Source organism: Salvelinus namaycush, chromosome 29 (assembly GCF_016432855.1).
Source record: "Salvelinus namaycush isolate Seneca chromosome 29, SaNama_1.0, whole genome shotgun sequence".
Classification (NCBI taxonomy): domain Eukaryota; kingdom Metazoa; phylum Chordata; class Actinopteri; order Salmoniformes; family Salmonidae; genus Salvelinus; species Salvelinus namaycush.
The window spans coordinates 20,743,845-20,877,637 of NC_052335.1; the positions used below are offsets into that span (position 1 = coordinate 20,743,845).

At 44.5% G+C, this 133,793-nt stretch overlaps 4 protein-coding genes across 5 annotated transcripts; 2 read left to right on the forward strand and 2 right to left on the reverse strand.

Moving 5' to 3' along the window:
* The first annotated feature begins 2,533 nt into the window (after positions 1 to 2,533).
* Positions 2,534 to 12,810, forward strand: si:dkeyp-114g9.1 (uncharacterized protein LOC555399 homolog). Its single transcript, XM_038968532.1, has 8 exons — positions 2,534 to 2,935; positions 4,387 to 4,666; positions 5,069 to 5,185; positions 6,156 to 6,413; positions 6,844 to 6,935; positions 8,672 to 8,853; positions 10,022 to 10,191; positions 12,200 to 12,810. The coding sequence occupies exons 1-8, from the start codon at positions 2,678 to 2,680 to the stop codon at positions 12,379 to 12,381; spliced, it is 1,539 nt and encodes a 512-aa protein (XP_038824460.1). The 5' UTR covers positions 2,534 to 2,677; the 3' UTR covers positions 12,382 to 12,810.
* A 4,663-nt stretch (positions 12,811 to 17,473) lies between these two features.
* Positions 17,474 to 96,049, reverse strand: LOC120024184 (centrosomal protein of 85 kDa-like). Its single transcript, XM_038968365.1, has 13 exons — positions 95,740 to 96,049; positions 92,982 to 93,140; positions 56,279 to 57,006; positions 32,092 to 32,177; positions 27,986 to 28,103; positions 27,595 to 27,792; positions 27,268 to 27,420; positions 26,275 to 26,429; positions 26,018 to 26,135; positions 25,610 to 25,660; positions 24,315 to 24,410; positions 22,370 to 22,553; positions 17,474 to 20,028 (listed from the first exon to the last, which is right to left on the reverse strand). The coding sequence occupies exons 1-13, from the start codon at positions 95,786 to 95,788 to the stop codon at positions 19,865 to 19,867; spliced, it is 2,259 nt and encodes a 752-aa protein (XP_038824293.1). The 5' UTR covers positions 95,789 to 96,049; the 3' UTR covers positions 17,474 to 19,864.
* pln (phospholamban) lies at positions 46,533 to 55,451 on the forward strand. 2 transcript variants are annotated; one of them, XM_038968366.1, is made up of 3 exons: positions 46,533 to 46,663; positions 53,062 to 53,412; positions 54,033 to 55,451. In XM_038968366.1, exons 2-3 carry the CDS (start codon positions 53,255 to 53,257, stop codon positions 54,040 to 54,042), a joined length of 168 nt encoding a protein of 55 aa, XP_038824294.1. In that variant the 5' UTR covers positions 46,533 to 46,663; positions 53,062 to 53,254; the 3' UTR covers positions 54,043 to 55,451. The 2 variants fall into 2 exon arrangements, with proteins under 2 accessions (XP_038824294.1, XP_038824295.1); XM_038968367.1 differs by having other exon boundaries at positions 53,062 to 55,451.
* A 15,633-nt stretch (positions 96,050 to 111,682) lies between the features above and the next one.
* On the reverse strand, positions 111,683 to 126,448 carry mcm9 (minichromosome maintenance 9 homologous recombination repair factor). Its single transcript, XM_038968655.1, has 13 exons — positions 126,366 to 126,448; positions 125,283 to 125,599; positions 118,678 to 118,991; positions 118,442 to 118,523; positions 117,830 to 118,030; positions 117,519 to 117,644; positions 117,283 to 117,402; positions 117,001 to 117,175; positions 116,666 to 116,868; positions 115,171 to 115,377; positions 114,895 to 114,977; positions 113,803 to 113,948; positions 111,683 to 113,561 (listed from the first exon to the last, which is right to left on the reverse strand). Exons 2-13 carry the CDS (start codon positions 125,590 to 125,592, stop codon positions 111,905 to 111,907), a joined length of 3,624 nt encoding a protein of 1,207 aa, XP_038824583.1. The 5' UTR covers positions 125,593 to 125,599; positions 126,366 to 126,448; the 3' UTR covers positions 111,683 to 111,904.
* Between the last annotated feature and the right edge of the window lie 7,345 nt (positions 126,449 to 133,793).

Consider the following 133,793-nt stretch of genomic DNA (forward strand, 5'->3'; position numbering starts at 1 on the left):
TGTGTGAGCAAGGAGGCCTACACACCTGACTCAGTTACACCAGCTCTGTCAGGAGGAATGGGCCAAAATTCACCCAATTTATTGTGGGAAGCTTGTGAAAGGCTACCTGAAAAATTTGACCCAAGTTAAACAATTTAAAGGCAATGCTACCAAATACTAATTGAGTGTATGTAAACGTCTGACCCACTGGGAATGTGATGAAAGAAATAAAAGCTGAAATAAATCATTCTCAAATATTATTCTGACATTTCACATTCTTAAAATAAAGTGGTGATCCTAACTGACCTAAGACATGGAATTTTTACTTGGATTAAATGTCAGGAATTGCGAAAAACTGAGTTTAAATGTATTTGGCTAAGGTGTATGTAAACTTCCGACTTCAACTGTATTTAGGCTGCAATCTGAGGTGCAGTTAACTCTAATGAATTTATCATCTGCAGCAGAGGTAACTCGTGAGTCTTCCTTTCCTGTGGCGGTTCTCATGAGAGCCAGTTTCATTATATCGCTTGATGGTTTTTGCGACTGCACTTGAAGAAACGTTCAAAGTTCTTGAAATCTTCTGCATTTACTGACCTTCATGTCTTAAAGTAATGATGGACTGTCATTTCTCTTTGCTTATTTGAGTTGTTCTTGTCATAATACGGACTTGGTCTTTTTCCAAATAAGGCTATCTTCTGTATACCACCCCTACCTTGTCACAACACAACTGATTGGCTCAAACGCATTAAGAAGGAAAGAAATTCCACAAATTAACATTTAACAAGGCACACCTGTTAATTGAAAAGCATTCCAGGTGACTACCTCATGAAGCTGGTTGAGAGAATGCCAAGAGTGTGCAAAGCTGTCATCAAGGCAAAGGGTGGCTACTTTCAAGAATTTATTTCACACTTTTTTGGTTACTACATGATTCCATATGTGTTATTTCATAGTTTTGATGTCTTCAATATTATTCTACAATGTAGAAAATAGTAAAAATAAAGAAAAACCATTGAATGAGTAGGTGTGTCCAAACTTTGGACTGGTACTGTAGGTTTTTTCAAAACGTTATATGATATGCTAAAGTGGGTCCGCATATATGCAGCAAGATGTTAAAACAATATCAATCTATAGGTAACTGACAAAATAAAGGAAACACCAACATAGTGTCATAATAGGGAGTTGAGCCGCCACAACAGCTTCAATGTGCCTTGGCATAGATTCTACAAGTGTCTGGAACTCTATTATTTGGCGTTTGGTTGATAGCGGTGGAAAACCCTTGTCTCAGGCACTGCTCCAGAATCTCCCATAAGTGTTTAATTGGGTTGAGATCTGGTGACAGAAAGACAGAGACACACACAGACACACAGACACACACCCTTTAAAACCCCTATGCTCCTTTGAGACACATTTTTCAAAGTCACTGAGATGTAGCCAAAATAATGGGCAACTGGGCATTTTTATACATGACTCTAAGTATGATGGTATGTTAATTGCTTAATTAACTCAGAAAACCACATCTGTGTGGAAGAACCTGCTTTCAATATATTTTATAACCCTCATTTACTCATGTTTCCTTTATTTTGGCACTTACCTGTATATGGAATATCAGAGAAAACACATCATTTATCTCTTACTTTGCATAGTGCATTGCACTTCAAATACAATACACAATCTCAACATTGCCAAAAGTTTAAAGGAAAGGTTGCTGTCTTATGTTAGGTCTATAAAGTGCTATCAATATTCTGTGACAGAACACTGAGCCAATCACGGCGCAACTAGAGAACATTACCAACCCCTACGCTCTGTATTTTCCACTGACTGCCCCACCACCACTGACATTTTTCAATTAATATTATTATTTTTTAAATGTAACCTTTATTTAACTAGGCAAGTCAGTTAAGAACAAATTCTTATTTACAATGACAGCCAACCCCTGTGACTCTGGGCCAACTGTGCACCACCCTATGGATCTCCCAATCATGGCCAGATGTGATGCAGCCTGGATTCGAACCAGGGACAGCACTGACACCTCTTAGCACTGAGATGCAGTGCCTTAGACTGCTGTGCCACTCGGAAAGCACTGAGCTAGGCTGAAACACCTGCATTTTGGAGCTGCCTTATTCAAAAAAGCAAAAAAGAGGCCATGCTTGTGTGCAGCTTTATGAACTCAATTATTTATGCATTTTTTTTTATATTGTTTGAAAACTGATATGTGACACACATTCATGCCAAAATAACATGCAACATCCTCTTATTTTTTGCAAAAAATGTGGGGCTCAAAACGGGTCACCACTGGGAAGGAGTTAAATTATCATTTGATATTTGCATTTTCTAAATGGATTGGCTGGGGTAATGTATTAACTTGTAAAATCCTGATGATGACCACGCAATTAGATGGAAAGTCCAATTTACCTAATGTAATGGTAGGCGACCTATATACATAATTGAATGGTACAACCTGAATAGGTGCGCTTGATTTAGATCGCACCGGGTTAGTTTGCCCTTTGGAAAAGCCTATTCATCATTTGGCAGCTCACTAGGCGAACCCCACTCACTCGGCGCGCCAGGCAAGCTCAATCAATCGTCCCTCGTGCCCAGGTGTAAAACTCCCTGGTGATTTCCCGTTTGACTGCAACAATGGTACGTTCCTAAACCTTAAATCCCTCTCAAGCATGGCCGATTTTGGCAGGTGGCAAATATGGCACTTCGTGAGGGTAGTTGGGAGGATGAGTTGCAGGGACAGTTCTCGCTTTTATCCGCTACTTCGTTCGAGGTCAAAGAAGAAAGTGAGGACACACATGGAAGCTCCAACACCGGGATACTAGACTTAAGTGACGAAGTCTTTATTCTCATCCTACGTCGGCTGGATCCCACGTCTCTCTTGAGAGTTGGGAGCACCTGCCGAACCCTGTTTCGAGTTTGTTCCTGCAACTCACTGTGGACAAGACACTTCCAGGTAATGTAAATGTAAATTGCCCGAAATTTGCTGATCCTCTTTTGAATGAAGTTGGTAGGTTATGCATTGCCCCAACTACAGACTTACAAGGTAATGTAATTTAACCAACATTTGTATATATTACTAGTAGTTACAGGATATGTACTATATGGTGTAGTACCATTTAGCGATACTGACTTTGCCCTCGATTCGCGGACAGTCTCTGAATGTGGAATGTTCCGTACATTTTTTTTCTTAAGTAATATAACAATGAATGTATGTTGCGATATTTATTTCAAGTCTTCTCTCATTGAAAGAGACTGAGTGTCTAGCCCAATATCAGACTAAAGGCCTTTACCTTAACCTTACTCCTTATTGTCCAAGGTCCTTACATATTCTGTTTAACGGCGAATTGGCCCAGGAAGCCAATACAAATACGGGAATCGATCATCTCTTTACAGTTTTAATAACATAAATCCCTTCTACTTTTCGATCACATAATAATTTCACAATTATTTAAGTTGCAGAGGACAGTAGTTTTCAGTGGCAACACGTTTGTGGGGTCGTACTAATTATCCATCTGCAGATGGCTAATTAGCACAGGTAGTCTGTTTTCCGTAAACAAGTGCTGTAACATGGAAATATGGCCGTGTGGGAACCCTAACCATGTAAAGGTGTCAGTTGAACCGTTTTGGGGAAAGTATTTCTCTCGATGAAATGAGGTTCTTATGTTTCCCAAACCTTACTGCATGCAATGTCTGTTAATGTTCAGACCCAGCGTCAGGGGTCTTAAAGCTGCAATTCGTAACTTTTTGGGTGATTTACCAAATTCACAAAAGTTAAAGCTCGGTCTTTCTTATTAAAAGCAAGTATAAGAAGTGGTAGATCTGTTGTGTGCCATTTCTATGCTTTCCATTAAGTTTAGTTTGTCTTAGTTTTGGTTAATGGAAAAGATTTCAGTGGTTTAGTGTAGAGAATCATTGGACCATCTTGCTTGTTTTGTCACAAACATTAGTTTCAGCACCCAGGAAATGGCGGTGTGAATTTTGCATAGTGCATCTTTATTGATTTTTGTTAAAATCACCTGTACAGAAGACACCATGGTCCAATGACTTATGTTTAATGTAATGGAACTGAGCCATGATTAAGGGCTAGTGGGTGTCCACCCCGATGTGCTGCATGTCATGAGACGCCTTTCTAGGTCAATGAGAGAAGATTTACACGTTTTTGGATTACTTCGCTCAAAATATCTTCTGCATTTTCTCAATGCGAACTGGACATGGACATTTTGAGACTCCTATTTCTATGAATTGAGAATGAAGACTGTATCTCTAAGGTTAGTCAAATTCTGTTCTACACCAAACAGTAAGAGTTCTGTAAATGGATACAAAATCTTTGGTTAAATCATATCTGGTCTAACAATCTGTAGCTAGCATTGCACGTTCACGAGGCTTTTTCTTCTCTCTCCGCAGACCTCATTTGGAGTCCAGTTTTCCACCGCCACCTGCTCCATCTCTGCCAAGAGTGCCTTCCGTTTGATCTTCATGTGGCGGACTCTCTTTAGAAACCTGTACTGTAACCGGTCTCTTCAGGAGAAGCTCTTTGCAGAGATCCCATTCCCACCACACAAGTACTGGGTCCAGTGGCTGGTTCTGGAAGAGACTGTTCCTCTGCCCTCTGTGAGACTGCCTTGCACCGACATAGAGAGCTTATGGGGAATTGAGAAGGAAGTGTTGGAAGGTAAAGTCCAAGGTGAGTTCATTTATTTTAGGAAGATGTAAAGCCATATTTATATTAGCAGTTTGGCTCCTAGGAATTGCCACCCCTTGTCTTAATATTAAAATTGCCCCCCCCCCCCATACCATCAGGCTTCTGAATAGCTGCCACTAGTCAGCTACCTGTTCCCCTTGTCCCCCTTCCTGCATCACCCCAATGGTCATTTAACATGTTGCAGTTGAATATATGTATTTTTTGATTGTTCTTCCCTTTGACCTGCATTGTTGGAGCTCGGCGCGTAGGCTCTTCACTGTAGCCTGCACATGTACATCTGCAACCCTGTGCATGTGACTAAACTCCCTGAATCTAAATAAAGTTTGTCAGGTAGTGGAGGAATGTTGGTCATGTTAATATTGCTACTGTTTTGTTCTTTGGCAGAGGAGGATGAGGGCAGAATGCTGAAGTTCGAATGGAAGGAGCTGTATGCCTTGGCTCTTGAGCACCATGGAAGCATTGCCAAGGTTTTCCAGCATGTTCTCAACCAACAGAGCAATGGTAGGTTGTATGGGCCATACCACTTTTAGCTTTTCATTAGTGCTCTTTTTCAGTCAATACTCTGTTAATTTGCTAAAGGTGGGTTGTTGCTGGGATAATTAAGATTTGTCTGCTTTCTACAACCAGTTATGAATTGCAATCTCTTTACGGTGACTGCAATGTGACTCAAAGGTGGTACTGTCCTTTATTGCCAGCTATGAGCCTGCTGCCATATTGTTATTCAGATTGACTTTTTGGCAGTGCAGATGAAGGCTCCTGGCTGTTGTGCTGTATCTATGGCCAACTTATTTGTGAATTCTGTCCAGAAACATAGCTATTCCCAATGGGTAAAGAGAAGGTTCTGTTATTTTTCTTAGAAGTTGACACCACACCTATAAGCATTGACTATTTCATCTTCAAAAGAGAGCTCTGATCTTACTCATCATACCCAATCTCTTGAATGTTGTACTGGGAAGCACGAAATTGCCATTTTACTCTGGAAAACCTTTTTGAGCCATATCCCCTTGCTGGATTTTGGTTTATGATGGAAGACATCAAGGTAAAAAAGTATATCCTTTTTTTTGCTCTGCTGAGCTGCTTCAAAGTGTTTTTATCAGCTGATATGGGGAGCAGAAACTAGACGCATGGTTTCAGTCTGAGCTGTCTCCCTCTGGATTATAAACCATGTTTTACCCTCTGGACTGAAGCCCTGCCCTTTGTATGCCATCTGAAACTAACAGCCTAAGCCTATAGGTAGGGCAGCTAATGGCCTTCAGACCTCCCTTACTTGTATCTTATGATACAGTAGAGTTTGTAATTACTTTGGTAAGTGGCAGACGGGCATTGATCTGTGTCCATCGATAAATGAGTCATGTTTTTGGGCTCAGCTGGCTTTAGATGTATTGGAACATAAATGCAACTTTACCCCTCGACACAGTGCATCCACTTGAGCTAAAGGTTTCTACCCTGATGTGGACTTCTACCCTACCAGACCACTGTGAGCTGGAGGCCATGTTCAGTCAGTACAGCCAGTGTCGGTTCCAATGGCTCTTCACCTACTGGTTGTTCCGCCAGCCAGCGCCCTTCGACAGGCAGCTCAGGGCCATCTACCTGCAGTGGCAGAAGCACAGCAAGAGGAAGGTGGTGTCCTGGGGAGGCACGTTGTGTGACATCAGGTACCTGGCCTCATTGCATCACATCACCACCGACTACTGGCGGGGCAAGCTGGCCCAGGGTGACGAGACTGTGGGTAAGTAGCGCTTTCCGATATTGCTCCTCGCCCCACTTTTATTCTGCTTTGTTAATGTTATGCACAGTCATGGCACACGCTCTCATTTGGAGTGGATTAAATCTTTAGTTCTGGATTTGTTTTAGGATGGTGTCCCCTCAGTCATAAATATACTTCAGTCATTATGGTTATATTCATTTTCTATGCCTCAAGAATATCATACCATCTTGATTTCTAACTTAATGGTGTAATTTCTTTAAATTATTAATTGGACCAGTGAGTACAGGTCAATGAATAAGCCTCTCCATGCAATGAGGCTCTTCAATAGAATGTTACCCTGTGGTGCTCTGTACTGACAGGTCTTGTACAAGGCCTCCTGTGATCAAATGGCTCAGCATGGAGCTCTCACGGCTGCTGGCTTCTGTCAAGTATCTATTCTCCTTTCTCCCAGGAATTCAGACAGTGGAAAACTATTTCTCCATGTGCAAATCCCTGGTGGCCTGGATTTTAGGGCGTGACTGGGGCAGATTGAAACGCAAAAAGGTATGGTAAAGGACTGTTTATTCTGCCCTTTAATGACTTGGTGTCAGGCAAAGTGAGTAGTGTACCTATTGAAATGAGCGCACAAGCTGTGTTTTTGCCCACACAGTGTTTTTAGCACTATGCTGAAAAAATCTATACAGGTGAGACACCTTCAGACTGCTTGTATACAAATTACATTTTGGCATCTATTCAGTAGTCGTTAGTATTCCATCAGTGTGCATATCCTTCCATTAAGCATCTCCAGAGCATTAGCTCTGTGCTGGTGATTTCACAAGTCACAGATTGACCAGGCAGCAGGAAGCTCGCAGTCTTATGTAATGGGCTGCTAAATGTATTATAGACATATCAGTGATGTCCTACTCAATTACACTTCATGTGTGAATCCAGCTAAGCTGCTACAATGCACTCCATAGCAGTAGTAAAGGACTGTGTTACCAAGAGAATTGGTAACATCAGATTGGCACATAAACTGCTTATGTAAGCAATTATGACCGCTTATTTTCTCATCTGGTTTACTTAACGTATAGAAATGGAAAAGCACTTGTGAAAGGTAAACTCAGTGACATGTTGCCATGAGCAGCACCTCAGATTGAGATGAGTGATGCAAGACTCTGTCACATAGTATCTGCTCATGTGCACAGGTTTGCATCATGTTACAGCATGGTAGCCACGAAGTTGATCCCCACGCTTCAATGCTCTTAGTAGGGAAAATTGACACAATGATGTTTACCGTCTGTCATAGCAGAGTCTACTGTAATTTTTGCATGACCGTAGCCTCAATGACATATTATCCTTTATAACTGGTTTTAACTCCCCTGGTCCATAATCCCTTCATGATGGGATCACTTATTAGCCTGTTGTATTGAATTGTTGCCTGCTCAGTGTTTATGTTGAAACTTCAGTGTTTCTATGAAATGTTTGATTGCTTTCTCTTAAAATATATTTCATCTCTGAGACTAACCTGGTAAAGGGAGAATATGTGGACACCTCTTCAAATTATTTTATTCTGCTATTTGTCACACCTGTTGCTGACCGGTGTATAAAATTGAGCGCACAGCCATGCAATCTCCGGAAGTAGAATGGCCATACTCAAGAGCTCAGTGATTTAACGTGGCACCGTCATAGGAGTGGCGTACAGCTCACCGCTATAAGACTCTGGAGTGATGACTCTCACTTCCCCATCGGAGTACGATGGACTAATCTGGGTTTGGCGGATGCCAGGGGAACGCTACCTGCCCCAATGCATAGTGCCAATTAACATTTGGTAGAATAATGGTATGGGGCTGTTTTTCATGGTTTGAGCTAGGCCCCTTAGTTCCAGTGAAGGGAAATTAACTCTACAGCATACAATGATTTTCTAGATGATTCTGTGCTTCTGCGCTTCTGCACAGAGCCCTGACCTCAACCGAATCAAACACCTTTGGGATGAATTGGAATGCCGACTACGAGCCAGGCCTATTCGCCCGACCTCACTAATGCTCTTGTGGCTGAATGGAAGCAATCCTTGCAGCAATGTTCCAACGTCTAGTTGAAAGCCTTCCCAGAAGAGTGGAAGCTGTTAAAGCTGCAAAGGGTGGACCAACTCCATATTAATGCCCATGATTTTGGAATGAGATGTTTAAGTTTGTCCACAAACTTTCGGTTTGCTCATGTGTTTTTGTATTTCAGCTTCTGGCTGAAATAAAACTTGTAGTGTTGGCTGCTTTTAAGTGTTACTATGTGTTGACTGAGTGCAGGTGTATGAGGACACACTGGAGGGTGTGTACCTGCTGCTGAGGAGGGAGATGCAGGAGACCCTGGTGGTGCACGAGAGGTTCTGGCAGGTGGCCAAGGTCCAGATGACCCGAGTGTGCACCCTGGAGGAGACTGCTGTAAACTATGTCAACTGGAAGATGATTGAAACACTGCCCTACTACAAGTATGTGTCTGTTCTAAAGTTTGGGCTGCATAATCTGCATTTCAGATTCTTGAGGGAATATGGGATTACTGGTTGTGTTTGGAAGAAAATTGTTAACTAGAAAAGCCTCTTGACCTCTTAGCAGTCACTGCTTGACTACAATAATCTTTCCAATTTTAAGACTCATTGGGTTTGGCTGATTCTGGGCTGCCTGATGTGAATTTGTCCCGTGAGGTTGTGATTAGCTAGAAAGTGATTCTACTCTATTAAAAGTGAGTTTCACTACTTGAGGGGTGTGCTGCTGGTATGCTCTTTGACAGGGCTTTGAAGCTGGGGGAAAAAGCAGTGAGTATTGGGGCACTGCTGGTAGCTTCAAACACAGTGCCCGCAGCACCCAGCGCTATCCACTGTCAGTCGATCTGTTTGAACTTCAAGACCGCTCATCCCCTCGACCTATACAGTGAAGTTTATCAGAAGCACTCAAACCCAGAGCTCGAATTTTTACCCCAGAGATGAATGACATTTTTCAAAATGGTGTTTTTCCCCTGCCTTAAGGGATGAGGCGCTGAAAGAGCCCTGACTGCCTGCAGGACAATTTAATGACTGTTTGAGAATAAAAAGCCTTTCACAATGGTAATATCAATGTAATATTTAAAATGCCCATAGTATTCAGAGCCTGGCCTGGTGAGTCATTTAATATTCTGATAATCTGCTCCCAAATTTAAGGCTTTGGAGAGAATGGGTTGTTAGCATAACTTGCTTTCTCTGAAAGTTACTTTGGCCACAGCACTTTCCTCTGACATTGCAGTAAATGTCCCTAGTGATTTGGGTGTTTTTGAATATAATGAACAGTTCATCGTTCTAAGATGAGAAATTGCCTTCATGGCATTTCACTGTTTTCTTGCACATGCTATTTTCCAGCCTCTATGTGGTTTGATCATGTAAAATGTCTCTGCTTCTAAAAGAGTGATGCTCAAAGAAACTGAATACTCTTTCCTTTTTACTCCAAGGGGTCTCAATTCAGGGCCACCCACATTAATATCTGCCTTCTGTTTCACTCTTCATTTTGTTTAATTTATAGCAGGAACATTAGGAATTCCATGCATTCTGTCATTCATTAATATGCATTTAATTTTAGTGAGATTCCCATTAGAAATGGCTGAAGTGTATAACTCTGGCCATCCCTCAGGCTGTACATGGTGTCAGGCAACATGGTGTACCTAGACCACGTGCAGGGCTTCCTCCACAGGAAGAGGCTGGTCCATGACTGGTTCTTCATGAAGGAGAACACCTGGGTCAGACAGCTGCTGCCTGGTGACCTCTACCCTCTCCTGGAGTTTGACACCAAGATCTCCCAAGGTATAGTAGGACCTCTGTTCACCTGTATATATCCATCCGATCAGCCACAAGGTTGTGTTCTTCAGTATATACAGTGTACAAAACATTAGGAACACCTTCCTAATATTGAGTTGCACCCCCTTTTGCCAAAAGTGTTCCACAGGAATGCTAGCCCATGTTGACTCGATGCTTCCTACAGTTTTGTCAAGTTGTCTGATGTCCTTTGGGTGGTGGACCATTCTTGATACACTGAGTGCGGAAAACCCAGCAGCATTGCAGTTCTTGACAAACTGGTGCGCTTGGCACCTACATAACCCATTCAAAGGCACTTAAATATATTTTGTCTTGCCCATACACACTGAATGGCCCACATTCACAAACATTTCTCAAGGCTTAAATCCTCCTTTATTAACCTGTCCTCCCCCTTCATCTACACTGATTTGAAGTGAATTTAACAAGTGACATCAATGAGGTCATAGCTGTCAGTCTGTCATGGCAGGTGTTATGTTTTGTATATTGTATACCCCCTACCACTGAATCAGCCACATAATATTCTCTGGAGACTCCGACGCTTAGATTTCCCTCTTTCTATTGAGTTGTCCTTTCTCATTTAGGTTCTTACTATACTTAGTAAAATCATTGCATTTGTATTTTGAGTTACAGTTCATATAAGGAAATCAGTCAATATAAATAAATTCATTAGGACCTAATCTATGGATTTCACATGACTGGGCAGTGGTGCAGCCATGGATGGGCCTGGGAGGGCATAGGCCCACCCAGAATAAGTTATTTTACAACAAAAGGGCTTTATTAGACATAAATAAACAGTTCCTTGATATGCCACACCTGTCATGTGGCTAGATTATCTTGGCAAAGGAGAAATGCTCACTAACAGGGATTTTAACAGATTTGTGCACCAAATTTGAGAAATGAGCATTTTGTGTATTGAATGTCATGTCTAAGGTCTCTTGTGTAATATTGTGATTTGTCTATTTTTAATCCCTGTCCCTGCAGGAGGCCTTTTGCCTTTGGTAGGCTGCCATTGTAAATAAGAATTTGTTCTTAACTGATTTGCCTAGTTGATACATGGGACCAACATTTAATTTCTTTCAGTATAGTTTAACTTGTAGCGTTGAGGCAGGTTTTTCAGCCTTAAAGGACTCTTTTCAAGCCGCATTACAGAAGTTCAGGTTTACAGCCTGATTGCCTTTAAATTTAAATGTTCCTGCTTTAGACCACATTCATGTTAAAAGCTGCATGTCAGCTCAATCTGAAGTCACCACTACATGTCTATCGTGGAATCTGTAATTCTTTAGACTGAATAGAGCCATACATGACGATATTGATCATAATCAGTATTTGATAGTGACAAAACAAATGTTCTTGGTTGGCATGCATTTCTCCTGTACATCAGGGGGAAATCCCCCTCCATGCATTCAGGGTGGAGGTATTGACTGCAAATGGCTTGACATTTAACCTGGGCTGTGCTACAGTCATCCATCCACTGGCCCTGGCAGGTTGTCAAAACACTGTAAAAAGCCTTAATTAGGATTTAGTACCTGGGCCTGCCCACAGCTGTCTGACCCATGGGCCTGATCATAGATTGACACACCCAAAGGGGCCATTTGTCTTGTTTACAAGCTTCAAATAATGGCTTTGCAGGTCTGTTCCTTATGCTGCACCTGTCGTTCTTCAAATACACACAGCAGCTAACCTTTGTTTTTATACTACTCACTGTATTAGTGTACCTAGGAGGGTTTCCTGTAGTGGATGGCTGCACAAATGCTTTCATTTTTATTCTCATACACAGGCACACAAAGGTGTGGATCTGCCAATATGGTCCTGCTCTATCCCGGTTTGGTTGGAAGATATGGAGTTTGCATGGCTTTCAGTGTGGTTGACTTGTGGTTTGTGGGGCTGTTGTCTTATGTTGCTGTGTGGTTTCTAAGGGTATAGTTTGATGCTCTACACTTTTGTGATGTGGTCTACTGACTGCAGGGCTATTGTCTGATACGATGTCTCTTTACAGACAGCCTGCATGGAGACTCCATGCCAGCCCAGTTGAGCAGGGTGCTCTGGCTGTACCTCCACTCTGGACGGACACTCTACCTGGAGGCAGTGAAAGGCCTGGTGCTGCAGTGTGCTCAGGCCAGTCTGGGCCACTTCTGCAGCCTCTCCCCTGGCGCCTCCGTTCAGCCCCATGTCAGCTAGCTGGCTAACACAGATTGACCACCTGACCACTCCGTTTTAGAGCCTCTACGAGATGTACAGTAACACTTTTTTCTATACTGGATCCAGTGTCCACAGTGCTTTTCACTTTTTACTGTATTTTATCACCACTTAGATTTTAGCTAGTGCTGGTGAGCTGGAATCTAGATTTTAAATGAATTTTTAAACTTTAATCTTTATCAATAGTTAATGAAATGTAGGCTATTGATGTACATTGTAGAAACCTTGTTTGCTGTCATGTAATTACTCTACAGCCAACATTTGAGAAAAGCCATTGAAGTGTTGGCATTTATCAATCATTCTCAAATGGTGGTAAATTTATTCAAAGCCTAACAATTCTTGGCCAAATAACAAAGGCTAGAAACTTAACAGTGCTGGGTTGCTGTATAATGAATAAACAACTCTGACAAACTTTCTTCTGATTTGTCGTTTCTAAGTAGTGTGTGTAATAGAGGTCGACCGATTACGATTTTTCAACTCCGATACTGATTAACTTCTTACGGCTGAGATCCCGTTAACGGGATAGACTTGACAACAGCCAGTGAAAGTGCAGGGCGACAAATTCAGACAAATCTCATAATTAAAATTCCTCAAACATACAAGTATTTTACACCATTTTAATGAAACTTGTTAATCCCACCAGTGTCCGATTTCAATAAGGCTTTACGAAGAAAGCACACCATCTGATTATGTTAGGTCAGTACCTATTCACAGAATAACACAACCATTTTTCCAGCCGAAGAGAGGAGTCACAAAAAGCAGAAATAGAGAAAATTAATCACTAACCTTTGATCATCAGATGACACTCATAGGACTTCATGTTACACAATACATGTATGTTTTGTTCGATAAAGTTCATATTTATATCCAAAAATCTTTGTTTACACTGGCGTGTTATGTTCAGTAATGTTTTACCTCCAAAACATCCGGTGATTTTGCAGAGCCACATCAATTTAAAGATATAATCATAATAAACATTGATAAAAGATACAAGTGTTTTACATGGAACTTTAGATAAACTTCTTATCATCTTTGGGGTAGGGGGCAGATTTTTCATGTCCGGATGAAAAGCATGCCCAGAGTAAACGGCCTGCTACAAAGCCATAAAAGCTAGAATATGCATATTAGTAGATTTGGATAGAAAACACTCTGAAGTTTCTAAAACTGTTTGAATGATGTCTGAGTAACAGAACTCATCAGGCAGGCAAAAACCTGAAAATCCAACCAGGAAGTGGGAAATCTGAGGTTGGTCAATTTTCAACTCTGCTCCTATTGAAGGTGCAGTGGGATATTGGGAATGTTGCACTTCCTAAGGCTTCCACTAGATGTCAACAGTCATTAGACCCTTTTTCTGATGCCTCTACTGTGAAGTGGGGCAGAGAGGAATGAGTAAGGTCTATCATGACCTGAACTTGCCCTGACAATGCGTGTTCACGTGAGAGCGAGCTCTGTTCAATCGCACTTCTGAAGACACAGGAATAATCCGGTTGGCACATTATTGAAGAATTGTTAACATCCTAAAGATTGATTCAATACTTTGTTTCATGTTTTTACGGACTGTAATATATATTAAAAAAAAAACTTTTCGTCCGTACTTTCCGCTGGACTTGCCCGCGCGTCGTGAGTTTGGAAAGTGTACTGAACGCTAGAACAACGAGGAATTTGGACATAAATGATGGACATTATCGATCAAAACAAACATTTATTGTGGAACTGGGATTCCTAGGAGTGCTTTCTGATGAAGATCATCAAAGGTAAGTGAATGTTTATAATGTGACTTCTGACTGCATAATATGGCGGCTATATTTGTCTTGATTGGGCTCTGAGCGCCGACTCAGATTATTGCATGGGTTGCTTTTTTCGTAAAGCTTTTTTGAAATCTGACAGCGGTTGCATTGAGAAGTGGATCTAAAATTCCATGCATAACAGTTGTATCTTTTAGCAATGTTTATGAGTATTCCTGTAAATTGATGTGGCGCTCTGCAAAATCAAAGGATGTTTTGTGACTTCTGAACGTAAGGCCCCAATGTACTCAGATTTTTGGATATAAATGAACTTTACCGAACAAAACATACATTTATTGTGTAACATGAAGTCCTATGAGTCATCTGAACATCATCAAAGGTTAGTGTTAATTAATTCTGTAATTAATGTTCATTAATTGCAATTATCTTTTCAAGTCTGAAACCCAGAGGGTGTAAAGTTCTGGTGTAAATGAAACAGACAGCATTCCCATCTCACAATTAGTCAGATACAATTTTATTGGCGAGAGCTCTGACGCGCATATACAAAAACGTTCCTTTTATCCCTTAAACTACGCACATACATGCACACTATTTGGATTATCCCCTGAAGTCTCACCACAGTTTATTACTCAGCTGACGGTTCCAGTCCCCCCCCCCAGATACGGAAAACCTGGAGGGCCTCCATGTCTTATCTCCACAGTTATAGCTGGGTCGGTTCAAACATAGGTTAACGAGTCTCTTTGCTTTCTTTCGGCACACACATACATTCCTTTCTTCCACAATGGTTATCATTTTTAATTACCCCTTGTCCATGCTACAACCTCTAATCCTAATGGTTAAGTTTCTGGGTAGAATTATTTAATCATTTATCTTAAACCTTGATAAATTATTTTAACAGTGATTAATTTAATCTCTTTCTGCTTTTTGTGAATCCTCTCTTTGGCTGGAAAAATGGCTGTGTTCTGTGAATAGCCACCCACCTAACATAATGGTTTGCTTTCGTCGTAAAGCCTTTCTGAGATCAGACACTGTGGCTGGATTTACAAGTGTATCTTTAAAATGGTGTAAAATACATGTATGTTTGAGGAATTTTAATTATGGGATTTCTGTTTTTGAATTTGGCGCTCTGCAGTTTCACTGGCTGTTGAAGAGGTGGGATGCTAACGTCTCACGTACCCTAGAGAGGTTAATGCAACCGCTGTGTCAGATAAAAAAATAAAAAATAAACTTTACGGAAAAAGCACACCATCCAAAACAAGCCATACAGGTACCCGCCATGTTATGGAGTCAACAGAAGTCAGAAATAGCATTATAAATATGCACTTACCTTTGATCTTCATCAGAATGGAATCCCAGTTCCACAAATGTTTGTTGTTCGATAACGTCCAAATACCTCCCTTTTGTTCGCGTTTAGATCCAAATTGATGACGCGCAGGCCAGACAAAGTAAAAACAATTCCATTACAGTTCGTAGAAACATGTCAAACAATTTATAGAATCAATCTTTAGGATGTTTTTAACAAATCTTCAATGTTTCAACCGGAGAATTCCTTTGTAGAAATGCGATGGAACGCAGCTAACTCTCACGGGGGCGCGCCTGAGTGAGCTCATGGCACTCTGCCAGACACCTGACTCAATCAGCTGTCATTCCCTCATCCTTCACAGAAGCATCAAACAAGGTTCTAAAGACTGTTGACATCTAGTGGAAGCCTTAGGAAGTGCAATATGACCCCATATAGACTATATTGAATAGACAAACCTCAGATTTCCCAATTTCTGGTTGGATTTTCTCAGGTTTTTGCCTGCCATATGAATTGTTATACTCTGACATCATTCAAACAGTTTTAGAAACTTCAGTGTTTTTCTATCCAAATCTACTAATATGCATATCTTAGCTTCTGGGACTGAGTAGCAGGCAGTTTACTCTGGGCACCTTATTCATCCAAGCTACTCAATACTGCCCCCAGCCATAAGTTAGTCAGCTTTTTATATATATATTTGTAATGACAACTACAATACTGAATGAACACTTAACTAAATATAATACATCAATAAAATTTCATTATTTATTTGACTAAATTAAGTGTTTAAATAATGCAAAAACAAAGTGTTCAAGTGCAATATGTGCCATGTAAAAAAAGCTAACGTTTAAGTTCCTTAACATATGAAAGCTGGTGGTTCCTTAACATTAGTCTTCAATATTCCCAGGTAAGAAGTTTTAGGTAGTTATTATAGGACTATTTCTCTCTACCATTTTGTATTTCATATACCTTTGACTATTGGATGTTCTTATAGGCACTTTAGTATTGTCAGCCAAATCTCAGGAGTTGATAGGCTTGAAGTCATAAACAGCACAATGCTTGAAGAGCTGCTGGCAAACACAAAGTGCTGTTTGAATGAATGCTTACGAGCCTGCTGCTGCCTACCATCGCTCAGACTGTTATATCAAATCAGACTTTAATTATAATAACACACAGATACGAGCCTTGGGTCATTATTATGGTCAAATCCGGAAACTATATAATTTTGAATAGAAACGTTTTATTCTTTCAGTGAAATACGGAACCGTTCCGTATTTTATCTAACGGATGGCATCCCTAAGTCTAAATATTGCTGTTACATTTTACAACCTTCAATGTTATGTCATAATTATGTACAATTCTAGCAAATTAATTACGGTCTTTGTTAGGAAGAAATGGTCTTCACACAGTTCGCAACGAGCCAGGCGGCCCAAACTGCTGCATATACCCTTACTCTGCTTGCACAGAACGCAAGAGAAGTGACAATTTCCCTAGTTAAAAGAAATTCATGTTAGTAGGCAATATTAACAAAATATGCAGGTTTAAAAATATATACTTGTGTATTGATTTTAAGAAAGGCATTGATGTTTATGGTTAGGTACACTGGTGTAACGACAGAGCTTTTTTTCCGAGACTGCGCTTGTTAAATACCCGTTTGGCGAAGTAGGCTATGATTCAATGATAAATTAACAGGCACCACATTGATTATATGTAACGCAGGATAAACTAGTAATATCATCAACCATGTGTAGTTAACTAGTGATTATGTTAAGGTTTGTTTTAAGATGTTTAATACTAGCTAGCAACTTACCTTGGCTCCTTGTTGCACTCGCGTAACAGGTAGTTAGCCTGCCACGCAGTCTCCTCGTGGAGTGCAACATAATTGGTGTCCAAAAATGTTGATTACCGATTTATGATTAATTAATCGGTCGACCTCTAGTGTGTAATAGCAGAGTATATTGGCCTAGAGAACACAAACTGTTAGAAAAATATTTTATTTGCAGTCTGTACAAATGAGTCACACCTTTAAATGGAAAAATACTTAACACTTAGGAACATCGTATATAAATAAACTTTTTGGCATTCATAAAATCTAGCTGCAAAACTAAGTGTAACATTACAAACAGATATTCCTATGTACAGTAAAGCCAACCAGTGGCTCCTAGTCCAGTGCAGACAGCCATGACAACCACACCTGTTTCCCTTTAGATGAGCATTTATAGACTCTCTCAGACCTACACATCACAATGGATGCTGTGCATCGGAGTACATTCTTCAGGTTTCACAAGAGCCTGCTATGGCCTTAATTTACCTGAGTGGCTTTATTTTGTGGCTATGGCTTAGCATAATTGTGTAATCATACAGTGTGACGGGTAGCCTCTTATTTACAAGATGCAGAATAGTTGTCTCCAGACCCTGTCAATGGGGAGAAACAGGAGCTCTTACCTACTGCATAGATTAAAAGGCACAGAACAATAACATGTCAGATCTGCTACTGAATGGGAGGCGCTAGCTGGTGCATGTGACAGTGCATATTAGTTTCCATGTAACGCTTAGGACTAGATTCAATCTATATTGCTGAAGACCTGTGCAATTTAAAGGCAATGTTCGCGGAGACTGGAATCATGGTAAATGTTGCATGTCGGCCCAATCGGAAATTACCTTTCAATGCCGCTATTACTCGGCTCTTCAGTGGTATGGTTTGAATCTAGGCTGAGTCAACCTTTGTCCTTTATCTTAACCTGCCAAAACATTTTACATAGCCCATGTTTCCTTTCTAAGATTGGTAATACAACAGTATACCCTACAACTACATTAGTCTAAATTGAGACATGCAAAATATACTTGGCTCTAAACTGATTACCATTTTGAACCACTTGTCACCAGGATAAATTACAATATCTGTAGAAATGTATACCTTATAGCTTGATCATTTGAATCAGCTGTCACGTTAGGGCAAAACAAACCGGGCCTCCTGAGGACTGTTTGAAACCCTGCCTTATAGCAAACAGTAATGTGTTGGTTGTCATGACCGGCTTGCTAAAATTCACGTTCCAACTAGTTTGAGATGAAGCAAGAGTTCCTATGACAAATAGTGGGAACTGCAATCAAAGTAAAACAATGTGAACCAACGATTATTCCATGGATGCATTAATCTAGAGCCCCTCTGTGAGATTGGAGGAATATTCCTCGGCCAACTCAATGTTTAACTGGCGCCTATATTGACAATGGATTTATACAAATAATGAGTCAAGTCCCAGTAGGTAATGTGGGCCTATACTGTAGAAGTGCTGCCGTGGTGGTTTTGCATTAGTTCTAGTCTCAATCAAATGGTGTCTATGGCTGTGTTTACACAAGCAGCCAGATTCTTTCAATAATTGATCTTTTGACTAATCAGCTCACCAATTAGTAGAAAAATGATCGGAATTGTGCAGCCTATTGAACTCCTGGGAGGCAGTATTAAGCCCTGACCTAACCAGCCAATCTGAATTTGTAAAAATAATTCCTGAATTTAATTGTTAGAAAAACACCTGAATATTACATGATGCTATTATGTTCAACACAACAGCAAATAATATGAAAGGGGTTATTGCCATGCTATTTCATTTTCATTAAAATATCTATACAAATAACCAGTCTGGGGTGATCCACATCACTGAAATCTTCCATTGAAAACCATTCATATCCCAAATAGCGAACCACTTGCACACAGAAGAAACACCCATAATAACAAGGAACCGGAAATGCTGAAATGGAACAGAAGCAGCTCTCTTGGTTGGCCAGTTTGTGTTGTGAAAGTGTGGGCATGTTGTGGAGCCAAGGGAAGAAGTGCCACAAGGCATTTCCGACTATAGACTATGGGCAGCTGCTGAGTTCGTCTTTGGACAACACACGTGGCGATGTGAGAGAAGAGCTATGGGTTGCCATTGGAAACAACTCGAAACAGCTGATTCGTGGAGAAGCTATCACACAGAGGCACTTGACAGCGCAGCAGTGAGTCAGTTTCCTACTGGCCGGTGAGATTGTGTGGGAGGAGCCAAACACTCATACTCCGTTCTGTGAGGGCAGGGCCTCCAGGTATAGGTCTCTGTGCATGAAGCAATGTACATGATCATGCAGGAATTCATTCTATTACACAGGAAGCGCAATTGACATTTGAAAAATCAAAACATCCTATTCTAAGACTTCCTTGTAAACTTGATTCACAGCTTGATCCTACATTCAGAAAGCTGGAGCTAGATACCTCCATGTAAAACTGGATATAAATAAAATACAGCATTGACAGTACCTAGTTTCTTATTCCATTTTAACGCTGGTTTTCCTCCAATAGGATTTTTCCTACCCTCACTGGCTGTGACACAGAAGCCCTGGGGAGTGGGCACGCCGTCGCTGGGCGTCAGTGCCCCTCATGGCGGGTGTGTCATTGCGTCACACAGTTTTCGCCCATGTCCTGTGCGTATCGGTCAGAGATGGCGGTGCGCAGGTCCTCAATTTCCTTCCTCAGCTGGCCAACCTCCAGCAGCTTGGCCCGCAAGCTGTCCTCCACCAGAGCGTTGTCATTCTCCTCCCCTGACATGCTCATCGCTATGGGGGTCAGAGAGAAATACACCGTCAATCTGATGGGGCTTTAGCTCAAATCAACCATGGCAAGACTTCAAATTCTGTCAATGAGCATCGTGTGACTGAGTGTGAAATACGCTAGGTTTTGAGATGAGTGTTTGTATCTTCTGTCAGTGTTGTTTTTTTTTCATGCGTGTGGGGGGAGTACTCCAGTGAGGTTGAAGGGGGGGAAAGTGACCGCTCTTATCTTGTTCAGAGTGAAAGAAGTGTACAGTCGTCACCAAAAGTCAAGAATTACACATTAATTTTCAAAGTCTGCTGCCTCAGTGTCTTTAGATATTTTTGTTAGATGTTACTATGGAATACTGAAGTACAATTACAAGCATTTCATAAGTGTCAAAGGATTTCATTGACAATTACATGAAGTTGAGGCAAAAAGTCAATATTTGCAAGACCTCTGCAATCTGCCCTGGCATGCTGTCAATTAACTTCTGAGCCACATCCTGACTGATGGCAGCCCATTCTTGCATAATCAATGCTTGGAGTTTGTCAGAATTTGTGGGTTTTTGTTTGTTCATCCGCCGCTTGATGATTGACCACAAGTTCTCAATGGGATTAAGGTCTGGAGTTTCCTGGCCATGGACCCAAATATTGATGTTTTGTTCCCCGAGCCACTTAGTTATCACTTTTGCATTATGGCAATGTGTGCCATCATGCTGGAAAAGGTATTGTTCGTCACCAAACTGTTCCTGGATGGTTGGGAGAAGTTGCTCTTAGAGGATATGTTGGTACCATTCTTTATTCATGGCTGTGTTCTTATGCAAAATTGGGAGTGATGTCACTCCCTTGTCTGAGAAGCAACCCCACACATGAATGGTCTCAGGATGCTTTACTGTTGGCATGACACAGCACTGATGGTAGCGCTCACCTTGTCTTCTCCGGACAAACTTTTTTCCAGATGCCCCAAACAATCGGAAAGGGGATTCATCAGAAAAAATGAATTTACCCCAGTCCTCAGCAGTCCAATCCCTGTACCTTTTGCAGAATATCAGTCTGTCCCTGATGTTTTTCTTGGAGAGAAGTGGCTTCTTTGCTGCACTTCTTGACACCAGGCCATCCTCAAAGTCTTTGCCTCACTATGTGCAGATGCACTCACACCTGCCTGCTGCCATTCCTGAGCAAGCTCTGTACTGGTGGTGCCCAGATCCCGCAGCTGAATCAACTTTAGGAGACGGTCCTGGCGCTTGCTGGACTTTCTTGGGCGCCCTGAAGCCTTCTTCACAACAATTGAAGTTTTTGATGATCTGATAAATGGTTGATTTAGGTGCATTCTTACTGGCAGCAATATCCTTGCCTGTGAAGCCCTTTTTGTGCAAAGCAATGATGACGGCACGTGTTTCCTTGCAGGTAACCATGGTTGACAGAGGAAGAACAATGATTCCAAGCACCACCCTCCTTTTGAAGCTTCCAGTCTGTTATTTGAACTCAATCAGCATGACAGAGTGATCTCCAGCCTTGTCCTCGTCAACACTCACACCTGTGTTAACAAGAGAGTCACTGACATGATGTCAGCTGGTCCTTTTGTGGCAGGGCTGAAATGCAGTGGGAATGTTTTTGGGGATTCAGTTCATTTACATGGCAAAGAGGGACTTTGCAATTAATTGCACTTCATCTGATCACTCTTCATAACATTCTGGAGTATATGCAAATTGTCATCATACAAACTGAGGCAGCAGACTTTGACAAATATTAATTTTCATTCAACTTTTGGCCACGACTGTACATGTATTCAGAGGAGCTTGTTGTTGTGAGCTGACAGCCTAATTCCCCCTCTGTTTTCTTAGGGAAAAGAAGTGCATCCTACTGCCGACAGAAGTGGACAGAAAATGCAGAATAGAATAAGGAAAACAATTAAGAATAGGTGGGACCAAACATCAATTTCAAAAGGAGTTCAAGTAATTTGACATCACAAAGATGGTTGGGAAGTCTTAACTGTAAGGTAGCTAGTGAAGTAACGTCTTCCTCAGTGGAAAAACCCAATTACTGTTGATGCCCGAAAACTATGAAGTAGATATTCAGAAGCCTATAACTGAGTAGATAGGCTAGTCCGAGGAGCTAATGTTGGGTTTGCATATGGCAGTAGTTCACGGTGTGTGTAGATAGGAGAGGCCGGGTTTCAATCCGATCATGCTGTTGGCAATGCGGGTTTTAAAGGCAATGTTTCTGTGTTTGTGGAGACCATTCACTGTAAAATGCTGTGTTGTCGGCTCAATTGGAAATGACCTTTTTAATTGGCGCAGTGGCAAAAGCTGCGATCGGATTTGAATCCCAGCTTAAGAGGATTAAACCAGATGTATCTACTTACATTTGATGCCCAGTAGCAGTGCCAGGTTGGGTTCCTTGCCCTGGGCCCTCTGGGTGAGGATACTACAGAGGGCCTTGAGGTCAAGCAGACACAAGGACATCTCCTTCAGCAGGGGCCCTGCCTCTGGCCCCTTGCCCCCGCAGCCCTGACGAATCACCACGCCATCCTCCACCTGCCTTTGGTTCTGTAGAAACACACGTAGCTTAGAGACCAACACTGGGTTTTATTATCAAACACCATGCTAATGCAGCAGAGCTCAGGAGTGTTCAGTAAAACACAAAATCCCCCAAATATTAAATTGGATTTTTGCGCCAGTTCAGAGTAGATCAAGTGTTCCTGAATTGAGACATACATTGGCTAAATCCTTTTGTGCTGAAAAGCTTCGTTATTATCCTGTCGCTGCCAGATTGCATTTATTAATAAATACACATTGTAAAATGCTGGAGGGAGTGTAGCCACACTCAAATTATTTTGTGTTATAACATGACAGCCATACTATTATTTCTGAACAGAAGTGGATTCGTCCATTGAGTGTATTTTTTACATTAAAACTGAACTTGAGAGGAAGAACTGCTGCAGAGCTGCCGCTGGCATCTAAAGCAGTGTGTCTCCCTGTGTGGATCATCAACACTTCAACACCCTCTCCATGGCTGGGCTTTGAAACAAGAGTTAAAATATACACTTTCAAATGAGTCTCTAAATGTCTCACAGAATACCAAGGAGAAAATTAGAATAATAATCGGCATCATTATAACTCAACAGGATAACAAGGTATCATAGCAACACCCACAGAGGTGGCCGAACGGTAGAAGTTGCTGCAAAGTCCTTTTCGGGCGGATTATCCAACTTCCTGCTCTCCCAAAATGGAGGCCATTTCACCACTAAAGGCTCTCTCTTTCACCTCAGTATCATCTCTATGTAACTAAAGGCACCCACCCATGTGGCTCAGTTGGTAGAGCATGTGGCTTCGATTCCCATTGGGGACTAGAATGAAAAAGTGTGCACTCACTACTAAGTCGCTCTGGATAAGAGCGTCTGCTAAATTACATGAATGTAAAAATGTAACGCTGGGAGTCAAATCTCCTCACCTCTCAATCGCTCTACACGGTGCTGGAGGGAACATAGAGTATGTGTGCAGATAAATACCCAGCCTCCAACATTCACGAGCCACACAGAGCAGTGGAGAGCACGGTCAAATTAAAACCAGTGATCCTAGACAGGGCGCTGTGTAGACTACCTCATCTCGTCATATCTCTCTGTCCCTTCAGACACGAGCTGCCTGGGAGTCACTGCAGAGCCAGGCAAGGTCAGCCAACAAACACTCCCCCATCCCTCTCTCCAAACCAGCCACCTTCCCTTGTGGGAGCCAGGCGGAGGAATCTTCCAGATGATAATTGCCTTTTGTTTCCCTGTCAGAGGGATAATGTATGGTGCTGGGGCGTCAGCCGTCTGTGTGTGTGCTCTACCGCTCCTATGTACAGGACACACACATTACCGCCTGCATGAATTCAGACCTTTTATCACCAGGCTCATCCTCACCTTGAGACGGGCGGGAGAGTTGAAAAATGACACCATGAATTCTAATTGGGTCCGTGTGGTAGTGGGGGTGCTGAAGGGGCCATATTGGGTTATTCATGACTCTGCTGCTATGAAAAGATCTGAGGACAAAAAGGGCCTGTAGAGGAACAGAATGGTGGTGAATGGACTTCTCCATCACCATTAAACCTGGGACAGAGAAAACTGTCTGTCAGGATGTAGGGTGGAGAGAGAGAGAGGAAGCTACCAGCTACAGTGGATACTAGCTAGCTACCCCACTCTAGCCCTGGGTTGGAAAATCTGAGAAATAAAAAAATGTTGCTCCAAAGAATAGTCCTACTTTCTGTGGTAGTCCTGTGTAGCCTTCTTTATTTGAACATGTTTGAAGAGGCAGCGTGGGGCTGGTTACCTGGTGGAGGGTGTCAGCGAGTGAAGCCAGGTCCTCGCCCTGTTGCTGGAGCTCTTGGGAGAGACATCGCTCCTTCTGCAGCCTCTGCTCTACAGCCTGCAGCAGAACAATAAGACAGCCGTCACATACTGTATAATGCTCTGATGACAGTGATGACTCATCATCATCCCCACCACTGACAGACACAAGGACACACATACAACATGACAACTACTACAACAGCGGTTGATTGAAGCATACTGTTGACCCAAATGAAGTCTAATAACAGGTAAGGGTGTAACGGTCCACATATTTGTACCGAAACCGTTCGGTATTGTGACCTCGATTCGGTCCGCACTGTGAACCAGAAAATAAAAGCCCTAGGCCTATAGGTTATGCCTACACTGCGTTGTATGCCTCTTGAGTAAATCTGAGCTGAATTTCTTCCAAGCTATTCTGTTAAAACAAGATCCTATGCGCACGTTGTAATCAAAATACAAATCTTAATTGGTGCATTTCAAACTGTCCTTTTGTGGGGCACAGCCGGGAACTAGTTCTGTACGATGGTGAGTGGTGGGGTCGATGAACCAGGAGGATTCTCCATCATCGTTTAAATCTCCAGTTTGGGAACATTTTGTCTTCCCAGTAGGTTACAACGACGATGGACAGAGAGTATGTCTCCACTGCCCAATGAGAATAGCATATGCAGCTGCCAACACCTCAGACATGTTGATACATTTACTCTGACATCCCCCCCAGTAATCCTACCACCGGAGCAAGATGGAAACGCAAAAAAAGAACATAACTTTCAGTCTCCCCTGTGCATTCAAGCAGCCCTTGGCAGCTGATTTTGACCAGGCCAAAGACACGACGAGCGATAGGTATGTTTACAGCCGCAGCCGCGGATATGAGCCTACTCTCTGTGGTTAAGAAGAATAGGGGGTTTCAGCACCTTGTGAAAGTGCTCAAGCGACGTTAACAACTTTGCCCCCTCGCTCTATACTAGCAAGCTAAAGCCGAAGTTATCAATGAATTGGTCAACGCACACAAGTGCACATTTTTTGTCTTTGTAAGAAAACATTATAGCATAGGCCTATACAATGTCTGAGCCATGGTTACACGCATAGTGCACTTTATTTTAGTGTTGTTGATGAGTAATCGGCTGTTTTCATTGAAGAAAATCCAAGTTGTTGTTATTCCAGATGGTGATCTCATCAGGTATTATGAATCAGAAACGGAACCGTGACTCCAAAACCGCAATACGTACTGAACTGTGGGTTTGGTGAACTGTTACACCCTTAATAGCAGGGTCTTACCATCAGCTCAAGGGTGAGTTTTTCAATCTGGTTCTTCTGATTGTCTATCAGCTGAAAAAGAGCAGTGGGGCATTGTAAACGTCTGGTAGCAGCCTGGCTCATCTCTCTGAGTGACCCTGTGTGTGTGTTTGTGTTGTGTGTGTTTGCGTGTTGTGGTGTAGACAAGGAGATACATTAGTTATCTGAAACTTTTTAAAAGACTGACATGTCAACAAATGTCAAAGCTTGAGACTAAGCTTGAGAATATTAAAACCTTCTGCCAGTTGGGAATAACAGTATAGTAGATAAGACAGTTGGGTTGTTACTGATGCACTAGATGAGGCTTTATTACCTTAGCGTTAAGTGTGTGTGTGTCTTTGTGTGTGTGTCTGCATGCATCCCTGCGTTTGTATGCATTCTGCGTCTCACCTCGGTGGTGGTGGCTTGCTGTTCCTGTAACCGTACGTTCTCTATCTCCAGCTCCTTCAGGTCCAGCATGGGGAGCCGGATCCCGTCCTCAAGACACTGCTCCACCTTCTCCTGCAGGCTGGGGGAACCAGGGAGAGACACAACGTTAGGGCACCGTCTGTCATCAACACAACCACAACTTACCAGCTCTGACTGTTTTAACACACTGTTACAACTAGAAGGAGAAGTTGCAGAGGAAGATTGTATTTCCGACACACCTCTGTACAGCAGCCACCAGCTCCTTCTCCCTCTTGCACTGGGTCTCAATCAGGTCCTCTTTCGCCTGCAGCACGGCGCAGCCCTCCTCCAGACTCTTCTCCAGACAAGCCACTGTTTCCTGCAGACCCTGGGCCTTCCCCTGACCCTCCTCCAGCTGATGAACACATACAGGAACAGAAAATTAGGACTATACACACACTATCTGTGACTATCCCAACCACATCTCAGAGAACACCACAGGAACATATGTACACAAAGACCACTAACTAAGACTGACCTGGCCAAAGGAATATCAGTACACACTGCACACAAACCACTAAATAAAGTTGACACTGTTTGGTTCTTATTGACCTCTGGTGGCAAGATGGTGTATTACATGATTACCATTAGACAACAATGAGATTCAATTTGACAATGATTTAATTATCATTACAGTAAAGATAGACAGGGCAAACACAATAGGAGACATATTATCTTAAGGTTGACCGGAGGCTGTTAATAGCCACTCTGAACTCCCATCCCATCCCACTCTACCACTACCACTAATGCAGCCTGAAATGGCTGATCTAATCAGGTCTAATGAGATTACAGAGCTGTAATGAAGAGACGCCCCCGCTCCATTACCAGGTGTTAGCTTAGCACTGAGACGCTAACTAGCAGATACGCTAGCAGGGTCTTACTCTCTGGCCACGTTAGAGGGCAGAAATAAGGAGCTTTCGGACCAGTGACCACAAATCCAATGGACCACTAACCTTAAACTTTAACCCTCACCAGAACCGTGACTTTAATCTTAACCCTAAAACTAAATCAAGATCATACAGGCTAGCTCGTGTACTTTCTCATAATAATACAAAAAAAAAAAATTCTAACATGGCCATCAAATGACTAAGAAGCTTAGCAGAGAAGTCAGTAGAGATGCTAGCAGAACCCCTGTGGTCAGCCAGCCAGACGGGATCCCCTGAGGTGGTCCTGTGGCTGGGGAGACAAACTACCTGCTGGGCCTGGGTCTGGACCTCATCGAGGGAGGGCAGGTCAGCTAGGTACTTCTCCAGGGTCTCTATCCTCTGCTGCTTTTCCTTATTCTGCTCACTCTCCCTCAGACACTTCTTCTTCAGGCTGCTGATGTAGCGGTCGCGCGTCTTCATCTGAAAGGCAGGAAAAATGGTTGATTACATTCATTAGGGTTAGGATTTTGACTGGGGTTGATCCGGGGTGTGGACATGAACTACATTAGAGTTAGGATTAGGGTTGTGGTGAGGCTGGTGTTTGTAGTTGAGGCTAGTGTTAAGATTGATCTGTGTAATATGCCCGTTGGTCACCTTCTCCTCCAGCTTCTTGATATCCTCTGTGTATTTCTGGGTGTTCTGTTTGAGGAACTCGTTGAGGTGGATGACCTCCAGCTCTGCAGCGGCCAGCTTACGGCCCAGCTCCCCGTTGTCACAGCACAGAGGACTCACCCTATCTGGGACCTGCAGCTGGGGATGGGGCTGTGCTACAGGACTGTCATATGGAGACTCCTGGGAAAGAAACAAGGAGATACATTAGTTGTCATTCTTTTAAAAAGTTCCAGATATGTCAACAAATGTCAAAGCTTGAGACTAAGCTTGAGAATGTTAAAACCTTCTGCCAGTTGGGAATAACAGTATAGTAGGTAAGACGGTTGGGTTGTTACTGATAGTCTTTTAATGTCTTTTAATGAGGCTTTATTACCTTAGCGTTAAGTAGATAGGGGTCGTCACAGCGCCCCTTCTGGCTCAGGAGGACCTGTTGCGCTCTCAGGTCATTGTCCCTGATCCGGGCATGGAGCTGAAGGATCTGCTGCTTTTGTCTGGAAAACACACATCAGACATAACATGTCAGTGACACATCACCATTGATTACAGAAGCAGGCATACTGATATCCAAGTCATACTAACATGGGAAAACATCTTATGAGGTACACAGTAAAATAAGCAATGGTCACACACAGTGCCAGCTCTCTACATTATCCATATTACAGACAACAGGCCAATGAATGCCCACTCTGTGTGGATCATGTAGGACGATATATAATAACATCCATCTTAATGCCACTAGAGTTTATAGCATATAGCATACATATCTAGCCCTGGGTACTTCTGAGTCAGCGTTGTGGACAGGTGGTAATATACGGTGCTTTCTACTGGGCCCTGGTTGGCCAGTAAAAGATGAAGATTAAGGCTGTGTGACAGAATCTCCACTCAGTATAAATGACTTGTCTAGTATTTCTCTCTAGTGGAGGGTGGGCCAGCTGCCTGCATGCTATCCTGATGAGGCAAGCACAATTTCACTCCCCTAAACCCCCCGCCTTGAAAGAATGTCATATTTATATTCAGCTCCTAATGCTTGTGTGTAATTTTGCCTTTCAGCAAAATAAAAGGGGAGTGTTGATTAATGCTACTGGATCAAGATAGGAATACTAAATGCTGTGTACCGATATACTATATTAAATCAATTGTAGTGTATTCAAGGATTAAAAAACCTTCTAAAGTTTGTTATTCCCACTTTAAAATGTCAGATTCATTGTGGCTACAAATGTATCAACCTCTACAAAACTGTACATTCATTATAATCCACATAATAATTCACATTTCCTGTTGCTGTAGGTATATTTTCCTGCTGTGAGAAATTGGTCGAATTAAGATACTACACATGTACACTGAGCTTACAAAACATTAGGAACACCTGCTCTTTCCATGACATAGACTGACCAGGTGAATCCATGATCCCTTATTGATGTCACCTGTTAAATCCACTTCAATCAGAGTAGATGAAGGGGAGGAGATGGGTTAAAGAAGGATTTTTAAGCCTTGAGACAAATGAGACATGGATTGTGTATGTGTGCCATTCAGAGAGTGAACGGGCAAGACAAAAGATTTAAGTGCCTTTGAACAGGGTATGGTAGTAGGTGCCAGGTGCACCGGTTTGTGTCAAAAACTGCAAGGCTGCTGGGTTTTTCATGCTGAACAGTTTCCCTTGTGTATCAAGAATGGTGCACCACCCAAAGGACATCCAGCCAACTTAACACAACTGTGGGAAGCATTGGAGTCAACATGGGCCAGCATCCCTGTGGAACGCTTTCGACACCTTGTAGAGTCCATGCCCCGACGAATGTGGCTTTTCTGAGGGCAAAAGGTGGAAGGTGTTCCTAATGTTTGGTATACTCAGTGTATGTAGGTTTGGTTAAGACTGCCACCTGGTGGTGAAATTAGCTTTTTTTCTCATTCATTTGCGTCACATTGAGGGAGATAATCAATAAAAGGGAAAGTGAACTGAATGCATTCAACTGAAATGTGTCTTGCGCATTTAACCCAACCCCTCTGAATCAGGAGGCATGCACTTGATAAAGTCAAACCTTGAACACCCTGAACAGCCTACTGTTAACCCAACTCATGGCTAGAAACATAATGGTAAGAAACGGTTAATCCCATATCTAATGCACATAGCATCTCGTCTAATTCACTAGGTACCAACAATTGACCAGTCTCAAGAATGAGCAGGCTGGGCTGGGTTCAAATATGTATATAAACCCTGGATTACTGATGCTATGTGTTGGCAATTGAGGGGCTTTGAAGCCATCGGTCGGCCAAAGTGGACACTACCCAGTAGTAATGAATGGAATTGTCCACTATTTCAATTAAATGTTTCAAGGACAAAATTATATGTATTTAAGTATTTTGTTGTAGCGGGGCCAGTAACATTAGGTTAATTATACTTTAAGGAAAATGTTTTTATATATACAGTACCAGTCAAAAGTTTGGACACGCCTACTTATTTCAGGGTATTTCTTAATTTTTTACTATTTTCTACATTGTAGAATAATAGTGAATACATCAAAACTATGAAATAACACATGGAATCATGCATTAACCAAATAAGTGTTAAACAAATCAAACTATATTTTATATTTGAGATTCTTCAAAGTAGCCCCCCTTTGCCTTGTAGCCACCCTTTGCCTTGATGACTGCTTTGCACACTTGGCATTCTGTCAAACAGCTTCACCTGGAACGATTTTCCAACACTCTTGAAGGAGTTCCCACATATGCTGAGCACGTGTTGAATGAGTAGGTGTGTCCAAACTTTTGACTGGTACTGTATATATATTTTCATTTTTCTGTTTAGCTCACATAATACACTGAACAAAAATATAAATGCAACATGTAAAGTGTTGGTCCCATGTTTCATGAGCTGAAATAGAATATCCCAGACATTTTCCAGACCCACAAAAAGCTTATTTCTCTCAATTTCTTTGCACAAATTTGTTTACATCCCTGTTAGTGAGCATTTCACCTTTGACAAGATAATCCATTAAACAGCATGATCATTACATAGGTGCATCTTGTGTTGGGGACAATAAAAAAACACTAAATGTGCAGTTTTGTCACACAACACAATGATGTCTCAAGTTTTGAGGGAGCTTGCAATTGGCATGCTGACTGCAGGAATGTTCCCAAAAGCTGTTGCCAGAGAATTTAATGTTTATTTCTCTACCACAAGCTGCCTTCAACATCGTTTTAGAGAATTTGGCAGTACATCCAACCGGCCTCACAACCACAGACCACGTGTATGGCGTCACGTGGGCGAGCGGTTTGCTGATGTCAACGTTGTGAAGATAGTGGCCCATTGTGGCGATGGGGTTACGGTATTGGCAGGCATAAGCTACATATACAATTGCATTTTATCATTGGCAATTGGATTGCACAAAAATATTTTGCCGAAATCCTGAGGCCCATTGTGAGGCCCATTTTTTAAAGGTATCTGTGACCAACAGATGCATATCTGTATTCTTAATCATATGAAATCCATAGATTAGGGCCTGATGAATATATTTCAATTGACTAATTTCCTTATATGAACTGTAACTCAGTAAAAGCTTTGAAATTGTTGCATGTTGTGTTTATATTTTTGTTCAGAATATCGTTTTAAAGTATGCATTAATGTATCTGTAATAGAATAAGTGTGGCAAAAATCAATGTTGACATTAATAATTGCATTTCGATAGCTTCCAAAATATTTTTTACATTGGTGGGGGTGGGGGAGTTCCAAGATGGAGGCACGGTGATTTCAACACAGCGCCCCCTATCAGTCATCTAGTGTATATATAAATCAATGGCTGGGTTACACATTGATCCCTCCAATTCAAAGCCGGCCCAACCTTTCATGTTAATGCCAGTCTATGTGTCGGTGCGGCAGGGTAAGTCTCTGTGCTGTGTGTCTGCTGTGTCTCTGCCTGTATTTCCTACAGTAATCTATGGGTGGGTGGTGATAGGTGACCCTGTCCTGTCCACTCCCCTCCCCTGGTACTGCCCAGCCTGTCCTATCAGCGCCAGCCTGCCACTCTGAAAGGGTACACCTCGGACGTGTGTGGCCGCATGACGCCACACTGATATCTGCTCAAGGTCATTGAGAAAATGTGTGTCTGTGCGCCTCGAGGGGGTGGCAGTGTGTGGCCCATAGAAAAATGAATGCAGTACTGCCCCATCATATCAGAGACTACAGTGCACTAACCTTCCCCTGGGCAATGACACCCCGAAGGGAAGGGACACTTTCTCTCACAATGCTTTTCCTACTGCGACGAACAGAGTCAGACACAGTGGTGGAATATAATGAGGTGCAGAGAGACTCAGTCAGACATGCTTGCTGCTCCAACACAATAAGACTGATTTTGGTGTGGTCCTCCTAGAATTGTTCTGGTGTGTTTTTCTCCAGCCTTAATTAATTCCCCTGCTTTGCCCAATGATTCAGTGCAGCCCTGCTCGTTTAAATGGCCCTCCTCCTCTGTGCTCTGTATTACTGACCTGTCAATCTCCAGCTCTCTCTGTCGCAGCAGGCCCTCTTTGATCTTCACCAGAGTGTTCACAGGAAGGGAGGCTCCGCCCAGCATCTGCACAAGAAACATACAAGACGATCAGCACATTTACAATAACATCTAGTAAACAGGCCAATCCACATCATCATCAACAATATAAAGGTTTAACTAAGAGACACCCAAGCAAGCGACTCAACTAGCCAAAAGCCATTTTGCATTCATGAACTTAATGTAGTCCCTGATCTACTGTAGTCCCTATCCAAACACATGAGCCACAGCTTAATTAAAACGTTCCATCTGTCTTCAAAGCCCACGTACAACTCCACACACTGTGCCTTCACACATTCCTACAGTATATGCTGTATAACCTAGCCCTCCTCTATGCAGGCGTGTGGGAGAGGGTGTTGCGGCCAGGCAGGCAGTTGGGCGTCTCTTGAACATTGCATCAGTGGGTGACTAATCTCTTGTAGCATAACAAGGCTATATAGCACAAGACTACAGTGCATTCAGAAAGTATTCAGACGCCTTGATTCTTTCCACATTTTCTTACGTTACAGCTTTATTCTAAAATGTATTAAATACATTTGTTTTCCTCATCAATCTACACACAATACCCCATAATGACAAAGCGAAAACAGGTTTTTAGAAATGTTTGCAAATGTATTAAAAATAAAAAACAAAAATATCTTATTTACATAAGTATACAGACCCTTTGCTATGAGCCTCGAAATTGAGCTCAGGTGCATCCTGTTTCCATTGATCATCCTTGAGATGTTTCTACAACTTGATTAGACTCCACCTGTGGTAAATTCAATTGATTGGACATGAGTTGGAAAGGCACACACCTGTCAATATAAGGTCCAACAGTTGACAGTGCATGTCAGAGCAAAAAACAAGCAATGAAGTCCAAGGAATTTTCCATAGAGCTCCGAGACAGGATTGTGTCGAGGCACAGATCTGGGGAAGGGTACCAAAAAAAGGCAGCAGCATTGAAGGTTCCCAAGAACACAGTGGCCTCCATCATTCTTAAATGGAAGAAGTTTGGATCTACGAAGACTTCCTAGAGCTGGCCACCCAGCCAAACTATGCAATCGGGGGAGAAGGGCCTTGGTCAGGGAGGTGACCAAGAACCCAATGGTCACTCTGACAAAGCTCTAGAGTTCCTCTGTAGAGATGGGAGAACCTTCCAAAAGGACAACCATCTCTGCAGCACTCCACCAATCAGACCTTTATGGTAGAGTGGCCAGACGGACGCCACGCCTCAGTAAAAGGCAAATGACAGCCCGCTTGGAGTTTTCCATAAGGCACCTAAAGGACTCTCAGACACTGAGAAACAAGATTCTCTGGTCTGACGAAACCAAGATTGAACATTTTGGCATGAATGCCAAGCATCACGTCTGGAGGAAACCTGCCATCATCGCTACGGTGAAGCATGGTGGTGGCAGCATCAAGCTGTGGGGATGTTTTTCAGTGGCAAGGACTGGGAGACTAGTCAGGACCGAGGGAAAGATGAACGGAGGAAATAACAGAGAGATCTGCTCCAGAGCGCTCAGGACCTCAGACTGGGGTGAAGGTACACCTTCCAACAGGACAATGACCCTAAGCACACAGCCAAGACAACGCAGAAGTGGCTTCGGGACAAGTCTCTGAATGTCCCTGGTCGAACATCTCTGCAGCGACGCTCCCCATCCAACCTGACAGAGCTTGAGAGGATCTGCAGAGAAAAATTGGAGAAACTCCCCAAATACAGGTGTGCCCAGCAATCGCTGCCAAAGGTGCTTCAACAAAGAATTGAGTAAAGGGTCTGAATACTTATGTAAATGTGATATTTCAGTATTTTATTTTTTATTAATTTGCAAAAATGTCTAAAAACCTGTTTTGCCTTTGTCATTATGGGGTATTGTGTGTAGATTGATAAAAAATATATATATTTTAGAATAAGTTGTGGCTGCTTTGCGTGATGTATTGTTGTCTCTACCTTCTTTCCCTTTGTGCTGTTGTCTCTGCCCAACAATGTTTGTACCCTGTTTTGTGCTGCTACCATGTTGTTGTTATGTTGTGTTGCTACCATGCTGTGTTATGTGTTTCTGCCTTGCTATGTTGTTGTCTTAGGTCTCTCTTTATGTAGTGGTGTCTCTCATTTCGTGATGTGTGTTTTGTCCTATATTTTTATTTTATTTATGTTTATTTTTAATCCCAGGACCCCGTCCCCGCAGGAGGCCTTTTGCCTTTTGGTAGACCGTCATTGTAAATAAGAATTTGTTCTTAACTGACTTGCCTAGTTAAATAAAGGTTAAATAAAATAAAAAATAACAAGACTATATAGCATAACAAGACTATATAGCATAACAAGGTATATGTGCTAGATGGCTGGGCTGAAGCAGGGCCCTGGTGAGGAGCTGTCACAGAGATCACGCTATGCCCATCTAACAGGGTGCTGAAAAGGTCCCATTATAAGGTCAGGTATGTCCTCGCTACCAGCTACTGCAGGAGCACAGGGCAGAGATTTGATTGTGTTTGATTTTATTAGGATCTCTTTTAGTCCTCATTTGGACTAATCTTCCAAGAGTCCTAAAACATTAAAATACAATTTATAATATGATCACATTTTCACATATAACACACTGTTACAAACAGACATAATACATTGACATATTGACCAGATAAATATTCTAACAGTCTAAAAAGATAGATTGATTCTTCAGAGACCTGAGTCATGTTTAGTAGGCATGATCGTCTTTTTAAATGGACAGACAAAAATGAGTTTTCTTACGGAGAAATTCAGTTACTACCGTCTCTGTTTTAAATGGGTTTCTGCAGTTTTCTGCCTGCTGATCGTGACCCTTTATATTATAAGCTGGTCTCAGTCTCCATAAAGGGATGAATGGATTGTATCAGCTACATCTAAGCTGTAAAATACACTGAGTCTACAAAACATTAAGAACACCTGCTCTTTCCATGACACAGACTGATCAGGTGAATCCAGGTGAAAGCCTGGATTCACCGGAACATAATTACAAATAATTTGTAGACTGCAAACTGATCGCAAGAATCCCAAACAGATATTATATTTGACTAAACATAATAATTTCAAACATTGCTTACATTTGTATACGATCACATGTATCTCTCTATTATGCGTGGGAATACTTTCAAACAGATTCTCATAATTACAATCTCTTGGAGCTACAGTCTTTAATGTCCAACAATAAACAATTAAAAAAGTAGTGATGCACCGATATGACATTTTTGGCCGATACCAATATCTGATATCTTCCTTGCCCAAAAAAACCTGATACTGATAACCGATATTTAACATTTTAGCAGCCTTTTAAGCATTCTAGTACAGTTAAATAGTTAACGCAGTGGTCTAAGGCACTGCATCTCAGTGCAGAGTCGTCACTACAGTCCCTGGTTTGAATCCAGGCTGTATCACATCGGGCGGCGCACAATTGGCCCAGCGTTTTTAGCTAATATCGGCCGATTCCGATATGTTCACTGATTGTTCGTGCATCCCTTAAAAAAATATATTATAATTTGCTCTGAAAACTACCATGGGCTGCCAGTTGGGGAAACCTGGTGTAGATGAAGGGAAGGAGACCAGTTAAAGAAGGATTTTTAAGCCTTGAGACAATTGAGACATGGATTGTGTATGTTTGCTATTCAGAGAGTTAATGGGCAAGACAAAATGTGTAAGTGCCTTTGAACAGGGTATTGTAGTAGGTGCCAGGCGCACCGGTTTGAGTGTGTCAAGAACTGCGATGTTTCTGGGTTTTTCACACTCAACAGTTTCCCGTGTGTATCAAGAATGGTGCACCACCCAAAGGACATCCAGCCAACTTGACACATCCCTGCGGAATGCTTTCGACACCTTGTAGAGTCCATTCCCCGACACTATTGAGGCAATTCTGAGGGCAAAAGGGGGTGCAACTCAATATTAGCAAGGTGTTACTAATGTTTTGTACACTCAGGGTATCGCTCAACAGAAACATTTAAAACCCTGGAAAATCCCGTAGGTATCCTGCTATGGTGGACTGGACGTTGTGTCTACAACACTCGGATCTCGTCCTGACAACTGTGGTGGTCTGGCAGTCATCATCCACCTCAGCCTTAGTAGCCCTAGGTGCTATGGCGCTATGTGCACAAAAAATGCACACCAATAACATGGATCCTGGACACATAACCACATTCTTCATTTTACAGCGCCTCTTATCAGATGTGTGTAACCCCTCAGTAATCCTCTCTTTAAAATAGTTCCAGTGACGGTCAGACTTTGAGTTAACCTGCCTGCCGCCAGGTTATAAATACCTCTCTTATTAATGCCCTCCCCAGCAAACCGGGAACATTACCAGGACATTAGATAACATTCTCATTAAAGCGGCAATATTTGGGTGACCCGACATAATTCACGTGGAAATGTGCGTTATAGATCTGTCATTCTCATTGAAAGCAAGTCAAAGAAGTGGTAGATCAGTTATATGTGCGCTATTTCTATGCTTCCCGTTCTTAAGTTTTGTTTTTGCATCTTTTACTTTGGTTTCGTACACCAGCTTCAAACAGCTGAAAATAAAATATTTTTGGTTATGGAAAATATATGTCAAAGGGGGTAAGATGGTACAACGATTGTCTACACTATACTTGCTTTTTTGTCACAAACTGAAATTAGGCTAATTATTTAATTTTTTATGTATACAAATTATTTAAAAATACAACCATTTATTATTAAATCATACAATCACTACATAGTGCACCTTTAAGTTCTAGTTAGGATTCTATCTAGCATTAGTATGACAACATCCCCAAAACATTCAAAGAATGTTTTTGATAACAAAATGTTCTCCTAAAACTCACTAAAATGTTGTGCACAACCACCACAGAACATTCCCCGAATGTTCTTATTAGGTTTCCTGGTAGTGTAATAACACAATGTCCCAGTAATGTTTTTAGAACATAGTGCCGCAAACAAAATGTGGGGAACATATCTCTTGTGATGTCCTTATTCTGTTCCCACAAACTAATGAAACATTCTGGGAACCTTTAAAGTACAGACAAAATGTCTTCTGGGACATTCTTGCAAGATCAGGTGAAAGATTTAAACAAACATTGTATAATCATAAGCATAACTGGACAGTGTTTGTGTTATTAGAACATTTAGGTTAACCTAATGAATGTTGTGGGAACATTCACAGAACCAATTTTGGTTTGCTGGGAATCAGCTGTAGAGCTCTTGTCTCTGTCTCTCTATCCCCCCCATGAGGCTTTTCTGTAGTGACAACAAACAAGAGGTGGGGAGTTTCCACAACACTGAACAGCTGTGTGAAGAAGCCAGGACAGGCCAGGGTAAGTCAGGCTAGGATAAGACAGGCCAGGCCGGGGTAAGACAGGCCAGTGGGGCCCACAGGGACTGGCCTGAACTCTGGGTCCCACTGCTGGCTTTGGCCCTCTCATCACAACACAGACACACAGCCGGCCTGGGACAAGGCTAAAAACATACGTCAATGCTCGTTAGCTCTGACAATATCGGCAAGCATTAGTGTTTACGTCTTTTGCTGCAAAGGAAACAGAGGAAAGCCCCAACTCCCTTTTGTTTTAGGCTGGTCTAAATAGAGCGTAAATACCAAGCATGGCAAGCTGAGGAGATGTCCCTGTGTGGACGAAACTATGTGTGTCTCTGGGAGCAGGAACAACCCTCAGGAGCGGAAGTCACTGTCCAAACAGACCAAGGTCTAAATTCGGACTGGTGGTTTCTGTCCTGTCCTGCCTCTCTCAGTGACATTGCTGTGAAAGAATGAGGGCACAAGGGAATGAACTGGGGATCCATCCATCATAAGGAAATTCCCTATTCAGTAGATTCTCCATCACCCTTAGGAGGTCACACTAGTCACTAAGGCACCAATACTGATAAAAGAGTCCACTATCTAACTCTTAACAGCCCTCTTTACTTCATTGACATGTCCCTCTTTGATAATCTCAGTTAACAGGAAGAAACCCACTGGAGTGTGGCTCTACTGCCGCTGAAACAACATTGATGGATGATGGTCGATTTTGTACATGGAACTAAAAACTAAATGGCATTGTATGCTGGATACCACTTTCTCTGGGAATCAATGAAAGAGATCAGCCTCTTCACTTGAGAGAGAAAGAGAGGGAGAGACACAGAAAGTGAGAGTACGTTAAGAGAGACGGGATGAGTGGAGGGGTGAGCTTGTGTGTCACCATTCAGTCGGAGGCTCTTGGGTCGGGCCTGGGGGGGATTTACTTTAAGATTAGGGATGAATGCCGTGTCTAAGACATAGCTGTCATTCCCTACCAGCTGATAGTACCCAACACACCACACCCACCGCCGTTTGGCTGAGTGTGTCACCGCGGGCCTGCTAACCTCACACCACACCCACTGCCGTTTGGCTGAGTGTGTCACCGCGGGCCTGCTAACCTCACACCACACCCACCGCCGTTTGGCTGAGTGTGTCACCGCGGGCCTGCTAACCTCACACCACACCCACTGCCGTTTGGCTGAGTGTGTCACCGCGGGCCTGCTAACCTCACACCACACCCACCGCCGTTTGGCTGAGTGTGTCACCGCGGGCCTGCTAACCTCACACCACACCCACCGCCGTTTGGCTGAGTGTGTCACCGCGGGCCTGCTAACCTCACACCACACCCACCGCCGTTTGGCTGAGTGTGTCACCGCGGGCCTGCTAACCTCACACCACACCCACGTTTTTATACTGCAATGGTTTAATTTCCTGCACCAACCGCAGAGACCTAAGCCTTACCCCAGCAGCCACCCCTAGACCCAGTATCAGGTTACCTCTCATTGTCACTGGTCCTAGAGCAAGACCATACTGTATATATCTGTCTATCCGGCAACAGGCTTCCATCTAAAGACCATTGTTGTTCTCTTTCTCCATACAGTCGTTTCAACCAATTGCAGTACCAACAGTAACAGCTGCTACCAGCTCAAGTCATTACACTGGGCTGCTGCCTGCTGAACGCTGGAAATGCCAAACGTCAAGTTTCATTTAGGGAGCTGGGTTTATTTATCTGCACCATACAGGGAGATAGAAACACACACACGCACACACACAACGAGCCTAAAGAACCAGGAACCAAATCATCTTGTATAACATGTCCCACATACACTGAGTGTAAGGGCTGACCCCATTTAGTCGACTGGTCAATTGTTTGGTTGATAGGCTGTTGGTCGACCGAGATTTCTTTAGTCGAGCAGTCGCATTTATATATATATTACTTAGGCCTATATATATATACATGTATATATATATATAACTTACTTAGGCCTATATTTCAATACTTCTATAGGCCACTGCATCAATTAATGCCATCACAAAGCATACGAGACATTCATGCTTTGAAACGCAATCAAGCATTTTAGTTTTTTTTATTAAATAACAAAGGGAGCTTTGAATAATTAGCCTAAGCAATAAATAAACCGCAATTCACGAATGCATGCAACTGTTTTCAGTCTGCTGTAATAAAGGCTTTATCTATATTTTTTCCGTTAGTACAGACTCTCTGGTAATCATATGTATTTAGTGTTGTTTACACTGTCCCAAATGGTCAGAATAAATTATAATATTGTAATCTAACAGCAACTGTTTGGCACATAATACTCACGTAACACTTGCTCCTATACCCTCCTTTTTCTGGATCTCCAGTAGTTTCCACCACTAAGTCAAATATCTTCCACAGATCTAACTTCCCCTTTCCCTCCTGAGCAACCTGTAAATATTTGCCCGTTTCGAGTTGCTTTTTCATGTCCTTCGCATCCATTTTGCTGTCGACATTACTGTGTTCAGAGTTTGTTATAACCAATGTGTTGATGTGATTATGATTAGAGGTCGACCGATTAATCGGAATGGCCGATTAATTAGGGCCGATTTCAAGTTTTCATAACAATCGGAAATCGGTAATTTTGGATGCCGATTATTATTATTATTTTTTTTTTTACACCTTTATTTAACTAGGCAAGTCAGTTAAGAACACATTCTTATTTACAATGACGGCCTAGGAACGGTGGGTTAACTGCCTTATTCAGGGGCAGAACGATAGATTTTTACCTTGTCAGCTCAGGGATTCAATCTTGCAACTTTACGGTTAACTAGTCCAACGCTCTAACCACCTGCCTCATGAGGAGCCCGCCTTGTACGCGAATGCAGTAAGAAGCCAAGGTAAGTTGCTAGCTAGCATTAAACTTATCTTATGGCCTCCCGGGTGGCGCAGTGGTCTAGGGCACTGCATCGCAGTGCTAACTGCGCCACCAGAGTCTCTGGGTTCGCGCCCAGGCTCTGTCGCAGCCGGCCGCGACCGGGAGGTCCGTGGGGCGACGCACAATTGGCATAGCGTCGTCCGGGTTAGGGAGGGTTTGGCCGGTAGGGATATCCTTGTCTCATCGCGCTCCAGCGACTCCTGTGGCGGGCCGGGCGCAGTGCGCGCTAACCAAGGGGGCCAGGTACACGGTGTTTCCTCCGACACATTGGTGCGGCTGGCTTCCGGGTTGGAGGCGCGCTGTGTTAAGAAGCAGTGCGGCTTGGTTGGGTTGTGCTTCGGAGGACGCATGGCTTTCGACCTTCGTCTCTCCCGAGCCCGTACGGGAGTTGTAGCGATGAGACAAGATAGTAATTACTAGCGATTGGATAACACGAAAATTGGGGAGAAAATGGGATAAAAAAAAACAATAAAAAAAAAACACTTATCTTATAAAAAAACAATCAATCAATCATAATCACTAGTTATAACTACACATGGTTGATGATAGCTAGTTAGCGGGGTGTGCGCTAATAGCGTTTCAAACGTCACTCGCTCTGAGACTTGGAGTAGTTGTTCCCCTTGCTCTGCATGGGTAACGCTGCTTCGAGGGTGGCTGTTGTCGATGTGTTCCAGGTTAGAGCCCAGGTAGCGGCGAGGAGAGGGATGGAAGCTATACTGTTACACTGGCAATACTAAAGTGCCTATAAGAACATCCAATAGTCAAAGGTATATGAAATACAAATCGTATAGAGAGAAATAGTCCTATAATTCCTATAATAACTACAACCTAAAACTTCTTACCTGGGAATATTGAAGACTCATGTTAAAAGGAACCACCAGCTTTCATATGTTCTCATGTTCTGAGCAAGGAACTTAAACGTTAGCTTTACTTACATGGCACATATTGCACTTTTACTTTCTTTTCCAACACTTTGTTTTTGCATTATTTAAACCAAATTGAACATGTTTCATTATTTATTTGAGGCTAAATTGATTTTATTGGTGTATTATATTAAGTTAAAATAAGTGTTCATTCAGTATTGTTGTAATTGTCATTATTACAAAAAAAACAAAAAAAAACGTCCGATTAATCGGCATCGGCTTTTTTTGGGTCCTCCAATAATCGGTATCGGCGTTGAAAAATCATAATCGGTCGACCTCTAATTATGATAGGCTATAGGTCAGGCTTATTGGCCACATGCATACGATGCTTACATGTTTCACGTAAAGAGAGCAAGGGTTGAGGTATAGGGAATATTTTTTGTAAACAAATGAGTGGTTTTGGTAACAGAACTTTTCAGTCAGAAACAAGTAAGAAACGAAATGGATGAAATGATGTTGCAGCTTCAGCACGGACAGCACAATAAACACTTCCTGTGCTATGGTGCCTTCTCACTGCAGTAGGGAGGAGAGAGAGACAGCACAATAAACACTTCCTGTGCTATGGTGCCTTCTCACTGCAGTAGGGAGGAGAGAGAGACAGCGCAATAAACACTTCCTGTGCTATGGTGCCTTCTCACTGCAGTAGGGAGGAGAGAGAGACAGCACAATAAACACTTCCTGTGCTATGGTGCCTTCTCACTGCAGTAGGGAGGAGAGAGAGACAGCGCAATAAACACTTCCTGTGCTATGGTGCCTTCTCACTGCAGTAGGGAGGAGAGAGAGACAGCACAATAAACACTTCCTGTGCTATGGTGCCTTCTCACTGCAGTAGGGAGGAGAGAGAGACAGCGCAATAAACACTTCCTGTGCTATGGTGCCTTCTCACTGCAGTAGGGAGGAGAGAGAGACAGCGCAATAAACACTTCCTGTGCTATGGTGCCTTCTCACTGCAGTAGGGAGGAGAGCGACACAACGTGCCCCAGTCACACAGGCACTCGGTCAGTCTTTGAACACAGTGTCACCATCGGGCTCTTACTTGAGTCATTTGTGTGTCTTAATTATTTAATCAAACAGTGTGCTTCAAGCATCAGACAAGCTCAGTGCATATGTAGTTGGTTTTATTCAAACACATAGATTAGTCGAAAGAACAGGACGTCTCTCGGTCAACCAAGATGTTTCTTGGTCGGGGACAGCCCTACTGAGTATACAACACATTAAGAACACCTGCTGTTTCCATGACATAGGCTGGCCAGGTGAATTCAGGAGAAAGCTATGATCCCTTATTGATGTCACTTGTTAAATCCACTTCAATCAGTGTAGATGAAGGGTAGGAGACAGGTTAAAGAAGGATTTTTAAGCCTCGAGACAACTGAAACATGGATTGGGTATGTGTGCCATTCAGAGGGTGAGTGGACAAGACACAAGACTTAAGTGCCGTTGAACAGGGTATGGTAGTAGGTGCCAGGCGCACCAGTTTGTGTCAAGAACTGCAACGCTGCTGGGTTTTCCATGCTCAACAGTTTCCCGTGTGTATCAAGAATGGTCCACCACCCAAAAGACATCCAGCCAACTTGACACAACTGTGGGAAGCATTGGAGTCAACATGGGCCAGCATCCCTGTGGAACGCTTTTGACACTGTGTAGAGTCCATGGCCCAATGAATTGAAGCTGTTCTGAAGGAAAAAGGGGGGTGTTCCTAATGTTTGCTACACTCAGTGTATGTCAGTATATTTATAGTTAAAGGCATTGTTACTGGGAGGTCTTTCACCATGTCAAATGACTATCTTCCTGGCAGAGCTTTTTACTTAAAGATCAGATCAGATTACAGCAGCATACTGTAATTATGTTAGGCCTACTGTTCAAAGATGCTGCTGGCTAGTTAGTGTGGCTTGAGTTACAAGTAACATGGCACAGCTATGACTCAGGTTACACTAAGAGAAGTGAACATGGCTAGCTTGTTAGCACCTACTGCTACTACATCTCACTAGCTAGAGTTACAAAATGAAAGAGTGCAGTTGTATCAGCTTCCTCATATTTCTACTTCCAACAGAAATAGCATGTTTCACCAAGTCTATCTTGGACCATCCAGTCGAGGTCAGCATTTGGCTTTGGGGCAGGTTTAAGCTGCATCGATATGTTACCATTTAAAATGAACCTGGCACATTCGGCACAACACAACTTCCATGACTTCCTGTGGAGATGGCTTACTTTAAATGACACCTGAGAGCCAAGCAGGCTAATGATTGGCTCTCTATGGCTCTCTGCTGGAGGGGAGGTCTAGGAGAGCCCTGGAGACCTGGCAGGCAAACTCATTATACGTTCATATGGTGCTGCAGTATGGAGGAGAGAAAAGCCTGAACCTCTCTTTCCTCTCTCCTTCTTTCCTTTTTACTCTCTCTCCGGACTCCCTGTCCCCTGGCTACTGCCGTGGCAAGGCGAGGTGAGCTCCACGTTGTCAAATAGCACAGTTTAATCTGCTGCCAATTCCCAGAACGTTATCGCCCCCACCGCCCCCTCCCAGGGCTCTCCAGTCCAGACACCCTGGATTTCAGCACTCTCTCCCAGCCTTGCACACACACCTCCCCCTCCACTGACACGCCTCCCCCGAGCATTGAAACATTGGGACAGGGACTGCCCTGATCTGAGCAGAGAATGCATTAGGCTATACATTCAGAGCCAACTCCACCATATAATGTAGTTACAATGGTCAAGCATAACTGACCCACATGACCTTAATGGCTCAAAACGGTGCTTGTTGGACGGCATCATATGACTTTCAGACAAGTGACCACAAAACCCAGTAGATTGGGGTGTAATCGCTGTCCACATGTTCTGGTGAGGCTGGAAGGTTAGTCACATGGAGCTTAGGGACAGTGTGTCCTAATGGGTCTCTCTGTACTGCAAAACTCAACCCATTCATTGGAAACCACTTCACAGTGACAAATAGTCATAGAATACTGGTTAATAACCCTTTACACTCGTACCCATAAATACGGGTTGAAAATGGCAGATTTGGGCACTAATAAGCACCTAAATTGGAACGTAGTGGCTTGTCCAGTAACATACTATACATGACGTCAGAGCTCTGGCTCTGCGCTTCACAGCCCTGTATGGGTTTGGACTGACGGCCGTTGGGAACTTGAGCACCACACACAACAAGAAGTTGCCCTCATCCCTCCCGCTAATTGGGTAACTTTTGCAAATGTGAGTGAGGGAAATGCTGTAAATTAAGACGACTCGATGTATTTTGCAAGATGAGACGTAATAAATACCACTTTGATGTCGTACAAGCAAGCCAAACACCCGTTAGTCCAAATGTGCACTTCATATCACCAAATCATAAAAGTCATGTCATATACAGTGTCAATGTTTATGATCACTATGTTTGATGTACAGTTACAAGATGACATGTCGTCATACCGGGTTGTTCTGAATTGAGTGAGCCTGTTTGTTTATTGTGAAGAAATTGACACACCTGACTCCTTTCTATACACACCAACATGATGACCTCTCTCTCTGAATTGCCTTGTGAAAGCCTACCACTGTAAGATTGTGTTTTATAACTTAGCTAGTCATGTTGGCAATATAACAAGCTTTCAAATCATGCCCACCTGACCCAGATTGTGATTTATAATGGACCGTTTTGGGATTGCGTAAACAATCATGTGATGGCGGAGGATGCAGGGTTGTGTTCCAAACGAAGCAACTCCAAGTGTGCTCGCTCTAGTTCCTCAACGGCACAGCTAGGAGAGCTCAATAAAGTATCTTACAGTTGAAGACTCATTTTTTGGCTTAATACCCGCCGCTCTCTGTGTTTACGCATACACACGGCTGTTACATGCACTAAACACAGGCTGCAAACCAACCCAAAGACCACAGAAGGTCACAGTTAACGAGACCCACACTCGTGACTTTAATGAACTAGCTAAACAACAGGTTCTGATATACACCTATGTGTCTCTCTCTCTCTCTCTCTTAATCCCCCAAAAGATGAGAGGATTTGGGGGACAGGGATAGCAAGCTTTGGGACAAAGCCCTGCAGAGATAGGTATGAATGGTGTATGTGTGTGTGTGTGTGTGTTTTTGTTTCTCCGCTCCAGTGGGTGTGTGTGGGGAGTACAATCAGTAAGCCACAGCTTGGGTGACATGCTTCATTAAACCTCTAATGAAAGTCACCGACCGCTGGCATCCAGCATGTGAGGGCATACCTGTGCCACCGCAGGAGGGGGTGCCAAGAACAGTACCCCCCCGATGCACAGGAAACAGGGACGAAGCATGTCGCCCTAACGCCCTTCCTCATTGTCCAAAGCAACAGACATTTTGGAGCTTGCTTTGATTGAGTCAAGACCCAGCTCAAAGCTCCTTTTAAGGAAGACAGAAGAGCCAAAAAGGCAGGATATTGTTTATGTTTTGGGGCTGAAAAACAGTGCAGGAAAGTTCCCAGATCCAGAGTCCCTGGAGAGATTGATGACCACTGTGTTTTCTCTGATACAGGGGCATAGAGGACTGACTGCATGAGACAACACTAGACAATCCTTCAAACACAAACAGGGTCTATGTGGGTTAGCAAGCATGCTCACACTGGAGCTGCAGCTAAGACAAGCTATTCAAACCTGCTTGAATGGAAGCCAGAAACGCTGATGGAGAACAAACTGCATCTGGCAAAATGAATTCTCAATAAGAAACCAGTAAGCAATGTTGTTGATGACTCTTTTCTCAGGAGACTTTCCAAGAACGCCGATTCATTCTCGTGAGAGAATAACATCAACAGCAACAGTCATTTCAGCATGTAATTAAGCAACAGAATATAGCCAGCCGTTGATGGACATTCTCCTGAGAAACCAACAACCACCACGACATTGTGCCTTTCAGTTGTGGCTGCTCATGACTTTCATGAGTGATAATCAGCCTACATTTGTCATTTCAGAACGACCCAGTGTAACCTAATTAGCAGACAAGACTGTGAAGAGACACAACTCCTCCGGGGTTTCAGATGGTTTAGGTCCTCCAGCAGCAGGCTTCTTCCTAGAGAGGGAGGAAGAGAACCAGTCCTGATAACATCAAACACAGTGGTACTAACCTATATATGCCAGGTGAGGGGGTTGGCCCATTCATGCCTCCTCTTCCACAATAGAAGGATAAACAGACCCCATACCAGTGATGCCACACCCCCCAGGCAGCTACATCCCTCTGTCCCTTCCCTCTCTCCCCCTCTCTATTCTCTACTCTCCGCCCATCTGATTTTCCTCCCATAAACTAGATGACATAGTGTAGAGAGCTGCCAGAGAACCTTCTCGCCTGTTGGACTCACAGCCTTTCTCCCAGCCTCCTCACCAGACTGTCTGTGACCTCCAGAGCAGAATCTACCCATCCATCTATCCATTAATCCATCCACCCCGCTGGAACAGGTAAGAACACAATCCTGATGACGATTTGTCTATGGGAATGTCAACTTTCTCTGTAGTAAGGAGAAGAGGGAAAAAGGTAATATAGTTCCAGCTAAACTTGGGCTAAAATGATATCATCTACATTAATTTGAAACTAATAACAATGCATTTTTGGAGGGCTCCAAAAAGTCTCTTAAACGTAATCACCAGGGCCAGCTCTAACAGGAGTTCAAACAGATAAAGAAACTCACAAAAATACATGAAAAGTTATACTTGTCTCGAGAGTAATGATGATTTTCTGATACGCAATAGTGTTATCAAAGCTAAATCCTGAGACAATGGGGAACTGCAGTCTGGGACAAAACAGTATCGAACATAACTGTCCTCCTGTCTAAACATACAAAGTAGTTCACAGCACGAGAGACACACATACGAATCAGAGGCCAGCCATGACCTATCCACAACACACACATTTGCATCTGGCAAAGGCCTGAAATTATTTATTGAAATGAGAGGGTAGTCTGTGGACAGGAAAAGGTTACCACCAACCAACCAACCATATACTGGAGGAAAGAAAAGGAATGAAATGACCCATTCTGGCTTGCCTCAGTGCAGAGTTGGGCAGTATCCAGATTTTCATATCATCATACTGTCCTTCTCTCACACTGGGATTTACGGTATAACCGGCTTAGTACACAAGGGGGTGCCAAAAACACACAAAAAAAGCACATTGTGCGTCTATTACCAGAATGCTAAAAAGTAGCACAAGTAATAGTGAATTTCCATGGAGGCTGCTAGCTAAATAGGCCAATCTGGCTCACAAAGTTATACATATATAGGTAGGAGCTACCGAATGTCATTTTTGGTGAGTTTGGACATTTACATGTGAACGAGAGACATTGTGCAAATGAACAACGTTTTGATGCATGCTGGTCTGAAGGAACAACAGTACTGTGTACTAAGGCTGTCCCTGACAAAAAAAATCTTGGTCAACCGAGTCATCTGTTCTTTTGATTAATCGATTGGTTGAAATTGTACCTGTATTTTTCCATATATAGACACATCCTATGTATTTTAATCAAATCAACCATATGCACTGAGCTTGTCTGACGCTTTAAGCTCACTGTTTGGTGAAATAATTAAGACACAAATGACTATAGGGGGTCAAACCGCAATTGATTTGATTGTGCCGCGCCGGGCTCAGACTTGCTGCGCTGTGTAAAAAAAAATGACAGCGAGTGATGGTGTGACTAGCACCCATTGTCTCTCTCTCGTCCCTGCTGCAGCGACCACCACAGAACAGTGTTTATCACGCTGTCCGTGGTTCTGAAGCTACAACATAATTACAGCCATTACTGACTGAAAAGTTCTGTTACCGAAATCCCTCATTTGTTTAGGAAAAACGTTCCCTATTCCCTCAACCCTTGCTCTCTTTACCTGACACATGTATGCATCGCATGCACGTGACCAATAGGCCTGACTTACAGCATATCATAATCACATCAAAAAATTGCTTATAACAAACAAAATGGATGCAGAGGACGTGACAATGTTTACTGGTTGCTCAGGAGGTAAAGGGGAAGTCAGATGTGTGGAATAAATATGACTAGTTGTGGAAAATACTGGAGATCAAGAATAAGAAGGTAAGGAGCAAGCGCTTCGTGCATATTATGTATGCCAAACAGATGCTGTTAGATTACAATATCATTTTTCTGACCGTTTGGAACAATTTAAACACAAAATAAATTATAAGCGTACCAGAGTCTGTTGTAACACTTTTTTGTAAAGCCTTTATTACAGCAAAGACTAAAAACAGTCGCATTCATTTGTGAATGCAATTTCCGAAATGGAACGGTTTATTTATTGTTTATGCTAATTATTCAAGGTTCGCTTTGTTATTTTATTTTGAAACTAAAATGCTTGATTGCATTTCAAATCATGAATGACTCGAATGCTGTGTGATGCCATGAACAAATGAATGATTTATTGATACAGTAGCCTATAAAAGTATTGAAATATAGGCCTTAGTAAGTTATGCTATTAAGACTAAACAGGATGTGCTCTTAGGCCTAAACCTCAATGGTGGTTATACAATGCTGCTATACTAAGCCTGCTAATGATAATGACATGACTTATTATTATTATAATAATAATAATAATAATGGTAATAATAACAATAAGAAGGGTTATTATTATTATAAATATACATTTTCTGACAATTTGGAACAGTGTAAACAACACTAAATAATAATGCCAGAGGCTGTTCTAACAAAAAACAAAGTGTAAAGCTTTTATTACAGCATAACAAAGATTAAAAACAGACGAATTTGTGAAATTGTTTATCCGACTTGTTATGGTTGTGTGAGGCTTGGTGCTCACAGAATCAGTAGGCTATTTAACAAACATTCAAACAGGCAACAGAAGCAGGATCTGTCTTATTTTTGTAAATACACACTATATGGAGGATTTATAAAGCCAGGCACATTTAACAGTTAGGCTATTGATTATAGAACTAATTTAGTTGGGGTTTCCTCTCTCCTCACTTTTCTTAGACAATAAGGCAAGGGCTGTTTTCTCGTCTCCTCATTCTGCTGCTGCCTCCACCGCATTGTTTTCAACACCAATATGCTGGTTAACTTTGCTATTACGCACATAGCAACACATAGCAAAAACACAAGGAAATCAAGCTGTAGTAGCAGCTGTACAGATAACTCATCCAAAGGGCTTTGACTTCTCAAACACGGTAGAAAGCTAACACAATATGATGGTCCAGCTGTGCATTGACCCCCTGCTCCCGCTTTCTCCCGTTGTGCTATTTACAAACAAATACGTGACTGGCTCAACTGTTCTGGGGAACTACGGTAAACTTCATAATGTCAAATAATGTGACGGGTGAAATTAAGAAGGCAATCTGCTTTATCTCCTAACCTATCTCCTAACCCAAGCCTACCGATAATCACTTCTCATTTCATTGTAATCTAAATGTCAATATTACCTGGTGGAAGAGGCTGATATGAAGAGGATTTTTGTTTAAATAGAACAGACAGTTTTTAGTCGTCCATTCATTGACCACTGTTCACACTGCTGTATGTACTGTGATTGGGTCTGTTTAACATTGGCGGTCACTGTTGCCTGTGGAGGGCACTAACTAATGCCCTCTCCTGGGCCACACAGCCACAGTAATGTCCAGTTCCCTGTACATTACTGTGTGATGTCATCGTGGGATGTTCAGTTTAACGGCCAAGCCTATTGGAAGCCTTCCTCTCCCTGCTTCCACATGACTTATTATCACAGCAACTGTGCCAAGAGAGCAGAACATTTTAAAAACACGAACATTATTGGCATGGGAATGCTTCTGCCAGGCTTCAGAAGGATTTCCTTCTTAGGTTTGATTCGATTTAATGTTCTTCTTTGTTTTTCACCCACTGGCTCCTTAGAACCATGCCAACATTTTTATGAAGAAGAATGGTGGGTTTGGGTTTTAAATCAAAACAACGTCCCTGTAGGGTTTCAATTATGGGTGTGCTGATCTTATCATACTCGTATTCGTAATTACTTTCACTTTCGAGAGGAGCAAACATTTCTCTCCTGACACTTCGCCTATGCCATTAGGATAATCTCCGTGCCTAACATTTGTACAATCAAAATAAACTATCTACATTTGTCATTGTATTATCTAATGATCTGACGCCCAGTAAACGTACCTGGGCTGTAATAAATAATAATAGCGAGCATGGGCTTGGATCACCACATAACGACGTCAGCAATGGAATAATTATACGAACAGACAAAGTTGGCTTACTGCCAAGTTGACAGACAAAAACAACCAAAGTCTAGCTTTGATGACTACGGATTCTGATTCATACATGATGCTTGGAGAAGTGGAGACTTGTGCTCTGAGATGAGTGACTGAGTGTTTTGTCTGGGGAAATGAGAGCTGAGGGAGAGAGGCTTGTAAACAAATTAAATGATTTAACCTTTATTTAACTAGGCAAGTCAGTTAAGAACAAATTCTTATTTACAATGACGGCCTACCCCGGCCAAACCCGAACGACACTGGGCCAATTGTGCGCCGCCCTATGGGACTCCCAATCACGGCCGATTGTGAGACAGCCTGGAAACGAACCAGGGTCTGTAGTGACGCCTCTAGCACTGAGATGCAGTGCCTTAGACCGCTGTGCCACTCGGGAGCCCAATCCAATCTAATCTAATTCAATCGTTGCAGCAGACTCAACCGATACCCTGCACCGTTTCTTGACAGACAGAAGAACTAGCCAATAGTTGTTTAGAGCACCCAGCGCTTCACACTGTTTGAGTGAAAGAGAGATGCGTGCTGGCAGCTGTAAAATACTAGTTTACTTTGTCCATGTACTTGTGTGCTGGCACACCCCTAGTTTCAATAACAGCCTCTATTTGTTCAGCATTTCATCATGCTGGGTTCTGGGCCTCCCCTTCAGAAGGCCCTTGTAAGGGTGGGTGAACCCAGGGGGCAGTGAATAAGTAGATGGTGACATGTTTAGTGGTGCCAAGGGAGATGTTATTATTAATGAACTTATTATGCCCCCTTGTCTTGACATGAAGGGGGGCAACTCTCATGACCACTCCAGAGCTGGAAGCTCTCAGGCTGGGAGCGCCAGTGAAGTGGCCACTAGTGATCTCCTTAGAACAGCAGGAAATAGCCTATCATTCCTCTCAACCACAATGGAATGTAAACAACAACTCCAACAAATGAGAAATGTACGAAAATACTGTTCTATGCAGCATTCTACGAGCTGAGATTTCGTTGTCTGCTATGAGACAGACTGCTCTCTTAGTGTTGTTGGCTCTGTAGCAGAGATCTATAGGAGATCACAGAGCTAGTGATCACAGTGATTAGCCAGGTGCTATAGTGGATAGAGGAAAGGGCCTTAGTCATCACAGATTTATTATCAGGACTCTAGAGATTCCTCAGATTCAACATCCCGACACATTAAATCCACACTCTCCTGCTCCCTGCTCATGGCACCCCTCTCCCAGTTCCCCTCCCTCCTCACTGTTGGTGTCCACAGGGTCAGGTCAGAAGCATGTTTAGGAGGGGTTTAGGTTTGGCTAGTGTTGAAATGGACTCCACCCATGTGAGATAGCCAAAGGTCAGCCCTAAGAATACCCGCTGGCACATAGCTGGAGCCGGGCAGATAACTGCTGTCAGCAGGTCGTCAGCGGGCCCGGCCACCCCCTCGCCAAATAACTCCCTCCCTCCAGGGAACCAGCAGGGCCCAGGGGAAGAGCTGGGAGAGTGACTCACAGACCCTCACCTTCCCTGGGCATGCCCGTTACTGAGGAGACCCTGTGGGGAGAGAGGAGTCTGGAAGGAGAGATAATGCCTGTCTGGATGGAGTACAGAGAAGTGGGCTGCTCTGACAATCACAATGCACTGCACATATTCTCGGCACAAAATGGCGGAGAGTTTTACCCACAGTAATCTCCTTAACAGCACCACTTCAGCCACTGAGAGGTTTGAATGGTCACATCACCAGTCAGAAGTGCGCGTTCCGATAAGGGGTGTGATCTCCAGCAGGTTTTATCCTTCCATATTATGCACTGCCTGAGATAACGCAGTGAAGCCAGATCAATAGGACACACCGTATACAACTCCTACTCTCTCCATTGTGTAGTTGTCAGAGACGCAGCAGAGAAGTGGGGAGTTCATTTGTCTGTCTAAAGCGGGTGCAGTACATGAAACACATATTCCACATATAATCATCGAATAATCATCCACCTACAGCATCACCACCTTCAGGAACCCTGAAAGTATTCAAATATACCAAAATATACAAAGGCACATTTAAAAACAAGCCAAATACACCCTGAATACCAAACGGAAACATCCTGGGTTACAAACATCACTTCAAACCTAGCTCCTGACTCGATAAGCAACGTATAAACCTCTTAGAGAGAAAAGTACAAAACCGTTCTCCTTTTCAGAAGAATAGCGGCGCATCCTTCATCATTTCTAATAAGATTGGCCATATCCAGCCAGACGGAAAAGATCCTTTATAGAGAGGAATGAATTATGTGAGAAGACTGGAGGTTGGAGTCCATTTTATCATCAATCTATTATCCTCCCCTCTGTGTCGTCTGCCTTGAGAGGGCAGAACCGTCCAAACACGCCGGACTCAAGAACAGAATCACTGGAGATAGATCTGTGATAGATTATAATGCCTGAGGTTATGAGGCCCCCAAAGTGAGTGGTGTTTGATTATTATTCCTGTTGTTGGCCATGATGGGTTAGGGGGGAGAACTGTCCTTCAGTTCAACCCTTTAAGTAATGAACAGTATGTGACTGATCATTTCCTCCTGACTCCGTTCCACAATGTGTTTCTGTTTGTGTCTTCTGCATGCTCACTGACTCAACCTTCTCTGCTGCCCCCAATCCCCAGCTCAGCTCCACCAGACCCCTGGGCACCGGGACCACTCCTGTCACCTCCACCACCTCCCTCCATCACCCACCCCACCACTACACTATCATCTGCACCACCTCTCTGTCCATCTGTCCTGCACTAACCTCCGGCCACCACTAGAGTGCACTCTCGCCCCTTCACTCCCTCTCACTGCCCAGCACCGAGCCCCAGCATGGAGAAGGTGCAGCACACGATGCGCTCGGCCATCCGCAGGGCCTCTATGGTGGTGGACGTGCCCCCCCAGGCCAAGCAGAACTTGCAGGAGCTCTTTGTCAACTTCAGCCTCATCCTCATCTGCCTGCTGCTCATCTACATCATCGTGTTGTTGATGTGAGGGCCTCAGAGGGGCCGGGAGGGGCCAGGCTACAGCCCAACAGGGCCATGACCTCTCAAGAGGGCCAAACAATGGAAGGGGAAGGGAGGAGGGGATTGGGTGGCAAACATGGAGATTATCCTAGTATTTTGTAAACTGGTTTTAAATTGAAAGGAATTTGTGTAGAATAAGATCAGATACTGTTTTTGTAGAGTTTAATCAATTCTGCCTGATTTTAATGACACAACTAAAATCACTCATTATAACACTATAAAGGTGCAGTGTGTGAGCAGTAGAAGATTGTTGGTCTCAGATGCAGTTTATGTCAGTTGTGTGTCACACACGTCACCCTCCTGTAGGTCTGTCATCCGTGCTCCACATCATGTCACCAGCACAGTGTCTCTGCCACCCCTCACTAGAACGCAACGCCTACAGCCACCTGGCTACACTGGGCTAGTCACACACACACACACACACACACACACACACACACACACACACACACACACACACACACAGACAAAATAAACTTACTGACACTATTAACCTAAGGAAATCAGACTTGTATGTGCGTGATGATCATGTGTATGTCTGTGTAAGTGTTCCAGTCTCTCACTGGGCCCGTTTTCCCTCCCAGACCTCTGTAGCTGAACCAACGACCACCACAGCACAGCGAGGGCTAAGCAGAGGGATGTAACGATCCATCAAACCATCTCCATCACTGGTCTTCCTGAGGACACCCCCAGAATTACCCTCTTAACTGAAGAGCTTTGCCCAGAATTGATCCCTCTGCGTGGGGCATTTGCAGCCTCAACCCAGCCTCTCCATGTCGAGTGAAACCATGGACCTGGTCAACAACCGCGGTCTCAACCTGATGCTCAACTTCCTCCTCATCGTCATCATGCTGCTCCTCATGCTTGTCCTGGTCAAACTCATGTAACCTCTGACCTCTGACATACAGTATGACCTTATGGCATAGGTTGAGCAATTCCAGTCCCCAAGGGCCACAGGGTCTGATGGGAGTCCCTCTAGCTCTGATTTGGTCATATAAATACACCATGGCTTCAACTAATTATTATTCAACAGTTCACATCAAAAATCACTGAATAAAGGCCTGTTGGAGGCTGTTGGAGTAGAACTAAACATTGTGAGCTTCTGGAGAGTAGAAAATAGTTTGGGATTCCATGAGATCGTTACATGGGATGGCAAGATTCAAAATATGAATTAACAGGAGGATGAAACTCCACCCACCGATGGTAAAGAAATGAAATAAAGTTGACATGGCATGATCAATAGAACGCCCTCCTTTACGTTTAGTTTACCTCCCTCTAGTGGTAGAATCACCAAACTGCACCACATCTACTTCTGGCCAGGGCACTGAACACAGAGATAAATCCATGCTCTCTGATCCTTATTGTAGAGTTGTGGTTTATATGAGCCATAGAGAACAATCATTTCAAAGCTTAACGCTCACAGTCACCGACTATTCAAAGCTATTAGGACCAAAGCACATGTTACAACTGACAACTGAAATGTAACTGAAAATGATTAAAGCCATACACCGCCCTTTGCTGTGTGATATGAGTTCTTTATGTAACTGTTGAGTAACTGTTGAGTGAAGCCTATAGGTTCCTTCCCTTTTGGAGACTCAGGTTGCTCTTAAACTAATAGTTGATAAGTACAACAGATTCTTGACTCAATAAAAATGGGTACGTACAGCCTAAGCCTGTAAACTTTTCAGTGAGATATATAATGTTGTTGCTACAATATCCTAACATAACTGTGTGCTGTAGTGCAAATGTTTTCGTGTTCAGTAGTAGTAGTTGATTCGTTTGTTTTGGCAGAGTACTGAATAGCTACAGAGTAAATACAGCAAACACCTCCAGCTAAACACAGAGAAGCTCTCTACAGTCTGACGATGAAACATGCATGACTACTGCAGAACTGTTGTAGTGTTGTCTATCTGCAGGCGCTGGCTCCACTTCACATTTTCTTATGTCGCACAGCATTTTGTAAAGAATGTTATAAAATAAAGATAAAATACACAAACTGTAAAGCATTTGTCTGTCTTCATTGAAAATTGTAACGACTTCATTAAAATTATGGAATGCAGGTGCAACTTTTATCTTTGGTCTATAGGAAAAACGTCAATGCCTCAGACGCCCACCAGAGGGCTTCATGCCCTCATATTTAGTCCTATATGAACGTGCACAATTTGGAGGGAAATACTGACCAGCTTTGAGTACAGACTCATCACATATTGTATTGACAATCTGGCAGGTTAACACCCACAACAACAAACTAAGAGCCTTCAGTTCACTTGACAGAGTCCCCTGACTAGCTGTCTAACAGATACTGTAGCCTACTTCCTTCCAGTTCTCTGCTGCCAATGACTGGAACGAACTGCAAAAATGTACTGAAGCTGGAGTCATATCTCCCTCTCTAACTTTAAGCATCAGCTGTCAGAGCGGCTTACCGATCACTGTACATGTACACTGCCAATCTGTAAATAGCACACCCAACTACCTCATCCCCATATTGTTATTTATCTTCTTGCTGTTTTGCACCCCAGTATCTCGACTTGCACATAATCATCTGAACATCTATCACTCCAGTGTTAAGGCTAAATTGTAATTATTTCACCTCTATTGCCTTACCTCCCTACTCTTCTACATTTGGACACACTGTACATAGATTTTTCTATTGTGTTATTGACTGTACGTTTGTTTGTGTAACTCTGTGTTGTTGTTTTTGTCGCACTGCTTTGCTTTATCTTGGCCAGGTCGCAGTTGTAAATGAGAACTTGTTCTCAACTGGCCTACCTGGTTAAATAAAGGTGAAATTGAAAAATTAAAAATGTACTTCCTCATCCCCTCCTCTCACCTGGTTGAGCTCGGCCTCCTGACGCAACCTCTCTCTCTGCTGCTGCTCCTGTTGCCAGGCCGACAAGCCCCCACATAGCTCTGTCCCAGGTCCGGGAGGCCGGTACTCCATCTGCTCACTCAGCCACATCTGGGTCCTCACCGCCGGCTGGATGGGGGACCCTCCTACTGCCTGGTGGCCCAGTGGCAGGCCCCTCTGGCTGGGTACCGTCAGCCCGACGCCAGGGTGCTTGGTCTCCGGTAAGGCACTGTAGGTCAGGTCTAAGGTGTTGGGTTTGAGTGGGGATGAGCAGGCAGAGTGAGAGTCTGTCTTAGTACTTAGGGGGTATTTGTACCGGGCCTCAGCCCCCGGGGAGCGCAGGTGGAGCCCTTGGGATAGGTAGGGTTCTGTGGGGCGCAGAGGGTCCTGCCTGTAACCGTAGAGCATGCCTCTGTCCAGGGAGCCGTGGGGGTCAGTGCGGTATGCTACCCGGCCCACAGGGCTGGACTTCTCCTGGACGCTGAGGCGGGTGAGGGAGGACCAGCGGCGGACGGGCCGGGGGTCCTTCATGTCCAGGGGACTGTCGAGGGGCGAGGGCAGCTGGCAGGAGGACCAGGGGCTGACCCCAGGGCAGAGTACCGTGCTGAGCTTGGTGCCGGAAGAGGGCGAGGGCATGACGTGGGCTGTGGGGATGGCACCCTGGGAGCGCAGTGGCTGGAAGGACAGTGTGGTGCTGGAGCTGGATTGGTCTGAAGGACAGGAGAGAAGGAACGAGAAAGACACTTAGAGAAGCAGAACAGTATGTGTGGACTGTCTTACTTATTCAAACTACATACATTTCTACAACAAAATGACCACAACTTTATTGGAAGTGCAGACTTTGGGAACAAAGGAGGTTCTTCAGAGTGATTCTTCTGAACATTGTACTGCACAGCGTGTTCCAAGAACCATTTCATACATCTTACTGGGCATGATGTTTTCTGAAATGTGTCCTGGTTCATAGAAGGCTGCAGCAGGTCTAACTCATAGACTGTTCTCTCTGCTACTGCAGGGCAAGCGGTACAGCAAGTCTGGAACCAACAGGACCCTGAATAGCTTTTATCCCCAAGCCATAAGACTGATAAATAGTTAGTTAAACAGTTAACCAAGTAACCAATTAACCAATTTTACACTAACAATTTTTTTCACATACGCTGCTGCTACTTTCTGTTATCTAACCCGTTGCCTAGTCACTTTATCCTATATGTACATATCTACCTCCATTACCTCGTACCCCTGCACACCGACTCTGTGCTGCTACCCGTGTATATAGCCAAGTTATTGTTACTCATTGTGTATTTATTCCTTGTGTTATTATTTCTACATTTCTCTTCGTTTCTCTCTGCCTTGTTGGGGAGGGCCCATAAATAAGCATTTCACTGTTATTCTACACCTGTAATTAATTGGAAGAACCCTATGGACTAGTACTACTGTAGACCTTAGCACTAAAATACAGCCACTAGTTAGCCATGAGTACGCCGGTAGGTGTGGACTCCAAACCAATAATCCTTTCAGCCCATTACATCAGCACATCATGGGAACCATGCAACAACCAGGGGCCCATATCCAACTTTCATCATGTACAGAAATAGACAAATATAAAGACATCTAAGCCTCCAGCAGGGCTTCCGTGCATCTTATTAAAACTAGAGGACTCTGCAATGCAGCAGAGCAGGAATGTACTGTTGCAGAAGTACTGTAAGTAGCCTGGCTTTGTTTGGGGGGAAAGGGAGAGGAGGGGAGAGTAAGCCACAGAGACAGGGAGAGTCTGGAAGCTGGGGCAGAGTGGGTGGACAGTAGCTTGGTCTCAGCTCCGGGCCAACTTCTTTGTCATTCCTTGTCATGCCTTTATATAGAGAAATACAGTTGTCATGGTAACATACACCACAGAGGACTGAGCAGTCGGTTAAACTAAAGCACATTGATCTGCCACCAGATGAGGAGGACAGAGGACCTGTCTGATGGTGACAGGTCAGGGCAGTCCTCCAGTACAGGCAGCAATGTACTGCTCCTGGCCAACACAGAACCTGTGTAATGTCCCTTCACATCAATCTCAATGATTGATGACCAGAAAAACAGAGAGTCCAAAGAACCTCTGCCAAAAAAAAAGAGCATTGCAGAGAAGGATGCTGACTGTCCTGTACCCTGACAGTGACAGAGATGCTATGGAGGAGGAGCCAGCCAGGCAGGGCAGTGACAGAGATGCTATGGAGGAGGAGCCAGCCAGGCAGGGCAGTGACAGAGATGCTATGGAGGAGGAGCCAGCCAGGCAGGGCAGTGACAGAGATGCTATGGAGGAGGAGGAGCCAGCCAGGCAGGGCAGTGACAGAGATGCTATGGAGGAGGAGCCAGCCAGGCAGGGCAGTGACAGAGATGCTATGGAGGAGGAGCCAGCCAGGCAGGGCAGTGACAGAGATGCTATGGAGGAGGAGCCAGCCAGGCAGGGGAGTGACAGAGATGCTATGGAGGAGGAGCCAGCCAGGCAGGGCAGTGACAGAGATGCTATGGAGGAGGAGCCAGCCAGGCAGGGCAGTGACAGAGATGCTATGGAGGAGGAGCCAGCCAGGCAGGGCAGTGACAGAGATGCTATGGAGGAGGAGCCAGCCAGGCAGGGCAGTGACAGAGATGCTATGGAGGAGGAGCCAGCCAGGCAGGGCAGTGACAGAGATGCTATGGAGGAGGAGCCAGCCAGGCAGGGCAGTGACAGAGATGCTATGGAGGAGGAGCCAGCCAGGCAGGGCAGTGACAGAGATGCTATGGAGGAGGAGCCAGCCAGGCAGGGCAGTGACAGAGATGCTATGGAGGAGGAGCCAGCCAGGCAGGGCAGTGACAGAGATGCTATGGAGGAGGAGCCAGCCAGGCAGGGCAGTGACAGAGATGCTATGGAGGAGGAGCCAGCCAGGCAGGGCAGTGACAGAGCAGTCCTTCTGTCAGCCCTCCTCATGTCAAATTATTCATTAGTACCATTCACATCACATCCCCCAAATGCACATGCCTAACGACCGCAATGTTGTCAAATATGTGAAAATGGCACTGGGAGACGCATTAAATGATCCATTATGATTTTATCCTTTGTTGAGTTATATGGTCAATCAACTTAAAAGATTCAGCAATATTTTGAAAGCAACGTTAGTTCAGAATGGAGGTCAATTGCACTGGTTTACAAGTTGTACTGAAGTAGCCTACTTTGACTGATTTGTACTGAGACAAAGACCCTGTTGTCATGCCACCCAGATTCCATTGGTGGGTTTTCAGTTCTTATGGGTTCAGTTTCCGCTCACCTTGAGCCCCGGGAAACCCTTAGGTCAGGGCGCTAATAGAGACACTGGCACGCGCCTAGTTGAGGTTCTGACAAAGTGCTCCTTTGTTAGTGTGTGTCAGAGCAAATACCAGAGCAGCTGGAGGGCTGGGGGTTGAGGAGTGATGTAGCCAGAGCAGCTGGAGGGCTGGGGGTTGAGGAGTGGTGTAGCCAGAGCAGCTGGAGGGCTGGGGGTTGAGGAGTGGTGTAGCCAGAACAGCTGGAGGGCTGGAGAGGCTGGGGGTTGAGGAGTGATGTAGCCAGAGCAGCTGGAGGGCTGGAGAGGCTGGGGGTTGAGGAGTGATGTAGCCAGAGCAGCTGGAGGGCTGGAGGGGCTGGGGGTTGAGGAGTGATGTAGCCAGAGCAGCTGGAGGGCTGGAGAGGCTGGGGGTTGAGGAGTGATGTAGCCAGAGCAGCTGGAGGGCTGGGGGTTGAGGAGTGGTGTAGCCAGAACAGCTGGAGGGCTGGAGAGGCTGGGGGTTGAGGAGTGATGTAGCCAGAGCAGCTGGAGGGCTGGGGGTTGAGGAGTGGTGTAGCCAGAACAGCTGGAGGGCTGGAGAGGCTGGGGGTTGAGGAGTGATGTAGCCAGAGCAGCTGGAGGGCTGGGGGTTGAGGAGTGGTGTAGCCAGAACAGCTGGAGGGCTGGAGAGGCTGGGGGTTGAGGAGTGGTGTAGCCAGAGCAGCTGGAGGGCCTGGGGGTTGAGGAGTGGTGTAGCCAGAACAGCTGGAGGGCTGGGGGTTGAGGAGTGGTGTAGCCAGAGCAGCTGGAGGGCCTGGGGTTTGAGGAGTGGTGTAGCCAGAGCAGCTGGAGGGCCTGGGGGTTGAGGAGTGGTGTAGCCAGAGCAGCTGGAGGGCCTGGGGGTTGAGGAGTGGTGTAGCCAGAGCAGCTGGAGGGCCTGGGGGTTGAGGAGTGGTGTAGCCAGAGCAGCTGGAGGGCCTGGGGGTTGAGGAGTGGTGTAGCCAGAACAGCTGGAGGGCTGGGGGTTAAGGAGTGGTGTAGCCAGAGCAGCTGGAGGGCCTGGGGGTTGAGGAGTGGTGTAGCCAGAACAGCTGGAGGGCTGGAGGGGCTGGGGGTTGAGGAGTGGTGTAGCCAGAACAGCTGGAGGGGCTGGGGGTTAAGGAGTGGTGTAGCCAGAGCAGCTGGAGGGCTGGGGGTTGAGGAGTGGTGTAGCCAGAACAGCTGGAGGGCTGGAGGGGCTGGGGGTTGAGGAGTGATGTAGCCAGAGCAGCTGGAGGGCTGGGGGTTGAGGAGTGATGTAGCCAGAGCAGCTGGAGAGGCTGGGGGTTGAGGAGTGGTGTAGCCAGAGCAGCTGGAGGGCTGGGGGTTGAGGAGTGGTGTAGCCAGAGCAGCTGGAGGGCTGGAGGGGCTGGGGGTTGAGGAGTGATATTGCCAGAGCAGCTGGAGGGGCTGGGGGTTGAGGAGTGATGTAGCCAGAGCAGCTGGAGAGGCTGGGGGTTGAGGAGTGATGTAGCCAGAGCAGCTGGAGGGCTGGAGAGGCTGGGGGTTGAGGAGTGATGTAGCCAGAGCAGCTGGAGGGCTGGGGGTTGAGGAGTGGTGTAGCCAGAACAGCTGGAGGGCTGGGGGTTGAGGAGTGATGTAGCCAGAGCAGCTGGAGGGCTGGGGGTTGAGGAGTGGTGTAGCCAGAGCAGCTGGAGGGCTGGGGGTTGAGGAGTGGTGTAGCCAGAACAGCTGGAGGGCTGGAGAGGCTGGGGGTTGAGGAGTGATGTAGCCAGAGCAGCTGGAGGGCTGGAGAGGCTGGGGGTTGAGGAGTGATGTAGCCAGAGCAGCTGGAGGGCTGGAGGGGCTGGGGGTTGAGGAGTGATGTAGCCAGAGCAGCTGGAGGGCTGGAGAGGCTGGGGGTTGAGGAGTGATGTAGCCAGAGCAGCTGGAGGGCTGGGGGTTGAGGAGTGGTGTAGCCAGAACAGCTGGAGGGCTGGAGAGGCTGGGGGTTGAGGAGTGATGTAGCCAGAGCAGCTGGAGGGCTGGAGAGGCTGGGGGTTGAGGAGTGATGTAGCCAGAGCAGCTGGAGGGCTGGAGGGGCTGGGGGTTGAGGAGTGATGTAGCCAGAGCAGCTGGAGGGCTGGAGAGGCTGGGGGTTGAGGAGTGATGTAGCCAGAGCAGCTGGAGGGCTGGAGAGGCTGGGGGTTGAGGAGTGATGTAGCCAGAGCAGCTGGAGGGCTGGAGAGGCTGGGGGTTGAGGAGTGATGTAGCCAGAGCAGCTGGAGGGCTGGAGGGGCTGGGGGTTGAGGAGTGATGTAGCCAGAGCAGCTGGAGGGCTGGAGAGGCTGGGGGTTGAGGAGTGATGTAGCCAGAGCAGCTGGAGGGCTGGAGGGGCTGGGGGTTGAGGAGTGATGTAGCCAGAGCAGCTGGAGGGCTGGAGAGGCTGGGGGTTGAGGAGTGATGTAGCCAGAGCAGCTGGAGGGCTGGGGGTTGAGGAGTGGTGTAGCCAGAACAGCTGGAGGGCTGGAGAGGCTGGGGGTTGAGGAGTGATGTAGCCAGAGCAGCTGGAGGGCCTGGGGGTTGAGGAGTGGTGTAGCTAGAGCAGCTGGAGGGCTGGAGAGGCTGGGGGTTGAGGAGTGATGTAGCCAGAGCAGCTGGAGGGCTGGGGGTTGAGGAGTGGTGTAGCCAGAACAGCTGGAGGGCTGGAGAGGCTGGGGGTTGAGGAGTGATGTAGCCAGAGCAGCTGGAGGGCTGGAGAGGCTGGGGGTTGAGGAGTGATGTAGCCAGAGCAGCTGGAGGGCTGGAGGGGCTGGGGGTTGAGGAGTGATGTAGCCAGAGCAGCTGGAGGGCTGGAGAGGCTGGGGGTTGAGGAGTGATGTAGCCAGAGCAGCTGGAGGGCTGGGGGTTGAGGAGTGGTGTAGCCAGAACAGCTGGAGGGCTGGAGAGGCTGGGGGTTGAGGAGTGATGTAGCCAGAGCAGCTGGAGGGCTGGGGGTTGAGGAGTGGTGTAGCCAGAACAGCTGGAGGGCTGGAGAGGCTGGGGGTTGAGGAGTGATGTAGCCAGAGCAGCTGGAGGGCCTGGGGGTTGAGGAGTGGTGTAGCTAGAGCAGCTGGAGGGCCTGGGGGTTAAGGAGTGGTGTAGCCAGAACAGCTGGAGGGCTGGAGGGGCTGGGGGTTGAGGAGTGGTGTAGCCAGAACAGCTGGAGGGCTGGAGGGGCTGGGGGTTAAGGAGTGGTGTAGCCAGAACAGCTGGAGGGCTGGAGGGGCTGGGGGTTAAGGAGTGGTGTAGCCAGAGCAGCTGGAGGGCTGGGGGTTGAGGAGTGATGTAGCCAGAGCAGCTGGAGGGCTGGGGGTTGAGGAGTGATGTAGCCAGAGCAGCTGGAGAGGCTGGGGGTTGAGGAGTGGTGTAGCCAGAGCAGCTGGAGGGCTGGGGGTTGAGGAGTGATGTAGCCAGAGCAGCTGGAGGGCTGGGGGTTGAGGAGTGATGTAGCCAGAGCAGCTGGAGGGCTGGGGGTTGAGGAGTGGTGTAGCCAGAGCAGCTGGAGGGCTGGAGGGGCTGGGGGTTGAGGAGTGATATTGCCAGAGCAGCTGGAGGGGCTGGGGGTTGAGGAGTGATGTAGCCAGAGCAGCTGGAGAGGCTGGGGGTTGAGGAGTGATGTAGCCAGAGCAGCTGGAGGGCTGGAGAGGCTGGGGGTTGAGGAGTGATGTAGCCAGAGCAGCTGGAGGGCTGGGGGTTGAGGAGTGGTGTAGCCAGAACAGCTGGAGGGCTGGGGGTTGAGGAGTGATGTAGCCAGAGCAGCTGGAGGGCTGGGGGTTGAGGAGTGGTGTAGCCAGAGCAGCTGGAGGGCTGGAGAGGCTGGGGGTTGAGGAGTGATGTAGCCAGAGTAGCTGGAGGGCTGGGGGTTGAGGAGTGGTGTAGCCAGAACAGCTGGAGGGCTGGAGAGGCTGGGGGTTGAGGAGTGATGTAGCCAGAGCAGCTGGAGGGCTGGAGAGGCTGGGGGTTGAGGAGTGATGTAGCCAGAGCAGCTGGAGGGCTGGAGGGGCTGGGGGTTGAGGAGTGATGTAGCCAGAGCAGCTGGAGGGCTGGAGAGGCTGGGGGTTGAGGAGTGATGTAGCCAGAGCAGCTGGAGGGCTGGGGGTTGAGGAGTGGTGTAGCCAGAGCAGCTGGAGGGCTGGAGAGGCTGGGGGTTGAGGAGTGATGTAGCCAGAGCAGCTGGAGGGCTGGGGGTTGAGGAGTGGTGTAGCCAGAACAGCTGGAGGGCTGGAGAGGCTGGGGGTTGAGGAGTGATGTAGCCAGAGCAGCTGGAGGGCTGGGGGTTGAGGAGTGGTGTAGCCAGAACAGCTGGAGGGCTGGAGAGGCTGGGGGTTGAGGAGTGGTGTAGCCAGAGCAGCTGGAGGGCCTGGGGGTTGAGGAGTGGTGTAGCCAGAACAGCTGGAGGGCTGGGGGTTGAGGAGTGGTGTAGCCAGAGCAGCTGGAGGGCCTGGGGTTTGAGGAGTGGTGTAGCCAGAGCAGCTGGAGGGCCTGGGGGTTGAGGAGTGGTGTAGCCAGAGCAGCTGGAGGGCCTGGGGGTTGAGGAGTGGTGTAGCCAGAGCAGCTGGAGGGCCTGGGGGTTGAGGAGTGGTGTAGCCAGAGCAGCTGGAGGGCCTGGGGGTTGAGGAGTGGTGTAGCCAGAACAGCTGGAGGGCTGGGGGTTAAGGAGTGGTGTAGCCAGAGCAGCTGGAGGGCCTGGGGGTTGAGGAGTGGTGTAGCTAGAGCAGCTGGAGGGCCTGGGGGTTAAGGAGTGGTGTAGCCAGAACAGCTGGAGGGCTGGAGGGGCTGGGGGTTGAGGAGTGGTGTAGCCAGAACAGCTGGAGGGCTGGAGGGGCTGGGGGTTAAGGAGTGGTGTAGCCAGAGCAGCTGGAGGGCTGGGGGTTGAGGAGTGGTGTAGCCAGAACAGCTGGAGGGCTGGAGGGGCTGGGGGTTAAGGAGTGATGTAGCCAGAGCAGCTGGAGAGGCTGGGGGTTGAGGAGTGATGTAGCCAGAGCAGCTGGAGGGCTGGAGAGGCTGGGGGTTGAGGAGTGATATAGCCAGAGCAGCTGGAGGGCTGGGGGTTGAGGAGTGGTGTAGCCAGAGCAGCTGGAGGGCTGGGGGTTGAGGAGTGATGTAGCCAGAGCAGCTGGAGGGCTGGGGGTTGAGGAGTGGTTTAGCCAGAGCAGCTGGAGGGCTGGGGGTTGAGGAGTGGTGTAGCCAGAACAGCTGGAGGGCTGGAGAGGCTGGGGGTTGAGGAGTGATGTAGCCAGAGCAGCTGGAGGGCTGGGGGTTGAGGAGTGGTGTAGCCAGAACAGCTGGAGGGCTGGAGAGGCTGGGGGTTGAGGAGTGATGTAGCCAGAGCAGCTGGAGGGCTGGGGGTTGAGGAGTGGTGTAGCCAGAACAGCTGGAGGGCTGGAGAGGCTGGGGGTTGAGGAGTGATGTAGCCAGAGCAGCTGGAGGGCTGGGGGTTGAGGAGTGGTGTAGCCAGAACAGCTGGAGGGCTGGAGAGGCTGGGGGTTGAGGAGTGATGTAGCCAGAGCAGCTGGAGGGCTGGGGGTTGAGGAGTGGTGTAGCCAGAGCAGCTGGAGGGCCTGGGGGTTGAGGAGTGGTGTAGCCAGAACAGCTGGAGGGCTGGGGGTTGAGGAGTGGTGTAGCCAGAGCAGCTGGAGGGCCTGGGGTTTGAGGAGTGGTGTAGCCAGAGCAGCTGGAGGGCCTGGGGGTTGAGGAGTGGTGTAGCCAGAGCAGCTGGAGGGCCTGGGGGTTGAGGAGTGGTGTAGCCAGAGCAGCTGGAGGGCCTGGGGGTTGAGGAGTGGTGTAGCCAGAGCAGCTGGAGGGCCTGGGGGTTGAGGAGTGGTGTAGCCAGAACAGCTGGAGGGCTGGGGGTTAAGGAGTGGTGTAGCCAGAGCAGCTGGAGGGCCTGGGGGTTGAGGAGTGGTGTAGCTAGAGCAGCTGGAGGGCCTGGGGGTTAAGGAGTGGTGTAGTCAGAACAGCTGGAGGGCTGGAGGGGCTGGGGGTTGAGGAGTGGTGTAGCCAGAACAGCTGGAGGGCTGGAGGGGCTGGGGGTTAAGGAGTGGTGTAGCCAGAGCAGCTGGAGGGCCTGGGGGTTGAGGAGTGGTGTAGCCAGAACAGCTGGAGGGCTGGAGGGGCTGGGGGTTGAGGAGTGATGTAGCCAGAACAGCTGGAGGGCTGGGGGTTGAGGAGTGATGTAGCCAGAGCAGCTGGAGAGGCTGGGGGTTGAGGAGTGGTGTAGCCAGAGCAGCTGGAGGGCCTGGGGGTTGAGGAGTGGTGTAGCCAGAACAGCTGGAGGGCTGGGGGTTGAGGAGTGATGTAGCCAGAGCAGCTGGAGAGGCTGGGGGTTGAGGAGTGGTGTAGCCAGAGCAGCTGGAGGGCCTGGGGGTTGAGGAGTGGTGTAGCCAGAGCAGCTGGAGGGCTGGGGGTTGAGGAGTGATGTAGCCAGAGCAGCTGGAGAGGCTGGGGGTTGAGGAGTGGTGTAGCCAGAGCAGCTGGAGGGCTGGGGGTTGAGGAGTGGTGTAGCCAGAGCAGCTGGAGGGGCTGGGGGTTGAGGAGTGATGTAGCCAGAGCAGCTGGAGGGCTGGGGGTTGAGGAGTGATGTAGCCAGAGCAGCTGGAGAGGCTGGGGGTTGAGGAGTGGTGTAGCCAGAGCAGCTGGAGGGCTGGGGGTTGAGGAGTGATGTAGCCAGAGCAGCTGGAGAGGCTGGGGGTTGAGGAGTGGTGTAGCCAGAGCAGCTGGAGGGCTGGGGGTTGAGGAGTGGTGTAGCCAGAGCAGCTGGTGGGCTGGAGAGGCTGGGGGTTGAGGAGTGGTGTAGCCAGAGCAGCTGGAGGGCTGGGGGTTGAGGAGTGGTGTAGCCAGAGCAGCTGGTGGGCTGGAGAGGCTGGGGGTTGAGGAGTGATGTAGCCAGAGCAGCTGGAGGGCTGGGGGTTGAGGAGTGGTGTAGCCAGAGCAGCTGGAGGGCTGGAGAGGCTGGGGGTTGAGGAGTGATGTTGCCAGAACAGCTGGAGGGCTGGGGGTTGAGGAGTGATGTTGCCAGAGCAGCTGGAGGGCTGGGGGTTGAGGAGTGATGTTGCCAGAGCAGCTGGAGGGCTGGGGGTTGAGGAGTGATGTTGCCAGAGCAGCTGGAGGGCTGGGGGTTGAGGAGTGATGTTGCCGGAGCAGCTGGAGGGCTGGGGGTTGAGGAGTGATGTAGCCAGAGCAGCTGGAGGGATGGGGGTTGAGGAGTGGTGTAGCCAGAGCAGCTGGAGGGCTGGGGGTTGAGGAGTGGTGTAGCCAGAGCAGCTGGTGGGCTGGGGGTTGAGGAGTGATGTAGTAAGAACAGCTGGAGGGCTGGGGGTTGAGGAGTGGTGTAGCCAGAGCAGCTGGAGGGGCTGGGGGTGGGGTGATGTAGCCAGAGCAGCTGGAGAGGCTGGGGGTTGAGGAGTGATGTAGCCAGAGCAGCTGGAGGGCCTGGGGGTTGAGGAGTGATGTAGCCAGAGCAGCTGGAGGGCCTGGGGGTTGAGGAGTGATGTAGCCAGAGCAAGTCATTCTGGTTGTGAGACAGCACATTCCACACAGGACCGGCTGCCACTCAAATCCCTTTCTCCAAGTCTCACACAACACTTCCTCCCCTAGCCGGCTGTGTGCAATAACCTGGTCTGGACGCGGTTATTCTAAACCAGACCTCCAGACCACTAACACAGCCCTCTACAGGCAGTCTGGAAGGCGTGATGGCTCAAAGTGAAGAAGACACAAGTCTAACAACCTGGAAAAGTCATTCAGTATGTTAACACTGACTACCATCTCTGACAGCCTGATGATGCTGCCATGTACAGTAGTTGATAGTAACTGATATGATAGTGGGCCACCAGGGAGCAACCACAAAGAGAAAACACCACGTAGTGGTGACAGGACTGGTGGCCGGGAGGATATGTTCAGGACAAAGGGAGGAAAAATAAAGGAGAAGATTTGGCTTCAAGTTTGGGAGTGGCATTATATTTTTAAACGAGGCCAATAAGCTTGTTATTGGAGCAAAAGCACCAAAAAATATTTCTGAAAGACTACACAGAGTTCTGAGGCCCAGCAGGTTTGAATACTTGATGAAATACCTGGGCCTTATTAAGAGTGATTTCAGATGTTATTTACTGTATGAAATCAAAGAGGGGCAAGGGCCCCATGCACACACACACACGCACGCACCCACACACCCACGCACATACACACACGCACACATTCTAACAACTGTTATTCATGACACAATAAAAGAAGGGAGGTTGGAAGGGCAAGGTCTGTGTTTTCCACCCTTATATAGGTAGGGAGGTAGTAACTGAAAAGCCTCATGTTTTCACAGGAGTCTAGTTAAACTCCAGACTGGGGTTTAATGCACCCAGAACACACTCATCTGGTTCTGATTTGCATTACGGCAGAAGAGGAAAAACAGGCTAAGAGAGAGAGATTGGAGAGAAGGACAGAGGGAGTGAAAGACAGAGAGAGGGAGAGAAAGACAGAGAGATAGAGGGAGAGAAAAACAGAGAGATAGAGGGAGAGAAAGACAGAGAGATTGGAGAGAAAGACAGAGAGAGAGAGGGAGAGAAAGACAGAGACAGAGAGGGAGAGAAAGACAGAGAGATCGAGGGAGAGAAAGACAGAGAGATTGGAGAGAAAGACAGAGAGAGAGAGAGAGGGAGAGAAAGACACAGAGAGAGAGAGAGAGGGAGAGAAAGAGAGAGAGAGAGGGAGGGAGAGAAAGAGAGAGAGAGGGAGAGAAAGACAGAGACAGAGAGAGGGAGAGAAAGACAGAGACAGAGAGAGAGATTGGAGAGAAAGACAGAGAGAGAGAGAGAGATTGGAGAGAAAGACAGAGAGATGGAGAGAAAGACAGAGACAGAGAGAGAGATTGGAGAGAAAGACAGAGAGAGAGAGAGATTGGAGAGAAAGACAGAGACAGAGAGAGGGAGAGAAAGACAGAGAGATTGGAGAGAAAGACAGAGAGAGAGAGAGATTGGAAAGACAGAGACAGAGAGGGAGAAAAAGACAGAGAGAGAGAGAGAGATTGGAGAGAAAGACAGAGACAGAGAGAGGGAGAGAAAGACAGAGACAGAGAGAGGGAGAGAAAGACAGAGAGATTGGAGAGAAAGACAGAGAGATTGGAGAGAAAGACAGAGACAGAGAGAGGGAAAGGGAGAGAAAGACAGAGACAGAGAGAGGGAGAGAAAGACAGAGAGATTGGAGAGAAAGACAGAGACAGAGAGAGGGAGAGAAAGACAGAGATTGGAGAGAAAGACAGAGAGAGGGAGAGAAAGACAGAGAGAGAGAGAGACAGACAGACAGACAGACAGTGAAAGACAGAGTGAAAGACAGAGACAGTGAAAGACAGAGAGAGAGAGAGAGATTGGAGAGAAAGACAGAGACAGAGAGATTGGAGAGAAAGACAGAGAGGGAGAGAGGGAGAGAGAGAGAGAGACAGACAGACAGACAGACAGACAGACAGACAGACAGACAGACAGACAGACAGACAGAGACAGAGTGCGCTGCAGTGGATTTGGCTTTGGCTGCAGCATTCACGCAAAAATATAGCGCTGTGCAGTACTGTACTGAGACAGAGACAGAGAGAGACAGAAAGTGATAGGGAACTAGGCCTGCAGAAGCCTGGGACTGGTAGTATTCAGCTCCCCCCACAACTCACAGATTTGGGGAGAGCTTCCTTACAGTGCTCCTGCTTCTAACAATCACAATCACAGCCATGGTGTCCCAGATCCCGGTCCCTGTACACACGGCCATGGTGTCCCAGATCCCGGTCCCTGTACACACGGCCATGGTGTCCCAGATCCCGGTCCCTGTACACACAGCCATGGTGTCCCAGATCCCGGTCCCTGTACACACAGCCATGGTGTCCCAGATCCCGGTCCCTGTACACACAGCCATGGTGTCCCAGATCCCGGTCCCTGTACACACGGCCATGGTGTCCCAGATCCCGGTCCCTGTACACACAGCCATGGTGTCCCAGATCCCGGTCCCTGTACACACGGCCATGGTGTCCCAGATCCCGGTCCCTGTACACACAGCCATAGTGTCCCAGATCCCGGTCCCTGTACACACGGCCTGCTTTTCCCAGATCCCGGTCCCTGTACACACGGCCTGCTTTTCCCAGATCCCGGTCCCTGTACACACGGCCTGCTTTTCCCAGATCCCGGTCCCTGTACACACAGCCATGGTGTCCCAGATCCCGGTCCCTGTACACACAGCCATGGTGTCCCAGATCCCGGTCCCTGTACACACAGCCATGGTGTCCCAGATCCCGGTCCCTGTACACACAGCCATGGTGTCCCAGATCCCGGTCCCTGTACACACGGCCATGGTGTCCCAGATCCCGGTCCCTGTACACACAGCCATGGTGTCCCAGATCCCGGTCCCTGTACACACGGCCATGGTGTCCCAGATCCCGGTTCCTGTACACACAGCCATGGTGTCCCAGATTCCGGTCCCTGTACACACAGCCATGGTGTCCCAGATCCCGGTCCCTGTACACACGGCCATGGTGTCCCAGATCCCGGTCCCTGTACACACAGCCATGGTGTCCCAGATCCCGGTCCCTGTACACACGGCCATGGTGTCCCAGATCCCGGTCCCTGTACACACGGCCATGGTGTCCCAGATCCCGGTCCCTGTACACACGGCCATGGTGTCCCAGATCCCGGTCCCTGTACACACGGCCATGGTGTCCCAGATCCCGGTCCCTGTACACACAGCCATGGTGTCCCAGATCCCGGTCCCTGTACACACGGCCATAGTGTCCCAGATCCCGGTCCCTGTACACACGGCCTGCTTTTCCCAGCAGGATGGATAGATAGGTGTGCACGGCTTTCTTGTTCCACGCCCAGTTACAGTCAGTAACAGTCAGCTGTAGAATGTAGAGCTTGATAGAGCTAGATAGAGCTTGATAGAGCTAGATAGAGCTTGATAGAGCTTGATATATCTAGATAGAGCTTGATAGAGATAGATAGAGCTAGATAGAGCTTGATATATCTAGATAGAGCTAGATAGAGCATGATAGAGCTAGATAGAGCTAGATAGAGCTAGATAGAGCTAGATAGAGCTAGATAGAGCTAGATAGAGCTTGATATATCTAGATAGAGCTAGATAGAGCTAGATAGAGCTAGATAGAGCTTGATAGAGCTAGATAGAGCTTGATAGAGCTAGATAGAGCTTGATAGAGCTTGATAGAGCTTGATAGAGCTAGATAGAGTAAAATAGGAGTACTGCCTCCTCCATCTTAGAGGATGATGAGGTTTGGGAAGGAGGAAACAAATGGAATGTTGGTTGAATGCATTCAGCTGTGCACCTGACTAGGTATCCTCTTCCCTTCCCTCTCTGTACAGGCAGAAAGGTGCAGAACTCACCCCCTCTGCCTCTCGTGTCCCAGCAGGGTCACAGCGAGCCACCCAGGTCAGTGGCCTATCCCAGCAACCCTGCTCACTGCTGTCCGATGGACTGTGACAGTCTCTGGGGGCAGCAACGATCCCACACTGTGATCTAGCCAACACAACATCCACAACACAGGTGGAGGCTGCACAGTGGGGTATGGTGGCTGTACAGTGGGGTATGGTGGCTGCACAGTGGGGTATGGTGGCTGCACAGTGGGGTATGGTGGCTGCACAGTGGGGTATGGTGGCTGCACAGTGGGGTATGGTGGCTGTACAGTGGGGTATGGTGGCTGCACAGTGGGGTATGGTGGCTGCACAGTGGGGTATGGTGGCTGGACAGTGGGGTATGGTGGCTGTACAGTGGGGTATGGTGGCTGTACAGTGGGGTATGGTGGCTGCACAGTGGGGTATGGTGGCTGCACAGTGAGGTATGGTGGCTGCACAGTGGGGTATGGTGGCTGCACAGTGGGGTATGGTGGCTGCACAGTGGGGTATGGTGGCTGCACAGTGGGGTATGGTGGCTGTACAGTGGGGTATGGTGGCTGTACAGTGGGGTATGGTGGCTGCACAGTGGGGTATGGTGGCTGCACAGTGGGGTATGGTGGCTGTACAGTGGGGTATGGTGGCTGTACAGTGGGGTATGGTGGCTGTACAGTGGGGTATGGTGGCTGCACAGTGGGGTATGGTGGCTGTACAGTGGGGTATGGTGGCTGCACAGTGGGGTATGGTGGCTGCACAGTGGGGTATGGTGGCTGTACAGTGGGGTATGGTGGCTGTACAGTGGGGTATGGTGGCTGTACAGTGGGGTATGGTGGCTGTACAGTGGGGTATGGTGGCTGTACAGTGGGGTATGGTGGCTGTACAGTGGGGTATGGTGGCTGTACAGTGGGGTATGGTGGCTGTACAGTGGGGTATGGTGGCTGTACAGTGGGGTATGGTGGCTGTACAGTGGGGTATAGTGGCTGTACAGTGGGGTATGGTGGCTGCACAGTGGGGTATGGTGGCTGTACAGTGGGGTATGGTGGCTGTACAGTGGGGTATGGTGGCTGTACAGTGGGGTATGGTGGCTGTACAGTGGGGTATGGTGGCTCCACAAGTCGTCCCAAGCATTCAGCCTGCCAATGTACTACACACATTCCATAATTCAACAGATACAGTTCTGTGTTCATTTTCGAGACGAAATCACTTGGCCGGGAGAAGAAATCAGCTGTATTTAAATAAACAGTATTTACCTGAAACCCAGTTACATAACAGGATAAAGCATCTAGGTCCAGGCTGTGCTGCAACACCCAAAAAGAGGAATAGTGGATCAGGGTGATCTCTGTTAGCCGGACCAGAAACAGAACAGGGCTTGGGCTGGATCACATGGTCACAGCATTCCTCTCGGCCTAACAGTATTTAGTCCAAATTAGAGTGAGGAGGAGATGAGGTCCTTCTTAAATCACACGCCAGAATCTTGAACAGCATCCAAGCGCGCGGCCCAACACCCAATGAGTCAAATCATGAAGCTATCCTGGATGGTATCCTCAGTACAGGACAGGCCAGGACAGTGAGTTCAGGTGTGGATAACAATGAGACAAAAATGACAACTGATATAAGAGTTGGGTGGTGATGGTGATGATGAAGAGTGATTCTGAAAGAGAAGGTTGCGTCATCATCACTGTAAATAGAACCCTGCTGTAGCTTCATGTTGTGTTCCACCAGCCAGGCCCTGTTGAGCAACCACACACGTCTATTAGCCAATCAACAGCTCTGTGTGTAGTGTGTGTGTGTGTGTGTGTGTGTGTGTGTGTGTGTGTGTGTGTGTGTGTGTGTGTGTGTGTGTGTGTGTGTGTGTGTGTGTGTGTGTGTGTGTGTAAGAGGATATGTGTAAGTGGATGAATATACGAGAACGTATGAGTGAAAGATGGTATGTGTGGTAGCCAATTTGTGCATACAGTATAGAGTTAAGAGTGTGTGTGTGTGTAAGAGGATATGTGTAAGTGGATAGAGTACAGTATAGAGTTAAGAGTGTGTGTGTACTGTATGTGTCAGACAAAATGCTAACATGACTGGACATGTATTTCTCCCATTTTACAGAGCCATGCTCCCTGAAAGATGTGGTCCACATTTAGCACGTATTTAGCCACAGCTATCTGGTTTCACGACACCGGGATGTTACCGCAGCGCTGGCGCCAAGGAGACGGGTCACCGGGGAAGGACACACGACTCAGGAGCTCTGGACGTTGCATTCTCGTAACCAAGGGCCCGGCCAGGGGCCAAGAAGGAGGTTCCTATAAAAACACAGTTGTTTTTACAGATGGGGTCCGACAGGGGCCAGAGTGGGGGGAACCGGAGGGGGGCGAGGTGCTATATTGGCCTGTTGCTTGGCGTACTGCGGAGGGAGAGATATAAATAGGATGTTTTGATTCAGGTTTAATTTGGGATGAGTAAACATCCTATGGTCCAGCCACTCAGGGATGTGATGTAAGGAAGGACCCCTGGGTTAAGGTAGGTAGCCTCTGTCCTGCCGGTCACAAACACAGGAAGAATAAGGTGACTGGACAGCCACATGGTAGGCTTAAAATGTAATCAGTCACACACACCATGTGTCATCATATGACTCAGGATTTGTTTACACCTTTGAGTAATACTCCCTTATCAACAGCAGTACCATGGACAGCTCACTGTTCCAACACCTTTCAGTTCTTCTGATCCAAACACGCTTTCATGTCAGTCAACATCATCATTCATCAGACTTTTGATGTTTGTTTACAGACCAGCTCAAAATGATGTCATTCAATCTGCAATGACAGCCATGTGGTTTATAACTCAACATCATGAATGTAATTCAATCTGCAATGACAGCCATGTGGTTTATAACTCAACATCATGAATGTAATTCAATCTGCAATGACAGCCATGTGGTTTATAACTCAACATCATGAATGTAATTCAATCTGCAATGACAGCCATGTGGTTTATAACTCAACATCATGAATGTAATTCAAAGCACAGCAATCTAATCTATTTATGTAGTGAGAGGGAATCCAAAAAAGGGAAAGCAGTAGAGTTGACTTCCTGGCAGCTCCTTGTGACATAACATGCCTGTCCTGCTAGCTGTCATCTGAGCAGCACTGGAAATCTCTCTCCATTGGTGTTCCATCACCACAGACAGCACTTAGCTAACCCCGCCAACTTGCTCATGTCCTGGACTTAACGGCAGGCTTCATGGAAGAGATGTGCTGACGTAACCAGAGAGAGGTAGATAGGACGCGAGCTAGGCAGACAGGGAGACGGAGGCAAGGGCACCAGCTGAAATATGAGTCAGCACATAGGACAGAAGAGGAGAGGGGAGAGGGTAGGCGGGATGTGCTATCTAAGCATTGGTTAAAGAGGATCAAAGTTTAGTGCCCATACACAGAGATGTGAGCTAGTGATATGGCTGTTGATCAACTCTAAATAGCCTACCAGTTATGCATTGCGCCCATCAACAATAACAAGCTCTAGACTAATTCTTAGTGACAAGAAGAGAGCAGCGGTGTCCGATCCGGTGCTTTTAAAGGGGTTGCATAAGACCTTTAGTGGCCGAGCAGCAGCTTTGATGCGGTGTATGCCCAGTCTTTGTTTATGTAATAGTACTCCAACACAAAGTTCATGTAAGAATCCTCAGGCACAACCAGCAACGTGTAACAAGTGTGTGCAGTATACTGTAATTCTGCACAGTATGTGTGTACAGATGTAGGATCTTCATTTGATCACCCTGTCGCAGCAGAACTTTCCTGCACTGCAGGAAATGTTAAACTTGTTGTGTATGTAAGTTTAAAAGGCTTATGAAGTTTCCACTTGAAAATTTGAGACTTGACTTTCCCGTATGAAAAATGTACCAATGCCCACAAAAATTTCCATTATTTATAATCCACATTTCCTTGTTGCTGCAGGATTATTTTCCTGCTGTAGCAAACTGTCTCAAATTAAAATCCTACATGCATGTGCCCAGATAGCAGTGTGTCCGCATGGCTGGATCACGGCACCACTAGTCAATAGTCCCGCCCAGGCGAGCGCTGTGTGTGTGTCTGTGTGTTTGTGCACCTGCACACGAGGGGACAGATGGTCCTATGGCCCAGTGTGTGTGTTTATATGTCCCTCTGTAATCTCCCAGAGGGGGTTAATGGAGGCCTCTTGACGGAGGGACACTGTGGGAGAGACAGGCTAGCTGGATGGATGGAGCTACATCCTCTCTCTCTCAATCTCTCTCAGCAGCCTAACCAACCTGAAGCACAAACACAGGGCTCAGCAGTCAGCATATCCTTCATGGAAACGGTTGACTAGATAAAACAAGCCTGAACAGGAGAGGAGGCTGGCTGGCTGGCTGGCTGGCTGCGTGACGCTGAAGAGAAGTGCTGAGCCATCAGGTCTGTCAGAGCTGAGTGATGGACTTCATAAAGACAGAGGAGACAAATGACTGGACTCTGCTCTCCAACAATTCCCTGTCATTCCTAGAACGCCATGCACCAAGCCGATCCATCGATTACCTCAGTTGAGCTTAGTCAGATCTACCACTGTGTTCTCTCCTTTCTGTAGCGATTCACATCCTTCTGTCAGCAGCCCACAGGAACGCAAACCCAGCAGCACATTGCAGGCCGTCAATATGCATTTCACCGGACTGGAGTATCAGTGCACATGGATCTGTAGTCTAACTACAGCCTTGCTGCTGTATCCTTCCCTTAACTCATTAAACACACATTTTAATTTGAGCCCTGCCTTTAACACTAAGGGAACAAGTATTCCTGGTGTATACCATAGAGCCTGGGTGGGGACTGTAATACCCTGTTAGCTATGCAATAAACTCCTGCCATGTTCATGTTGCCTCTGTAATGAAGCAGGACTATTAGCTCTCCCCTCATCCCTGCTTCTTTCATTCATTAAATCCAGGGTGTCTCACTTCATCTGTATGTGATGGCATAGGCATCAGCTTTAACTGAGAGAGAGAAATAGAGAGGCTATATGACCATACTCAGAGAGAGAGGAGGGGAGAGGGATCCATTTTCCTGCTGTGTAGCTAGTGACAAAAGGGGGAAAGGAGAGCAGAGAGGGAGAAGGGCAAAGTAGAGGTTTTGCCTACGTAAACAGAAAAAAGTCAGACGGCGAAGATGGTGAGAGGTGATGCATGAGTTGACTGTCTCTGTGTGTATTCCTGAGGGTGGGAGCAGAGGAAAGGAAGACAGAAAGACAAGAGGGAGGCAGCCGGAGGGGAGGAGAGAGAGATGCACAAGAGGAAGAGAGATCCTGTGCCTGACTGTACCCGGACCCATAAGAATAATACACCAACAGAACATGCCTGGTTTCTGCTCCACCTCCAGGTAGTGTGTGTGTGTGTGTGTGTGTGTTTGTGCCAGCTCCACCTCCTACCCTGGGGGTTCTGAGTGACAGGTAGGGTGGGGTCATAACTTCATGTCCCCCAGAAAGGCCCTGAAGCTGGGGCAGATTGATGAATGAAAGACCCCTGCCCCCCCATCATACACTGGGTTGTAAAGTGCACCCACCACAACAGCTATCAAACCCATCATAGCTTACATCATTTGTGACCCGTTTCAAGAAGCTAGCCGTATGTCGCACGTTATGAGAATGCAATTTATATGTTTTTTAATTAAATGCATTTTTTGGGCAGAAATGCCTTCTGGAACATGTGAACTTTCATGTGTCTTAATAACAAACTTGTATGCCATCTGTAAAAACGAATACAATTGTTAAATTATGAGAATAGTTGCTTTAATCATGGAAAAAGACAGGAACCTTCCCACTAGCCATGATTGGCTGAGATAATGGATGGGCTGGACATGCTGAGAGAAGAGTTTGGATTGGTCTGCCATGTAGCATGCTTCTGTCTATAACATGAGCTGCTCAGTATGTATAGATAATCATTGCTACTGTGGCTTTTTTGAAAGATATAACGTTAGCCATGAAGAACTGCAAAAGTGTTGCTACTGCTCTCAACAACAATGCTGCCCTGAATTTAGCAGGCACTATCAACAAAGATCAGTGGGAAAAAGTTGTAAAGGACTACTTCCTGCACACGGTCAGTGTGAACCGGAGTGACTTGACACAACGGACCAAACAAGCTGTAGCTAGCTACAAATCAAACGGAAAAGACACGCTGCCGTGAAGCATTCATCCATGTATACAGGTAAGAGTCTAGCTACATTTTCAGTTTTATACATTTCTAATTGTTACAGAAAATCATTTTCATTGCAAGTTAAAGTGTACTTTTAGATATCTAGCAAACGTTGCATGTATGATCTGTGTAGTAATATTATCTGTACAGTGAATTCAGAAAGTATTCACACCCCTTGAATTTTCCCACATTTTGTTATGTTACAGCCTTATTATAAAATGGATTTTAAAAAATTTAAAAATCCTCAGCAAACTACACACAATACCCTATAATGACTAAGCAGAAAAGGTTTTTAAAAATGTTTGCAAATTTATAAAAAAATAAAACCTTATTTACATAAGTATACAGACCCTTAGCTATGAGACTCGAAATTGAGCCCAGGTGCATTCTGTTTCCATTGATCATCCTTGAGATGTTTCTACAACTTGATTGGAGTTCACCTGTGGTAAATTCAATTGATTGGACATGATTTGAAAAGGCACACACCTGTCAATATAAGGTCCCACAGTTGACATTGCATGTCAGAGCAAAAAACAAGCCATGAAGTTGAAGGAATTGTGCTTAGAGCACCCAGACAGGATTGTGTCGAGGCACAGATCTGGGGAAGGGTACCAAAAAACGTCTGCAGCATTGAAGGTCCCCAAGAACACAGTGGCCTCCTTCATTCTTAAATGGAAGAAGTTTTGAACCACCAAGACTCCAAAACTGAGCATTCGTGGGAGAAGGGCCTTGGTCAGGGAGGTGACCAAGAACCCGATGGTCACTCTGACAGAGCTCTAGAGTTCCTCTGTGGGGATGGGAGAAATTTCCAGAAGGACAACCATCTCCGCAGCACTCCACCAATCAGGCCTTTATGGTAGCGTGCCAAGCATCACATCTGGAGGAAACCTGGCACCATCCCTACGGTGAAGCATGGTGGTGGCAGAATCATGCTGTGGGGATGTTTTTCAGCGGCAACAACAGGGAGACTAGTCAGGATTGAGGTAAAGATGAACGGAGCAAAGTACAGAGAGATCCTTGATAAAAAACCTGCTCCAGGGCTCTAAGGACCTCAGACTGGGGCGAAGGTTCACCTTCTAAGCACACAGCCAAGACAATGCAGGAGTGGCTTCACCACAGCCAGAGCCCGGACTTAAACCTGATCGAACATCTCTGGAGAGACCTGAAAATAGCTGCGCAGCAACGCTTGCAGTCCAACCTGACAGAGCTTGAGAGGATCTGCAGAGAAGAATGGGAGAAACTCCCCAAATACAGGTGTGCCAAGCTTGTAGTGTCATACCCAAGAAGACTCGAGGCTGTAATCGTAGCCAAAGGTGTAAAAACAAAGTACTGAGTAAAAGGTCTAAATACTTATGTAAATACACAAATATGCAAGTAACCATTTCACTGTACCGTTTATACCTTCTGTATCCTGTGCATATGACAAATAAACATTGATTTTATTTGATATAGTGTGTGTTTACCAGAGCCAGTAATGTGAAGAACAACATGACCTGCACCAAAGTCAAATTAGGATATAGGCCAACTACTACTTTCACCACTTTTAGTCTTGAAATCTTTGGTTGTTTACTACACTACCTTACTCACTCTGTTTAGCACATGGCCTCACATGTGAATCCTTAAAGAAATGGGTGGGGTTTAAGAGGGTGTGAACGATGCTGAATAGGTGTAGATAAACAAGAGATCTACAGTAGGTGTGCCAAAACATTCAATGTCCATTTTCTCAAAAGTAGGGTTACAAGTTTATCAACTTTCAAAACAGAATTACCTTCCCATTGTTCCTCAACTGCAGTGTATGATATACCATTTTGTAGCTCTGAGTCTCTACTTTTATCTAATGTAAAAAACATAATTTCAAATGTTGCTACATGAAACAGAATTGAGGCAGTCGGTCACAATTATTTTTGTTAGCCTACAGCAAAGGGAAGATGCCATACTGACACCAGAAATGACTCATCACTAGGCTAAACCCTACAATCTCAGAGCAAGGCTGTTGCTGAAAAACCTTGAGAAAGCTCAGAATAAACAACTTTCTGGGTTTTTAGAAAGGAGGAGATTAGTGGAGTGACCACATTCAGAGCCCCCGTTCATTTTCAGAAGGATACATTTTTTTGTCCACGAGGTCTTTGGTTCTGTTGAATTACGTCAGTTGGAGACAATTTAGATTTGAGAAATGGTTCATTCATAGACTGAGACCGGCAAAGCTTGTTAATCTCTGGCATTTGAGACGTGAAAACTTTCAAGAGCATTATATACAGTTGAAGTCGGAAGTTTACATACACCTTAGCCAAATCCATTTAAACTCAGTTTTTCACAATTCCTGACATTTAATCCTAGTAAAAATTCCCTATCTTAGGTCAGTTAGGATCACCACTTTATTTTAAGAATGTGAAATAACAGAATAATAGTAGAGAGAATTATTTATTTCAGCTTTTATTTCTTTCATCACATTCCCAGTGGGTCAGAGGTTTACATACACTCAATTAGTATTTGGTAGAATTGCCTTTAAATTGTTTAACATGGGTCAAGCGTTTCGGGTAGCCTTCCACAAGCTTCCCACAATAAGTTGGGTGAATGTTGGCCCATTCCTCCAAACAGAGCTTGTGTAACTGAGTCAGGTTTGTAGGCCTCCTTGCTCGCACATGCTTTTTCAGTTCTGCCCACAAATTTTCTATAGGATTGAGGTCAGGGCTTTGTGATGGCCACTCCAATACCTTGACTTTGTTGTCCTTATGCCATTTTGCCACAACTTTGGAAGTATGCTTGGGGTCATTGTTCATTTGGAAGACCAATTTGCGACCAAGCTTCTACTTCCTGACTGATGTCTTGAGATGTTGCTTCAATATATTCACATACTTTTCCTGCCTCATGATGCCATCTATTTTGTGAAGTGCACCAGTCCCTCCTGCAGCAAAGCACCCCCACAACATGATGCTGCCACCCCCGTGCTTCACGGTTGGGATGATGTTCTTCGGCTTGCAAGCCTCCCCCTTTTTCCTCCAAACATAACGATGGTCATTATGGCCAAACAGTTCTATTTTTGTTTCATCAGACCAGAGGACATTTCTCCAAAAAGTACGATCTTGTCCCCATGTGCAGTTGCAAACTGTAGTCTGGCTTTTTTATGGCGGTTGTGGAGCAGTGGCTTCTTCCTTGCTGAGCGGCCTTTCAGGTTATGTCGATATAGGACATATTTTACTGTGAATATAGATACTTTTGTACCTGTTTCCTCCAGCATCTTCACAAGGTCCTTTGCTGTTGTTCTGGGATTGATTTGCACTTTTCGCACCAAAGTACATTCATCTCTAGGAGACAGAACACGTCTCCTTCCTGAGCGGTATGACGGCTGCATGGTCCCATGGTGTTTATACTTGCGTACTATTGTTTGTACAGATGAACGTGGTACCTTCAGGTGTTTGGAAATTGCTCCCAAGGATAAACCAGACTTGTGGAGGTCTACAATTTTTTTTCTGAGGTCTTGGCTGATTTCTTTTGATTTTCCCATGATGTCAAGCAAAGAGGCACTGAATTTGAAGGTAGGCCTCAAAATACATCCACAGGTACACTTCCAATTGACTCAAATTATGTCAATGAGCCTATCAGAAGCTTCTAAAGCCATGACATAATTTTCTGGACTTTTCCAAGCTGTTTAAAGGCACAGTCAACTTAGTGTATGTAAACCTCTGACCCACTGGAATTGTGATACAGTGAATTATAAGTGAAATATTCTGTCTGTAATCAATTGTTGGAAAAATGACTTATGTCATGCACAAAGTAGATGTCCTAAGCGACTTGCCAAATATATAGTTTGTTAACAAGAAATGTGTGGAGTGGTTGAAAAATGGGTTTTAAAGACTCCAACCTAAGTGTATGTAACCTTCCGACTTCAACTGTATTATTCATAAAAATAATATTCAACATTTCTTGAATTCTTTGAGAAGCCACATGGAGGACCTAAATCTTAGAAAGTGAAACAAGATGAGGGCGTGCATCTCGTGCGCTGAAAACCACCACGACTCTTTTTAGCCAACACGCAGAAGCATACTAACTAGGCCTAATACCAGCGCCATCTTTCTCACTTCATCTCCAGCTGGGTACTGGTAACCCTATTTTCAGAGTCTAGCTTTTGCAATAAAATGTTGTGCCTTTCTCCAAGCAATGTCACTGAAAGAGACCATGACGATGATGATGCCTATAAACCCCCAAAGCACTTCCGCCTAAAAAATGTCAAGACATTCTAAATTCATGTAGCCCGATAACGTCCTGCACAGAGATGTTTGGAGAAAATCTGATACCTTGCTCCCTGACTTTTCCCCCTTAGTCTTCTACACTTAACAAAAATATAAAGGCAACATGCAACAATTTCAATGATTTTACTGAGTTACAGTTCATATAAGGAAATCAGTCAACTGAAATAATTTCATAAGGCCCTAATCTATGTATTTCACATGACTGGGAATACGGATATGCATCTGTTGGTCACAGAAACCAGTCAGTATCTGGTGTGACCACCATTTGCCTCATGCAGCGCAACACATCTCCTTCGCATAGAGTTGATCAGGCTGTTGATTGTGCCCTGTGGAATTTTGTTCCACTCCTATTCAATGGCTGTGAAAAATTGCTAGATATTGGTGGGAACTGGAATATGCTGTCGTACACGTCGATCCAGAGCATCCCAAACATGCTCAATGGGTGACATGTCTGGTGAGTACGCAGGACATGGAAGAACTGGTACATTTTCTACTTCCGGGAATTGTGTACAGATCCTTGCAACATGGGGCTGTGCATTGTCATGCTGAAACATGGGGTGATGGCATTGGATGAATGGCATGACAATGGGCCTCAGGTTCTCGTCACGGTATCTCTGTGCATTAAAATTGCCATCGATAAAATGCAATTGTGTTCATTGTCCGTAGCTTATGCCTGCCCATACCATAACCCCACCGCCACCATGGGGCACTCTGTACGGCCTCACAACACTGACATCAGCAAACCGCACGCCCACACGACATCATACACGTGGTCTGCGGTTGTGAGGCCAGTTGGACACACTGCCAAATTCTCTAAAAACGACATTGGTTAATTTCTTATGGTAGAAATGAACATGAAATTATCTGCCAACAGCTCTGGTGGAAACTCCTGCAGTCAGCATGCCAATTGCACACTCCCTCAAAACTCAAGACATCTGTGGCATTGTGTTGTGTGACAAAACTGTACATTTTAGAGTGGTCGTTTATTGTCCCCAGCACAAGGGGCACCTGTGTAATGATCATGCTGTTGAATCAGTTTCTTGATTACCACACCTGTCAGGTGGATGAATTATCTTGGCAAAGGAGAAATGCTCACTAACAGGGATGTAAACAACTGTGTGCACAAAATTGGAGCGAAATAAGCCTTTTGTGAGTATGGAAAGTTCATATGGTCTTGTATTTCAGCTCATGAAACATGGGACCAACACTTTAAATGTTGCGTTCATATTTTTGTTCAGTGTCTTATCAAACATTCAGCTGGACCCTAACCCAGCGAGTGTCCTGCTGCGATAGATTATTCTTCCTATGCGTTCTTCCTCCTCAGAGGGGTATCATTTAACACAGTGAAAAGAAAGCTGTGTGTCTGGAGAAAAGACCTGCGACACGGGCGTCTGGTCTCTCATCCTGTCTGTCAGACGATTGGCTTTCCAGGCCGATCCTCTCTAAGGGAACACAGAATTAAGCTGGCATGGAGACTGGCACGGACACTTCCTGTGTGTCATCTCAGTCACATGTTCAAATCAGGGAATAATTCAGAAAAGATGTGACACTGAACGACAAGACAATCCATTTAAAGAGGAATATGAAGTGTGTGTAATCCATTGAGAAATGCTAACCTGGTTGTGTCTCCACTCATCATAATCAGCTTTGCACACACTACAGTCTCCCAATTCAGGATTTCCCTCTAAACTCTTCAAAATGAATCAAATCTCAGATCGGTTCAGGGTGGAACAATATCCTATTAGAAATGCATGGATGGCGTCTTTATCTACACGGGTGGCGAATTCACTGACTTCTCTTGAATGTTACCAAAATATCCACAGAAACAATGTAGCCTACATTAGCAGCAGTACCTTGAAACACTGTGTCACTGTGGAATTCCCTCATTGTTTTCAGTTAGCTAGAGAAACATTGACTGTAAAATTTACTTGAGATGCATCCAGGGAATAAAGAGATGAAGAGCTGATTTGAAAGTGCACACAGTGGAGAATGGCCAAACTGACAGAGAAGTGCTAAGGGCTGCCAGAGAGAGAAAAGGGAAAGTTTCGTTTCCCTGCTAACCCTAAAGGAGGTGGGAGGAGCTGGGTGTTGGGTGAATATAATCAAGTCTTCTTTTAGAAGACAGTGTTTAGAGCCATCCCCTTCACACTGCTAGAAGGGAAAACAAATCATACACAACCAATCACAGACACACATTCCTTTTCCCCGCCACCCACACTAGCCTGTATAAGGGCGGTGACGATGGACAGTGTGTGTACCAGGCATGGACTGACAGTCAGTCAGACAAGCTGCGTTCTGTCATTTCATCACCTCTAGATTAGGGGGGTCCACTAATTACAAAGAGCAGCGCTGGAGGCTGCAGAAAGGCTCAACTACAAGTCTACTGACTAATCCATACATGAACTGGACCTCTTCCTGTCTGACACCCCCAGCCCTGTCAAGCTCCCCTAAACTACAGAACAGATTCAGAACAGTTGGGGGCCTCCGGTTTATTTCAGAAATCCTACTAATAACATGAGATTATGTACAAAGAGCAGTTTTACAAGAGCCATTAAATGAGGTGTTAATCAAGTTGGGATTACGTTCCTTGAAAGGGTCCAGGATTGGTGTAAGAGGGTTCTGTTTTGATGAAAGGATTATTTATGGGAAACAGTGTTTTGCGGTAACAGCACCATGTAAATAACAGAATGTAACAGAATGTTAACATGCACGGTGGAATAGCTAAATGGCGACTCCAGGTTGGCATGCAAGCTAGTACAGTATCTTATTGTCCTTCGCAATTGTTGTTGGTTGATCTGAGTTACTGTTCCTTAAGGTGGTAATTTATGCATTCTCTCTACAACCGCATATTTAGTCAGAAGAATAGGTGTTAATGCCAGCAGTGCAGAGATAGGAGCCAACAAACACCTATAACACATGACAATGTCTGTGCTCACTCACGTAGCCTGAAAGATAAAGAAAGACACAAAATATTCTAAACTGTACAGAGCCACCTTAACAACAGGTCTGTCCGATTCCCTCCACAGTGGTACCATAACAGCAGTCCCAGACTGGAAAGCATTAGGGACACCTTTCCCTTTGTTAATGCTGATGTCCAAGTCATCGTTGGGTCACATGTGGTGCATAAAAACCACGTCGCCAAAGCCGTCTCTCTGTGAAGACGAGGGAGGAAGATGGAGCTGGGTTCAGCAGCTGAACAATGATAAGACACTCACTCACACGCCGACTGGCAAATCAAATCCAATCAAATTAGAATTTGTCACGTGCGCCGAATACAACGGGTGTAGACTTTACTGTGAGATTCTTGCTTATGAGTTAAAAAATGATAAAAAGAAAAATAGTAACACAAGAGGAATAAAATACACAAGAATAAAGCTATATACAGGTAGTAGCAGTACCAGGTCAATGTGTAAGGTTACGAGGTATTTTAGGTAGATATATACATCAAGGCAGGGTAAAGTGACTAGAATAGATCAAAATAAGAGTAAAATAAAGAATGGAATAGCAGCAGCATATGATTAGTGTAAAAGTGTGTGTGTATGTGGGTGTGTGTGCGTGTGTGTTGTGTCGGTATGCGTGTGTGTGTATATGTGGATGTGTGTGGGTTTTGTGTGAGAGTGTCAGTGTAGTGTGTGTGAGTGTGAGTGTGTATACAGTGTGTAGATGTATATATAGTCTTGTGAATGTGCATAGAGTCAGTGCAAGATAGGGTCAATGCAGATATTCCGGGTAACCATTTAATGAACTATTTAGCAGTCTTATGGCTATTTAGAAGTCTTAAGGCTTTGGGGTAGAAGCTGTCTCGGAGCCTGTTGGTCCGGTCAGGAGCAGAGAGAACAGTCTATGGCTCGGGTGGTTGGAGTCTTTGGAAATTTTCCGGGCCTTCCTCTGACTGCCTGATATAGAGATCCTGGATGGCAGGGAGCTCGGCCCCCGTGATGTACTGGGCTGTCCACATCACCCTCTGTAGCACTTTGCGGTCGAGGGCGGTGCATTTGCCATACCAAGCAGTGATGCAGCCAGTCAAGATGCTCTCAATGGTGCAGCTATAGAAATGTTTGAGGATCCGAAGGCCCATGCCAAATCAGGCACTGAGCCCTGGTCCCAGTGGAGAAACTAACTAGCCCAATTCATCCATATCTAAGACAGAGGCTCCGAGAGAGTGAGCTATTGAGCAGAAGAGGCAGGGAAGAGCCAGGGGACAAAGGAACGCTGCTTATTTATTACACTAATAAAGCTAACCGCACTAGCTAGCTACTGTGTGTTTGCGCACTGCTACCGGAGTGGCTGATATACTAGCTAGCAGCTAGCATGCAGTCCTAACCTCACAGCGGGATTACCATATGAAAGCAGGGCTGATTGAAAAACAAATAACTCAAATCAAATCAAATTGTATTAGTCACATGCGCCGAATACAACAGGTGTAGACCTTAGAGTGAAATGCTTACTTACGAGCCGCTAACCAACAGTGCAGTTTAAAAAAAAATACAGATAAGAATAACAGATAAAAGTAACAAGTAATTAAAGAGTAGCAGTAAAAAATAACATTATATACAGGGGGGTGCCGGTACAGAGTCAATGTGCGGGGGCATCGGTTAGTTGAGGTAGTATGTACATGTAGGTAGAGTTATTAAAGTGACTACGCATAGATGACAACAGAGTGTGTCATAGAGATTGCATCATCTGTGGATCTGTTGGGGCGGTATGCAAATTGGAGTGGGTCTAGGGTTTCTGGGAAGATGGTGTTGATGTGAGCCATGACCAGCCTTTCAAAGCACTTCGTGGCTACAAATACCCTTCTGCTTATGCATGAGTAGCCAGGGATTATAGGCTCATGCAAATATTTAGGATGTGTCTATCTGCTATTAAGCCTAACCTTTACCAAATAGCCTAGCCTAGCCTAAATACATGAGTGGATCCAATAACAGTAACGATTTGGCATACACAAAACAAGAATCTTGATAACATTGCTGACTTTTTGAACTCCAAGTGGCTAGATTCTAATTTCCAAGACTAAACCAGTGGGAAATGTTCTATTCTGGTACACAATTTCTAACCTTGCTAACTTGAGTGAAGGACAGTCCTTGCCAAGGCTTTGTGTGGCCTGCCCTGCCTCAACCCATCATTAGCGAGATGGGATAGGAGCAGCTGGTTTAGCGGCCGTGTTAGGGACTAGAGCAGACATGGGCAAACTACGGCCCGCGGGCCACATACGGCCCGTTAGGCTTTTTAATCCGGCCCGCCGAACTTGTCCAAATTATAGTAAAAACCTCCTTTTTTTCCCCTTTCCCTGCAATGCCCACGTTTCCCCAATAGATGGCGCACTCAAAACACATTGACCGTTGTTGGAGTGGCGCGTATTTCTCTTTATTTCACTTTAATTTTCACTTCGTTTCACGTCACCATTAAGCCCTTCTGTGAAAATGAGCGGACCAAAGAGAAGGAAAGTGGACAGCGAATGCCGAGTGTTTAATAAGGAGTGGACAACAAAATACTTCTTCACTGAAGTCCGATCAACGGCTGTATGTCTGATATGCCAAGAAGCTGTTGCGGTTTTCAAAGAGTACAATATCAGCCGTCACTTTGCCACGAAGCATGCAAACTATGCTAGCAAGCAGTCAACACAAGAACGGGCGGCGAAATAGTATGTAAATGCCATATCTTGCATATTCCTTGAGACAAATTTATTAACTGATAAGGGCTATTTTTCACATTTGAAAGACAGTTAATAAATTGGGTTGTAGTGTTCTTACTGTGCTATGAGGTTTGCACACACTACATTTAATGCTTTAGTATATCCGGCCCAAACACTCCCTCCAAATGCTCCTGGCCCGGCCCCTCTGTCAAATTTTAGAACCCATTGTGGCCCGCGAGTCAAAAAGTTTGCCCACCCCTGGACTAGAGGGTTGACAGGGGCAGGGATCTGGGGGCCCAGCCTAACACAATTACCCCCCTCACAGTCAAACATTAATGAGATGAGCCCCAACTGGCCGAGCGTGCCTGGGATGGTGCAAATCTACACTAAAACTAATTTTACCACTTAGGTCCCTCCTGGGAGGTGGAAACTAGGCTCGGATCAGCAAGAGATTTGCTCCAAAATGGCTCCAACCTCCTAGAAACTGGGATTCTAGACAGCTAATCTACATGGATGGTTGAGCCGCCTAAATGCATTAGACACCATTAAAAGCACAGAGGGAACTGGGGACAATGGTTCCAAAATTCCCTCCAAAATGTGAGCCTATCCTGGGCCTACCTTCTAAAGAAATGGAATTGGTCATACAAGGGCTTGCAAGAGTGGGGGACTATGAAGAATGGAACATAGACATGTTGAGCTATAGACCTGACACCCACTATTAATACACAGGGTTGAGTGTTGAGTGTAAAGCCTTCGTGATGGAGGAAGTGCTGAGCACTTCATCAATACGTATGAAAGCTCTCTAGTATTAATGGCGTGCTCAGGAGAATGACAAGCATCCTTCCTACATGTCTTGGGCCACATCTGTGTTTATTGCAGGCCCATAAGTCACTGGGCTCAGCTAAGGTTGCCTCTCCAAACCGCTGTCTTCTCCATGGTAACCTAACACCCCGATAATGGCCTGGGCTCGACCTGCATTACGTAAAGCACTCCATTGATCTCGATGTCTCTGCAGGGCAAAAATCAGAATCTGAGAGCCTGGTGGTGTACACACACAGCCTATAGTGACCTCGGGACTGTGGAGAAGGACGGTAGCTGGAACTGCAGCATGGAATCCTACTACACTATCCATGTCACGCCACAAACAACTGCTGGTCTGATATCAGGAGGACCTTCACTTGGTCTTGACTAAGATGTTAACCCTTCATGGAGCAGTAAACCCTGGCTGAACATTTCGCCAGACATTCATTGGAGTCATTGGAGACGTCAACAGGAAACAGACTGTAGACATGAATAAAAATCACTCTGTTGACCCGATATGTTCTCCTCTCACCATCCCCCCACATCTCCACCAAAGCCCCCCAATCAAAAGCTTTACAGCCTGCTACTCCAACCGTCTGACGGGCCTGTTTTACCCAAAACCACTGGTGAAGTCATAAGACACCCCAGAGGTAATTATGAGGAGGCTTGGTGCTGTCAGGGCCATGTATAATTAGAGAGTACGGTCATGGGGCGGCATGGTTCCAAACTGGAGGAATTTTCTCCTTGTTCAAGGTCACAAGCGGAGGAGAGCTAATTTAGAAACGGGGAGATTCTATAGAAGAGCTCCTGGATTCTCCATAGGTCTGGAAAACTGTGTCGTTCGTTACAGGTTGGTTGACTCAGAAAGACGATGCATCAAATACTTAGCTCAATGCAATATAACTGAAGAGCAAAGACAGCAAGGATTGGGATTGGATCGTTTTGTGGAAAACCAGGTCCCCCAGAGAGTTTGAGAGAGGGTTATCCAACACCCAACCGGATACAGAGATTACATCTAGGGACAGGAAGACACAACCATACTGATATATCTTGCATACAAATGCAGGTCTCAAAAACGTGATGACTTCACACAATCAGGAAAGAGGGCTCACCATTACACCAATGTCCAATGTGCCTAGTAACTCACCAGACAGGGTCTTTCATCACAGTTCTCTTACATTACCCCAGTGTGAACACGTTCCATCTCTGCACTTATACTGGGAGGCATTGAATCATGGATGCAAACCATTGAATCATGGATGTAAATATCCAAGCCTGCCAGCGCTAATACTAGAACACACTAAATGTAATTCTAAACTTTTCAGGGCACAGATGAGCGCATGTATGTGCAACCCTGAATACAGAACTAGCTACAGCTGACTTCATGCACCAATCAGATGGCTCCGAGCGGGCTGCTGTAGACACACAGCCTAGCATGCTGGCTGGGATGGATGACCTATATTTACATGAATATTATGTCTGGAGTTCTGAGGCTGGACAGAGTTCACTGGCCCCTTTCAGCTGAGCCTGTGTTTTGGCTACTAGGCTACACCCATTGGTCGATGGCATCGGTGTCTCTCCATCAGAGGTCACTGTTGTTGGGATATGGGACAGAAACCAGGGAAAAAGCAGTGACCTGGATGCAGCAATGTCCCCCAGCCGAAGGCCATCCATCCACTGTATCCTACCTCCTAATGAACCGGAATCAGGCCGAGAATAGTTACTAAAGGCACAACATTTAAACACACTAAAAGCAGGCGTGTTATATAAGTATGCGTTGCGATGATGACGTTGTTAACCCTATCAGTCCCGAGACCCAAGCAAAAATCGACTTTTCATTTATCTGCATGTTCAGCCCCTTATATTTAGCCTCACACCGAAGTCTTTTCTTTTCAGGACAACAAGGGTTACAAGTAGAACACAAAACAATGTGGCATAAATAGTTTCGCATTCAAGAGTTTTATTGACAAATGTCAACAGCAACAAAAATTCTGCCAAAGCAAAAAACGGATCTAAATGAATTCATATGAACGCTGTACGTACAGAAATAGTTTGCTCACTGGGAAATGAATATCCAACTAGTCAGTGAAAACTGTGTGGAGTTTGTGACAGCAACTACAGTATGTGAGCTTATTACTGTATTATAGACACTATGTCCTGGGATTTACTGTGTAGAAGAACCCCTTTCCTTCTAATGACTAATGTAGCTGGTGAGCGTCACAGAGCTAAACATGTGCGTGTTCGTAAGACTCCTAGCTTTCCATAGATCACTTTTAACAGTTTATAGCTCAAATCATTTGGACTCTAGAGACATTTTTGTAAAAAGGCCTGGCCCCGTGCACCTTGTCTCACAAGCACCCCTCTAGCTCAGCCCCCGTCTATCACGCAGACTAATGTATCTACGGATGCAGAGGAAATAGACCAATCCAATGGTGCAACCCATTAGTCTGTAGCTCAAACACACAATGTTTAAAAGGGGTGAGAAGTCCAAACCGCGCCAGGGTTACGGTGGGACTCATTGGGTTAAAAGGGGATGGAAATAGAGCCGTTTGTGTCAGAAGAAAACCGGGGGAGACAGAAAGAGCTGAGGAGTGCACAAGATAGCAATCTCTTGATAGGGGGTACTGAGGGGGTATACTGTCAGTACGTTTTGATTGGATTTGTGTAAAACCAGATTGTTCCGTCATATGGGGAGGAAGAGATGATAAGCCAATTGTAAACTGTAGGCTTGATGCAGTGATTATGCAGTGGCTCCCGGAATAGAATCCTCCCTTTGTGTGGATTACAGCCACAGTCTGCACAGAATATCTCCTCCAGAAGCCAAGTGTTTGGAGTAGAAACACCAACGTTGCATAAATACCACATTTGAACCGCAGCTATACATTGATATTAGAACAAGGAGATTAGTTGTGTAGAAAGACAGATTTACAAGAAGCTCAAATGCCAGCGCACTGATATGAGGTGGAAATGTGTACAATGCAGGAGATCCAGCAAACGGGGGGTTTAATAGCGAAAAGGTATCTTTCAAAATGTTGAGTCCAATGTCCTAACAAAACAAACAGGAAAAACAGAGAATTCAATCATCCCTTAATGGCTAGACCTTTGTTTTACATGAATCTGTTACAGGCACACAGAGCCCAGTGGATTAGCCACTTGAGCCTACAACGCGAACATAATCTATCCTTATCTTGCCTCTGTCCGTCTGTAGTTAGCCTAGCTACAGTATGTAGTCATGCTATAGGGTGGTCACAGTCTCCTCGTAATGTGGTGACGATAGCAGAGCTCCTGATCTATCCACTTAGACATTACAGCCATTGTCATGGCAGAGTCGCCCTAATTCTGATTCCAGCACTCTCTCTGCCTGTAACGATTCACATCGCCGGTTGTTACGGCATTCAGTAAGGAGGGTTTACGAGAATACACAAAGAAAACAATTCACTATTTGTGGTTTAAAATAGGCAGGATACAAGAGCCAGTACAGGTCATCCTGAAAGTCAAGTCGATGTTATGCCACGTTCTCCTCTCCACGTCAGCCAGCCTGGGAGAATGAAAGAGTAGCACCAGAGATGGAAAAGTGAGAGGAGAACTGCGTCTGACCTTGTTTCTGGGCATCTGCGGTGCCTGATAGGCTCCGGAACTGAAGATATTGAGATCAATTAAAAGCAGAGCTGCTGCAATCAATGGGAGTCTGACAGGTCCGGTGCTAATCAGACGGCCGGGAGGGAGGGGGGCTCAGTATTAGTTAGCTCCCCACACACACACACACAGACAGGCAGGCTGGCAGACAGGGGCATCAGAGCAGCTCCAGATCCAGCCAGGCTCCAGAGAGTGACTGACTGTGTGCCCTAGCCCGGCCCAGTGCCTCTGGCACGGGGGGAGGATGGAGAAGGACGGGGTGCCAACTGCTGGGTGCTGAAATAGTAGGCCAGCTGGGTGTTTCCGCAGGTGAGGACACACAGAACGTTGGCGCCAGGGGCACCAATCATCGCCACGGGCAACAATCATCGCCAAGGGCACCAATTAGGAACTGTTGACTGCTCGTGTCTTAATTAACTAGGAGGGTTCCCACGGTAACGGCACTTCCTTTGGGTGTGTGCTGTCTGTGTACAGTCGAGTGGGACACAGAGGTCTCTAAATCGAAGACTCTGCTCTGCTATTGGGAGAGTCACTCTCCTATTCACTTTTATCCACATCTCTCACAAAGCAGTGACATTCACCAGCGTCTGAAGCTCTCTGTGTGTGAGCTCCTAAAGAAATACAAAACTATTCTGTGAGCTTGTTTAAATGATCCTAACAAAACAAGGCCTTAAACTGATCTCCCCAGCGCAGCCCACAAAATGTCTCAGTGACCTGAATGTAGAGTATTTGTTTGAGCAGCCCTGGGCCTGAGGCACTGTGGCTGGCCAGCTGTTAATGGTTATAGTGGTTATAGGGGCTTGATGGCCGGGCCAGAGAGCCCCAGTCCCAGCACCCAAGGGAAGGGAGATGGTAGAAGGGTCTGCCCGGGTCCTGACATCTGGCCCTGTGAAGGTTACAAGAGTGGAGAGCCGACAACACCCTCTGATCTGGCCAAGCCACAACACCAAACAGGGCAGGGCTTTGAAGTGTGGCTACTAGAAAGTAGTAGTCCAAGATGGACTTGTTTATAGGCAAATGTTTTCCACAGTCCTCTTGTATGTTCAAGTTGGACTGTAAGGACTAGGATGTAGGATGCAGTAAGACAGGGAGTAATCAATCCAAATGTAAGAGCTGCAGTCATGACTATTGGAAAGAATACATATAACTGTAGCTAGAAACTAGGATGAGAGACAGGGATGGTTAAGAAACTGTGTCCCAAACCATTAATTTGGGGTGGTTTTAGAGTCTCCCCTAAATCTCAGTTTAATTCCTTCCAGTTATCCAGCCAGTTTAGCCACATTACTGCCAAAAGTACATTACTTTGGTTTCCATTTCTGTTATCATTATTTCCTTCAGAAACACCTTATCCGGGACAACACTGTGGAGAGAGTTGAACTAGTTTCCATAGCTTCAGAACTATTCATTTATATAACAGCAGAATCTTAGCAAGAGGATGAAGTGAAGTAAGATTCTCTCTCTCTCTCTCTGTGTTGCTAATAATGATATGTTTGTGCTGTATAAGAGTGTTGTGGAGGGGTGAACCTCCTTTCTGTGCCAGTCCTTACCTTCCGCACTGTCAGAGCAGGACGTGCCGATGCCCGTGTCACCACTGTCGGAGGCCGTGCTGTGGCGTCGTCCTCGGTTACTGTTACCGGGGGCCGAGGAGGTACCCTGCCATGGCGACTCACACCCCGGGACCCATCCAGGAGAGCTGGTGCTGGAACCTAAAAAGCATGACCCCCGGTCAGGGAGGAAGGCATTTCTTAGTAACACCCTCTGTTTACTACGCTGTAATAGTCTGTTTCAGTCCCAACAAAGGTCAAACTGTCAAACTACCTTAACAATCCTGTGTTTTCATAACAGATAAAAGGAATTAGCCTACCACCCAGGGTAGCCTAACAGCTAACTCTAACCCAATGTCTTCCTGGTTACTCAGACTGGGAGAACATTTAGCCAATAAATGTTGTCTTGGTGGGTTACCTTATCTCTAGCAGATCGGGATTGTTTGATGATTATTAGAGAAAAGAGAATCTGCACAGCTGGAGACCCTAATAACAGCTGCTTAGCTCTGCTGGCGTATGTTTTGGTTACAGACTACATTACTGTTGCTCTACACCCCATCCCCCATCTAGTAAACACACAACTGCTAACTAGTTGGCAAAAAACAGACCCTGCTGTCTGAAGTCCGGTTGTACATTTCAACTAGGATAGATCTACATTTCTCTTAATTACAGTCAATGTAATTGTGTTACACAGTCAGATATGGAGATACCTTTTGCCTCCTGCTATATTCAGCTTTTACAGATAGTGTGCTTGGCCCTAGTCTAGTGCTAAACTACACCAATCCATTACTGTGAAAACCAGTCACTCGCCCATTATAATAACAGTCCTCCTCTAGTGAAAACAAGCCCTCTCCCAGGCACATGGAAATGAAAGCAGAGTCTGCACAATATTTCCTGAATAATTTCAGATGACAGGAGGGATTTTTGGTTTCAGATTCCTAGGGGTCATTCAGGCATTTGCCCGTGTCACATTCAGCAACAGTAATGTGTGCATGGGTAATGACTCAGGTCAGGTTGGACAAGGTGAGGACCAGGTGAGTCTCAAACACACTGTGGTGCATCCCAACAGTCCATCTCTGTCTCTACACACTGCGGTAGCCATATGTCCTCTATCAGCGAATTCTATTCTGACTGTGTAATCCGCTAAGACATGAGTCATTAAAGCTGTCCTATTTTGTGGCAGAAGGAGGCAGCAGGTTGAAGGGGGTTCAGCTCAGATGTGATATGTAATGTTGCTCCACAACATGGAGAGGTGACCGTCCTACTGTCCTCCTGCTCTACTGCGACCATCACAAAGACACCTGGCTGAGGCACTCCAAAATACACTTTCAAAACATCTATCAAAATTGTACTTCAGAAGAGCAGAAATAATATTTCAGAACAGACTGCAGGGCTTGACATTAACGCTTGTCCGCTTGCCCAGGGCAAGTACAAATAATTGATGGACAAGCAGACTATAGATTAAGTTTTGCGAATGGACAAGTAAATAAAATCACGCAAAAATCACAATATCAAACAATTAGGCTACTCCGATCAGAAGTGGATCAAACTGTCCTCCCAATCTCTGCAGAGCGCATTGGAGTATCATTATTTAGGCCTGCATTGACAGATCTCACAGCACCTTAGAATATAATTATTTAGGCCTGCATTGACAGGCACGAACTGTCTTTCAATCATGCAGTCTTGAGATGCGTTTTTTAGATCAAAGTGAGCCTTGCTACGTGCGCACATTTATTGATATTCATTGCAAGTTTAGTGAGTTACTTGCCCAGTTATAGCTCATTTTTGGTCAGCAATGAAAATCTTGGAAAAGTATTTTGTGCTAGAGTGGGATGGAACAAGGAAATCCCGGCCGGCCAAACCCTCCCCTAACTCGGACGACACTGGGCCAATTGTGTACCACCTCATGTGTCTCCCGGTCACGGCCGGCTGTGACACAGCCTGGGATCGAACCCGGGTCTGTAGTGGTGCCTCAAGCACTGAGATCCAGTGCCTTAGACCGCTGCGCCACTCAGGAGGCCCTCATAACATGTTAGTTGGCTAATTGCTTTGAACTTGGGCTGAGTAGTTTTTGTTAACGACGTGTAGTGTTATTACATAGTTGTAAGAAACAATGGGGAGGGGGTATGTTGGCCCGCTTTAGAGGATATAACGTTAGCTAGTAGGATAGCTAACTATGAATCTGGCCACATGACATACTTAGTTATAATAACTGACAACGCAGATAGCCGTCACTGACTCATTGCTCAACAGAAGAGGACGCGCAGTGTGGTACATTCATCATCATATAATTCTAGCGACATAATGTAGCAAGCTATATCAAAATGTTACAATGTAGACATCTTTCGAATCTCAGACCAGAAACAGAAATCGCTATCAGGACGAGCAGAACGCTAAATCCCCCGATGATGAAAAAACTCTGCTCTCTCTGCAACCTGCATTATTTTGTCATGAACAATTAATTAAGTCATCTATTCAGGAATTTCCGTTACAATGTCGCATCAACAACGATGCTTCATCATAGCATTATCAAGAAACATAAGATGCCCCAGGAGAGGGCTACTACAGCTAGCTAGAGAGCTAGCTGAATCCGCAGAAACCCTTCTGTATCCATCAGTTTAGCATCAGCTAGCTAGAAGCTTGTGAAGACGTTCACCGATATGAGCTTGAGCAAGGCTCTAGTCTGTTCAGACATTATTGCTAAGAAAATATCAACACAGGGGTTTTATTCTTCTATAAAATCTAAATAATAAGATCTTACCTGTTTTAAAAGTATCAAATCCATCCTCAAATTCGTTTCTCCCCCACATTATGACTGATTGTATGCGCCCGATCGCAGTGAAACTCCCGAGGGTAGAGCAAAACGTGATCACACAAAGGTGGAGAGAATTCCTCAAGAACTTGCCATGATTACATTGCGCGAAAGGACATTCATAGCTTTACAACTTATACTTAACGGTTATTTATAACATGTCTTCTGCCCAAAACGAACTCCATAAATCGAAAATCTGGGTAAAGTTGACTGAAGAACTAACTACTATTAAATCGATGGCAACAGCAATGCATGCAAGGATGTGATCTCACTGAATGCGTGCCACAGCTCCTTGCGAAAGGCTCAATCTGGGTTTAGTCTCCTCCCCCTCAAACAGTGCTGAGACCACTGCAGCTAGGCAATGGTTGAGTGCTATGCCTCAGTGGTTGAGTGCACTGCATTGGCGACCCTAAACATAGCCAACCCGGCATCATATAGTTCTCACATTCTGAGAAACGTTTCATTGTGTAGCTTTTTGGCCTTTTGTTTTTGAGCTGCTGTGTAACGGCTGTCCTCGCTGACAGAAGGAGAGGACCAAAACGCAGAGTGGTTAGTGTTCATTATTTAATGAAAGTAAAACAGAACACTTCAAGATACAAAACAACAAACGTAACCAAACCGAAAACAGTCCCGTGTGGCACGAACACTGACACGAGATACAAACACCCACAAAACACACGTGAAACCCAGGCTGCCTAAGTATGATTCTCAATCAGGGACAACGATTGACAGCTGTCTCTGATTGAGAATCATACCCGGCCGAACACAAACATCCCAACATAGAACATCAAACATAGACAAACCCACCCAACTCACGCCCTGACCAACTAAATAAATACAAGAAAAAGGAAAACAGGTCAGGAACGTGACATGCTGTATGTAGTCAAAGGAAAAATGCCACAGCCTGACATTCAGCAGTCTTCGTGAAGTTTCAGCCCATAGGTAAGCATCATTCAAAAATTGTGACGTTTCTTGGCCCGCTATCACTTGTGTATTCTTTATTTATCAAGGTGGCGTGTATTCATGGCTGCCAAGGGAAGCCAGGGTTCCCCCCAAAAATGACTAAGATATAAAACATAAAATCATTTAACTTCCATCTCTCTGTGTTTCATAATTGTTCTTAAATTGGCAAGAGGCTGAACCTATCTCAGCGGAGCGCGCCGTGTGAACTTCCGATCGAGCAAAACAGCGCCCCTCTGTCTGCATGTAAAGCCCATTTTCTGATGCTGTCTGGTCTAAAATAGTATGATATTGTGGCTGTCTGTAGCATTGAATGCAAGGGAAGACAGCAAGCATGTGGCCTCCCTTGATAAAAAAAAAATACAATAATAGCCAATAAGTGTTGAGCTAATCTGAGTTCCACTGTGAATGGTCCTGGAGCACCAAAAAAATAAAAACTGTCAAGGGAAGCCAGTTTGGATTTGGCTTCACACCAATCACATCACATCAAGCCAAATGTCATTGACAGAAAAAAACTTGAATTGTTGCGTCTTCTGTTGTTGTGTTGTTGTCTTCCGGTGGCTAGCAAGCTAGCAAAAATTGTCCCTTTCCTAAATTAGCCATGGATGGAGATAGTGATTAGGACATGTGGTTTTACTTAATTCTCCGTACTGGCCAATGATTGTAACGGCGATTCCGAAACAACCATAAATACATACATTGTGCCTCTGGCCTGAGAGGATGGAAGTTCAATATGTAGCTAGTTGTAGTAGGCTAATGTTAACTTTGGATACACAGTCCAACGTGTAATTAATAACTTCACAATGCTCAAAGGGCTATTCAATGTTTTTTTACCCAGCTTCCAATAGGTGCCATTCTTTGCGAGACATTGGAAAATCTCCCTGGTCTTTGTGGCTGAATCTGTGTTTGAAATTCACTGCTCAACAGAGGGACCTTACAGATAATTGTATATGTGGGGTACAGAGATGAGGTAGTCATTCAAAATCCTGTTAAACACTATTATTGCGCACAGACTGAGTCCATGCAACTTATTATGTGACCTGTTAAGAAATGTTTTACTCCTGAACTTATTTAGGCTTGCCATAACAAAGGGGTTGAATACTTATTGACTCAATACATTTCAAGTTTACATTTTTTATGTAATTTGTAAAAATGTGTTAAAACATAATTCCACTTTGAGATTATGTGGTATTCTGTGTAGGCCAGTGACAAAAAAAATCGTAATGTAATACATTTTATATTCAGGCTGTAACACATCAAAATGTGGAAAAAGTCAAGGGGTGTGAATGCTTTCTGAAGGCACTGTATGTGTAACTAATGTGTAATATATAATACACAATAATACAAGTTTCACACCAAGACAGTACTGCCATGAATAGGTTACCAAGGTTACCCTAAAAGCCTCAGTGATGTGGAATCTTCTCCAACTAAAGTCTTCACACCTCTAATCAGGTGGCTTTTCACAGGGAGACTCAGTAGAGTAGTATATTCACAGTTGTGCTTGGAGCCCTGTAAAAGGCACCTGGTTAAAGCTGTTAGACAACAACAGCAGTCAAGAAAGTGAGATGAGCTCTAGTCGCCTATATTGATGCCAGTTACCAAAAGCAAGGTTAAGGGAAAGGGGATACCTAGTCAGTTGCAAAACGGAATGCATTCAACCGAATTGTATGTCTTCCACATTTAACCCAACCCCTCTGAATCATTCCTAATGTAGCATTCCTAATGTAGCATTCCTAATGTAAGCCTACACATTCCTGCTGTGTTCCTTGTAGCCATTGATACTTTTGTACTCACATCCTGAAATGATAAAGGGCACCTTGTAGGCCAACATTAAGCTGAAAACAGTGTGTTTGTTTTTGCTGGCAGCAAATATTATTTTAGACCTTGTCTAATGTTGGTTAAACCAGAACTAAAGTCTTGCGTAATTGGTCAGATGCTTGATTAGGTTCTGCACTCTGTCCATGAAATATTAGACCTTGCTTTGCTCTGTTTAATTTCTAGCTAGTTATGTGCTTCACTGTAGTGTTGTCACGAGGCCAAAAATGTACTAACGATATGATACCAGGTCAGGTGTCAAGATACCGAGTAGTATCACGATACCACCGGGAAAATAAATCTGTGGCCTAGCATCCTGTTCGCCCCACGACCCGGGATTAGATTAAAACGTTCGTTGACATGGTTTGTGAAATTATCAAAAATGCTTGCAAATCCCTTTAGAAAGAAAAAAAGTAATCTCGGGTAATATGGGTAAAAAAAAAAAAAACTCTTTAGGCTAGAGAAAATACATTTTCTTGGCTGTAATGCTGCAACCATTTTCCCTCTCTGGCACTCAGAGAGGGAAAGTGAACTTGAACTTGCAAAGTCTACTCAGACTGGCCTGTGCTCTTGGTTATAACCACTATATCAACCCATCATTGGTTATAACAGGTGATGGAATGCTCCAATGTAACACATTTAGAAATCTAACAACAGAAAACTCATCAGGGTCTTCATCCCTGTTCGCCATCACGGCTAAATTATATTTTAAAAACTGATGGAGGAATAGATGTGCATGAAGAGCGGACGGAGAAGCAGGTGATTGAGGGCTGGTAGGCGATGTGGCTGGATGATTACAGCTGCCACAGATGATATGCCATGAAAGTGAAGTAGCTATTATTGGACCTGTGCATACAAGAAACTAGTAGCTGTTGATTAAATTCAACTGAATGTATAAACCAAACTGACTTTCTAAACATTTTATTATAACAGAAGCCAGCAGGTTCTTTAGATCGGTAGGGCTGAAAACGTTGGTAGTATCATATGAAATGGGACTACGGTATTCTAAAATGTTGGTATCATAAGTATCATAACCTTTTGGTACCGTGATATTACCATGGTATTGGTATACCATGCAACACTACTTCACTGTCCAGCTTTGTTCCTCCCTTGTAAAATAAATCAACCTCAGTAATCTACCTCAAATCCATTACAAACCTTGTCATCAAAATGTTTATTTTTACACAATATTTGCTTGGCAAAAACATAATAATGTGGCAATAAGCAACATTTCGGCAAACACAATTTCAAAACACATCCTCCTGCTAAATTCAAATAGATACTTCCCCCTAACCACAGGGGTTCCAGGATTATTTCACGCAACATCAAACTGTTTTAGCGACTGACGGACAAAGTCTGGTAGTGCTCCAGTTCTCCCTGTCAGAATAACCAACAGAGGACTTGGGAAGCATATCAAATCCTGTAGAAATGGCACTATGGTTATTCTGAGTAACCTAATTTATGTTCCTTTAACTCCACCTTCTAGTGAGTTTATACAAACTGTCAGCTTCTATTTTGACTAATGCTCTCAGCTGTAAGGATATTTCATTTGGCGACTGAGTCTTTTGAGTATCATGCTATACTGTTTAAATGTCAGCCACCAGTGCTGGCTATAATCCCTATATAGGCCACCAAAGGACAGCCCCACTTTCTTTACTGAGAACTATGATAAAATCATTGTGTTGGGCAATTTTAATATTCATGTTGACAAACAGACAGTCTCCAAGGCCATTGAATGTATGAATATTTTTAGGTCTATGTGTTTTATCCAACATGTTACTAAGCCCACCTATAACCATCACCATACTCTGGACCTGGTTATTACCAAGGGGCTTTCTATTGACATATCCTCTATTGTTGATGTTGCTTTATCTGATCAACACTGTGTATTTTGTACTACCTTGCAGTGGTGTAAAGTACTTAAGTAGTACTTTAAAGTATTTTTACTTAAGTAATTTTGGGGGATATCTGTATTTTACTATACTATTTATATTTTTGACAACTTTTATTTTTACTTCACTACATTCCTAAAGAGAATGTTATTTTTACTCCATACATTTTCCCTGACAACCAAAAGTACTCATTACATTTTGAATGCCTATCAAGAGAACATCCCTGGTCATCCCTACTGCCTCTGACCTGGTGGACTCACTAAACACACATGCTTCGTTTGTAAATGATGTCTGAGTGTTGGAGTGTACCCCTGGCTATATGTAAATGATGTTTGAGTGTTGGAGTGTGCCCCTGGCTATATGTAAATGATGTCTGAGTGTTGGAGTGTACCCCTGGCTATATGTAAATGATGTCTGAGTGTTGGAGTGTGCCCCTGGCTATATGTAAATGATGTCTGAGTGTTGGAGTGTGCCCCTGGCTATATGTAAATGATGTCTGAGTGTTGGAGTGTGCCCCTGGCTATATGTAAATGATGTCTGAGTGTTGGAGTGTGCCCCTGGCTAAAAAAACTGAAAATGGTTTACTTTATGTAAGGAATTTAAAACTTTAACTTTTAATTGAATTGAAATGTACTTTTGATACTTAAGTATATTTAAAACCAAATACTTTTACTCTAGTATTTTACTGGGTGACTTTCACTTTTACTAGTAATTTTCTATTAAGGTATCTTTACTTTTACTCAAGTATGACAATTGGGTACTTTTTCCACCACTGCTACCTTGTTGCCCATAGCACAGGGTAATACTGAACACATTATTAAGAAATGCTATCTTAACTCTGAAGTTGCTACAGATTTTATTGAGTGTATGAACAATACTCCACCACCTATTCTGCCTTTATCTTGTGATGATTTAGTTGATAACTTTAATAGCAAATTAAGGGTAACCATTGATGCCATGGTGCCAGTAAAGTTGAAAAAGGCCACATCCAAACAGAGGATGAGTGAGGAAACGAATCAATTAAAGGGAAATTGCAGAAAGGCAGAGCAGAAGTGGAGAGAAGGTCAAAGTTGCAGGTCCATTATGATATTCTGAAAGAGCAACTTGGCATATATAACAAGGCAATTTCTAACTTGATCACTGTTAATCAGAATAATGAGAGAGTCCTCTTCTCGACCATGGATGGCCTGATAAATCCTACAGTATCACCGCAAGCCTATGTGAACTTTCCTCCACATCTAAGTGTGATGAGTTTGCAATATATTTCAGAGATAAGATAAACATTAGGCTGGGTATCAGTCAAGCAAGACCTGATGATAAGTTTGATGATATGTGCCCTAGCCTACCAGGCAAAGGCACTATGGATTGATTTCCCCTGGTTAACACAGACATGCTCAGGAAAGTGATATCACAACTTAAGCCTTCTACCTGCCTTCTCAATCTTATCCCCACCACCTTCTTCAAAACAGTTTTTAATTGCATATCTGAAGAAGTGCAAGCTATTGTTAAATCACTCCCTGTTTGCTGGCACTTTCCCCACTGCACTAAAAAGTGCTATGGTGTCACGTCCTGACCATAGAGAGCCCTTATTTTCTATGGTAGAGTAGGTCAGGGCGTGACTGGGGGGTTTTCTAGTTATTATTTTCTATTTGGGGTTCTAGTTTAGTTTTTCTATGTTGGTGTTTGGTATGATTCCCAATTGGAGGCAGCTGGCTATCGTTGTCTCTAATTGGGGATCATATTTAAGTAGCATTTTTTTCCACCTGTGTTTTATGGGATATTGTTTTGAGTTAGTGTATGTTACACCTCTTAGTTACGGTTCGTTCTTTGTTTCGTAATTTCTTTGTTGTTTTTGTGCGTTTCTAATAAATAATATGTGGAAACCATATCGCGCTGCAGCTTGGTCCGATAATTATTCCAGCGAATGTGACATATGTTGAAACCCCTTAAGAAAAGTAATCTAGATTATTCAGTTTTTAGCCAATCTCCAAACTTCAATTCTTAAGCAAAATTCTGGAGAAATTGGTTTTCAAACAGCAGAATAATTTAAGTGTCAACTGTATTTAAAGAAAAATCCAATCTGGTTTTCGTGCCCACCACAGCACAGAGACACCCTTAGTTACAGTGGTAAATGATCTTAGAGCCAACACAGATGCCAAACAGCTCTCTGTCCTGTCTTACTCTTGGATTTAAGTGCTGCATTTGACACTGTTGACCATGATGTCCTTCCGGTCCAGTTCTAAATTGGTTTAGGACCTATTTAACCGGTTCAGTTTATATATGTTACCCCTTGGCAGCGTTTTCAGCAAGCACAGCATTATACGCAGACGATACACAACTTTACATTTCTGTGTCACCAGAGGATTTTAGCTCCACGGATAAATTATTAGTCTGTATTAGTGATTTAAATACTTGGATGGCTCAACTTTCTCTAGCTAAATCAAGACGAGGTACTTTTTATTGGAGCCAAAGCACAGAGAGAATCTTGTCGCACATTTTAATTCACGGGCAATAAAGTTAAAATGGCAAGTAAAAAATGTAGGTGTTATTTTAGATTCTGAACCAAATTTCGAATCACACATTAGGAATGTGACCAAATAGCTTTTTAACACCTGAGGAACATTGCCAAGGTGCGTCCGTTTCTCTCTCAGGTTGATACAAAGAGACTCATCCTACAGCACAGGTCCTAACCAAGACCAGATGGAGAGCACACATTACACCGGTTTTAAGGTCACTGCACTGGCTGCCTGTGAGTTTTAGAATTAATTTTACGATTATTCTATTGGTTTTTAAATCAATCCACGATTGTGCACCCCAATACATGTCAGACATGCTTTTAAGTTATGTACCCAGTAGGTCCCTCAGGTCCTCTGGCACTGGCCTTTTAACTATCCCAAAGCCTAGGACCAAGAGGCATGGAGAGGCAGCCTTTAGTTATTATGCTCCCAGCCTCTGGAATAGCCTGCCAGAGAACCTGAGGGGGGCCGAAACTGTGGACATATTTAAAAGAGATCTTAATACACACCTTTTTTAGCTTTGCTTAGCTTTGTTAAGTTTTTGTTATTATTTCGTTTTTATCCTCTTATTTTTGTTGTGTAGTAACTATTTCCAGTTTTTATTTTATTTATTTGTTTTTGTTTATTCCATGTCTGAAATGTGCTGTATAAATAAAGCTTGATTTGATTTAATGCACTATGCAGAAATCGCTCCGCCATTTACTGGTTGCTAAAGTTATAATAGTTTGCCTAATTTCAGTTTGTTACAAAACAAGCAACTATAGTGTAAAGAATCATTGTAGCATCTAAACCTCTGTGAAATATATTTTCCATAACCAAAACATTGTATTTTCATCTGTTTGAAGCTGGTGTACAAAAACAAAACTTAAGACCTGGATGCATAGAAATAGCGCACACAGAACAGATATACCGCTTCTGCTTTCGAAAAGAATGACAGCTCTATAACACTAAGGTCTGGTCACCCAAAAAGTTACACATTGCGGCTTTAAGTTTGAACAGAGGAGCTTCCTTAGCAACATACAATGGTGTCAACAAATGGACAAATTGTGATAAATAAATACGTTATTGTTCATTACACAGTAAGATCTCAATATGACACAGATCATTCCCTGGCCATTAACAGGTTTAAACCTAGAGAAGAATAGTTGGAAGGAGCACACCAATGACAATAACCATCTAAAACATCACAGACAAAGCTTGTGTAATATTTCAACATGAGCTGCACTTTTGCATCACTACCAGACTGTCAAATTGACCAGATATGACACAGGAGGACCGATGCACATCAGCTCCATTGCTACAATGGCAGTCATGCAGAATGAGACTGTTTCAGGCCAAGGGGAACAGTCCCCTTCCATAATTATTTGTGTACAGTATTGTCCTGGTTCAATTACCCATACCCTCTCAATTAAACAAATGCCATCCTTTGTGTGTCTGCATAAAAATGCAATTATCCCAATAGAAGAGTTAAACAGAGCTGCCAAAAGACATGGGACAGATGGGGAAGTGTGTGTTCTGAGTCATTAAATGTGTTTTTCAATAAAGTGTCATGTAATTGAAGACTTACTACCACAAAGTGAGAGCACATGATGGTTGCACACTCCCCCTGTTAATGCATAAAACATGTGGCTAGTATGATGTTAGTGTTCCTGATGTAAGACAAAGATAGTGTTTTGTTAAGGAATTTCATCCCCCAAGGTTTGCAGTGTTATACAACACAGTAAATATCAGAAATGGGGTCTAAATCAGATCTAAATCCATAATAACGATATAAAGAAAAGAGAAGTGTAAAAAAAAGATGACAGAATTTGCAGGTACAAGAAGTTCCAGATGGCAAACTGTACAATGAACCAAACACAAAACTGGGTCTCTCAACAGGATAGAACATGAATGGTATTGCAACAGCGTATTACATAATCAGCCATTTCCATCATCAACATGAGTTACTGAGAACACTCTCCCGTTCAGTCACATACTTGACAAGTTAGTACTTTGGCAGCACTCCAAAAATAACTAGGATTCGATTTGTCAATCACCACTTCTAATAATCATTCTACTGTCAAAGCTAGCACAATTGTAACTGTCTTCTGGTGATTTTGGAAAATGTGTGGGTGAGGCCTGAAAAATAACACCTGCGTATAAGAGGAACTAAGTTGTGCATATATCTCTAGACACATACATGTAGCAGACATGTAGTTCTGTATGGAATCCTGGCACTGCAAGACACAACATACCGTCTCCACGACAACAGTGGTTCTTTCAGTCAAACACCATGGCCCACTCCCTCTCTGAACAGTGGACAACACTCTTCAGCACAGAACAAAGAACACTTCACATTTACCAAACAATCCTTGGGCTGCTATCAGCACACATTTAAGTGTGATTAAACTCATGTCTGGTTATTTTCAGATGCACCTTTTATGAGCAGCAAAAATAACTTGAGTAAACATTTAATATGAAGTGGCTTGTAACTCGGCCCATTACAAAACCACATCTGGAATGTGGCTAAGTCAGGGAGAATTCCAATACAACTAGCTAATAATGGAATGCATTACTACAAGACTGTTCAAAGAAGGCCTAATTTTTCAAAGCAAAGACCACATGTTTTGGTATCAAAGCTGAAATCTGGCACCAAGCCCTTATTTGAGTAATGAACACAGTCGCTATCCAGTACATAACATTTCCTCTCAAAGAATATCCCTGTTCCACTGAGGACAGCAGTGACCCGCTGTTTCGTTGTTGTTTTCTCTCCCTCTACCTCAGATATTGGATCAGCAGAGGTGGATTACATGTAGAATCTCCACATCGTTGTAGCAATATCAATCAAGAGGGACTTTGGGCAAATGGAGGAGTGTCAGAATCAGTGTTTTTGTGCATGTTATCAGCTCTCTGCAGACTGCTACCTGCACCCACTTCCTGTTTCTCAGCCAGGAAACCAATGACTTGGCCTGGACACACTACTAAAGCCAACCTGCACTCTGAGCCCACTGTTACAGCCCACAGCACACACACACCAACAGAAAACCCTGGCCAGACCATGTGTTACACTAACATACCATTACACTAGCATGACCACTACATGTTAACGGAGCATTAGCTGTTCACATGCCTCAACTTTAACACATTTCTGCCATAAATAGTTTATCTGAATAGTGCAATGGATGGCAGAGGTGCTAATAGAACTTGAGAATATATCAACAAGATCCAAATGGCCACTAGAATGGAATCTAGATAAAAATATGTCAAATTCTATTTTAAGTAGTCTTAATCCAAATACATCTATTTTGGTTGTATCCTCGACGTCACATATTTCCATCTGTTCAAATCACACAACCAGATTTCAATGTATTTATTTTGATTGTGAGCAACTATACACCGACATGAACAAATATGAGAAAAGAAAACATGTAAAGAGAATAACATGGCATTAGAAAAAAGTATCACTTACACACGTTCTTCTTCATGAGCACTTCAGCACACAATGCAGGAGCAGAGAGAGGAAGTGGTAAAGGGTTCAGAATGCCTTGACATGAAACTCAACACAGGAACTTGATCAGCCAATCACTTTCACCAAACACAGCAAAGTTACATTTTGAATAAAAGACGTGCAATGAGCAATGTGTATGACTCATGTCACACTTCGCTTTGTGAATTTGGCCTACTTTTGAGGAAGAATTCAAAACATCAAAGGAGTCAAAAGATCTTGAACCTTTTAACACGCGTTATAAAGAAAAAACAATATCATACAATCTTTCGACAGTGAAACATGCAGCGGGAACACAATCAAGTTACAGCTTTATGGCTGAACAAGAAGCCTGCTTCCTCTAGGCCTCTGGTAAATCTGCCTGTGTTCACCATTAGACTTAGTCAAAGTGCACTTCTCAAACCATGGGTTTAGGTTGCCTGTTAAATGCCATCTTGATGGGGTGTTTTGTCTGACCCTTTGTCTGTAACCGTATAGATCAATATTGTTCGTCTACATTTTATGAAGTGTCTGGACAGGCCCATGGTGTCTACTCCAGCTTCCACAATCTCCTCATGGTCATCCCGGAAGCTTTGAGCTCCACCTTCAAGTTGAACCAGAGGCCAACTAAACTTCTGCAATAGATCTCTACGCCCCTCTCTTCACCCTCTTACTCTAAGATAAGATCATTTAGGTGCAGTTTTGGGAAGTTCAGTGTGAAACTCAGAGGAAGCTGAAAGCTGGTAGTAGTGTCTAAGTGTTCCTTAGTCAGCAGTTATATTATGTTCAGTGTGTACGTGTCCGCCCTGTCAGTGCAACAGTGGTGTTGTGTTGCCCAACTTTTTGCATCAACAATGTTCTCATACACAGTTGAATACATCTCAGAGAGTTATGAATGTATCAATGTATCTAAAGTGTAAGATTGAATCCCAACCTTTACAGTAGAAGTGAGTTTAAAAAATATTGAATCTAATGCATGTTGTTTTCAAACTCGGAGACAAGGTGAGTTTAGGTGAAGTGTACTAGTTTGGAGGTGTTGTCAGTCACGTTAGCCTGCATGAGTTCATACCTCAGGCATCCAGCTCTTCTGACAGGAGTTATCTATCAGTCAGTATTCTCCACTCAGCTCCCCTCTGTTCCTGCAGAACCATTGCAAAAACAAGCCTGTGAAATATCTCCAGTCTGTTTATGTAACAGTGTGCACAGTCTGTTTATGTAACAGTGTGCAGCCTTCCAGAGGCACGAAGGCAACCTTTCAATGCTGCTCATTCCTATGGAACCCGCAGATCTAGTACCACAGGTTTCAGGGGCACGTTGGAGTACATTAGGAACCTGAAATGTTTTTTAACAGATAGGGATGCCCTGAGAGGGAATAGGAGAGGAATCTAGCAAGCCAGTTAGATTAGGAGCTACTTAGAGCATGGTTTCCCAAACTTGTTCCTGGGTCCTCTCCTGTGTGCAAGTATTTTTGCCCTAGCACTACACAACATAATCAACTCATCAAGCTATGATTATTTGAATAAGCTTTGTAGTGCTAAGGAAAAAACAGGGAAACCCTGTTTTAGAGTAATTTAGTTATGTAGGCCTATGTCGTAAAAATTATTTAAAGACAATTTCCCAAGCAGTTGAGAAATGATAATACAAAACGTAGAACAGACTTACCATAAAAGATGCTCCATCTGAAGAATAACTCCAAACAGCCACGGGAATAAGCTGAGGACAAAAACCAAACAGACTCTGTTAAATCCACTAACAAACAAAGACCACTTCATGTGAGTACCCAGACATGTGCATTTGGCACAAAGCAACTGTCAGCTGTTCAGACTGCCAAAACCTGCTGAGATAAACTACCACTATGGCTAATAAGTCCTTAATTAGCAGTATGTACACTATGGAATTATGTAAATTATGCAATATATTCTACATTTCAATAAGGAATGCATATTATTCAGTTGTTTTACCTCTCCTAATTTGAATAAGTATAGCTCATTTTATTGTAAAAGTATTATGTCAAACAGAAATTCTCCAAAGTACAGCACTTTTTCTGAAATCTGTATTATTATGAGCGCATACATTTCACTTGACATTATTACTGTGCCAAGATTATTGTGGCAAGAACATATTCAATCCTTTGAACAGGGAGATCAGAAGAGCCTCAGACACACACCGTGGACACAGAGGACAAATTAGAAATACAATATGCTCCTGAAAATCTTTGTAAAAGCGAAGGAATTACCAGAGGGATGACATCATGTAGTGGTTGGGTTAGGTATTGTGAGACAGTCTGGCAGATGGCTAATCAATATGTCTTCCTTATTGATGAGGCTGCTGTTTCATCTGCAGGAAGTTAGTATCCATTAACTCCTCATCTTACCTCCTTGTCACCCACCTCCAACCTCCATCCATTAATATCAACATCACACCATCTCACTGGGGATTGTCTGGCTGACATTGAGCAGTCTGACCTTCACCAACTAGAACAAAAGAGATGCTTCAGCAAGTTTGGATGATAGAATTGTAATGTGTAAAACGCATCTTGATACGTTACCTTTATGCAAGTGGCTGATCCTATTTTTTTTATTGCAGAATGGGTCAGCCTCTCTGGTTTGAGTTTGAAAAGTAAAACTGTTGTTCCTAGGGAGATTTGATTGATTTGTTTCCACCTTCTTAAATGTTATACTGAACAAAAATATAAACACAACATGTAAAGTGTTGGTCCCATGTTTCATGAGCTGAAATAAAAGATCCCAGAAATTGTCCATACGCACAAAAAGCTTATTTCTCTAAAATGTTGTTCACAAATTTGTTTACATCCCTTTTAGTGAGCATTTCTGCTTTACCAAGATAACCCATCCACCTGACATGTGTGGCATATCAAGAAGCTGATTAAACAGCATGATCATTACAGAGGTGCACCTTGTGCTGGGGACAATAAAAGGCCACTAAAATATGTAATTTTGTCACACAATGCCACCTGTCTCAAGTTTTGAGGGAGTGTATAATTGGCATGCTGACTGCAGGAATGTCCAACAGAGCTGTTGCCAGAGAATTGAATGTTCATTTCTCTACCATAAGCCACCTCCAATGTGGTTTTGAGAATTTGGCAGTACGTCCAACCGGCTTCACAACCGCAGATGACACGTAACCACGCCAGCCCAGGACCTCCACATCAGTCTTCGTTAATTGCGGGATCCTTTGAGACCAGCCACCCAGACAGCTGATGAAACTGAGTATTTATGTCTGTAATGAAGCCATTTTGTGGGGAAAAACTCATTCTGATTGGCTGCGCCCCTGCCCAGTCATGTGAAATCCATAGATTAGGGCCTAATGGATTTATTTAAATTGACTGATTTCCTTATATGAACTGTAACTCAGTAAAATCATTGAAATTGTTGCATGTTGCATTTATATTATTGTTCAGTATAATTATTCAAGTAGTGGGGTTGATATTGTTAGTGGCCTTGCCTGACCGAGCCAAAACATCTTCCAGACTTCCTCTGAACCCATTAGCTATTGCTAAGTAGTCACGGATTCCCCTGGTACCGCTGCTCATTCCGTGCACCAGCTCCGGAGGTCTACGTCACCGGCTTTCTAGGCATCACTGAACTGGATTCATTACCACCAACCCCAGACTGTTTTGTCTCATTACGCACACCTGGTTCCCATTCCCTGTGCCCTCTGTTCCCATGTCCGTTGGTCTTGTGCTTTGTTGTTTCGGCTTTCGTGCACTTGTTATTTCGGGTCTCATCCTGTGTAGTGTTATTATGGGTCTTGTCCCGTGTAATCTTTAGAGGTTTAAACCTCGCTCTTTTGTTTGGGTTACATCCCTGTGTATTTTATATACATGTTTGTTTGGGTTACATCCCTGTGTATTTTATATACATGTTTGTTTGGGTTACATCCCTGTGTATTTTATATACGTGTTTGTTTGGGTTACATCCCTGTGTATTTTATATACATGTTTGTTTGGGTTACATCCCTGTGTATTTTATATACATGTTTGTTTGGGTTACATCCCTGTGTATTTTATATACATGTTTGTTTGGGTTACATCCCTGTGTATTTTATATACGTGTTTGTTTGGGTTACATCCCTGTGTATTTTATATACATGTTTGTTTGGGTTACATCCCTGTGTATTTTATATACATGTTTGTTTGGGTTACATCCCTGTGTATTTTATATACGTGTTTGTTTGGGTTACATCCCTGTGTATTTTATATACGTGTTTGTTTGGGTTACATCCCTGTGTATTTTATATACGTGTTTGTTTGGGTTACGTCCCTGTGTATTTTATATACGTGTTTGTTTGGGTTACGTCCCTGTGTATTTTATATACGTGTTTGTTTGGGTTACGTCCCTGTGTATTTTATATACGTGTTTGTTTGGGTTACGTCCCTGTGTATTTTATATACGTGTTTGTTTGGGTTACGTCCCTGTGTATTTTATATACGTGTTTGTTTGGGTTACATCCCTGTGTATTTTATATACGTGTTTGTTTGGGTTACATCCCTGTGTATTTTATATACGTGTTTGTTTGGGTTACATCCCTGTGTATTTTATATACGTGTTTGTTTGGGTTACATCCCTGTGTATTTTATATACGTGTTTGTTTGGGTTACATCCCTGTGTATTTTATATACGTGTTTGTTTGGGTTACATCCCTGTGTATTTTATATACATGTTTGTTTGGGTTACATCCCTGTGTATTTTATATACATGTTTGTTTGGGTTACATCCCTGTGTATTTTATATACGTGTTTGTTTGGGTTACATCCCTGTGTATTTTATATACGTGTTTGTTTGGGTTACGTCCCCGTGTCATGTTCATGGGATGTTGTATTTTGGGTGGAGTAATAAAACCCCCCATTACGTATTCCTGCGCCTGTCTCCGATCCTTATACAACGTGACAAGGAGCTTTCATGCCATCCACACAGTCATGACAACAGCCATACTCCCTTTGGTGTGGTGCTTTCTGGCATTGGCTGAGAGGATGAAACCATTATATACCACATCATAATACACAGCCTTAGGCAAATGTAGTGCCCAGTCAGTCATCACCCACATTGATCTGTGCCTCTGATTTTCTACTTTGAATGAACATAACGTTTGCCTACAGCAACATTGCGTGTTTTCACGGAGCGTGTAATTTTGCCCATTCCATGATGAAAATGTGCCCTTTGACTACCTCGTATAACAGCATCATTTCAGATATTGTGACACAAGACCATAGGCTTTGTAAAAGAGGTTTCATTTACAGAAGAAACAGATTTACAAGATTGTTTCTATGGCATAATGTGTGTTCAATATACAACAGCATGACATCAAGTCAATAGTGAATCTCATGATCAAACACTGATCTGCAAATTTATACCAATTCTTGACCATACAACAACAAACACGCATGCACACACACGGTGAAAAGTCACAAATAATATTCAGTACATTACATCGTTTCAAACATTGTTTCACTGTTTCATTTTAGTTTTTTCCCCCGACTCATCATCCCAGTCTACAATCAGATCATCTTCATCAAAGTTGGAGGAGCTGAACATAGACAGGCCAGAGAAGAGGCCTTTAGAGCCCAGCTCAAAACACTTTCTCTTTTTAGGGTTGACAGCAGAATCTATAGCAGGGTTTTGGCCCTTACTGTTAAATGTCTGGAAGTCTTTGTCTCCACTAACTCTTGCCTCAGTCCTATCCTCTGTAGAGGCTTTAGCTTGCATCCCTGTCCTCTGCTGTATGCTGGTGATAGCTTGTGTCCATGTGTCCTGCTGCCCTGCTTTAAGCTCTATGGACGAGGTAACCTGAGCACCTGATGTAAGAGTTGTTATTAGGTTTGTTACTTCCTTGTCCTTTGTGGTTGTGAAGGAGAACCTGGAGAGTTTGGCCAGGGTAGAGGCCGCCACAGTGGGCTTTGGGTGGTCTGGCTGTAGTGGTGGAGGGTCTGTGGGGGTTGTGAATGTAGTTCTGTTCTCACCTGGAGCAATTCTGCTCAGCAACTGCTGGCGTTTCTGCTCTGTCCCATGATCCCCCCCATCACCACCTCCCTCCACCGTGGGACCACTGATCTCTGGGTTCATGTCACGTGACACCTCAATGGGAAACTCTTTCTCCTCAGACTGAACCCTCAGCTTCTTGGCAGAACTGCTGCCCTCTGCTGGCTTGTCTTTGTAACACTGTTTCTCACTCTTTTTCTTTTCCATTTTCTCTTTCTCTCTAGCTGAAGAAACTGTGTTATGGTTTTCTCTGTTATGCATCTTTGCTCTGCTAGGTGGACCTCTATTCTCTGTGTGAAAGTCTGAGCTGTCAGTATCTGGACAGAGATGTTCAGTGTGGGTCATCTTCTCTCTGGGTTTAAATGTGAACCCTGTAAACTTAGAGTGCAGTTCTTCTCCCCCTGCCCCCACAGTACCAAAGAGGTCCTGGTCTCCAGACGGGAGGTTACAAGGGACATTGTTCTTTTTTGAGTTGCGTTTCTTCCCTGCTACAGGTGTGCTGTGGGAGGGCAGGGAGTCTGTGGAGAAGGCCTGCGCCACATCTAGATGGTCTATGAGGTCTCTGCTGGTGCTGATGTTGCCTCCCACAGCTTTGTCTCCCTGAAGGGGAACATGAGTCATTGCTCTGAGCCGTTTGTCTCGCAGCTTCTTGGACACCTTCTGTACCACAGAACAGGATCTGTCTTCCGCTGCTGCTGATGCTGTGCTTTTACTGCTCTCCTTACAGCTCTCTACCACCTCCTCCTCCGCAGTTATACTGGGTGTCTTATCGCACACAGGTGCTCTCCCACTCTCCTTGTGTGCAGCACCGCTGTTGCCCGGCAACGACACAGCGGGGTGTTTTGGCAGGGTTCGGGCCTGCTTTGAGAAGGAGTTGTGGTTGTGTTGTGTGGATGTTGTGATGATCGGCGAGCTGGCATGTCCTCCCCCCACTGGGCCGGCCAGTGAGTGGAACCAGTCCAGTCCACTCTCTGAGTCTGTGGTGATGTCAGAGTGCCTTGGACCTCTTGTCTGGAATTTAGAACTCTTGTGATGATAACTGCTGCTCAGATCACTGTGCTGCTTTGCAGGCAGAGGAGAACCTTTTTCTGTTCCTTTAGGGGAGCCTGGCCCATTATTCTGCAGTCTAAAGAAAACACAATGACTCTTACATGAAGGGGGTTGAACTCAGTATTTTCACTGGGCTAGGGTTTAGAGGTAATATGTTGGTGGGGGAGTTGTTATAAGTGAGATTTATTCTGATGGTGTAGAAGACAATAAGCTAGAGAATGCATTACTTATAAGCAATATTTACTTTTTGTCCTGTTCTACAAAGTTGAATCATCACAAACCTTGTTCTTTAAGATTTCACAAGTATAATGTCTCACCTTGAGAGCCTGTCCATCTCCTTGTAGAGGAGGTGAGGCATCTGGAGGCCCTCCAGAACAATTTGACACTGTGTCTGGTACTGCTGACTGGGGTTGTCAGGGAATGACGTGTGAAGAGCATTCACATCTCCCAGGAGAGCGCCCCCCTGAGGCACACACACACACCTCACTGAAACTTCACCTTACATTTTGTATTATGTCATGTGTTTCAAGTCATGCTGAAGGCATTACAGTTTACATTCAATGTAACTGTAAAATGTAACATGTTATAAATTGAGTAGTTTGGGTGTTGGATTCTGATTGGCTGAAAAAGCATTTCAGTTGTGTGTGTATATGAGACAATATACCATGGGTATGATGCAAAAATACTTGTTTACTGTTCTATTTATGTTGGTAACCTGTTTATTATATCAATAAGAAACCTAAAGAGGTTTGTGGTATATGTCAAATATACCACGGCTAAGGGCTGTATCCAGGTACTCAGCCTCATGTCGTGCATAAGAACAGCCCGTAGTCGTGATATATTGGCCATTATAAACTGGGTGGTTCGAGCCCTGAATAGTGTTTGGCTGAAAGCCGTGGTATATCAGACCGTATACCATGGGTATGACAAAACATTTATTTTTACTCTTCTAATTACGTTGGTAACCAGTTTATTATAATAGCAATAAGGCACCTTGGGGGTTTGTGGAATATATACCACATCCCCTTGGGCCTTATTGCTTAAATATACCACATCCCCTTGGGCCTTATCGCTTAAATATACCACATCCCCTTGGGCCTTATCGCTTAAATATACCACATCCCCTTGGGCCTTATCGCTTAAATATACCACATCCCCTTGGGCCTTATCGCTTAAATATACCACATCCCCTTGGGCCTTATCGCTTAAATATACCACATCCCCTTGGGCCTTATTGCTTAAATATACCACGTCCCCTTGGGCCTTATTGATTAAATATACCACATCCCCTTGGGCCTTATTGATTAAATATACCACATCCCCTTGGGCCTTATTGCTTAAATATACCACATCCCCTTGGGCCTTATTGCTTATTTCATGTTAGAATGTAAAAAAGTGTAGCTTCCTACCTGCATAGAGCACTCCATGACAGAGACAACAACAACAGCATCCTCCACAGTGACAGTGTCTCGAAACATCAACCTGGCGTGTGCTGCCAGGATCAAGACAAAGATCATGAGCTTCATGACCACATCATATCAACAACAACTATAGCATAAAACATTCACATAATAAATATGAGTTTGAACACTTTCAGTAACTACTAAACTCCTTAGTAACTAAACCAAACCCAAAGGAATTCCGAAGGAAAGACATTAGATGTGTAATGTAAAATGCTGTCCCACCCTCAGCAAGGCGGCTGAGGCTCTCCAGCATGCGGATAGTGGTGCGGGCTGCGTTCCTGCTGTCGCTCTGCCTCTGCAGCTGGTAGTAGCGGGACAGGATGGAGTTGGCCTCCTCAGACACATGCGGCTGCAGCCCCTTGATCAGGCAGAAGTAGGCCTTCATCTTCTCCATGCTCCACAAAGAATCCTCCGACTGACAGGGAGCTCCTGAAGGGCAGATGAAGGTATTTGGTATTTTATTAGGATCCCAATTAGCGGTTGCGATAGTAGCAGCTACTCTTCCTGGGGTCCACAGAAAACATTCAATAATACAGAACATTAATAGACAAGAAGCGCTCAAGGACAGAATTACATACATTTAAAACATCACAAATCAGTACATACACAAAATGTCTAGGTCAAACAGGGGAGGTGTTGTGAGGTGTTGCTTTATCCGTTTTTTTTAAAACCAGGTTTGCTGTTCACTTGATCAATCTTTGACGGAAGGGAGTTCCATGCAATCCTGGCTCTATAAATACTGTATGTTTTCTTGAATTTGTTCTGGATTTGGGGACTGTGAAAAGACCCCTGGTGGCATGTCTGCTGGGGTAAGTTTGTGTGTCAGAGCTGTGTGTAAGTTGACAATGCAAACAATTTGGAATTTTCAACACATCAATGTTTCTTATAAAAACAAGAAGTGATGCAGTCAGTCTCTCCTCTACTTTTAGCCAAGAGAGACTGGCATGCATAGTATTGATATTAGCCTTCTGATTAAAGTAATGAGCAAGATGCAGGGTTGTATTTATTATTTACCAGACAGAAGAAAACTAACTGAAACAGGATGGGACTACCTAAACTTGTCCAATAAGAATAGTTTTTTGTTGCAAAACGTTTTGTCATAATGAATAGGACCCAGCCTTCCGTAACCACAACTCTCTGAGTGATCGTCTTGATAACGACCTAGAGCACTAATTAAACTGGGACGATGCCAGAGACTTTACATCATTGGCATTTTCATTCAACATAGCTCTCTTCCTTATGCAAATACTGTGGGAATTATATTATGCAAATGATCAAATGCTGTCTTTCTGGGGAGAGAAATGGACTTTTCTAATGAAGAGCCCAGAGGAGGTCTCAACTCTAATTTGCAGTGTAGCTTAACTCAGCAATATGATATCCCACTGATTCCTCAGATGACCTATGTAATTGGTGGATATCTCAGGCGCTAAGCGCAGGATTATTACACTCCACTTCTAGAGGACTGGTTTCTTTAATGACTGTTCTGTACTTCAACTGATCATATATATAATATGCCATTTAGCAGATGCTTTTATCCAAAGCGACATTCAGATGAATTTATGTCATTAATTGACCAGAGTCCTGTTTCTCCAGGGTCTGGACCAGTTTCTATCATTATGAAGCCAAAACGCAGTGTGGTCTAAAAACTGGTGGATGTGAACACACTAGCTCTTCAGAGCCTGTTCTCTCTCTCTCTATAAGGACTCTGTATAAACACCTTTGTTGTGCAGTATGAAGGAGGAGATGATGCGGTCCCACTCAGGGTTCTTGGTGTCCAGTAGGACCAGGACCAGGTCAAAGCGGCTGAGCAGGGGGCTGGCCAGGGCCACGTTGACCGACAAAGGCACGTTTGGGTCGTACTGGCCCTTAGGGTTGGTGGCAGCCAAGATGGTGGTCCTGGTGTTCAGTTTACACACCATGCTGGGTGGGACAGAGGGAAAGAGACCCCACAAAGTCAATGAAGGAAATAGAAAGATGCTTTATGCATGTCAGTCATTATGACCCTGCTTCAGCCCATAACAGAAGTGAGTGCAAGATAAGATTTTTCCTTACCCTGCCTTGGCCACACTGATGGTTTGCTGCTCCATGGCTTCGTGGATGCTGGTGCGGTCGTGCTCTTTGATGCTGTTGAACTCGTCGATACAACACAGGCCTCCATCAGACAGCACCAGTGCTCCTGCCTCTAGATGCCACTCCCCGGAGTCCTTCACTGCTGCCACCGTCAACCCTGACACACAACACATATTCCTTTTTTGACTAACATAAGTGGTTATTTCAGTGATTCCTTTAAGCAAAGTGAACTGTTTCAGATGAACCAGCAGAGGGCAGACAGACCTGCGGTAGTGGAGCCGATCCCAGCAGTGAGGACTGACCGGGGAGTGATCTTAGCAGCGTACTTCAGAAACTGAGACTTCCCTGTGCCTGGGTCTCCCACCAGCAGAAGATGAGACTCACCTAAACCAGAAACATATTACAAATCTAGAATCCGATATTAACATCGACACCAATAGAGTTGCAGTTTGTGAGGCATGTAAGAGAAATTGGTCCACATTTGGAACAAGGATACATACCTCTTACCTTCGTTCCAGAAGGATCTATTCTTTGCACCCCACCTGCTAACACCATGGCAACAGCTAACTTAACTACATACATTCCAAACACTTGTGGGCACATGCTCATGAGAATCTGGTTCCTGCCTTCAGAGAGAACATGGAAGAAGAACACCAATCAAATTCCATACATATTTCATGTGCATCTCATCTCATATAGTATTTATCATGTAATAATGACTTAAATACATTAAAAAGTAGTATCTAAATCTGTATGGCAACAGTTTTAATTATGGGGATTGGGGAGGTATTACAGTCGAGTTATTATGTACCAGTTATAGGGTCATGTTTGTAATTGTCCCAGAACTCCTCAAACTCCTGCTGCATGTCCTCTAGGACCAGAGCTGCCATGGTCTGCTCATTGTTCACTTCAATTAAATTGGCTTTCAACACCAGATCCAATTCACAGCGTGCGTCCTCGTACAGGGGCTTCCATCGCTGACGAACTACTCCATACACTGTAACATCATCACCTGAAAAAATGTCATCACAGATTGAATGTTGGGACTGAATTTCTAGGATATCACAATGTGATGACACTAATCCCTTTAAAAACATTCATGTTCATCTACTGTGACTTCATCTTGGGTGAAAGACAATCATATGGTATTGTGATGTTATCACACACAACATGACACCACAATGTAACATCCGTACATCATACAGTATTATGACATCATTGGTAATACATCACAATGTGGAATTCCAATACTCAGTGATGTCACAATCTACCTAACACAATGATGTCGCCCTCTGCAAAACAAATTCCCATAATACAGTATGACAATATCCTTTATGTAACAATCCCACTGTGATGTAATTTCCAATACATATGTCAACTGTGATATCATAGTGACAAATGACATCATAGTGACCAATGTTACCTGATTTACAGCTGTCTACCAGATCATCCTCCAAAATGACCACCATGGAGCGAGGAATACTGCCCACAGACAACCTCTGGGCCTGGGCACAGAACAGCAGGGAAAGAGGGGTGCAGTTTGATCAAATATAGGCTTACAATGTGTTTGCAGATGTTATTCAAAAGGGTTAAACAATGTGTAGACAATAATTAAAACAAACAGTACTAGAGCCCCTTAGCCCCAAGTCAGTCAGTCACCTGCTCCTGGATCTTAATCTCCTGGTAGTCCCTGCAGGCTGCCGGGGTGGAGCTGCCTGACAGGCAGGTGAACTTGTTGGAGTTACAGAGGTCCTGGTTGGGGCAGCTGGTAGGGGGAACAAAGCTATAGTACTGCTCAAAGTCAGCCTGCAGGGAGAACACATGACGGCACTTAGAGCACATATAGTCCCTCTCGTACTCCAGAACCTTGGCCACACTGGTGCGGATGACCGTGCCCGTGACGGACAGGAAGTGACCAGCGTCCCGAGACTTGGGGATGTTCTCCCTGGTGAGCTCCGGACACACAGGAAGACCTGAGGCGTGATGACATACAGCAATGCAGAGGGATGTTAGGGTTATGGACATCAAACAGATCAAGGAGCACTGGACAAGACATCAAAACAATGATCAGAATTGACAACACGCTGTACCATCTTTCCTGGAACTCAAACAAAGTTCAGCATTCCTTGTCATGCTCAATATTAACCACCAGATGGGGCTCTCTACCCACTATTGTATTGAAGAGAGATGTATCGCATGCATCTTGCACTGTGTTGCATGAGTCAAATTAAACAAAAAAATATTAAATAATGAAAACATGCGTAGCCCATTACATAGCCTTACTGTACATCTGTCAAGTTGCCTACAGTATTATATTGGATAAAAGTACCTAACGCAGAGAACTCTAAGAGGGCACGACAAAACCTATTCCCCCTCAGGAGACTGAGAAGATTTGGCCTGGATCCTCAAATCCTCAATAAGTTCTACAGCTGCACCATCGAGAGCATTCAGACTGGTTGCATCACCACCTAGTATGGCAACTGCTCGGCCTTCGACCCCAAGGTGCTACAGAGGGTAGTGCGTACGGCCCAGTACATCACTGTGGGGCCAAGCTTCCTGCCATCCAGGACCTCTATACCAGGCGGTGTCAGAGGAAAGCCCTACAAATTGCCAAAGACTCCAGCCACCCTAGTCATAGACTGTTCTCTCTGCTACTGCACGGCAAGCGGTACCGAAGCACCAAGTCTAAGTCCAAAAGGCTTCTTAACAGCTTCTACCCCCAAGCCATAAGACTGCTGAACAGCTAATCAAATGGCTACCCAGACTATTTGCATTGACCCCCCCATTTTTTTTTTTTACACTGCTGCTACTCACTGTATATTATCTATGCATAGTCACTTAACCTCTACCTACATGTACATATTACCTCAATTACCTCGACTAACCTGTGTCCCCGCACATTGACTCGGTACAGGTACCCCCTTTATATAGCCTCGTTATTGTTATTTTATTGTTGCGGTTTTACTTTATTTTTTACTTTAGTTTATTTCTTTAAAATATCTCTTATTTTTCTAAAAACGGACATTGTTCGTTAAGGGCTTGTAAGTAAGCATTTCACAGTAAGGTCCTTTTGTATTTGTATTTGTACACCTTTTGTATTTGGCGCATGTGACAAATAACATTTGATTTGATTTATGGGAGAAGCCTTCTTTGGTAACAGGTAGCTTTAGGCCTAAGCAGTGACCACTGAGAATCCATAGCAGACTTGTGAAGAGTCTTTTTTCCTGATAAATCTGTGGACTCGCAGACAGTCAGTGTAAAATTTAATCCCATGAACTGATAGAATATAAACGGAAAATAGGCCTTTATGGATAAAATGCAATACTCCAGCCCACCAATGTTATCATGGATTAATAGGGGCTCCCGAGTGGTGCAGCAGTCTAAGGCACTGCATCTCAGCGCAAAAGGCGTCACGACAATCCCTGGTTCGAATCCAAGCTGTATCACATCCGCCGTGATTGGGAGTCCCATAGGGCGGCACACAATTGGCCCAGCGTCGTCCAGGTTTGGCCATTGTAGGCCGTCATTGTAAATAAGAATGTGTTCTTAATGGACTTCCCTAGTTAAAAATAAATAAAAAATAGAACATACACGACATGGCCAAAAGTATGTGGACATCTCGGTGTCCAGTAGGACCAGATGCTCGTCGAACAATAGGCCTGGCTCGCAGTTGGTGTTCAAATTCATCCCAAAGGTATTCGATCGGGTTGAGGGCAGGGCTTTGTGCAGGCCAGTCAAGTTGTTCCACACCGATCTCAACAAACCATTTCCTCGCTTTGTGCGCGGGGGCACTGTCATGCTGAAACAGGAAAGGGCCTTCCCCAAACTGTTGCCAAGTTGGAAGCATAGAATCGTCTAGAATGTTATTGTATTCTGTAGCGTTAAGATTTCCCTTCATTGGAACTAAGGGGCCTAGACCGAACCATGAAAAACAGCCCTAGACCATTATTCCTCCTCCACCCAACTTGACAGTTGGCACAATGCATTGGGGCAGGTAGCGTTCTCCTGGCATCTGCCAAACCCAGATTTGTAGGACTGCCAGATGGTGAAGCGTGATTTAGCACTCCAGAGAACATGTTTCCACTGCTCCAGAGTCCAATGGCGGCGAGATCTACACCACTCCTGCCGACGCTTGGTATTGCGAATGTTGACCTTAGGCTTGTGTGCGGCTGCTCAGCCATGGAAACCCATTTCATGAAGCTTCCGACGAACAGTTATTGTACCGATGTTGCTTCCAGAGGCAGTTTGGAACTCAGTAGTGAGTGTTGCAACTGAGGACATATGATTTTTACGCGCTATGCGATTCAGCACTTGGCGGTCCCGTTCTGTGAGCTTGTGTGGCCTACCACTTCGCGGCTGAGCTGTTGTTGCTCCTTGACATTGCCACTTCACAATAACAGCACTTACAATTGACCGGGGCAGCTCTTGCATGGTAGAAATTTGACGAAAAAAGGTGGCATCCTATGACGGTGCCACGTTGAAAGTCATTGAGCTCTTTAGTAAGGCCATTTTACTGCCAATGGAGATTGAATGTCTGTGTGCTTGATTTTATACACCTGTCAGCAATGGGTGTGGCTAAAATAGCCAAATCCACTAATTTGAAGGTGTGTTCACAAACTTTTGTATATATAGTGTATTATCCTCTCTCTCCATCTGGCATCTCAAACAACATTGACATTTTCCATCCACATCTTCAGAGTGGTTTTATGTGAAGCACTTTCCATTTTCTCATGAGTAGACAACTGAGTTTTAAGATGCAGCCCACATACAGCGGTCCTCTCCACAGAGAGACATTCTGAATTTCGAGCGAGCAACCTGTTGAAAATATTGAAGCATGTACTGGTCTGATCTTAAACATGGCCTTGTAGCAGTAACATTCCCCACCAGAACACACACAGCTGCATCACCAAGAGCCCTGCTGCTATTTGCTATGCCTTCTACATTCACGCCATGTAACCAACCAAGGAACAGCATACGAGTCGAGCACATCATCTGGCTATTTATAACACTGCTCTCTGTACTGGTGAGACTCCAGACTGCAGTACGCAATGGCTAAAGTAATTAGATGTGAAGGTTGAGCTACTTTGCAAGGCTGGCACAGACAAGGTCAATCATTACAGATTATTCCCATTTGACTATATGTCTATGCTCTTTTTTTATCATCTGCATATTAAAATCAAATCAGGCCAATCCATGTCAACCCGTTCCAGGTGTTAAACTAATGGTGTCGGTAAAACTGTGGCAGCCTGGCAGATGTCGGAACCCATAGTGCGGCTGAGTTTTGGCAGCGTTTACACAGACAGACCAATTATGATCTTTAGCCCAATTATTGGCAAAAGAACTGATCTGATTGGTTAAAATACCAATTAGTCCCAAAAAATATAATGATCGGGCTGTCTGTGTAAACGCAGCCTTATTGCTCGAGACAGTGTACATAAGAAACCCTCATTGAGTAGCTAGTTTTCCTGGGCCCCATCTCAGCTAACCATGTGTCATCTCAGGAAGTCAATACTGGGCCTGCTGAGTGATATCTGGAATGGCTTGTGTTGTTGTTACACCACGCTGAGTCTCCTGTTTCAGTCTCTTACTGCCTACTGTTCTCCTGCATTTCAGGCAGACATTCTTCCCAAGTCAACAACCAGACAGATACCTACACGGAGACAAGATGTTCATAATGTTCTCAATAAATCCTGCTGGCCAGTGATGGGTATACTGTACTTCCTATTGTGATTATTATCATTATCAAGCTGCATCAAAAGGATGCTAATGTTTTCCACTGGACAAGTGATTCAGCTATCTATGATGAGGAGCTCTAATTGTGTCTGTCTCGATTTAAATGACTCTTCTGTTGCAGAGAGCGGACTGATGAGGTGAGCCTCCAGCAGAACAAATGAAATGAACACTGCGGCCTAAACCCCTCCAGACACTGTTTTAAATGGAGCTTTCAAGCATTGCAATTAGACAGGGAGGACAACCACCCACTAACTCACAAATATACAGTACCTGTCAAAAGTTTGGACACATGTACTCATTCAAGGGTTTTTCTATTTTCTTTATTTTTTACTATTTTCTACATTGTAGAATAATAGTGAAGTCATCAAAACTATGAAATAACACATGGAATCATGTAGTAACCAAAAAAGTGTTAAACAAATCAAAATATATTTTACATTTGAGATTCTTCAAAGTAGCTACCCTTTGCCTTGATGACAAACCAGCTTCACCTGGAATGCTTTTCCAACAGTCTTGAAGGAGTTCCCATATATACTCAGCACTTGGTGGCTGCTTTTCCTTCACTCTGCAGTCCAACTCATCCCAAACCATCTCAATTGGGTTGAGGTCGGGTGATTGTGGAGGCCAGGTCATCTGATGCAGCACTCCATCACTCTCCTTCTTGTTAAAATAGCCCTTACACAGCCTGGAGGTTTGTTGGGCCACTGTCCTGTTGAAAAACAAATGATAGTCCCACTAAGCGCAAACCAGGTGGGATGGCTGCTGGTTAAGTGTGCCTTGAATTCAAAATAAATCACAGACAGTGTCACCAGCAAAGCCCCCCCACACCATCACACTTCACGGTGGGAACCACACATGCAGAGATCATCCGTTCACCTACTCTACGTTTAACAAAGACACAGCGGTTGGAACCAAAAATCTCAAATTTGGACTCATTAGACCAAAGGAGAGATTTCCACCGGTCTAATGTCCATTGCTCGTGTTTCTTGGCCAAAGCAAGTCTCTACTTCTTATTGGTGTCCTTTAGAAGTGGTTTCTTTTGCAGCCATTTGACCATGAAGGCCTGATTCACGCAGTCTCCTCTGAACATTTGATGTTGAGATGTGTCTGTTACTTGAACTCCGTGAAACTTTTTTTTTTTATAAAGCAATTTCTGAGGCTGGTATGAACTTATCCTCTGCAGCAGAGGTAACTCTGGGTCTTCCTTTCCTGTGGCGATCCTCATGAGAGCCAGTTTCATCATAGCGCTTGATGGTTTGTGCGACTGCACTTGAAGAAACTTACAAAGTTCTTGAAATGTTTCGTACTGACTGACCTTCATGTCTTAAAGCAATAATGGACTGTCGTTTCTCTTTGCTTATTTGAGCTGTTCTTGCCATAATATGGACTTGGTCTTTTACCAAATAAATATAAATAAATAAATACCTTGTAGGGGTGCTATACACAACTGATTGGCTCAAACGCATTAAGGAAATAAATTCCACAAATGAACTTTTAACAAGGCACACCTGTTAATTGTTTGGGAGAATGCAAAGAGTGGGCAAAGCTGTCATCAAGGCAAAGGCTGGCTACTTTGAAGAATCTCACGGCCTGTTCACCTCGCTATCGTCCAGAATGCAAGGTCAGTATAGGTGCATCAAAGCTGGAACTGAGAGACTGAAAAACAGCTTCTATCTTAAGGTCATCAGACTGTTAAATAGCCATCACTAACCGACTTCCACCCAGTTATGCATCCCTGCACCTTAGAGGCTGCTACCCTATATACATATACATGGAATCACTGGCCACTTTAATAATGGAACTCTAGTCACTTTAATAATGTTTACATACTGCTTTACTCATCTCATATGTATATACTGTATTCTATTCTGTTTTTTTTATTCAATGCCACTTCGACATTGTTCAATCCAATATTTATATATTTCTTAATTCCATTCTTCTTGCTCTATTAGATACTACTGCACCGATGGAGCTAGGAACACAAGCATTTCGCTACACCCGCAATAACATCTGCTAAATATGTGTATGTGACCAATAAAATTTGATTTGAAATATAAAATATATTTTGATTTGTTTAACACTTTTTTGGTTACTGCATGATTCCATGTGTTATTTCATAGTTTTGATGTCTTCACTATTATTCTACAATGTAGTAAAACATAGTAAAAATAAAGGAAAACCCTTGAATGAGTACGTGTGTCCAAACTTTTGACTGGTACTGTAGATCTCAGACGTTACATAAAGCTACATCAGCAGAGGGCCATAACTATGTATGAGGACAATTCATTCATAGAAGGGAGCAGAAAGAGCTCTCTCGTCTCTCATATTATTGACCTCTCTATGCACTTGTCTTCATGTAAATAAAGAGATTGGATAACTAATTATAAATAATTATAGCAATAACTCCAATTTGCTCTATGATAGGCTAGGTGGAACGAATTTACAACATACTGCTTATCTTTTCAGATCTATACAAGTGCCTAGGATGTAGGGGCTAGGCGTCGATTTGGAAGTGGGATAGAGCCTCTTACCTGTGATTCGGGCATGCAGGTGGTGTTTGACCTTGTGCCACCTTTGCTGTGTAGAGTTCTCTGACACTGTATTAGCGGCTCGGTGAAGGGTGTTGTCAAAGATGTTGATGACCTCGCTGGGGTAGGCGTTGAAGTAGTCGCCCACCTCCATGTTGGCTTCAAACAGTGTCATGGCGTTGATAACCACCGGGTAGTGGGCATCCTCATCAGGCTCCTGAAGGATCTGCAGGATGTCACTCCTGTGGTGCTCTGTCACATACGCCTCAAACACCTGCCCTATCATAGCTACCTGCTCTGGGTTTATCAACATCCTGGATCTGGAGGGGTGAATATGGTTTAGCTCATCTGTAGTGTCAGGCTTGTAAACTGAAGGTGACATTAATAGTAATGGCAAAGTCAGAGAGATTGACAAACAAAGAAGAATAGCAATTTAGTTGCAGAGGTGAAGTGGTGCTGACACTATTTTTGATAACTCAGGCTGGTGAAGTTATTAGAGCGTCGGACCAGTAACCGAAAGGTTGCTGGATCGAATCCCTGAGCTGACAATGTAAAAATCTGTCGTTCTGCCCCTGAGCAAGGGGGTTAACCTGTTTCCCTGGCACCGAAGACGTGGATGTCAATTTAAGGCTGCCCCCCGCACCTCTCTGATTCAGAGGGGTAGGGTTAAATGCGGAAGACACATTTCAGTTGAATGCATTTCCTTTATTAATAGTAGCTGCGGTCCATGCGTATGCGTCGGCTCTGTACTACGACAAAGATTTACGAGATACATTCGCATCAGATCAGACGCACGCGTATGGACAAGACCTAGTGTGGCCTATTTTGGAGAAACACCTAGCATTTATGGAAAAATGTTTGTCATCACTAACAACGTTTTTACTTTCGCGAGTAACTTAAGTATATTGAAGCCAGTACCTAAACAAAGTTGGAAAATAATTGCTCTATGCCATAACGCGATGGCCCAGATCTGGTTGTTTGGCTAACGTCAGCTAGCTAACAGGGAGGCAAGTTTGACAACAGCTACACATGATTCCAAAATCTAAATGTAATATGTATTAGCAAACAATATAACTTTATACGTACCCTATTTTATTGAGTGTTTTAGTTTCTCTACAGCTAGAGATATCAGCACAAGTCCCACGGACATACTAAGCACTTTGGTACTTCCCGCTGGATTCACACACTACTTCCACAGGGGGTGTTCAAACTATAATATTAAATAAACATCATAGCAATGTCTTAAAATAGTCACCATGAATTAAATACTACATTTAAAAATCAACAATAATAGAATGGAAAACACGTGGGTGTCTTTCACAAAATGTGAAAAGGCTTTTATGGAAGGAACCCCCTATCTTCTCTCACTTGGTAGTGTCTCGCCTATAGCAAAATAAAGTGCGCAGCCGCAAGGTCTTTAGATGCACATGCCAGAGTAGGGAATGTCTCGAAGGGACGCAGCTAACGTCAAAAGTGACGTCAACTTGCCTATTGCAGTCGCGTCGGGGAGAATTTTGCATTTTAGATGCTATAACCTTAACCGAATTCTCATAATCTGCTACGCAAATTCCAGTGAGAAAGTCACTTCTGTCATTAGCTGCATCCGGTTTAGTCAAAAACCAGTGGTGTAAAGTACTTAAGTAAAAAGTCCTACTTAAGTATTTTTTGGGGGTATATTTTTGGCAACTTTTACTTCACTACATTCCGAAAGAAAATAATGTACTTTTTATTCCATACATTTCCCTGACATCCAAAAGTACTCTATATTTTGACAGGAAAATCTTCAAATTCACACACTTATCAAGAGAACATCCATGGTCATCCCTACTGCCTCTGATTTGGTGGACTCATTAAACACATCTTCGTTTGTAAATTATGAGTGTTGGAGTGTGCCGCTAGCAATATATATATATTTTTATTATTATAATTTTTTATTGTGCCATCTGGTTTGCTTAATATAAGGAAATTGAAATGATTTATACTTTTACTTTTAATACTTAAGTATATTTAAAACCAAATACTTTGACTTACTCAAGTAGAAATTTACTGCATGACTTTTAGTTGAGTCATTTTCTATTAAGTTATCTTTACTTTCACTCAAGTATGACAATTGAGTACTTTTTCTACCACTGGTCAAAACCGCCACAAGCAGGACCAGAGCCATTCAGTGCCCTCTACCGGCTCTGCCCACAGAGGTAAAACTCATGCATCACCTGAACACAGTTAATACCTGTACATACTATGACCTAAAACATTGTGAAACACAATCATAGAGTTATTTTTTTTAAATCCATGAACCTTATTAAATATTTTCTGCTGAAGTTGGGATTCTATGGCACATAGTACTGTTTTGTACAAATCATACATACATTGAAAGGCCCACATAATTGACAGCACACACATGAGTAAATGTCACAATAATCAGTATTTATTAGTTAAGCATACACAGTATAATATAAATATAAAATATGCAATTTATTTTTAAAATTGGTGAGACATCATTATATCTGTGTTGAGACAACCATACAAACAGTTTAGTTCTACCAAAATTTCTTATGCGGCTGTAACAAACTATCATTACAGTGCCATCCTAAAATAAGGTACAGAGAGAGGACAATTTACTGTATACTGTATTTAAAAAATGATAGCAGCATATGTACCACTCATTACAAACTGCAAAAAAGAAAAACGTCAAACATACTCATCGGCACTGTACAAACAAGGAACCCATTCACAGTGAAGTAATCAACAGAATGCAATGGAGTGGTTGATCATTAAATAATATATATATTTTTTAAAGTCTTTTTCGTTTCGTATGGTTGACATGCTCTCGAGTTGCAAAAATCAGAAGGTGAAGTACTGGGCGAACCATTCCTGGCGCTGGGGGTCGGGGGATCCTACGGGTGACTCCTCTGTCTCAGGAGGGCTACACAGGGGGGCACACACCACAACAGCAGCAAACAGTTATACAGGACATTATTGACTAAGAAATCCTTATTGCACCTCAGGGTTGAGAGTAGTTTTTATGCTTATGTTCTGTGTTTGAAGTCAGTGTAGTCATTCATCCAGTTCAGAGGATTTTATTGAGGCAGTATATCTATAGATTTGATTATCTGCTCTCGAGTGTAAATGCTTCCTCGAAAACAATAACATTTCTGTTGCAATAATCAGCCTTTAACCATGTTAAGTTTGCTCATTTTTAAGAGAGCCTGTGGTTGTATTAACACAACCATTTCTGTTCTACATGATCATCCAACCATTGGGTTTAGTGAGATTGAATTACAACAAGACCATGTAGTTGTTCATCCTTGACTCAGGTCCTTAGGGGATTATGCTCTCTTGGTTATACAATGTGAATGCATCTATTAAAAATCCTGAATACCAAATAGTGTTTGTTCTCCTCATACTCTGTAGTTTCTGAAAAGCAAATCCAATGATAAGCCCAAGGAAAGAATGTTAGAGGGAAAATGTATTGAAAGACCACAAACTTGCCTATTGTGGTTTGTTCTATGCAGTCTACCCAAGATGTAACCTATTCAACCTAATGCATTTCACTGGGTTGCTGGCTTGACCATAGCCTTGGCATTGGAAATTCACAATAAACACCAACAAACCTCACTGTATTGTAATGTTACAGCTTTATTGCAAATAAAATAACCTTTGCTCTTTGCTTATAGCGCTGGATATCCTTCTGGTGCTTGTCTGGCTGACTGTCTGTCTGGATGACTTGCTGACTGACTGACTGACTGGTTGTCTGGTGTTTAGGCCCCTTCCTCAGTTTCTGTCCAGGGGTCTTAACCCGTTGACGGGCACCAGATGCCTCCTATCTAAGAAGGGCTTGACATCCGAGGGTCTGGAGAGCCAAAGGAGAGGAGAGGATGAGTGGGAGGAGAACTCTCAATGAAATGTCAGAACATACAGTTATAATGAGAAGGCCTCTCCTCTCAACAACGACAGTGCACAAAGGGTTCAAGATTAACATCTCTGTGATATATGACTCATAACTTCATATTTCAGTTAATATTTGAGAAACACAAAAGGCAAGGAAATTGCAATATTGGGTCTGATAAAGAACTATGTAACTTAAGACACTTTCAAGTTTTAATTTCCTACCATGGCTATTTCCACAGTTGTCATGTCAAATAACAACCTCTAAACTTAAAGGTTGGATTTTACTGAACAAAAATATAAACGCAACATGTAAAGTGTTGGTCCCATGTTTCATGAGCTGAAATAAAAGATCCCCAAAATCTTTACATCCCTGTTAGTGAGTTTTTCTCCTTTGCCAAGAGAATCCATCCAACTGACTGGTGTGGCATATAAAGAAGCTGATTAAACAGCATGATCATTACACAGGTGCACCTTGTGCTAGGGACAATAAAAGGCCACTCTAAAATGTGAAGTTTTGTCAGAACATAATGGCACAGATGTCTCAAGTTGAGGGAGCGTGCAATTGGCATGCTGACTGCAGGAATGTCCACCTGAGCTGTTGCCAGATCATTTAATATACATTTTTCTACTATAAAACACCTCTAACATAATTTTAGAGAATATGGCAGTACTCCCAACCAGCCTGACAACCGCAGACCACGTATAACCACGCCAGCCCAGGACCACCACATCCGGCTTTTTCACCTGCTGTATCATCTGAGACCAGCCACCCAGACAGCTGATTAAACTAATGAATATTTCTGTCTGTAATAAACCCCTTTTGTGGGGAAAAACTCATTCTGATTGGCTGGGCCTTGCTCCCCAGTGAGTGGGCCTTGCTCCCAAGTGGTTGGGCCTATGCCCTCCCAGGCCCACTCATGGCTGCACCCCTGCCCAGTCATGGGAAATCAATAAATTAGGGCCTAATGAATTCATTTCAATGGATCACTAGTCACCTTAAACAATGCCACTTTAATAATGTTAACATATCTTACACTACCCATCTCATATGTAAACTCAGCAACAAAAAAAAGAAACATACATTTTTCAGGACCCTGTCTTTCAAAGATAATTCGTAAAAATCCAAATAACTTCACAGATCTTCATTGTAAAGGGTTAAAACACTGTTTCCCATGCTTGTTAAGTGAACCATAAACAATTAATGAACATATTCCTGAGGAACGGTCGTTAAGACACGAACAGCTTACAGACGGTAGGCAATTAAGGTCACAATTATGAAAACCTAGGACACTAAAGAGGCCTTTCTACTGACTCTGAAAAACACCAAAAGAAAGATGCCCAGGGTCCCTGCTCATCTGTGTGAACGTGCCTTAGGCATGCTGCAAGGAGGCATGAGGACTGCAGATGGGGCCAGGGCAATACATTGCAATGTCCGTACTGTGAGGACAGCGTTACAGGGAGACAGGACGGACAGCTGATTGTCCTCGCAGTGGCAGAACACGTGTAACAACACCTGCACAGGATCGGTACAACCGAACATCACACCTGTGGGACAGGTACAGGACGGCAACAACAACTGCCCGAGTTACACCAGGAACGCACAATCCCTCCATCAGTGCTCAGACTGTCCGCAATAGGCTGAGAGAGGCTGGACTGAGGGCTTGTAGGCCTGTTGTAAGGCAGGTCCTCACCAGACATCACCGGCAACAACGTTGCCTATGGGCACAAGCCCACCGTCGCTTGACCAGAGAAGACTGGCAAAAAGTGCTATTCTCCGACGAGTCACGGTTTTGTCTCACCTGGGGTGATGGTCGGATTCGCCTTTATCGTCGAAGGAATGAGTGTTACACCGAGGCCTGTACTCTGGAGCGGGATCGATTTGGAGGTGGAGGGTCCGTCATGGTCTGGGGCGGTGTGTCACAGCATCATTGGACTGAGCTTGTTGTCATTGCAGGTAATCTCAATGCTGTGTTACAGGGAAGACATCCTCCTCCCTCATGTGGTACCCTTCCTGCAGGCTCATCCTGACATGACCCTCCAGCATAACAATGCCACCAGCCATACTGCTCGTTCTGTGCGTGATTTCCTGCAAGACAGGAATGTCAGTGTCCTGCCATGGCCAGCGAAGAGCCCGGATCTCAATCCCATTGAGCACGTCTGGGACCTGTTGGATTGGAGGGTGAGGGCATTCCCCCCAGAAATGTCCGTAAACTTGCAGGTGCCTTGGCGGAAGAGTGGGGTAACATCTCACAGCAAGAACTGGCAGATCTGGTGCAGTCCATGAGGAGGAGATGCACTGCAGTACTTAATGCAGCGGGTGGCCACACCAGATACTGACTGTTACTTTTGATTTTGACCCCCGTTTGTTCATGGACACATTATTCCATTTCTGTTAGTCACATGTCTATGGAACTTCTTCAGTTTATGTCTCAGTTGTTGAATCTTATGTTCATACAAATATTTACACATGTTAAGTTTGCTGAAAATAAACGCAGTTGACAGTGAGAGGACATTTCTTTTTTTGCTGAGTTTATATACTGTACCTTATACCATCTATTGCACCTTGCCTATGACGCTCGGCCATCGCTCATCCATATATGTACATATTCTTATTCACCCCTTTAGATTTGTGTGTATTAGGTAGTTGTTGGGAATTGTTAGATTACTTAGATTTTACTGTACTGTCGGAACTAGAAGCACAAGCATTTCGCTACACTTGCATTAACATCTGCTAACCATGTGTATGTGACCAATACAATTTGATTAGATTTTGATTTGATTTCATTATATGAACTGTAAAACTATTGAAATTGTTGCATGTTGCATTTATATTTTTGTTCAGTATATTATCATGACCAGATGATACAAGACGAATTATTAAACACAGTCTGCACTCGGTACTCATTCTGCACTGCACAAACTGTACTGCTCTGACTGAGCTAAACATGTCTGAAGTTTTCAATTAACGACAGGTGGCCTCTTCATCCTGTGCAGAACTGTTTATGTCTCTGAAAACTATCCTAAAATATCTCCTCTGCAATCATTCTCTCCTCAGTCTCAGTAGTCTCCATTGCAGCAAATCCAACGTAATGCTGAATTGAACATGCATTCTGGTCTGTTAATCACCAACTCCAGATCTAGGGAACACCTGGGCTGAGACAGACAGGGCTGACTTCAACAACATCAGAAGCTAAAAGCAGAGAAATAGCATAAGCATGCATACTAGTGTTTTCCATAGAGAAAACTAAAGGTATGCAAATGTGTATGCAATTTCTATTGGTACAAATTTGCTGGTGAGCTGAATTAAGAAGTCTTATTGATCTAGGCATCTTCTCCAAGTACTAAAAAACATTTATATTCTGGTATAGGCCTCCTGAATCGAAATAGGGCAGCATTTAAAGGACACTGCATGCACAGAGATAGAAGCAGCTTTATATAATCTGAAAACAGATGTATAATACAGAGCATCATAAGTGTGGTATGTGCTGCAGTAGAGAGGTACTGTATGTTGGGGTGCATTTGTTTCTTAGTGGAAACAGGGTCACCTTGACAGGGGCTGAGACAGACAGGACGTGTGTGTGATGCAGTGATGGGAGAGTCCCATGACAATGGAGGGCAGCCCCGCACAAATCTGCCACGCTGACTCATCTGCAACTTACTTACATACAGAGCAGCATGCAGCAAGAGGAACCCAAAGCACAGAGAGGCACACAGATGGATAACAAGTGCATCAATAGGCAGAAACCTAAGTACCGGATGAGTGCAGACACACAAGCTAGTACAACACATGCACAAGAGAGTATCACATTCACATGTGTGCTTGTTACACATGTGCAGAATGATAGCTGGAAACACAACGAGCAAAGCAATGCCAAGGCACGAGAGAGAGAGAGGGGTTTGTTGATGAGAAGACTGTTGTTGTTATCGAAGGCTTCACACATCACCACACAGAACTGTACATGGTGAAAAAAAAACATCAACAATCTATATTACACAATCAGATTTTCCTCATATACAAATAAAACAACTGCACATCAATGTGGACAACAAAGTGCAGTAAGTGCAGCATGCCTGGAGGCCGATGAGGATGAGGTGGTTTAACAGAACAACAACACATCACTCAATGAGAAAAATACAAAGACACAAAGAGACGCAACTGCTAGCAGGAACACTTATGCTAACATGTTAAGAGTGACGGTGGGGTGTACACATGCTCCTTTTGCATTCCAATGCCATTTTCAAAGTCTCATGTATTGCATGGGGCTTTAGAATAATATAGTAAAGTGTTCATACATCTCCTGGAGTGTGTGTAGGTTCAGATGGAATATCCCTTTGTGTGTTTGAAAAGAAACCGTCAAGTAAAGCCAATGACTTCCTGGTATACAGTAAAGATAAGTTGACAATGAAGTGGGGGGAGAAATTGTGGGAGCTCTCCCTCTCTCCGAAAGCCAAATCTCTGGGGACACAATCAAAGCCTCGCAAAAACTGCAGGCAAAGACAAAAGCCATCATGTCCTTCAAATAGAATAGCAATCAAGAGGGAATCCTGGGATGAACCCCTCAGCCTGTTGGCAACAGGCAGCAGGCAACTTAATCTATTATTCAAGGTAATTACACTTTCAGA

Excerpts from the sequence above, each read along its gene's own strand:
- si:dkeyp-114g9.1 (XM_038968532.1), top strand. The coding sequence starts at position 2,678 with ATGGCACTTCGTGAGGGTAGTTGGGAGGATGAGTTGCAGGGACAGTTC. Across the intron at positions 4,667-5,068 it reads GTTGGAAGGTAAAGTCCAAG|AGGAGGATGAGGGCAGAATG; the intron begins GTGAGTTCATTT and ends GTTCTTTGGCAG. Across the intron at positions 6,414-6,843 it reads CCAGGGTGACGAGACTGTGG|GAATTCAGACAGTGGAAAAC; the intron begins GTAAGTAGCGCT and ends CCTTTCTCCCAG.
- pln (XM_038968366.1), top strand. The coding sequence starts at position 53,255 with ATGGAGAAGGTGCAGCACACGATGCGCTCGGCCATCCGCAGGGCCTCT.
- LOC120024184 (XM_038968365.1), bottom strand. The coding sequence starts at position 95,788 with ATGTGGGGGAGAAACGAATTTGAGGATGGATTTGATACTTTTAAAACA. Across the intron at positions 26,136-26,274 it reads CTGGTGGCTGCTGTACAGAG|CCTGCAGGAGAAGGTGGAGC; the intron begins GTGTGTCGGAAA and ends TGGTTCCCCCAG. Across the intron at positions 24,411-25,609 it reads AACTCACCCTTGAGCTGATG|GCTGTAGAGCAGAGGCTGCA; the intron begins GTAAGACCCTGC and ends GTTCTGCTGCAG.
- mcm9 (XM_038968655.1), bottom strand. The coding sequence starts at position 125,592 with ATGTTGATAAACCCAGAGCAGGTAGCTATGATAGGGCAGGTGTTTGAG. Across the intron at positions 118,524-118,677 it reads AGATTAAGATCCAGGAGCAG|GCCCAGAGGTTGTCTGTGGG; the intron begins GTGACTGACTGA and ends TTCTGTGCCCAG. Across the intron at positions 114,978-115,170 it reads CCTCAGCCGCCTTGCTGAGG|CACACGCCAGGTTGATGTTT; the intron begins GTGGGACAGCAT and ends TGATCCTGGCAG.